At 51.7% G+C, this 144,179-nt stretch overlaps 2 protein-coding genes across 4 annotated transcripts; both read right to left on the bottom strand.

The window, feature by feature from the left end:
- Positions 1-48,333: 48,333 nt before the first annotated feature.
- Positions 48,334-70,063, bottom strand: LOC137309973 (E3 ubiquitin/ISG15 ligase TRIM25-like). The gene is made up of 6 exons (XM_067977975.1): positions 69,424-70,063; positions 66,347-66,442; positions 65,423-65,653; positions 61,991-62,013; positions 60,827-61,035; positions 48,334-51,495 (listed from the first exon to the last, which is right to left on the bottom strand). The coding sequence occupies exons 1-6, from the start codon at positions 70,060-70,062 to the stop codon at positions 50,966-50,968; spliced, it is 1,728 nt and encodes a 575-aa protein (XP_067834076.1). The 5' UTR covers position 70,063; the 3' UTR covers positions 48,334-50,965.
- Positions 70,064-76,553: 6,490 nt separating this feature from the next.
- On the bottom strand, positions 76,554-140,200 carry LOC137309971 (netrin-G1-like). Of its 3 annotated transcripts, XM_067977972.1 has the most exons (8): positions 139,958-140,200; positions 100,278-100,921; positions 96,125-96,297; positions 82,406-82,437; position 81,672; positions 81,198-81,365; positions 78,308-78,442; positions 76,554-76,941 (listed from the first exon to the last, which is right to left on the bottom strand). In XM_067977972.1, the coding sequence occupies exons 1-8, from the start codon at positions 140,198-140,200 to the stop codon at positions 76,712-76,714; spliced, it is 1,626 nt and encodes a 541-aa protein (XP_067834073.1). In that variant the 3' UTR covers positions 76,554-76,711. The 3 variants fall into 3 exon arrangements, with proteins under 3 accessions (XP_067834073.1, XP_067834074.1, XP_067834075.1); XM_067977973.1 differs by lacking the exons at positions 81,198-81,365; position 81,672; positions 82,406-82,437 and adding an exon at positions 82,540-82,641; XM_067977974.1 differs by lacking the exons at positions 78,308-78,442; positions 81,198-81,365; position 81,672; positions 82,406-82,437 and adding an exon at positions 82,540-82,641.
- Between the last annotated feature and the right edge of the window lie 3,979 nt (positions 140,201-144,179).

Raw genomic sequence — 144,179 nt, 5'->3', positions numbered from 1 at the left:
CAAGGGGGAGAATCAGAACAAGAGGGGAATCAGAACAAGAGGGGAATCAGAACAAGGGGGGAATCAGAACAAGAGGGGAATCAGAACAAGGGGGAATCAGAACAAGGGGGAGAATCAGAACAAGGGGGAGAATCAGAACAAGGGGGAGAATCAGAACAAGGGGGGAATCAGAACAAGGGGGGAATCAGAACAAGGGGGAGAACCAGAACAAGGGGGGATTCAGAACAAGGGGGGAATCAGAACAAGAGGGCGAATCAGAACAAGGGGGGAATCAGAACAAGGGGGAATCAGAACAAGAGGGGGAATGAGAACAAGAGGGGGAATCAGAACAAGAGGTGAATCAGAACAAGGGGGGAATCAGAACAAGAGGGGAATCAGAACAAGGGGGGAATCAGAACAAGAGGGGAATCAGAACAAGGGGGAATCAGAACAAGGGGGGGAATCGGAACAAGGGGGGAATCGGAACAAGGGGGGGAATCAGAACAAGAGGGGGAATCAGAACAAGAGGGGAATCAGAACAAGGGGGGAATCAGAACAAGGGGGGGAATCAGAACAAGAGGGGGAATCAGAACAAGAGGGGAAATCAGAACAAGAGGGGGAATCAGAACAAGAGGGGGAATCAGAACAAGAGGGGAACCAGAACCAGGGGGGGAATCAGAACAAGAGGGGAATCAGAACCAGGGGGGGAATCAGAACAAGAGGGGAATCAGAACAAGAGGGGAATCAGAACAAGGGGGGAATCAGAACAAGAGGGGAAATCAGAACAAGGGGGGGAATCAGAACAAGGGGGGAATCAGACAAGGGGGTCCAATGGGGTTGCCAATCCTCTCGGATTATTCTGTACTCTCCAGGAATTATAGATCAGTCTCCAGCAACACCCTGATGGGGCTTTAATAAAATTGTTTATTTGTTTTTTCATTTCTTGGTTATAAAAATATTGTTGCTGGGAAAAGTCTGTTTGACTGACAGTCAAGAATCATCCAATCAGGTAATGAAGAGTCTGTTCTCTATCCGATTGGCTGGGAAGGCGGGGCAACGGAAGGATGGGCGTGCCGGGTGACCAATGGCGAGAGTGTGGAGGTGGGGCACCATGAGATTGGACATTTGGGGCGACCAATGGCGGGAGTGTGGGACGGACACCGCGAGGATGGACATGTCTGGCGATCAATGGCGTGAGTGCGGGGGCGGGGAAATGTGAGGATAGACATGTCGGGTGACCAATGATGTGGAGATGCCGGTGATGGACTGGGGTTGACAAATGTAAAGAATCTTACAACACCAGGTTATAGTCCAACTGTTTTATTTGAAAATCACAAGCTTTCGGAGATTATCTCCTTCGTCAGGTGAGTGTGGGATTCCTTGAACGTTTTGCATTTATAGTCAGAGAACAATACCTGGTGATTACAGATAATCTTTCCAACTGCCCGTTGTCAAGGCAATCAAAGTGTTCAGACAGAGAGATGTTACCTACAGGACCACCGAATATACAAACGGCCAGAACAAAAGACAGAGAGGGAGGGAGAAACATCCGAAAGGAAGAGAAAGAGAGAGAGTGACCCGTTGTATTAAAAACAGATAACTTTTATTCGCTGGTGGGGTTACGTGTAGCGTGACATGAACCCAAGATCCCGGTTGAGGCCGTCCTCATGGGTGCGGAACTTGGCTATCAATTTCTGCTCGACGATTTTGCGTTGTCGTGTGTCTCGAAGGTCGCCTTGGAGAACGCTTACCCGAAGATCGGTGGCTGAATGTCCTTGACTGCTGAATGGCAAGAGTGTTGGCGGGTCAATGCGATGATGGATGTGTCGGGTGACCAATGGTGGGAGTGCGTGGGCGGGGCCATTGGCAGCGAGGGATCATGTGATGAAACCTCCAGGAATACGTCCGACCAGAGTTGGCAACACTCGGGCACAATCTTAAAATTAGAGCTTGGCCGATCAGGGGTGAAATCAGGAAACATTTCTTCACACAAAGGGGAGTGGAAATCTGGAACTCTCTCCCCCAAAAGGCTGGGGGTGTTGGGGGTCAATTGGAGCTTTCAAGACTGAAATCGATAGATTTTTGTCACGTTTTGCATTTATTTGTTGTTGTAAGTTTGAATATTACGACTCTGGTCCCCTCACACCACTGGGAATTGGAAATATACTGGAAAAGGAAAAATTTACAGGACTATGGGGAAAGAGCAGGGGAGTGGGACTAATTGGATAGCTCTTTCAAAGAGACAGCACAGGCACGATGGGCTGAATGGCCTCCTTCTGTGCTGTGTGATTCTCTGAACAGCTACACCGCCCTTGATTAATTCCGTGTCTCTGAGAATCTCTGCTTTGCCGGGTTATTAAAGAGACGGGTCCTGCAGCAAGCTCACCCTCCGGGCTGCTGTCAATCATTGAATGTTCCTAATAACAGGATCCCCACTCAATGCCTGTTTCAGCAAGGCCAATGTTTCAGCTCCTCACCTGGAACTGGACCAATGACCACTCGGGTTCAATTCCCCAACACGGTTTGATTATAAATCAATCATTTCTTAAACATCAGAAGTGGGGAACTGTTCTCCACGGGTGAAGGTGATGGTCCAGGAAGGAAAACTGGGCGTCTGTCCATCAATCAGATCCTTATTTCCATTTACAAGAGCACTCTGCTCGACTCTGGGTCTCCTTCTCTCTTCCTATTGATTGGTGTTTAAATGAGAATTGGATTTCAGCTTTTAATCATCAAATGAACCTTCCCTCTCCCACATGCTGAGGAGGCAATAATCTGCTCCAAGATCAATGGGAAATGGATGACCTTCTCTCTCCTCCCACATTGCCCAGGATTTATATTCTGCAACAGTTGCCGACCGTACTGGTGGTGACGAACCTCACTGGGGTTTGGATCCGTTTATCGTACAGTGTCCGACCGAGACTCAAATAGTCTTTTGTGTGTCAGCCGTGGCTCAGTGATTGCACACGGGCACTTTTCACACCTCAGGACATCCCAAAGCACCTCAGAGACAATGAGGCACTCCCTCAGTACTGACCCTCCGACAGTGCAGCACTCCCTCAGTACTGACCCTCCGACAGTGCAGCGCTCCCTCAGTACTGACCCTCCGACAGTGCAGCACTTCCTCAGTACTGACCCTCCGACAGTGCAGCACTCCCTCAGTACTGACCCTCCGACAGTGCAGCACTCCCTCAGTACTGACCCTCCGACAGTGCAGCACTCTCTCAGTACTGACCCTCCGACAGTGCAGCACTCCCTCAGTACTGAACCTCCGACAGTGCAGCACTCCCTCAGTACTGACCCTCCGACAGTGCAGCACTCCCTCAGTACTGACCCTCCGACAGTGCAGCACTCCCTCAGTACTGACCCTCCGACAGTGCAGCACTCCCTCAGTACTGACCCTCTGACAGTGCTGCACTCCCTCAGTACTGCCCCTCCGACAGTGCTGCACTCCCTCAGTACTGCCCCTCCGACAGTGCAGCACTCCCTCAGTACTGACCCTCCGACAGTGCAGCACTCCCTCAGTACTGCCCCTCCGACAGTGCAGCACTCCCTCAGTACTGACCCACTGACAGTGCAGCACTCCCTCAGTACTGACCCTCCGACAGTGCAGCACTCCCTCAGTACTGCCCCTCCGACAGTGCAGCACTCCCTCAGTACTGACCCACTGACAGTGCAGCATTCCCTCAGTTTTGAGAAAGAGACTCCATTAACGGTGATAAACGGTGAATGTTGGAACCAAACCCCCATTATGTGGAGATTGGGTGAATCTTATCCTCGAGCTGATTGCGAGCTGATCTCTTTCTGTGAGGCAGGGCCGTGGTTCTTGATATAAAATACCTGCAGCTTGTGATCACAACACAAATATGTGAGACCGCACTCTGTCAACTCATCACTGGGAAGCCTTTTAAATGGAAGGGGAGATGGTCCTTCTCACTGTTTGAGACACTGACGAGATATACGGCAGGTGATTGTTGGGGCAGCTCAGAAACATCCCAGACTTGTACAAAACGGTGTGACCGGGGCAGACATCTCACTACAGACATTTCATGGGAAACTGGGGGTTATTTGTCCTGTGATCTCGGCCTCACTTCACTTGTCCAGGGTTAAAGGGTTAAATTATGAGGACAGGTTGCACAGACTCGGCTTGTATTCCCTCGAGTTTAGAAGATTAAACGATGATCTAATCGAGGTGTTTAAAATGTTAAAAGGATTCGATAGGATAGATACAGAGAAATGATATCCTCTGGTGGGAGAGTCCAGAACAAGGGGGAATAATCTTAAAATTAGAGCTTGGCCATTCAGGGGTGAAATCAGGATGTACTTTTTCACACAAAGGGGAGTGGAAATCTGGAACTCTCTCCCCAAAAGGCTGTGGATACTGGGGGTCAATTGGAGCTTTCAAGACTGAGATCGATAGATTTTTGTTGGGTGAGGGTATCGAGGGATACGGAGCAAAGGAGGGTAAATGGGGTTAAGATACAGATCAGCCATGATCTAATTGAATGGGGAACAGGCTCGAGGGGCTGAATGGCCTCCTCCTGTTCCTATGAATCCTCTCTCAGTGTAATTGCTCGCTCGTTATATCTGAATCACGGGGTTTATTTATATTTATTTTCAGTGTGTCCAGAAACAGTTTGTGTTCAGCTCCCGCCTGTTACCCTGGGAGAGGTGAAAGGTCACACTGAGAGCAATTAATTCCTCGTAACAGTGAGGAGAATCTTTAAACAACAGACTCATTAAAGCAACACTGATCTCGCCAGAATGGAGCTGGGCTAAAACACATATTGTGTACAGCAGACAAATCCTCCTTAAACCATTCTCTGTGAAGCACAGAATCCAGTAAAATGCAGAACAATAGAAAATCAAATAAAGTCTTCACTTCAGGATAATGGCTGGAAATCAGACATCTCACTGGAGAAAATCTCTGCTGGTTCAACAAAGGCGACCGGGTCTAATTATACATCGGATCGGATAATCAGAGGATTGGCAGATTGCGAGCTCCTTCTATTCCTCTGGGCACTTGATGAATAATTAGTGGGACAGGATCCAATGAGGAAGATTATAAGGATGTGACTGGTGACAGAAGCTGAGCGAAACAGTGTGTCCACAAGAAGGAATTACTGGGAAATCAGCATCAGCATCAGGCTGGACTGGGCCCAGACTCTCACATCCAGTGCATGGACATCCCATAATCACCAGGTATAACATCCCATAATCACCAGGTATAACATCCCATAATCCCCAGGTGTAACATCCCATAATCCCCAGGTGTAACATCCCATAATCACCAGGTGTAACATGACCATAATCCCCAGGTGTAACATCCCATAATCACCAGGTACAACATCCCATAATCACCAGGTGTAACATCCCATAATCACCAGGTGTAACATCCCATAATCACCAGGTGTAACATCCCATAATCCCCAGGTATAACATCCCATAATCCCCAGTCATGAACTCGGGATCACAGTCTCAGGATCAGGGGTCGGCCATTTGGGACGGAGATGAGGAGAAATGTCTTCACTCCGAGGGTTGTGAAATTCCCTCCCCCAGAGGGCTGTCGATGCTCAGTCGTTCAGTATAATCAAGACTGAGATCGATCGGTTTCTGGAAACTCCGGGAATCAAAGGATATGGGGATCGGGCGGGAAAGTGGAGTTGAGGTGGAAGATCAGCCATGATCTTATTGAATGGCGGAGCAGGCTCCAGGGGCTGTGTGGCCCACTCCTGCTCCTATTTCTTATGTCCTTATGTTCTTCTCAGGGCGACTCGGGATGGGCAATAAATGCCGGCCTTGCCAGCGACGCCCACATCCCGAGAATGAATGAAAGAAATGGAACCAATTCCCATTATCTCTTTGTCTCTGTCTGATGGGCCCATTGATCAGTAAACCTGCTCCCGTCCACCTGCGATTCGGGAAACAGGTGGGAATTTGGGATTATGAAGAATAGCGACTGTTATTAGCAAAAGGTCAAGAATATTTAACTTTAATGAGCATCAAAGAATATCACAAATGAATGCAAATAACATTGAAACCACGTTAGATAAAATCACAGCGCTGAAACGGAACAGTTTAATTAAATTCAAGTATTGATCTTAATTCTGATTCACTGAGGTTTAAGTTGACTAATATTTACAATAATGTCTTAAGGGGCAGTATCTGTTATCCTGAGCATTTTATTGATCACACTGAAATCCATAAATACATTATCCCCTCATCGAATTCCAGTAATTATTTCATCCTGATAATTATTCTTGGCAAAAGCTATTTAATTTTTTATGACGGTGATCTAATTATTGGCCGTCCCAGTCCTGAATCAGCGAATGGAGAACAAGCTTGTTCCAAGGCTGATTTATAAGGAGGAAATTGAGAGAGAAAATGTGATTTAAAAAGGAAACTGCAGAGATGTGGGGAGTTTCTGGTCAGTGTTAAAAGAAAGACCTGCATTTATATATCACCTTTCACCAACTCCGGACATGCCAAAACACTTTCCAGACAATGAAATAATTTTGAAGTGCAGTCACTGTTGTAATGTAGAAAATGTCGCAGCCAATTTCACAGCAAGATCCCACAAACAGCAGTAAGATAAATGGCCACATCATCTGTTTTTAGATGTCGGTTGAGGAAAAAATAATTGGCCCCAGGACACCAGGGAGAACTCTCCTGTTTTTCTTTGAAATAGTGCCATGGGATATTTTATGTCCACCTGAGAGGGCAGATGGGTCCTCAGTTCAACATCTCATCTGAAAAATAGCACCTCCGACAGTGCAGCACTCCCTCAGCACTGACCCTCCAACAGGGCAGCACTCCCTCAGTCCTGACCCTCCGACAGGGCAGCACTCCCTCAGTACTGACCCTCCGACAGTGCAGCACTCCCTCAGTACTGACCCTCCAACAGGGCAGCACTCCCTCAGTACTGCCCCTCCTACAGTGCAGCGCTCCCTCAGTACTGACCCTCCGACAGTGCAGCACTCCCTCAGTGCTGACCCTTCAACAGTGCAGCGCTCCCTCAGTACTGACCCTTCAACAGTGCAGCACTCTCTCAGTACTGACCCTCCGACAGTGCAGCACTCCCTCAGTACTGACCCTCCGACAGTGCAGCACTCTCTCAGTATTGACCCTCTGACAGTGTTGCACTCCCACAGTACTGACCCTCCGACAGTGCAGCACTCCCTCAGTACTTACCCTCTGACAGTGCAGCTCTCCCTCAATATTGACCCTCCGACAGTGCAGCACTCTCTCAGTACTGACCCTCCGTCAGTGCAGCGCACCCTCAGTACTGACCCACCGACAGTGCAGCACTGCCTCAGTGCTGACCCACAGAAGGTGCAGCACTCCCTCAGTACTGCCGCTCGCACAGTGGCTCACTCCCTCAGCACTGACCCTCTGACAGTGCAGCACTCCCTCAGTACTGCCGCTCGCACAGTGGCTCATTCCCTCAGTACTGACCCTCTGACAGTGCAGCACTCCATCAGCACTGCCCCTCTGACAGTGCAGTACTCCCTCAGTACTGGACCTCGAACAGCGCAGCACTCCCTCAGTACTGCCCCTCGCACAGTAGAGCGCTCCCTCAGTCCTGACCCTCCGACAGTGCAGCACTCCCTCAGTACTGGCGCTCCGACAGTGCAGCACTCCCTCAGTACTGACCCTCCGACAGTGGAGCACTCCCTCAGTACTGCCCCTCTGACAGTGCTGCACTCCCTCAGCACTGCCCCTCTGACAGTGCAGCACTCCCTCAGTACTGCCCCTCCGACAATGCAGCACTCCCTCAGTACTGACCCTCCGACAGTGCAGCGCTCCCTCAGTACTGCCCCTCCGACAGTGTAGCACTCCCTCAGTACTGGCCCTCCGACAGTGCAGCACTCCCTCAGGACTGACCCTCCGACAGTGCAGCACTCTCTCAGTATTGACCCTCTGATAGTGTAGCACTCCCACAGGACTGACCCTCCGACAGTGCAGCACTCCCTCAGTACTTACCCTCTGACAGTGCAGCTCTCCCTCAATATTGACCCTCCAACAGTGCAGCACTCTCTCAGTACTGACCCTCCGTCAGTGCAGCGCACCCTCAGTACTGACCCACCGACAGTGCAGCACTGCCTCAGTGCTGACCCACAGAAGGTGCAGCACTCCCTCAGTACTGCCGCTCGCACAGTGGCTCACTCCCTCATTACTGACCCTCTGACAGTGCAGCACTCCCTCAGTACTGCCGCTCGCACAGTGGCTCATTCCCTCAGTACTGACCCTCTGATAGTGCAGCACTCCATCAGCACTGCCCCTCTGACAGTGCAGTACTCCCTCAGTACTGAACCTCCAACAGCGCAGCACTCCCTCAGTACTGGCCCTCCGACAGTGCAGCACTCCCTCAGTACTGCCCCTCCGACAGTGCAGCACTCCCTCAGTACTGGCCCTCCGACAGTGCAGCACTCCCTCAGCACTGCCCCTCTGACAGTGCAGCACTCCCTCAGTACTGACACACAACACACTGAAACTGGACCCAGACCATAATATACAGTGTGATGTGGTTTGTGGAGATTACTCTCGGCGATGAGGATTTCTGAGTGAATGATTTCCATAATGAATGATCTGTTTATTAAGGGTTTGGTTTGGAGTTTCCATCACACTGGTTGATTGGGGATGAGTTGATGAGTTTGTCGTTCAGTTTGTGACACTTGCATTCCCAGACTGTGAATAATAACGGGCAGAATAACGGCAATTTAAATAATATTCCGAGTCTGCACCTTCTCCCAGTGAGGATCAGGAATCAGCTCGGTGCCATTTGCTCTCATTTATGGGGAGACAAACTCGGGGACTTGGGCTGATTTTTGCTTCAATTCCATCGACACAAACCTCTTCCCAACTTGCTCCGAGCAGCTGTTTCCAGATCTATTCCTGCCCGGTGATGGGATGGTTTGTTTGTTGACTGTGATGGGAAGATGTCCCTCCTTGTCTGCTGGGGAACGAGGAAGAAAAGGTTCAGGAGGTTCCCCGGGGGTCAGTCAGGACCTTTCAGGGGCCCCTTTACTGAAATATTAAAGGGGAAGCAAACTTGGAACCTGCCAGGTGAGGGGAGAGAGCGAGGGAGTGAGAAAAAGGGATGGGGAGGAGCTGAGGAGGGGAGGAGGGGGTGAGTGGGGAGAGGAAGATGTGAGCAGAGTTTGGGAGTTGCTTGCTGATAGAGGCAGGCGAGCGAGAGAAGTGGAAGAAAATCTTATTGACGTCTGTGTGTTGTTTGAAGTAAAGTCCAAGCCCATCAGTGATGGCGGGTTAGTCACCAGGGAGCGGCTGTCAGAGGGAGATGGGGACGGTGATGACCTTATATTGATGTTTCTGTCTGCTGGGCAGGATATGAAGGGAGGGAAATACTCTGACTGCTCTTTTCACTCTGCGATAGTCCACGGCCCACTAATTACTGGGAGGGTCGGGACCCCAATGTGACCCTGTTTGCATTTTGTAAATGTGGAGCTTGTCATCCTGCCCGTGACCTTTGAACGACGAGCTCTGGGGACAGTTTCCAACCTACCCTGATTGTCGCTGGATGTGCAAAGACTGTCTCACCATTCGCTGTCTCCATACTGATCACTGTCCACTGCCCATATCTCATAGAGTCAGAGAGAGCAGGAGAAACTTCTTCACACACAGTCGTGAGGTTAGTGGTTGAGGCAGAAACTATGTCAACAATGAAGATGAGATTGGATCGGTGGATGAAGGGAAAGGGGATGAAGTGATGTGGGAACAGGGGGGAAATGTGATTGGAACTATTTGCTCGTGTGGAGGGTAAACCCCGACACGGACTGGATGGGCCGAATGGCCTGTGTCCGTGTTGTAACTTCTGTGTATTTCTGTGTCTGGGATCTGGTCGGTTTTGAAATGTTATTGTGCAGAATTGATGAGAATAAAACAGGATTGATTTTAACATTCAGGACGTGAGTTGATTTGTGGCGTGTTCTCAGTGTTTGACTGTGTGTGTTTAATGTCTCAGTTTGTCTTGTCTTTAACCTCACTGAAACGTTCTTACTCTGGGTCAGATCCGAGCTCTATCTGGAACCTCCATCAGCTGGAGTGAGTCCCAATCCCAGACTGGGCAGGATTAATGTGATCCTCAATCTATCAGCGTGTTGCTGCTTCACGGTGTGAGGTTCCCCAGTGAGTGACGGTGGGAGGGGGAATGTCTCTGTCGATGGGACCTTGTTATCACAGGGCAGCTGATCCATCTTCATCATCTGGACAATCTTCAGTTCATTGTCGCAGCTCCTTCAGTGGTGGAAATACTCGGATCTTTCCGATCGTCAGGCTCCCTCCTGACACGGAGTTAATCCGCGTTCTGTCCAAATTGAATCCGCGTTCAGTGCGGAGTTAATCCGCATTTGCTCTGGGGTTAATCCGCATTTAGTCTGGAGATAATCCGGGTCTGTTCCCGAGTTAATCTGCATTTGCCCCTGAGTTAATCCACATTTGCTCCAGAATTAATCCATGTTTGCCTCAGAGTTAATCTGTGTTTGCTCCGGAGTTAATCTGTGTTTGCTCCGGTGCTTAGCTCCTGATCTCACTACAGTTCATCGATGTGCAGATGAGGAAGAGCAGGGGGCCCAAGATTTGATCCTTGACCTCCTTCCTCCGGTGTCAGTATGGCTCAGTGGGCAGGACTCTCACCTTTGAGTTAGAAGGTTATGAGTTCAAGTCCCACTCCAGAGACTTGGGTACATAATTTAGGCTGACACTGCCAGTGCAGTACTGAGGAAGTGCTGTGCTGTCTTTCAAATGAGACATTAGATCAAGGCCCAACCTGTCCTCGAGGTGGGTGTAAAAGATCCCACAGCACTGCTTTGAAGAAGAGCAGGAGTCTTGGACGAATATTTATCCCTCAACCAACACCTAAAACAGATTATCTGGTCATTAGCACATTGCTGTTTGTGGGATCTTGCTGTGCTCAAACTGTCTGCTGCGTTTCCTGCATCTCAACAGTGACGACACTTTAAGAACATAAGAACATAAGAACATAAGAAATTGGAGCAGGAGTAGGCCAATCGGCCCCTCGAGCCTGCTCCGCCATTCAATAAGATCATGGCTGATCTGATCCCAACCACAAATCTAAAGAACACAAGAAGTCGGAGCAGGACCCGGCCACATAGCCCCTGGGCCCTCTCCGCCACCCACAGGGCATTGACCGATCCGAACTCAGCTTCATGTCCAATTTCCTGCCCGCTCCCCATAACCCCTAATTCCCTTTACTTCACCTTATTGGCTGTAAAGCGCTTTGAGACGTCCTGAGGTTGTGAAAGGCGCTATAGAAATACAAGTCTTTCTTTCTTTTCCTTTTATTGACCAATCACAGCAATCAATCTCTATCAATGAGTCTCCAACAGACCCAGACATGAGGTGAGGAAAACCCCCAGTGGGGGAGAGCTTTGGGAACCATAGGTCCAAAGTCCCCTGTTCCTCCCGAGCCTGTTACACTCACCACACGTCATGTCTCAAATTACTCAGATACTGGATCACAAAATACTATTTCTGAATGAAATCGATGTAATTTGTATTTGAGTGGATCAATACTAACTGTTCCCACCATCTCCCTGGGGAACCTGTTCCATAGATTGACCACTCGCTCACTGAAATATTGTTCCCACAGATGAGTTTTGAATTGACCCCCTTCGAGCGCAGGCCGTGTCCTCGGGTTCTACTGTTCTGGACAAGGTGAAACAGCTGGTCATGGTCGACATTATCCAGTCCCTTTAGAATCCTAAACACAGGAACTGGGAATGTCCAGAAACAGCCGAGACCCTGGAACACACACAAGGTCGAGGGGGTTCAGTCTGAGCAACACTGCGATCAGATCCAATCAAATCAAAGCTACAGGATGAAACCAGCAAAGTGTGGTCGGAACAGGAAGGAAATTCCCAGAGTGGGAATCTCGGGAGCAGCAGGAGAGGCATTTGGGAATGTTCGCTCAGTCCTGAGTACTGGGTTTGGAGAAAATGTCCCCACTCTGCAAATTGCTAAACAATCAGTCCCAGGATCAGAAAAGTGAAATGATTGGAGATTCAAGTGGAAACAATTTCACTTTATTAAAATTTAAACAGGCGACATCAGGCCCAGATATAAATAATGAATAAACTGGTGTGTGGAATGCAGGGTATGTTTGACCTTCAGATCAGCACTGCTCTGTCTGAGGATTTCTCTCAAACCTTTCATTAAACCTTCCAATTGTGTCTCTACAATCACCAATTTCGGGCACTGCTCAGGACTCAGACCCTGAAATCACAACAGGGATAGTTTTGGAGAAATGATTAACATGTTCAGCTGAGAAAGAAAGACATGCATTTATATAGCGCCTTTCACAACCTCAGGACGTCCCAAAGTGATTTACAGCCAATGAACTACTTTTGAAGTGTCGTCACTGTTACAATATAGGAAACGCAGCAGCCAATTTGCGCACAGCAAGATCCCACAAACAGAAATGTGATAAATGACAAGATAATCTATTTCTTAGTGATATTGGTTGAGGGATAAATATTGACCAGGACACCTGGGAGAATTCTCAAACAATGCCTTGTGATCTTTTACAGCAGCCTGAGAGGGCAGATGGGACCTCAGTTTAATGTCTCATCTGAAAGACGGCAACTCTGACTTGGGACATTGAGGGAGGATTGATGGGTCATTGAGAGAAGATTGATGGGTCGTTGAGAGAAGATTGATGGGTCGTTGGGAGAAGATTGATAGGTCATTGAGAGAAGATTGATGGGTCATTGAGAGAAGATTGATGGGTCGTTGAGGGAGGATTGATGGGTCGTTGAGAGAAGATTGATGGGTCGTTGAGAGAAGATTGATGGGTCATTGAGAGAAGATTGATGGGTCATTGAGAGAAGATTGATGGGTCGTTGAGAGAAGATTGATGGGTCGTTGGGAGAAGATTGATGGGTCGTTGGGAGAAGATTGATGGGTCGTTGAGAGACGATTGATGGGTCATTGAGAGAGGATTGATGGGTCGTTGAGAGAGGATTGATGGAATTTGTGCTCCAGAACAAGCCGTGCCTCTCGCCAAACTGTTCCAGTACAGCTACAACACTGGCATCTACCTGACAATGTGGAAAATTGCCCAGCTATGTCCTGTCCACAAAAAGCAGGACAAATCCAATCCAGCCAATTACCACTCCATCAGTCTACTCTCAATCATCAGTAAAGTGATGGAAGGTGTCGTCGACAGTGCTATCAAGCAGCACTTACTCACCAATAACCTGCTCAGCGATGCTCAATTTGGGTTCCGCCAGGACCACTCAGCTCCAGACCTCATTACAGCCTTGGTCCAAACATGGACAAATGAGCTGAATTCCAGAGATGAGGTGAGAGTGACTGCCCTTGACATCAAGGCAGCATTTGACCGAGTGTGGCACCAAGGAGCCCTAGTAAAATTGAAGCCAATGGGAATCAGGGGGAAAACTCTCCAGTGGCTGGAGTCATACCTAGCACAAAGGAAGATGGTCGTGGTTGTTGGAGGCCAATCATCTCAGCCCCAGGAGTTCCTCAGGGCAGTGTTCTAAGCCCAACCATCTTCAGCTCCTTCATCAATGACCTTCCCTCCATCATAAGGTCAGAAATGGGGATGTTCGCTGATGATTGCACAGTGTTCAGTTCCATTCGCAACCCCTCAGATAATGAAGCAGTCTGAGCCTGCATGCAACAAGACCTGGACAACATCCAGGCTTGGGCTGATAAGTGGCAAGTAACATTCGCGCCAGATAAGAACAATCTCCAAAAAGAGAGAGTCAAACCACCACCCCTTGACATTCAACGCCATTACCATTGCCGAATCCCCCACCATCAACATCCTGGGGGTCACCATTGACCAGAAACTTTTCTGGACCAGCCATATAAATACTGTGGCTACAAGAGCAGGTCAGAGACTGGGTATTCTCCGGCGAGTGACTCACCTCCTGACTCCCCAAAGCCTTTCCACCATCTACAAGGCACAAGTTGGAGTGTGATTTTTTAAAATTCATTCATGGGATGTGGGCGTCGCTGGCGAGGCCGGCATTTATTGCCCATCCCTAATTGCCCTTGAGAAGGTGGTGGTGAGCCGCCTTCTTGAACCGCTGCAGTCCGTGTGGTGACGGTTCTCCCATAGTGCTGTTAGGAATGGAGTTCCAGGTTTTTGACCCAGCGACGATATATTTCCAAGTCGGGATGGTGTGTGACTTGGAGGGGAACGTGCAGGTGGTGTTGTTCCCATGTACCTGCTGCTCTTGTCCTTCTAGGTGGTAGAGGTCACGGGTTTGGGAGGTGCTGCAGAAGTAGCCTTGTCGAGTTGCTGCAGTGCATCCTGTGGATGGTACACACTGCAGCCACAGTGCGCCAGTGGTGAAAGGTATGATTCTGTGAGTATGACTATGTCAGGCTGTTGCTTGACTAGTCTGTGGGACAGCTCTCCCAATTTTGGCACAAGTCCCCAGATGTTAGTAAGGAGGACCTTGCAGGGTCGACTGGGCTTGGTTTGCCTTTGTCGTGTCCGGTTTTATTCTTATTATGACTTTCTTTAAGCGAGATTTTATAACTGAGTGGTTTGTTAGGCCATTTCAGAATCAAACACATTGCTATGGGTCTGGAGTTACATATCGGCCAGACCGGCAGGTTTCCTTCCCTAAAGGGCATTAGTGAACCAGATGGGTTTTTACAACAATCTGGTAGTTTCATGGTCACCATTTCTGATATTAGCATTTTAATTCCAGATTTTTAATTTAATTAATTGAATTTAAATTCCCCAGCTACCGTGGTGGGATTTGAACTGATAACTCAGAGATTATTCACCCAGGCCTCTGGATTACTGATCCAGTGACATAACCCCTATACGACCATACTGTACTGAGGGAGTGCTGCACTGTCGGAGGGTCAGCACTGAGGGAGCGCTGCACTGTCGGAGGGACAGTACTGAGGGAGCGCTGCACTGTCGGAGGGTCAGTGCTGAGGGAGTGCTGCACTGTCGCAGGGTCAGTGCTGAGGGAGTGCTGCACTGTCGGAGGGTCAGTGCTGAGGGAGTGCTGCACTGTCGAAGGGTCAGTGCTGAGGGAGTGCTGCACTGTCAGAGGGTCAGTACTGAGGGAGTGCTGCACTGTCGGAGGGTCAGTGCTGAGGGATCGCTGCACTGTCGGAGGGTCAGTGCTGAGGGTGCGCTGCACTGTCGGAGGGTCAGGACTGAGGGAGTGCCGCACTGTCGGAGGGTCAGTGCTGAGGGAGTGCCGTACTGTCGGAGGGTCAGTGCTGAGGGAGTGATGCACTGTCGGAGGGTCAGTACTGAGGGAGTGCTGCACTGTCGGAGGTGTCTTCTGTCGGATGAGACGTTAAACCGAGGCCCCGTCTGCCCTCTCAGGTGGATGTAAAAGATCCCGTAGCCACTATTTGAAGAAGAGCAGGGGAGTTCTCCCCGGTGTCCTGTCCGATATTTATTCCTCGATCAACATCACAAAGAAACAGATTATCTGCTCATTATCAGTCAGAAAATCTTCAAAGAGTTAATTAAATATTCCTCAACCAATCCAGTGAGAGCGGGTCCCTTGGAATCCTCACTGAGCAATTAGTTAAAGGTTAGAGGGTCACGTTTAAGATAAGTTCAGTCGACTGGATAATTCCGTGAGGGAGAAATTCACCACAAAAAGGTTTGAGTAAAATGAGACCGTGGGGAATCGGATCAGAGACAGACCGAACGGGAAAGATCAGCCAATCAGGAGCACTGAACTGGAACCTGTCAAATAACTGAGGGCAGGATTTGAGCATCAACCAATGGGGTTAAAGGGTTAAATTCTGAGGACCGGTCGCATAATCTTGGCTTGTATTCCCTTAATGTTTAAAATGATAAAGGGATTTGATAGGGTCGATAGAGAGAAACTATTTCCTCTGGAGGGAGAGTCCAGAACAAGGGGGAATAATCTTAAAATTAGAGCTCGGCCGTTCAGGGGTGATGTCAGGAAACATTTCTTCACACAAAGGGGAGTGGGAATCTGGAACTCTCTCCCCCAAAAAAGGTTGTGGATGCTGGGGGTCAATTGAAATGTTCAAAACTGAGACTTATCGATGTTTGTTGGGTGAGGATATCGAGGGATGTGGAACAAAGGCGGGTAAATGGAGTTAAGATACAGATCAGCCATGATCTAACTGAATGGCAGAACAGACTCGAGGGGCTGAATGGCCTCCTCCTGTTCCTATGTTCCCATGAATGGGGGAACAGACTCGAGGGGCTGAATGGCCTCCTCCTGTTCCTATGTTCCCATGAATGGGGGAACAGACTCGAGGGGCTGAATGGCCTCCTCCTGTTCCTATGTTCCCATGAATGGTGGAACAGACTCGAGGGGCTGAATGGCCTCCTCCTGTTCCTCTATTCCAAACAAGACTTGTTACATTTCTGTGTTTCTTGCCCCTTGTTACTCCGGATAATTTTGTCTTCTCTCATCGATGATCCCCAGCTCAATATGACCCTCACTAGCCCGGATATATTGATTTACATCGAGTTACATGGAGGCTACAGCACAGAAACAGGCCATTCGGCCCAACTGGTCTATGTCGGTGTTCATGCTCCACATGAGCCTCCTCCCTCCCTACTTCATCTCACCCTATCAGCATATCCTTCTATTCCTTTCTCCCTCATGTGTTTATCGAGCTTCCCCATAAATGCATCGATGCTATTTGCCTCAACCACTCCTTGTGGTGGCGAATTCCACATTCTAACCACTCTCTGGGTGAAGGAGTTTCTCCTGAATTCCCTATTGGATTGATTAGTGACTGTAAGAATATGGTTTAAAACAAACATAGAAAATTGGAGGGGAAAAGTTGAGCATCTCTGTGAGAACAAGGACAGCTCACACAGCAGAACATCAGGGAGACCACAGAATAGACAACATTAACATCAGAAGGTGGTTTACACCAAAACAAGAGATGTAGTTGCTATGAAACCGACATTGGTGGGGCGTGCAAGGCCAAGTAAGGGGGGCTGCACTCCGATAAGAAGGACGCATTCCTCAGAGGAACATAACAGATTGTAAACAGAGATGGAGGTTGAGGTCATTACGTTACGTAAAACAGATTATCTTGAGTTGCTAACGTGGCATCAGCACGGTGGGAGGACTTACGAGGCCAGTGGTGCTTACGTACGGAACAACGCAGCTCAATCGTACAAAGATCGGGCATGGTCCCTCCCAAAAGTGAGAGCTCTCAAGAGGGGACAGTTGGAAGTCCATCAGTTATATTGATTACTTGTCATTTAATGTAATCTGTAGACAGTTGCATTATAACTATAATACTGTTGAATGTAATGTTGAAGACAGCTGTAGTGCAACTCTGTTGTAAGTCAATCTATTAAACTTGCTATGTTATAACCACTCGGGCTAGAATCAAGCGGAAGTTATTGTTGATGGATTAACAACCCATAGTTGTGACAGTAATGGGAGAAATCCGCTAACAGTGACTATCTTATATTGGTGACCTCGAGTTTTGGACTCCCCAACAAGTGGAAACATTTTCTCCACGTCTACCCTATCAAACCCTTTCATTATCTTAAAGACCTCTATCAGGTCACCCATCAGCCTTCTCATTTCCACAGAAAAGAGCCCCAGCCTGTTTCTTTTTCCTGCTAAGTATATCCTCTCAATTCTAGCACATCCTTGTGAATCTTTTTTGCACCTTCTCCAGTGCCTCTATCCATTTTATAATACAGAGACCAGAACTGTGCACATCTCAGGACATTTCACTCGAAACAATGAACAGAAAACCCATTTTATAAAACAAAAGCAAAATACTGCAGATGCTGGAAATCTGAAATAAAAGCAGAAAATGCTGGAAACACTCAGCTGGACAGGCAGCATCAGCGGAGAGAGAACTGGAAGAAGTTAGAGATTTAACTTTTTAAGCAAGTACAGAGTCAAGGCAGAGGGGACAGGGAAAGAACAAAAGGCAAAAGTCTGTGATAGGGTGGAGGGCAGGAGTGATTAAATGACAAAAGAGATGATGGTACAAGGCAAGGCGGGCGGTAATGGGACAAGCAAAGAAACAAAAGATGTGTCCAGAGGAGGTGTAAATGGTTACAGAATGGGCTGTGTATCGTGACCCCACTATTCCCGGCCCGAGTGGAGACGATTGGGTAACTCCCCCATCAATCTCGCCTGGAGACCGCACTGCTGGAAGAGACTGGGATTGATTTTATGCACAGAGTTTGTATTATGTAATGATCCTCCACTCATTACTGGAGAAATAATCCCGCTTTTATCGGGAGAGGTTGCTGTAGTTCGTAGAGACTCTTTTTAAATAGACTCTGTTTGCTGAGTAAACACTCTGTTTGCTGCGAGTCCCGCCTTGCTTCCAGCTCATTGGCTGATACAGTGGTGTCACTCTGTACAGAATGTCCAAGAGCAAATGGGAGCAGAGGTTTCTGATCCGAAGTTATTGAAAACAGTGTTGAGCCCGAAAGGTTGTAAAGTGCCTCATCGAAAGATGAGGTGCTGCTCCTCGAGGTTCCGTTGAACTTCATTGGAACAGTGTAGGTGGCCGAGGACAGAGAGGTCAGAGCGGGAGTGGGATGGAGAATTAAAGTGATAAGTGACCGGAAGTTCAGAGTCATGCTTGCGAACTGAATGGAGGCGTTCAGTAAAGCGATCACTCAATCTGCGTTTTGTAGGGATTTGCATACAGCAAGCTCCCACAACCAATAACTGACACAATTGAGGTCGTTGCCACCAGGGGAGTGCAGTGAAAATCAACCCTTCCTAAGGTGTCAGCCGTGGCTCAGTGGGTTTTACATTCATCTCTGAGTTAAAAAGTTGTGGGTTCAAGTCCCATTCTAGATACTTGAGCCCATAATCCAGGTTAACACTTCGAGTGCAGCACTGTTGGAGGAGCAGTTCCAAGGGAGTGCTGCACTGTCAGAGGTGCCGTCTTTTGGATGAAATGTTAAAACGAGGCTCTGTCCACCCTCTCAGGTGGACGTGAAAGATCCCAGGGCACTATTTCGAAAAAGAGCTGGGGATTTCTCCCAGGTGTCCAGAGTCTATATTTATTCCTCGAACAACATCACTAAAGCAGGCTATCTGGTCATTTATCTCATTGCTGTTTGTGGGATCTTGCTGTGCGCTAATTGGCTGTGGCTTTTTCTAAATTGGAACAGAGTACACTTTAAACATTCTTCATTGGTTGGAAAGCGCTTTGGGATGTCCTGAGGTTGTGAAAGGCGCTATTTCAATGCAAGTTCTTTCTTTCTTTAATGACTGGGCCCAGAGCTGGGGGGGTTTCAGATCTGATTCTCGCTCAGAGTTAAATGATTGTGTTTGTTTCCCTGGTGAAGGACAAAAAATGCCGTCAGATTTCAGATTCCGCAAAGGGTGGGAGACGTTTGGAACACTCTTCTACAGATAGCAGTTGATGCTCGCTCAATTGTGAATTTTAAATCTGGGATTGATAGATTTCTGTGAACCAAGGGTATTAAGGGATATGGGGCTAAGACGGGTATATGGAGTTAGGTCACAGGTCCACCATGATCTCATTGAATGGTTGTAAACAATTTTACAACACCAAGTTATAGTCCAGCAATTTTATTTTAAATTCACAAGCTTTTGGAGGCTTCCTCCTTCCTCAGGTGAATGTTGTGGAAATGAAATCCTCGAAATGAAATTGCATTTATAAATCACAGAACAATGCTTGGTGAGTGCAGACAGTCTTTTCAACTGCCCGTTGCCAAGGCAATCAGTGTGCAGACAGACAGGTGTTACCTACAAGGTCTCCGAATATACAAATCACCAAAAAAAAAACAGAGATAGAGAGGTAGAAACATAGAAAAGACAGCTAAATGCCACTTGCTGCCTCTTGATATTCGCCACCTTCTCCTGTAAGAAAGCGGGACGTGTGTCCGGGTGATGTGCCTGTCATGGTTGAATAGCTGCCAGTGTTTGTGACCTGTGAGTTGTGGGTGGATGGTTTGAAACAGTGATAATGTGTAAGGGTCAGAGGAAGCATCTGATTGGAAGAGTTGCGTATTGATGGGAAGAGTTTATTGGTGTGTGGGTGATGGGGGTGCAGTGCGTGGTGCAGTTGGTCGGAGACACCACTTGACAGTTGACCTCACTCACCTTGACCACTCATGTCAAAGCATTGAACTTCTTCCTGCACTGCATCCATGTTCATGATGCTGTGCGCCTGGCATTGACTTCGTCCCCCGCTGCCTCCCACTGCCTTTTTGAGTATATGTCTGGAGAGCCTCTTGCCCCCCCGCGGTGAAAGGATGTCCCTCCTCCTGTCCACCTCTTGCACCCAAGGTCTGTAGTGCATCATCAGAGAACCTTGGTGCATGCACTCTCACAGGCCTGGTACCAACTCAGATCGGCAGATTGGTGAGGTCTGGTGTGCAGATTGGAGGATGTGCGATTTAGTGGTGCGCAACCTTTATTCAATGTTTTAACATAACTCATCAGTGTGTAAACATAAGGATGGGATCTGCATCTGTGTTTTACGTGTGTGATGTCTGGTCTCCGTTCAGACTCCGTGCAGACAGTAGATTGTTATTTTCAGCAAATAACAGGTACCAGCTACCTTTAAGAGATTTCTAAGAAACATCCTCCCTTTAAGAGATTGAGCACCCCCTGGTGGTGGAAAGTGTGAATTGCATTGATTCCACCCGCAAGGCCTGGGATGAACGCGGATTGCAGGAGAGTCCTCGGGTGGGCTGAAACTTGTGTCCTGCACAGGGGTCATTGGGCTCGGGGTAACAGCACATCACACGACCTACGCCCAAAAACGGCCCCGATCCAATTTTTCTCCCCTCATGATTTTGAAAACCTCAATTAAATCACCACTTAACTTTCTCTACTCTGAGGAGAACCATCCTCGCTTCTCCAGTCTACACGTAACTCCCTCAGTACTGCCCCTCCGACAGTGCGGCACTCCCTCAGTACTGCCCCTCCGACAGTGCAGCACTCCCTCAGTACTGACCCTCCGACAGTGCAGCACTCCCTCAGTACTGCCCCTCCGACAGTGCAGCACTCCCTCAGTACTGACCCTCCGACAGTGCAGCACTCCCTCAGTACTGACCCTCCGACAGTGCAGCACTCCCTCAGTACTGACCCTCCGACAGTGCAGCACTCCCTCAGTACTGCCCCTCCGACAGTGCAGCACTCCCTCAGTACTGACCCTCCGACAGTGCAGCACTCCCTCAGTACTGACCCTCCGACAGTGCAGCACTCCCTCAGTACTGACCCTCCGACAGTGCAGCGCTCCCTCAGAACTGACCCTCTGACAGTGCAGCACTCCCTCAGTACTGACCCTCCGACAGTGCAGCACTCCCTCAGTACTGACCCTCTGACAGTGCAGCACTCCCTCAGTACTGCCCCTCCGACAGTGCAGCACTCCCTCAGTACTGACCCTCCGACAGTGCAGCACTCCCTCAGTACTGACCCTCCGACAGTGCAGCACTCCCTCAGTACTGACCCTCCGACAGTGCAGCACTCCCTCAGTACTGCCCCTCCGACAGTGCAGCACTCCCTCAGTACTGACCCTCCGACAGTGCAGCACTCCCTCAGTACTGACCCTCCGACAGTGCAGCACTCCCTCAGTACTGACCCTCCGACAGTGCAGCGCTCCCTCAGAACTGACCCTCTGACAGTGCAGCACTCCCTCAGTACTGACCCTCCGACAGTGCAGCACTCCCTCAGTACTGACCCTCTGACAGTGCAGCACTCCCTCAGTACTGACCCTCCGACAGTGCAGCATTCCCTCAGTACTGACCCTCCGACAGTGCAGCATTCCCTCAGTACTGACCCTCCGACAGTGCAGCGCTCCCTCAGTACTGCACCGTGTGTGTCGGCCTGGATTATGAGCTCATTGACGTCAATGCAGAGTCACCGATTCCATCCCTCTCCCTGGCCACTGTCTGAGGCTGGACCAGACCGTTCGCAACCTTGGAGTTCTATTTGACCCTGAGATGATCTTCTGACACCATATTCACTCCATCACCAAGACCGCCTACTTCAACCTCTGTAACTTCGCCCATCTCCACCCCTGCTTCAGCTCATCTGCTGCTGAAACCCTCATCCATGCATTTGTTACCTCCAGACTTGACTATTCCAATGCTCTCCTGGCCGGCCTCCCATTTCCACCCTCCGTAAACTTCAGCTCCTCCAAAACTCTGCTGCCCGTATCCGAACTCGCACCAAGTCCCGTTCACCCATCACCCCTGCACTCACTGACCAACATTGGCTCCCAGACAAGCAACACCTGAAATTTAAAATTCTTATCCTCGTGTTCAAATCCCTCCCTGGCCTCGCCCCTCCCTATCTCTGTAACCTCCTCCAGCCCTACAACCCTCCGAGATCTCTGCACTCCTCCAATTCTGGCCTCTTGCCCATCCCCGATTTTAATCGCTCCACCATTGGCGGCCGTGCCTTCAGCTGCCTGGGCTCTAAGCTCTGGAATTCCCTCCCTAAACCTCTCCACCTCTCCCCTTCTCTCTCCTCCTTTAAGACCCTCCTTAAAACCCACCTCTTTGACCAAGCTTTTGATCACCTGTCCTAATATCTCCTTATGTGACTCCGTGTCAATTTTTTTTTGATAATCACTCCTGTGAATCTCCTTGGTCGTTTTACGATGTTAACGGTGTGATATAAATGGAGGATGTTGTTTTTGGACTGTGGTGAGTTATTGCAGGAGGCCATTAATGTTCATCCTGTTCTGATCGATTTACGGGCACATCACATCTTTACTGTATCTGTGTTGTTACCAGGGCAATCGTCCAGATTGAGATAAAGCAATAAACATCACGATAAGATATTTATTCCTCTGGCCCCAGACATCACAACACTTCAATATTAAATTAAATGACCAGATTTCTGTAGCCGGCTGCTCTCTGTGTCGGTCGAGGGCATCAGATCGTAACAGATAAACTGTTGGAATGGAGAGAACGGCTTTAGTGAAGTGTGATTGAAGGTTTCCCCATCTCTGTAACCCCCTCCAGCCCTACACCCCTCCCTATCTCTGTAACCCCCTCCAGCCCAACACCCCTCCCCATCTCTGTAACCCCCTCCAGCCCAACACCCCTCCCCATCTCTGTAACCCCCTCCAGCCCGACACCCCTCCCCATCTCTGTAACCCCCTCCAGCCCGACACCCCTCCCTATCTCTGTAACCCCCTCCAGCCCTACACCCCTCCCTATCTCTGTAACCCCCTCCAGCCCGACACCCCTCCCCATCTCTGTAACCCCCTCCAGCCCGACACCCCTCCCTATCTCTGTCACCCCCTCCAGCCCTACACCCCTCCCCGTCTCTGTAACCCCCTCCAGCCCTACACCCCTCCCCATCTCTGTAACCCCCTCCAGCCCTACACCCCTCCCTGTCTCTGTAACCCCCTCCAGCCCTGCACCCCTCCCCGTCTCTGTAACCCCCTCCAGCCCTACACCCCTCCCCATCTCTGTAACCCCCTCCAGCCCTACACCCCTCCCCATCTCTGTAACCCCCTCCAGCCCTACACCCCTCCCTATCTCTGTAACCCCCTCCAGCCCTACACCCCTCCCTATCTCTGTAACCTCCTCCAGCCCTACACCCCTCCCGATCTCTGTAACCTCCTCCAGCCCTACACCCCTCCCTATCTCTGTAACCTCCTCCAGCCCTACACCCCTCCCTATCTCTGTAACCCCATCCAGCCCGACACCCCTCCCGATCTCTGTAACCTCCTCCAGCCCTACACCCCTCCCTATCTCTGTAACCCCCTCCAGCCCTACACCCCTCCCTATCTCTGTAACCCCCTCCAGCCCGACACCCCTCCCTATCTCTGTAACCCCCTCCAGCCCTACACCCCTCCCTATCTCTGTAACCCCCTCCAGCCCTACACCCCTCCCTATCTCTGTAACCTCCTCCAGCCCTACACCCCTCTGAGATCTCTGCGCTCCTCCAATTCTGGCCTCTTGTGCATCCCCAGTTTTCATCACCCCACCATTGGCGGCCGTGCCTTCAGCTGCCTGGGCCCTAAGCTCCGGAAATCCCTCCCTGAACCTTTCTGCCTCTCCAGCTCTCTCTCCTCCCTTAAGATGCTTCTTAAAACCAGCCTCTTTGTCCAAGCTTTTGGTCACCTGTCCTAATGTCTCCTTCTTTGTTTCGGTGTCAAATATTTTGTCTGATTTACACTCCTGTGAATTTCCTTGGGACGTTTTACTCCGTTAAAGGCGCTATATAAATGCAGTTTGTTGTGTGTGGAATTGCAGGGCCCAGCATGAATCCTGAGATCCCTGGGCCCGACATTGTCCCCTCAGTGTGTTGTATCTCTGCACGGCCCGAGCTGGGACTGTTTCCTTGTTCTGGGGGCTCTGTCCCGCAGGGCTATAAACGGCAGAGTAACTGAGAGGGACGGAGTGATCGCAGTGGGGGAAGGGACTTCTCAATCACACAACACAGGGGAATGACCTTCCTTTTAACACCGTCAGACCTCTTTAAAATGGACCCGTGCTGGAGGGAGTCTCAGGGAATTGGTCTGATTCTTCCTTTAAGTGGAAGGAGTTTTAATTTGTGTCACTGGTTGACTTGATGCAGGACTGGAATGAGCTGCCTGGATATTCACAGAGTGAGCAACGTTATATTGGGAACTCGCTGGGCAAGGCAGCGATTGGAGCAATAACTCTGTGTTGTGGGACATTCAGATCATTATCAGCTGTGAATAGAAGAGTGAGGAGCCCCCGAGGGAGGGTAAAACCTGCCCCCAGGAGAGTTGGACCATCAATCGGGGGCTGTGTGTAATTCAGGGCACTGGCTCGGTCTCACTTTCTAATCTCACTCACAGGGAAACACCTGGGTTTCCTCCGTCCTCTGATTAATGCTTTGGGCCTGAGACACTCTCCTGTTTATTGGACTATCGATATCAGTGGAATTGTGTTTGCCTTTTAATGAGGGTCTAATCTCGCTGCTCCCTCTTGGTTCCAGAAAGTCCTCTGCGTGTTGGGAGCGATGCGATTCCTCCCTCTTCTGCTCCAAACAGGAGAGAAATAACAATCCCATTAAACGCTGATATTCCCATCTCTCAGGGACAGAAACACCGGCAGAGATGTCGGTCCCGATGGGCTCAGTTTCTGCTCCAGGTTCTGTTCCGTTTGTCAGTCGGTGAGAACTCGTTCACCAACAGTGAGCCGCTTGATATCAATCAGCGCGTCTGATTGACCGGTTATTGGTCCCAATTGTGTCATTAGTATCCCGGCCGGCCCTGGGTTTAATCACATTGATTGATCACCAGAAATATCAGGCAGAAGGAGAGTGCCAGAAGGAGGCAGTAATAAGGGGTTAAATGTGTGTGGTGTTTCCTGTTGTCTCAGATGTTTCTGTTCACACACTGAGCTGTGTTTGAGGATCTGAGATATCAGCGGGGGTTGCACTAAATCCGATGGTTTGTGGGACCCGGGTTCACACAATTAGAAATTAATTACTCCGATCAACAGATCGCAATTAGACAAATGTGGCCGAGAGACAGAACTGAGCATCAAAGGGAGAGAGTGGAGCCCACGGATTATGGGATGTCCGGGAGTTCAGGTTTTAATTCGCTGCCAGAGGGAGGAATCTTTTTGAATGAACAAACTTACAGAAAATGTGAGCATGTTCCCTGTTGTTGAGTTTAACCAGAAACTTTAAACAGATTATTGAGGGTCAGCGGGGCCCAGATTAAAACAATCTCAGAATATTTAAATGTCTCGGAGCTGTGATATTTCAGCTGGTGAACACGGGACGGTTTAATTTAAATGGAAGGACGGAGACAACGGGAGCAACAGATCGGTTCGTGGCCAGAAACGGGAGGGAACGGATTTATCGCCCGATCTCTCTGCAGCCGGATCCACACAGCTGCTGCTCTGGGCGTTAGTTCCACTGCAGCAACTGGCCCAGGATCCTTCACCAGGACCCCCCAAACCCCCACCCCCTTCACCAGGACCCCCCAAACCCCCACCCCCTTCACCAGGACCCCCCAAACCCGCTCCCCCTTCACCAGGACCCCCCAAACCCCCACCCCCTTCACCAGGACCCCCCAAACCCGCTCCCCCTTCACCAGGACCCCCCAAACCCGCCCCCCCTTCACCAGGACCCCCCAAACCCGCTCCCCCTTCACCAGGACCCCCCAAACCCCCACCCCCTTCACCAGGACCCCCCAAACCCACCCCCCCCTTCACCAGGACCCCCCAAACCCGCCCCCCCTTCACCAGGACCCCCCAAACCCGCCCCCCCTTCACCAGGACCCCCCAAACCCGCTCCCCCTTCACCAGGACCCCCCAAACCCGCTCCCCCTTCACCAGGACCCCCCAAACCCCCGCCCCCCTTCACCAGGACCCCCCAAACCCGCTCCCCCCTTCACCAGGACCCCCCAAACCCGCCCCCCCCTTCACCAGGACCCCCCAAACCCACTCCCCCCTTCACCAGGACCCCCCAAACCCGCTCCCCCTTCACCAGGACCCCCCAAACCCGCTCCCCCTTCACCAGGACCCCCCAAACCCGCTCCCCCTTCACCAGGACCCCCCAAACCCGCCCCCCCTTCACCAGGATCCCCCAAACCCGCTCCTCCTCCTTCACCAGGACCCCCCAAACCCGCCCCCCCTTCACCAGGACCCCCCACACCCGCCCCCCCCCTTCACCAGGACTCCCCAAACCCCCTCCCCCTTCACCAGGACCCCCCAAACCCCCACCCCCTTCACCAGGACCCCCCAAACCCACCCCCCCTTCACCAGGACCCCCCAAACCCGCTCCCCCTTCACCAGGACCCCACAAACCCGCCCCCCCTTCACCAGGACCCCCCAAACCCGCTCCCCCTCCACCTTCACCAGGACCCCCCAAACCCGCTCCCCCTTCACCAGGACCCCCCAAACCCCCGCCCCCCTTCACCAGGACCCCCCAAACCCCCACCCCCCTTCACCAGGACCCCCCAAACCCCGCCCCCCTTCACCAGGACCCCCCAAACCCACCCCCCTTCACCAGGACCCCCCAAACCCACCCCCCCTTCACCAGGACCCCCCAAACCCGCTCCCCCTTCACCAGGACCCCCCAAACCCGCTCCCCCTTCACCAGGACCCCCCAAACCCGCCCTCCCTTCACCAGAACCCCCCAAACCCGCTCCCCCTTCACCAGGACCCCCCAAACCCACCCCCCCCTTCAGCAGGACTCCCCAAACCCCCACCCCCTTCACCAGGACCCCCCAAACCCGCTCCCCCTTCACCAGGACCCCCCAAACCCACCCCCTTCACCAGGACCCCCCAAACCCGCTCCCCCTTCACCAGGACCCCCCAAACCCGCCCCCCCCCCTCACCAGGACCCCCCAAACCCCCTCCCCCCTTCACCAGGACCCCCCAAACCCCCTCCCCCCTTCACCAGGACCCCCCAAACCCCCTCCCCCTTCACCAGGACCCCCCAAACCCCCTCCCCCTTCACCAGGACCCCCCAAACCCCCTCCCCCTTCACCAGGACCCCCCAAACCCCCTCCCCCTTCACCAGGACCCCCCAAACCCGCTCCCCCTTCACCAGGACCCCCCAAACCCGCTCCCCCTTCACCAGGACCCCCCAAACCCGCTCCCCCTTCACCAGGACCCCCCAAACCCCCTCCCCCTTCACCAGGACCCCCCAAACCCGCTCCCCCTTCACCAGGACCCCCCAAACCCGCTCCCCCTTCACCAGGACCCCCCAAACCCGCTCCCCCTTCACCAGGACCCCCCAAACCCACCCCCCTTCACCAGGACCCCCCAAACCCGCCCCCCCTTCATCAGGACCCCCCAAACCCGCTCCCCCTTCACCAGGACCCCCCAAACCCCCTCCCCCTTCACCAGGACCCCCCAAACCCCCACCCCCTTCACCAGGACCCCCCAATCCCCCTTCACCAGGACCCCCCAAACCCGCCCCCCCTTCACCAGGAGCTCCCAAACCCGCCCCCCCACACCTTCAACGGGACCTCCCAAACCCGCTCCCCCCTTAAACACCTGCTCCCCCACCTAAAACACACCGTCCCTCCATCCGCCCCTTAAACACCCCCTCCCTCTCTCCCCCCCACCTTAAACACCCCCTCCCACCTTAAACACCCCCTCCCTCTCTCCCCCTCCACCTTAAACACCCCCTCCCACCTTAAACACCCCCTCCCTCCGTCCCTTCCTCCCCACCTTAAACACCCCCTCCCTCCATCCCCACCTCCCCACCTTAAACACCCCCTCCCTCCCTCCCTCCCCACCTGAAACACCCCCTCCCTCCATCCCTCCCTCCCCACCTGAAACACCCCCTCCCTCCGTCCCCACCTCCCCACCTTAAACACCCCCTCCCTCCATCCCCACCTCCCCACCTTAAACACCCCCTCCCTCCCTCCCTCCCCACCTGAAACACCCCCTCCCTCCATCCCTCCCTCCCCACCTGAAACACCCCCTCCCTCCGTCCCCACCTCCCCACCTTAAACACCCCCTCCCTCCGTCCCTCCCTCCCCTCACCTTAAACACCCCCGTCCCTCCCTCCCCTCACCTTAAACACCCCCCTCCCTCCCCCACCTTAAAGGTGGGAGATGAAGAGACCGAGTGTAATGTATCCAAGTTTGCTGATGATACAAAGCTCGATGGAAAAGTAAGCTGTGAGGAGGACACAAAGATTCTGCAAAGGATTAAATGAGTGGGCAAGAAGGTGGCAGATGGAATATAATGTGGGGAAATGTGAGGTTATTCACTTTGGTGGAAAGAATCGAAAAACAGAATATTTTTTAAATGGTGAGAAACTATTAAATGTTGGTGTCCAGAGAGACTTGGGTGTCTTCATACAAGAAACACAAAAAGTTAGCATGCAGGTACAGCAAGCAATTAGGAAGGCAAATGGCATGTTGGCCTTTATTGCAAGGGGGTTGGAGTACAAGAGTAAGGAAGTCTTACTACAATTGTACAGGGATTTTGTGAGACCTCACCTGGAGTACTCCGTACAGTTTTGGTCTCTTTATCTAAGGAAGGATATACTTGCCTTAGAGGCGGTGCAACGAAGGTTCACTAGATTGATTCCTGGGATGAGAGGATTGTCCTATGAGGAGAGGTTGAGTAGAATGGGCCTATTCTCTCTGGAGTTTAGAAGATTGAGAGATGATCTCATTGAAACACATAAGATTATGAGGGGGCTTGTCAGGGTCGATGCTGAGAGATTGTTTCCCCTGGCTGGAGAGTCTAGAACGAGGGAGCATCGTCTCAGGATAAGGGGTCGGCCATTTCAGACTGAGATGAGGAGGAATTTCTTCACACACAGGGTTGTGAATCTTTGGAATTCTCCACCCCAGAGGGCTGTGGATGCTGAGTCATTGAATATATTCAAGACTGAGATGGATAGATTTTTGGACTCTCGGGCAATCAAGGGATATGGGGATCGGGCGGGAAAGTGGAGTTGAGGTCGAAGATCAGCCATGATCTGATTGAATGGCAGAGCAGGCTCGAGGGGCCTCATGGCCCACTCCTGTTCCTATTTCTTATGTCCTTATGTTCTTACATTGCGGACTGTCACAGTGCGGACTGTCACATTACAGACAAACAGCAGTGAGTCTGCAGATATTTCCCTTTATGGTCTATAGGATCGTGGGGCAAAATTCAGTGTAATACAATTTCACTTTAATATCACATCAGATTCCCTTCCCATCTTTGTTCTCAGTGTAATCCACACCCCCTCCCCTGAACTCTCCCACCCCCTCTGCCCAGACTCGGCTGTAATCACCACCCCCTCCCCTGAACCCCTCCCCCCTGTGTCCAGACTCGGCTGTAATCACCACCCCCTCCCCTGAACTCTCCCACCCCCTCTGCCCAGACTTGGCTGTAATCACCACCCCTCCCCCTGAACCCCTCCCCCCTGTGTCCAGACTCGGCTGTAATCACCACCCCCTCCCCTGAACTCTCCAACCCCCTCTGTCCAGACTCGGCTGTAATCCCCACCCCCTCCCCCTGAACCCCTCCCCCCTGTGTCTACATTTGATTGTAATCGTTTTTTCATTTTCGAAATAAGATAATCTGTGTATTTATAATAATCCACAGATACATTGGGAGAGAGAATTGAGGCAAACTTCCATCTTCTTACAAACACAAATAATCTCATCGAAACGTTTGCTCCATTATTGCCCCTTATTATCCTGGACCATTATATTAATGTGTGTATTCTATTAAAATGGGGGTATTGCCCCTTATTATCCCAGACCAGCCTTGTCCTGTATTATATTAATATTGGGGGTGAGATTGGGGTTGGGGTTATTGCCCCTTATTATCCTGGACCAGCCTTGTCCTGTATTATATTAATATTGGGGGTGAGATTGGGGTTGGGGTTATTGCCCCTTATTATCCTGGACCAGCCTTGTCCTGTATTATATTAATATTGGGGGTGAGATTGGGGTTGGGGTTATTGCCCCTTATTATCCTGGACCAGCCTTGTCCTGTATTATATTAATATTGGGGGTGAGATTGGGGTTGGGGTTATTGCCCCTTATTATCCTGGACCAGCCTTGTCCTGTATTATATTAATATTGGGGGTGAGATTGGGGTTGGGGTTATTGCCCCTTATTATCCTGGACCAGCCTTGTCCTGTATTATAACTTTACTCGCAGTGACCCTGGATACTGAACCCACGATTAGAATCTGATTTCTTTCCACATTTAACGAGAGGCAGAATCCTGAACTCTGCTCCCTGCAGTTCCACAAATCAATGTGGCCATTTTCCAATGACGGGGAGATTGGTCGGAAGGAGTTCCCGAGCTGTAAAACCCAAGGAGTAAAGTGAGAAAGTGTGGGAGCCGCTTTGATCTGAGGTTTCTATCGGGGAAAGGGGGCTGGTTTGGAATGCTGGAGCTCTCTGATCTCAGGCCCATCATTAGATTAGTGAGGGGGAGAAATCTTTCATTCAAAAATACCAGGAGAAATTAAACAGAAAACACATTCCGGCCTCTGAGACCAAACAGGGGACAGAAGGAGCAAAGATTGGGGCCAACTTATTACTGAGATTTAATATTTGGGGAAAGAGGATCAGGTTTTTATAATCCTGTGATATCGGAAAGGATTAGATATTGGAGGGGGGATTAGATCAGTAATTTTGATCAGGAATAAAATTAATTGTGAAGAAGTGATGGATATTTATTGGGGGTGAAGAGGATTTAATTATTTTTCGAGGATTAATTTTCTGGGCCTATGTCCCTTGTGTTGATGATCCACAGACAGTTTTAGATATCGTTTCCTGCCCAGCTCATTGCCCTTTTACACTGCAGTTATGCTGTGATGCTGATTAAATTTACCTTCTGTCGATGTAATGTAAAACTAGTGTGATTCTAATATTACAATCGAGCTGTACGATGTCTTTAACAGACAGGGGACGTTTGGAAACAATCTTTCACAGAATTTTCCCATCACAGCAAAACATTCAGTGATTTTAAATCCAATCTTCTGACGTCATGAAGAAATATCAGATGAGAGATTAATATTTTGGAAAGCTTGTTTCTAAACATTGCCCGAGGATTAAACATATATCTGTGTAAAAGGGAAGGGCTTTTGATCAAGGTAACCTTGTCTCTTCACAACGTGGAGTCAGTGCTGATTGTAAATCTTCCAAAACTCTCCTCTGATTTTGTGCTCAAGTTTCTGGAGTGGGACTTGAACCCATGACCTTCTGACCCAGAGGTGAGAGAACGACCCACTGAACCACACTGACACCTCAGGGGATTTCCCCTCTGAATTGTCCTCTAATGTTGAGTGTGAATCTGTCACTGGCCATTCTCAGAGGGGTCAGGACCTTCACTGGTCAAAGGTTTCCCGTCCTCTTCTCTGAGCCTCTGACAGCGAGACTCCAGGATAAAAAGGTACTTTGTCTCTCAGGCCCCAAGTCCTGGGTTCATAGAATCATAGAGTGGGTCCAGGACTGGTGTGTGTCGTCTGAGCTCCCTCTTCATTAAACCTCCCCCAGTGTGTCCCCGGGGACAGAGATACTGAATCATAGAGTGGGTCCAGGACTGGTGTGTGTAGTCTGAGCTCCCCCTTCATTAAACCTCCCCCAGTGTGTCCCCGGGGACAGAGATACTGAATCATAGAGCGGGCCCAGGACTGGTGTGTGTAGTCTGAGCTCCCTCTTCATTAAACCTCCCCCAATGTGTCCCCGGGGACAGAGATACTGAATCATAGAGTGGGTCCAGGACTGGGGCTGAGGACACAGAGTGAGGGACCCAGGACCCTGGCCTTTTACAACACTCGACATGGAACGATATAATGGCTGAATTTAAAGTAAGGAGATGGTCCACATTCAATACAAACAGTTCCCAAAGCTGGGCTGTGTCTCCCGAGAGTGACTGTGAGATTCCCACTTATCATCTCCTCGATTAAAAGGCACATTGTTTTCATTAAATGGATCGTTTCTAGAAAATGGATTTTGATCCTCGAGGGATTCCTGGATTTTAATTTGTTTTTGTCACTTGCCGGAGATCAAGAGAACAGGGAGTGACCCTGTTAGTGTCGGGGAGGGCAGATTCTGGTCTGACAGTGTGAGTGTGAACAGGGAGTGACCCTGTTAGTGTCGGGGAGGGCAGATTCTGGTCTGACAGTGTGAGTGTGAACAGGGAGTGACCCTGTTAGTGTCGGGGAGGGCAGATTCTGGTCTGACAGTGTGAGTGTGAACAGGGAGTGACCCTGTTAGTGTCGGGGAGGGCAGATTCTGGTCTGACAGTATGAGTGTGAACAGGGAGTGACCCTGTTCGTGTCGGGGAGGGCAGATTCTGGTCTGACAGTGTGAGTGTGAACAGGGAGTGACCCTGTTAGTGTCGGGGAGGGCAGATTCTGGTCTGACGGTGTCAGTGGGAACAGGAACACCAGGAATAACTATTCTGAAATACACTTTCCTCATTGCTGCAACCTTTGAATCCGATCGTTACAGAAACCATTCTCCCCTCGACACACCAACCTCCCGACAGTTACTGTAATTCCTGGCCCAGAATTAGTGTCAATTCATTAATAAAGAATATTCGAGCTGGGTTTGTTTCCATTACAGTTATTGGATTAAAAGAAGGCAGGAATTCACAGAGTAACAGTAGGAGGGGCAGTGGTTAGGGGAGTAGTGTCAGTAGTTAGGGGAGTAGTGTCAGTAGTTAGGGGAGGAGTGACAGTAGTTAGGGGAGTAGTGTCAGTAGTTAGGGGAGGAGTGACAGGAGTTAGGGGAGTAGTGACAGGAGTTAGGGGAGGAGTGACAGGAGTTAGGGGAGGAGTGACAGTAGTTAGGGACTAGTAACAATGGTGAAGGTAGTTCTGGCAGTTCTAATATACCGAGTACACCTCAAATCAACTAATAAGGACAGGTTTTAATTGTGAATGAAGAGCTGTGAATATAATTCCCTCCATTAATAATTCAGCAGCTGGATACGATCGATGCCAATCACTCGCGCTCATTACTGGAGATTATTTGACGAGATGTTAATTGATTGGAATTGAAGTCCTAATTCTTTCCTCTCCTGTAAATTATGGGCTGGGTCTGTTCTCAAACACCCGGATTCGTGCAAAGTAAAACTTCCCTGGGATTGGGGTCGTAACAAAGAATCTCTTAATGTCCCAACATTAAAAAGGGAGTGGGTGTTTGAGACAATCCCGGGGCTCCAGATCCCGGCCACACTTTACAGACTGAGGCCTTTCAGGCTGATCGCCTGTGGTGGGCATCACACTGACGGTGGACCCGGGGCCAGAAACACAGTCAGAGCATGGAAATTATGGGATGTCATTAAAATGTACTTAAGATGCTCGTGTCGTGTTTAATTGGAGGTTGGTTTCGATCAGCGTGCACCCAGTGTACATTGAGGGGATTTCTATCAGCACAAAACAACTTGACTGAAGCTGTTTTTAATGTGTCGGCACTGAGACAATTATTGAAGATCATTAAATTCATTTCTGCTTAACCATAGAATCATACAGCACAGAACGAGGCCATTCGGCCCATCGTGCCTGTGCACGATGTGCTGGCTCTTTGAACGAGCTATCCAATTAGTCCCACACCCCTGCTCTTTCCCCATAGGCCTGTAATGTTTTCTTTCAAAGTATTTATCCAATTCCCTTTTGAAAGTTACTATTCAATCTGCTTCCACCGCCCTTTCCAGATCATTTTATGTCCACCGGAGAGGGCAGAAAGAGCCTTGATTTAACATCTCATTCGAAGGGCGGCACCTCCGACAGTGCCGCACTCCCTCAGTAATGACCCTCCGACAGTGCAGCGCTCCCTCAGTACTGACCCTCCGACAGTGCAGCGCTCCCTCAGTACTGACCCTCCGACAGTGCAGCGCTCCCTCAGTACTGACCCTCCGACAGTGCAGCGCTCCCTCAGTACTGACCCTCCGACAGTGCAGCGCTCCCTCAGTACTGACCCTCCGACAGTGCAGCGCTCCCTCAGTACTGACCCTCCGACAGTGCAGCGCTCCCTCAGTGCTGACCCTCCGACAGTGTTGCACTCCCTCAGTACTGACCCTCCGACAGTGATGCATTACCTTTGTACTGACCCTCCGACAGTGCAGCACTCCCTCAATACTGACCCTCCGACAGTGCTGACCCTCCGACAGTGCTGCACTCCCTCAGTACTGACCTTCCGACAGTGTTGCATTCCCTCAGTACTGACCCTCCGACAGTGCAGCACTCCCTCAATACTGACTCTCCGACAGTGCTGCACTCCCTCAGTACTGACCCTCCGACAGTGTTCCACTCCCTCACTACTGATCCTCCGACAGTGTTGTACTCCCTCAGTACTGACCCTCCGACAGTGTTGTACTCCCTCAGTACTGACCCTCCGACAGTGTTGCACTCCCTCAGTACTGACCCTCCGACAGTGCAGAGCTCCCTCAGTACTGACCCTCCGACAGTGCAGCACTCCCTCAGTACTGACCCTCCGACAGTGTTGCACGCCCTCAGTACTGACCCTCCGACAGTGTTGCACTCCCTCAGTACTGACCCTCCGACAGTGTTGCACTCCCTCAGTACTGACCCTCCGACAGTGTTGCACTCCCTCAGTACTGACCCTCTGACAGTGCAGCACTCCCTCAGTACTGACCCTCCGACAGTGATGCATTCCCTTTGTACTGACCCTCCGACAGTGCAGCACTCCCTCAATACTGACCCTCCGACAGTGCTGCACTCCCTCAGTACTGACCTTCCGACAGTACAGCACTCCTTCAATACTGACTCTCCGACAGTGCTGCACTCCCTCAGTACTGACCCTCCGACAGTGTTGCACTCCCTCACTACTGATCCTCCGACAGTGTTGTACTCCCTCAGTACTGACCCTCCGACAGTGCAGCACTCCCTCAGTACTGACCCTCCGACAGTGTTGCACTCCCTCAGTACTGACCCTCCGACAGTGCAGAGCTCCCTCAGTACTGACCCTCCGACAGTGCAGCACTCCCTCAGTACTGACCCTCCGACAGTGTTGCACGCCCTCAGTACTGACCCTCCGACAGTGTTGCACGCCCTCAGTACTGACCCTCCGACAGTGTTGCACTCCCTCAGTACTGACCCTCCGACAGTGTTGCACTCCCTCAGTACTGACCCTCCGACAGTGTTGTACTCCCTCAGTACTGACCCTCTGACAGTGCAGCACTCCCTCAGTACTGACCCTCCGACAGTGTTGTAGTCCCTCAGTACTGACCCTCCGACAGTGCAGCACTCCCTCAGTACTGACCCTCCGACAGTGTTGCACGCCCTCAGTACTGACCCTCCGACAGTGTTGCACGCCCTCAGTACTGACCCTCCGACAGTGTTGCACTCCCTCAGTACTGACCCTCCGACAGTGTTGTACTCCCTCAGTACTGACCCACCGACAGTGCAGCACTCCCTCAGTACTGACCCTCCGACAGTGCTGCACTCCCTCAGTACTGACCCTCCGACAGTGTTGCACTCCCTCAGTGCTGCACTGGGAGTGTCAGCCTGGATTTTGTGCTCAAATCTCTGGAGTGGGACCTGAACCCATGACCTTCTGACCCAGAGGCGAGAGTGCTGCCCACTGAGCCACACTGACACTGATGTATGGAATCTTTCCCTTATGAAACATTATTATTTCTAACTCCGTGTGTCGGTAGGAACCAGCTGGAGTTAATCTAATCGTGTGGATCATGGACAGAAACATCGCCGTTTATCTGTAATTGGGAATGAATTTAATCGCAGCAACTTCCTCCCCTTCAACTCCCAAAGCTCGTTATATTTGCAGAATATAATACTCCGATTAATCAGATTATTTTATCCTGACTCCACCAGACAACGGATCCAATGAATCTCCCCTCTGCTCACTGCAAAAAGAGCGATTAACAATTGTACATTATTCTAACTTTTACAGAGGACATTGTTTAAAATGTCCAGCAGATCTCCCGTGGCATCACTCATAGCGAGTCACTCGATATGTTGTTTTATAAACTCAGGAGTGTTGTACCAAGTGATATAAATTTCATGTCTGCCTTTGACATTTCCCAGGCTTCAGGGTTCAGTGTTCAGGGGTTCATGGCTTCACCAGTTCTGGTCACTCCCACAAGTGGTCCCTATTTCTTATATTCAGGAGTGTGCCCATAGTATATAAGGATAAAATCACCGAATCATACAGCACAGAAGGAGGCCATTCAGCCCATCATGCCTGTGCCAGCTGTTTGAAAGAGCTGTCCAATTAGTCCCACTCCCCTGCTCTTTCCCCATCGCCCTGCAAACTTCTCCTTTTCAAGTATTTCTCCAATTCCCTTTTGAAAGTTATTATTGAATCTGCTTCCTCCGCCCTGTCAGGCAGCGCATTCCAGATCAGAACAACTCGCTGCGTCAAAAAAAACTCCTCATTTCTCCCCTCGATGTTTTGCCAATTACCTTAAATCTGTGCCCTCTGGTTACCGACCCTCCTGCCACTGGAAACAGTTTCTCCCTCTCTGCTCTATCAAAGCCACTCATGATTTTGAACACCTCTATTAAATCTCCCTTTAACCTTCTCTGCTCTCAGGAGAACAATCCCAGCTTCTCCAGTCTCTCCCCATAACTGAAGTCCCTCATCCCTGGTCCCATTCTGGTAAATCTCCTCTGCATTGTGTTTGAATCACATTCTCCCCTCACCCTCAGTGAGAAGCGTAATAATCAGCCCGGGTTTAACATTGGTGGTTGTGGTCAGTGAGTCTGGAGATCTGGAACTGGTTCCTGGACTTTGACTGATTTTACCCCACAAGATTCGACTGGAATATGAAGAATAATGTTGGGAACAGGAGAAATTACAAAGTGATGAACCTGCGGCCGGTATTAACTCGAGTGTGTGATTTATATTCACATATTTCAGCAGGAAATCCGAAACTCCCTCAGATCGGAGTTGATTCTCTTGGGCTTTGCCTCCTCCGCAGTTTTAACCCTTCGATGACAGCGGGATTTCCAGAAAATTCCAGAGATAAATCCAAGCTGCTGTCGGTGCCTGATTTTATTCTGAAGATTTTCTGAACATAGAAATATTACAAAACGGACGGACAGGAGAAGACCCTCTGGTCCATCCAGCCTGTCCCATATAGTCACGGTGCCCAATGCTTCACAATACAGACACTCCCCACCCACCCGGAATCCATGGGATCTCCTGGGAGAGGCGAGAAAACAGATAAAAACCCAGGACAATTAGGGGAAAAATCTGGGAAATTCCTCTCCGACCCCCCTTGGTGATTGAAACTAGTCCAGGAGGTCACTCTGACCCTGATTAATGTCACCAGGTACCGACCTTTTGTACCAGGAGATCTCCGCCCCAGACAGAAACAGGTCCAGCTCTCGCTCGAAGGAATTCAGTGAATCGGTGTCCACCGCACGAGCCGGCAGCCTGTTCCAGAGGCCCACGATTCCCCGGGGAAAGAACCACCTCCTGACATCTAACCTCCACCTGGCCTCACATAACCTGTAGGCCTGACCCCTGGTCACCCCTGACCCATCACACTCAGCTAGAACCACAGTACGGGCAGCACATTTGGCCTCAGTGCCCTTGGGGAGGGGGAGGGACAGTGATTGTTTTATAGAAAGTGTTTTTCACAGTGCAGAGGATTTGATCCACAAATTAACTCCCAACCGTGACCTTATTGGACCCTGAACACGAGGCAGCTCCTGGGCTCATTGGGTCTTCCAGCACCGCCCTGAATCTATAACTGAAGCATCTGTTTATTCACAAACTCATCGCCTCCCCTCATTTCTCACTGATTGCTCCATTTTATTTGGAGCTGATTGATGTCAATAATAAAACCAATCAGGGAATGAGCTTGTGGTGAGAGGGCAAATCTCATCAGTTGCACTTTGAAGATCAGGAGATAAGAACATAAGAAATAGGAGCAGGAGTAGGCCATTCGGCCCCTCGAGCCTGCTCCGCCAGTCAATCAGATCATGGCTGATCTTCAACCTCAACTCCGCTTTCCCACCCAATCCCCATATCCCTTGATTCCAAATATCCATCGATCTCAGCCTTGAATATACTCAACGACTCAGCATCCACAGCCCTCTGGGTTAGAGAATTCCAAAGATTCACAACCCTCTGAGTGAAGAAATTCCTCCTCATCTCAGTCTTAAATGGCCGACCCCTCTATCCTGAGACTGTGCCCCCTAGTTCCAGACTCTCCAGCCAGGGGAAACAGCCTCTGAGCATCTACCCTGTCAAGCCCCCTCAGAATCTTATATGTTTCAATGAGATCACCTCTCGTTCTCCGAAACCCAGAGAGTTTAGGCCCATTCTACCCAATGGTGACAATTAGTGAAGTGGAGGCTGAGAACAGAGTCTGGTCTCAATGGACTGGTGTCTGAATGATGCTCGATAACAAGCTCAGTCTCCAATCAATGAATCCCCACTTCAAACCAACAAAGAGAGAAAAGAAACACTTTGGGACGTCCTGAGGTTGTGAAAAGAGCAATAAAAATGCAAGTTGTTCCTTTGTTGAAAGGGATGTCCTTGTTTGAGTCGAAGGCCCTTCCCCTGTCCCTGTCCCCTGATGTTCCAGCAGCTGTGACAGAGGTTTGGGAGTGAGTTACATGCCCACCCTCCCATCCAGTGAATGGTGGGCAGTGAGAGGGAGTGAAAGGGAAGATGAAATGGTTGTAACAATGAAGGAGGAAGAAGGGAGAAGTTTACAAAGAAACATCGACAATGATAAACAGGTGACTGGAAACTTAACACACAGAAACACAAATACTTTCCCACAGACCCTCCCTGACCCATGGGCTCAGGGATAAGATTTATATTTTAACTGACTGCAGTCAGAATAAAGTAACACATCTTTGAATTATTGATCTTTACGACCTATTTATTTCAATATGATTTAACCCTCACTGGACATCTTGTCACCAGAGGCAGTAAATATTTCACTTGTGATGTCTGTTGATGTGATTGTTTGCGCACAGCAAGATCCCACAATAGCAATGAGATAATGACCAGAAAATCTGTTTTATTGACGTTGGTTGTGGGATAAATATTGGCCAGGACACCGGGGAGAACTCTCCTGCTCATCTTTGAATAGTTTACATCCACCTGAGAGGACAGACAGGGTTTCAGTTTAACATCTCTTCCTTAAGGCAGCACCTCCGACAGTGCAGCGCTCCCTCAGTACTGACCCTCCGACAGTGCAGCGCTCTCTCAGTACTGACCCTCCGACAGTGCAGCGCTCCCTCAGTACTGACCCTCCCACCGTGCAGCACTCCCTCAGTACTGACCCTCCGACCGTGCAGCGCTCCCTCAGTACTGACCCTCCGACCGTGCAGCGCTCCCTCAGTACTGACCCTCCGACCGTGCAGCGCTCCCTCAGTACTGACCCTCCGACAGTGCAGCGCTCCCTCAGTACTGACCCTCCGACAGTGCAGCGCTCCCTCAGTACTGACCCTCCGACAGTGCAGCGCTCCCTCAGTACTGACCCTCCGACAGTGCAGCGCTCCCTCAGTACTGCCCCTCCGACAGTGCAGCGCTACCTCAGTACTGCCCCTCCGACAGTGCAGCGCTCCCTCAGTACTGACCCTCCGACAGTGCAGCGCTCCCTCAGTACTGACCCTCCGACAGTGCAGCGCTCCCTCAGTACTGACCCTCCGACAGTGCAGCGCTCCCTCAGTACTGACCCTCCGACAGTGCAGCACTCCCTCAGTACTGACCCTCCGACAGTGCAGCACTCCCTCAGTACTGACCCTCCGACAGTGCAGCGCTCCCTCAGCACTGCACTGGGAACGAGTGTGACACAGAAGGAGTGTGACACAGGAGAGTGAGATCGAGTAACTGCACATTTTCTCCCCGATGTCGGGATCTCTCGGGGAGACTCTCTGATCCGGGAGATTCCCTTTAGGGAGCGACGCTCACTGGGAAACGGATCCCAGGATGTCACAGGGGCTTTTTGATCCCAGAATGACCCCTGGTCCTGACCAAGGGACGTGTAAAATTACTGAACATACAACTGTCGTCGGTCAATAAACTCCCGCAGCCCCTCAGAGTGAAGAGAAAGAAATCAAAGCCGAGAATACTGGAAACACTCAGCAGGTCAGGCAGCGTCTGTGGGGAGAGAAACAGATTGTTCTGATGAAAGGTCATCGACCTGAAACATTCACTCTGTTTCTCTCCCCACAGATGCTGCCTGACCTGCTGAGTGTTTCCAGCATTCTCGGGTTTGAGTTCTGATTTGCAGCGTCCGCAGTATTTTGCTTCAGTTTGAGTGAAGAGAAAGGTGGTGTCATCTTTTCCCTGATTGGAGATCTGTCCCCAGTAAGCTGCCATTTAAGGAGAAAGTGCTCAGTGAGTGAAATGACAGGAATATATTGCCAACGGGCTCTGATCTCAGTGATAGGGAAAGGCTTCAGTTTGAAATATGAAAAGCTCACTTCACGAGAGGCCTTTAAACCAGTGAATGGAGATCGAGCTTTGAGTTCAAGTCGTCAACATCGAAACTGTTAAAGATCAACGGAGAAAGTTGGTGTTTGATGTCATGACGAGGGATTAATACCAAAAACAAGCTCTTAATTCTGTAGTTAATCTCCATAATATTCACTCCATCCTTCCCTTGTACAAAGGGTCCAGGTTATGAATTGTTATTGGCCCTAATATCACCGCCATCAATCAGCTGGGGTCAAAGTGTAAAGTTGTGTGAAGTGTTTCTGAATAATGTGAGCTGTGATGGGGAGATGGATTCCTCTCACATTCAGCACCAACACAATAATCACACCAAGTAACTCGCCAAGGCTTCTTCAACAACACCTCCCAAACCCACCACCTCCACCACCTGGAAGGACAAGGGCAGCAGGTGCATGGGAACACCGTCACCTCCAAGTTCCCCTCCGAGTCACACACCATCCCGACTTGGACATATATCGGCCGTTCCTTCATCGTCACTGGGTCCAAATCCTGGAACTCCCGACCGAACAGCACTGTGGGAGAACCTTCACCACACGGACTGCAGCGGTTCAAGAAGAAGGCCCATCACCACCTTCTCAAGGGGCAACTGGGGATGGGCAATGAATGCCGGCCTTGCCAACGACACCCACATCCCAAAGAATTGATGATAACGGTATTTTGTAAGAGTTTCCCCCGGTCACAGGAGAGACGAGCGATGGGTTTCTTGTGAACGAAGGAAATAGTGGGAGTGAGATTCCTCTGTGTGTTGTAGGATCCTGAAGCAATGTCCAGATTCCAATGGGCCCCAGGGTTACTGGACGGAGAGAGGCTGAACCCTGATCCTCAGAGGGAGCAGTGGGGGGAGACCCCAAACCTCCAATGGACGACCAGTCCCACTCCTCTCTGTGGGGCCCACAGAAACCTCCCCCCTCCCCCGCTCACTCAGTGCCTTAAATATTCAACCAGCCCCAGTTCAGGCAAAGGACATCACAAAACCTGCAGGGTCACCCTGGGGTCAGACTGTAACTCATCCCAGCTTTTATTAATATCACGTGTCAGAGGAATCCAATAATACAGAAATCATAAGAGAAACTTTACTGTTTGAATCACTTTCCAGCTGAAATATGTGCATTAAAAATATATTTGATGAAAGTTCTGAGAGAGAAGGAAAGGCAACTCCCAGTGTAAGGCCTGTGATTCTCTCCCCGTATTACACACCTTGTAACCCTGTCTGCAGATCGAGCACTTTCCCAGTAACAGGACTCACAGTTCAATGGCTCCATTAACCAGGGAAGGTTCCACATCCAGAAACAATCAGTAGAGTTCAGGTACCCGATGATATGAAGCTTATAGAGCAGAGTGGGAGAGAAGGGAGACAGCAGACACACTGTCCAATTCAGCCCCTTCACATCAACTCATTCCCACAGGTTCCTCACTCAGGCCCAGAGCTCAGCTCCATCCGAGGGGACAGAAATATTCAGAGTTACAAAACTTTCACCCAAACCGTGTCTGACTGACAGTTTCTGTCCCTGAGGGAGGAAACATTCCTCGGCCCACAGAACCTAACAGACAGTTGATCTTCACATGGCCTCGCCCCTCCCTATCTCTGTAATCTCCTAAATGTCTCTCAGATGCCCTGACTGACTGTTCAGGGAGCTGGTGAGAAGGTCCTTGTGAAGGTTTGATGGAAACACAAAGTGCTGTGAAAGAGCTGGACTGGAAATGACATTTCGACACTTCCTCACTCACAGCCAGAGCCTTGTTTACAAACTGCACTCGATGTCACATCAGTTCAGGCAAATCAGCTCCCCGCAGACTCCCATTCTGGTTTAACACACAAGGTACAGAGATTACCTGCCCAGAGTCTGAGGCTAAACACCATCTCCAAAGGTCACCCATTCTCTGACCTTCCGAAGGTCACTCTCTGGGACTTATCTCTAATGTTCCTGAGCTCACTCTCACAGCCGAGCTCTGACTCCCCCTTTGTGAATTCCATCAGCCCATTGAGAGAAACATTGATTCCCAACCTCATCTGTGACCATCTTTGAGCCGCAGAGATTACAGGAAGAAACCTTTGATCTTCCCGGGAACGCTGGAGAATGGTGGAGAGGTTTGGGCCCTTCGTGTGATATGGAGTGTCGGCCTGGATTATGGGCTCGAGTCTCTGGAGTGGGACTTGAACCCATGACCTTCTGACTCCGAGGCGAGTCACGATTCTGGCCGTGACAGAGCACTGACCTGAGGTTTGGAAATGTCTGTATGGGGAGTTTTCTGACTGTTCTCCATCAGTCACTGGTCCAGGGACCCTTTACAATTCGACCAATCCCCAGCAGGACTCGGTGAATGTGATGGAGTTTGTTGCAGGTGTCAACCATGACAAGCCTCTCATCTCCATTCAGATAAAGCCCAACAGGAGATTATTTGTACAGCATGATTCGGTTGAATTACAATGAAATCGAAGATGGAATTAAATCAGCCCTCGTCAGTTCCCCCGAGCTCAGGGGACGGGCTGTTGAATCTGTCTCAGGGAGAATTTGTGCTGGGAAATCCTGATTTAACTTTCAATCACTAGTGGACCTCCTGTGAGGGGTTTAATGGTCAGTTGGTTGAACCTTGGCTTTATAAACAGAGGCAGAGAGAACAAGAACAAGGAAGTTATGCTAAACCTTTATAAATCACTGGTTAGGCCTCAGCTGGAGGATTGTGTCCAATTCTGGGCACCGCACTTTAGGAATGATCTCAAGGCCTTGGAGAGGGTGCAGAGGAGATTTACTAGAATGGGACCAGGGATGAGGGAATTCAGTTATGGGGAGAGACTGGAGAAGCTGGGATTGTTCTCCTTAGAGCAGAGAAGGTTAAGGGGAGATTTAACAGAGGTGTTCAAATCATGAAGTGTTTTGATAGAGTAAATAAGGAGAAAAACTGTTTCCAGTGGCAGCACAGTCGGTGACCAGAGGACACAGATTTAAGGTAATTGGCAAAAGAACCAGAGGGGAGATGAGGAGAATGTTTTTACGCAGCGAGTTGTTCTGATCTGGAATGTGCTGCCTGAAAGGGCGGGGGAAGCAGATTCAATAGAAAATCTCAAAAGGGAATTGAATAAATGCTTGAAGGGGAAAAATTTACAGAGTTATGGGAAAGAGCAGGGGAGTGGGACTAATTGGATAGATCTTTCAAAGAGCCGGCACAGGCACAATGGACCGAATGGCCTCTGAATCAGAAGGTCGTGGGATCAATCTCCACTCGAGAGACTTGAGCACATAATCCATACTCAAACTTCAATGCAGTACTGAGGGAGCGCGGCACTGTCGGAGGGTCAGTACTGAGGGAGCGCCGCACTGTCGGAGGGTCAGTACTGAGGGAGCGCCGCACTGTCGGAGGGTCAGTACTGAGGGAGTGCCGCACGGTCGGAGGGTCAGTACTGAGGGAGTGCTGCACTGTCGGAGGGTCAGTACTGGGGGAGCGCTGCACTGTCGGAGGGTCAGTACTGAGGGAGAGCCGCACTGTCGGAGGGTCAGTACTGAGGGAGCGCCGCACTGTCGGAGGGTCAGTACTGAGGGAGCGCCGCACTGTCGGAGGGTCAGTACTGAGGGAGCGCCGCACTGTCGGAGGGTCAGTACTGAGGGAGCGCCGCACTGTTGGAGGGTCAGTACTGAGGGAGCGCTGCACTGTCGGAGGGTCAGTCCTGAGGGAGCGCCGCACTGTCGGAGGGTCAGTACTGAGGGAGCGCCGCACTGTCGGAGGGGCAGTACTGAGGGAGTGCTGCACTGTCGGAGGGTCAGTACTGAGGGAGTGCCGCACTTTGGGAGGGGCAGTACTGAGGGAGTGCGGCACTGTTGGAGGGTCAGTGCTGAGGGAGTGCGGCACTGTCGGAGGGGCAGTACTGAGGGAGTGCTGCACTATCGGAGGGGCAGTACTGAGGGAGTGCTGCACTATCGGAGGGGCAGTACTGAGGGAGTGCTGCACTATCGGAGGGGCAGTACTGAGGAAGTGTCGTTTTTTGAATGAGACTTGCCACTTATCAGCACAAGCCTGGATGTTGTCCAGGGCACAGACTGCTTCATTATCTGAGGGGTTGCAAATGGAACTGAACACTGTGCAATCATCAGCGAACATCCCCATTTCTGACCTTATGATGGAGGGAAGGTCATTGATGAAGCAGCTGAAGATGGTTGGGCCTAGGACACTGCCCTGAGGAACTCCTGCAGCAATGCCCTGGGGCTGAGATGATTGGCCTCCAACAACCACAACCATCTTCCTTTGTGCTGGGTATGACTCCAGCCACTGGAGAGTTTTCCCCCTGATTCCCATTGACTTCAATTTTACTAGGGCTCCTTGGTGCCACACTCGGTCAAATGCTGCCTTGATGTCAAGGGCAGTCACTCTCACCTCACCTCTGGAATTCAGCTCTTTTGTCCATGTTTGGACCAAGGCTGTAATGAGGTCTGGAGCCGAGTGGTCCTGGCGGAACCCAAACTGAGCATCGGTGAGCAGGTTATTGGTGAGTAAGTGCCGCTTGATAGCACTGTCGATGATACCTTCCATCACTTTGCTGATGATTGAGAGCAGACTGATGGGGCGGTAATTGGCCGGATTGGATTTGTCCTGCTTTTTGTGGACAGGACATACCTGGGCAATTTTCCACATTGTCGGGTGGATGCCAGTGTTGTAGCTGTACTGGAACAGCTTGGCTCGAGGCGCAGCTAGTTCTGGAGCACAAGTCTTCAGCACTACAGCTGGGATGTTGTCGGGGCCCATCGCCTTTGCTGTATCCAGTGCACTCAGCTGTTTCTTGATATCACGTGGAGTGAATCGAATTGGCTGAAGACTAGATTCTGTGATGGTGGGGATATCGGGAGGAGGCGGAGATGGATCATCCACTCGGCACTTCTGGCTGAAGATGGTTGCAAATGCTTCAGCCTGACTCATCAAACACTCCCAGGGCAGGTACAGCACGGGTTAGATACAGAGTAAATCTCCCGTACCGTTAACTCTGGAGTTCCCCATGGATCTGTGCTTGGTCTCCTCCTATTTCTCATTTACATGCTACCTCTCGGTGACATCATCCGAAAACACAGTGTCGGGTTCCACATGTACTCTGACGACACCCAGCTCGACCTCACCCCCACCTCTCTCGACCCCTCCACTCTCTCTGATTTGTCACGCTGCTTGTCCGACATCCAGTACTGGAGGAGCAGAAATTCCCTCCAACTAAATATTGGGAAGACCGAAGCCATTGTCTTCAGTCCCCGCCACAAACTCCGTTCCCGAGCCACCGACTCCATCCCTCTCCCTGACCACTGTCTGATGCTGACTGTTTGCAACCTTAGCGTCCTATTGGACCCTGAGCTGAGCTTCCGAACCCATATTCTCAACATCACCAAGACCGCCTACTTCCACCTCTGTAACATCGCCCGTCTCCACCCCTGCCTCAGCTCATCTACTGCTGAAACCCTCATCCATGCATTTGTTACCTCCAGACTTGACTATTCCAATGCTCTCCTGGCCGGCCTCCCATTTCCACCCTCCATAAACTTCAGCTCCTCCAAAACTCTGCTGCCCGTATCCTAACTTGCACCAAGTCCTGTTCACCCATCATCCCTGTGCTCGCTGACCTACATTGGTTCCCGGTCTAGCAACACCTTAAACTCATCCTTGTGTTCAAATCCCTCCCTGGCCTCGCCCCTGCCTATCTCTGTACCCCCCTCCACCCTCCAGCCCTACAATCCTCCGGGATCTCTGTGCTCCTCCAATTCTGGCCTGTTGTGCATCCCCGATTTTCATCGCTCCACCATTGGCGGCCGTGCCTTCAGCTGCCTCGGCCCTAAGCTCTGGAATTCCCTCCCTGAACCTCTCCCCCTCTCTCTCCTCCTTTAAGACTCTCCTTAAAACCGACCTCTTTGACCAAGCTTTTGGTCACCTGACCTCATGTCTTTTTCTTTGCCTTGGTGTCAGTTTTGGTTTGATTGCTCCTGTGAAGCACATTGTGATGTTTTACTACGTTAAAGGTGCTTTATAAATACAAGTTTCTGTTGTTCTTGTGACACTGCAGCTGATGGGACAAGGCCCATCTCACGGGAATCTCATTGCAGCTGAAATTTCCTCCTCTGATTTATGTGTCAGTGACAAAGAATGAAAATATATTAAAACAACTCGTAAAAGGCGGAGGGAAGCAGGGCATTTATTGAGAGATGTGTTGTGGTGAATTCTTTGATGAATCTCTGCTCACTTGTAATGTTTTCGATCGGTTAATTCGAACTTCACAATCTTCTCTTTTCAGTTTGGACCTGGGTGTCGAGGGCACAATTTCAAAATTTGCAGATGATACAAAACTTGGCCCACGAGGAGTGTGGGAACCAGGCCTAACGTCCCCCTCCCCGCATCCCCTCCCCGCATCCCCTCCCCCTCTCTTCCTCTGTCCCCTCCCCCCACTCTCCTACTCCTCCCCTTCTTCTCTCTTCTCCCCCCACTCTCCCACCCCTCCCCTTCTTCTCCCCCCACTCTCCTATCCCTCCCCTTCTCTCTTCTCCCCCCACTCTCCCACCCCTCCCCTTCTTCTCCCCCCACTCTCCTACCCCTCCCCTTCTTCTCCCCCCACTCTCCCACCCCTCGCCTTCTTCTCCCCCCACTCTCCCACCCCTCCCCTTCTCCCCCCACTCTCCCACCCCTCCCCTTCTTCTCCCCCACTCTCCCACCCCTCCCCTTCTTCTCCCCCCACTCTCCCACCCCTCCCCTTCTTCTCCCCCCACTCTCCCACCCCTCCCCTTCTTCTCCCCCCACTCTCCCACCCCTCCCCTCCCCTTCTTCTCCCCCCTACTCCCCCCACTCTCCTCTCCCCACTCCTCCCCCCACTCTCCCCTCCTCTCCCACTCTCCCCTCCTCTCCCCCGTCCCCCCGTCCCCCCCACTCTCACCCCGTCCCCCCCCACTCTCCCCTCCCCCCCCCACTCTCCCCCCCCCTCCCCCCACTCTCCCTCCCCCCTCCCCTCCCCCTCCCACTCTCCCCCCCCACTCTCCCCTCCCCCCCTCCCCCCTACCCTCCCCCTCCCCTCCCCCCTCCCCTCCCCCCCCCTACCCTCCCCCTCCCCTCCCCCTCCCCTCCCCCCCCCACTCTCCCCTCCTCTCCCCCCCCACTCTCCTCTCCCCTCCCCCCACTCTTTCTGGCAAAACTCACTGTTGTTACTTTTTCCTCTCTTTCCCATGGTTTGAACAAGTTGATATTACAGCATCTGATGTTTACAACAGCTTCTCACAGACTTTCAAGGCCTTGCATCTGTCTTACCTTTGACCTTCGAGACAATCTGCTGAATGAGACTTTTCCAATGTGGCCAACCTTCCCAGCATGCTGCCTTGAACAGTCAGTTTAACCGTTCCTTTGTTGAATTAATACTTTTAACCAAACTCAGCTCCTTTAGCAGGTAATTAATAACTGGTGTTGAAAGTCCAAAATCCTTCAGTCGCCCCTCAAGTGAGTGTGGGATCGAACAACTCACTTTAACCCATTCATTGAATCTGAATTGCACTCACCACAGATAAGGTTAAACATTGTTACAAGAAGTTTAATCACCGTGACATTTACACAAAAGTTCTTTCAAATACGAAAAATGAGGAAGAAAAGTGTTACAATCATAACAAGCTGTATAATAACAAAAAGCAGAGACACGATTTTCACCCAAGGATGCTGTCCCACATTATAGACTACCTCCCTCCATTCATGATCCCCAGGGGTCGAGGTCCCCTTTTCAATGTCAGCATTATGTTGTTTCGAATGCACTGTCAGTCTATCAATATTAGGGGTTTTAAACTGCAGAAGTAATCTAAGAAAGTGGTTTCCCTCATTACTTCTCAGTCTTAATTTTCAACAATTTCCCCCCCCGCCTCCTTTGTGGGATCCTGGGGCCTTATCTAAGGTCCTCATCCTGTGAGCATCGCAGACCGATCTCCAGCCATTTGCTCTTCTAATCTAAGTTTCATTTGGTTAATATCACACATCATGATACAGTCAAAGAAAATCATAATACATTGTACAGAAAACTACAGAAACTCGGCTCCCCCCAAATACCACCATATTATCAAGAAATCTTGGACTTAAAAGATCCTCCAGCTCTCCTTTTTACCATTATCCATCTTGTGGATAATTCTGGCTCAGTATTATTTCTCCCCGGCCCTCAGTTTCCCAATTTCATCATTAACTCAAAGGAACCCAAACCTGAATTTTGGAAATCCAAATTCTATGTCAGTCTTTACTTTAATTTCAATCCCTCTGATCGGGACCAGTGTGTTTAACACTATCCTGATTGTTTCATTAACTAGTCGGTTTCTCTATGGAGCATGTGTCAGTGCCTTGATTACCAAGTGTAAATCAGTAGTGATCCAGGATCTGTCCTCACTCTCCTGAGCACATTAACCATTTCATGTAGTGGTGTTGTCAACGTGACTGAGCATGTCTGAGACCCGTCCTTCAGGGCATCTCCATCATGCATTCCACAGACTAGTTGCCTCACGTGCAAAATATCACATTTACACACACAGCTGTTTCCCAAAATCACACCGAACGTGACATCAAATACAAGCCATTCCTGTGCTTTCAGGCTATCTGATCAACAGATCGGGGGGTGTCTGGAGGTCTTTGCTTATCTCCCCCTGCGTGGTCCCGATGTCTCGGGTAGAGCCCAGGTTATAAAATATTCTTCTCACTGTTCAGTATAAGCAAGGACACAACCATCTCCAAGAGAAAGCTATCAATTAACGATTGTTAACTCCCCTTTCCTGACTTTCACTGGATTGTGTATTGATTCCTGATTGATGCCCTTTGGGGGTTGTTCCCAGGTGATCTTTGTTTCTCACCGGTCACTCACACATCGTTTTCCTGACCCTTTGGTTTTTGGTTATCACAAAATGTCCCATTATCACCCATGACCACCTGGGACGCTGATTGTAGACCCAATTGGTGGGGCAATTTTCCTGTTTGCATCTCACACACTCAGTCACCTCAGTAACATCTCATAATATTACCATTTCCTGTTGGTTGTGAGCCCTGGAGGAACCTTACTGTCCAATAAACTAAAAATCACCACCCCATAAAACATAAATTAAAAGTTCCCAGTCTGGTCCAATGAATCAATACATTTACTTAGTTTCGGACAGATGTGTTACCCCCCTGGGCAGTCCCAGAAGCTCTCAGCGATGCCCAGGAGACCCCGGGGGTGAAATTAGTCTCTGGTGTTCGTGCAACACGGGTGATAGTGAATGGACAGCCCATTTTACACCCGCACCATTTTCTTTCCCACTGAAGCCAGTGTAACTCGGGCTGTCGATTCACCATCGCTGTTTGGAGTGACCGTCAAAGAACAATTTCAAACCCCAGCCTCAGATTTTCACAGCAGCACTTTAAAGGGACCGTGCCCTGTCACTACCATTCACTACTGAGATTCATACAGTCGTGCCCTGTCACTACCATTCACTACTGAGATTCATACAGTCGTGCCCTGTCACTACCATTCACTACTGAGATTCAGACAGTCGTGCCCTGTCACTACCATTCACTACTGAGATTCATGCAGTCGTGCCCTGTCACTACCATTCACTACTGAGATTCATGCAGTCGTGCCCTGTCACTACTGTGATTAATACAGTCGTGCCCTGTCACTACCATTCACTACTGTGATTAATGCAGTCGTGCCCTGTCACTACCATTCACTACTGTGATTAATGCAGTCGTGCCCTGTCACTACCATTCACTACTGAGATTAATACAGTCGTGCCTGCCGTTATTCTGATTCACTACTGTGATTAATACCACGACAATTCTGCAACTAAAGTGGTAAAATTCTACAACTGAAGGAGACAATTAATTGGAACGCTACGAATTACAAGCAAACTCACCAAAAGCAGCTATTTTTAGCTTTAGGGACCGACCCTCACAAAGAAGGGCAGTCCTGGAAGTGACATAATTAGAGGGGGTGGAGCCAGGAGTGACATCATCAGAGGGGCAGATGGGGAGTGACATCATCAGAGGGGGACTCCTGGAAGTGACATCATCAGAGGGGCAGACCTGGAAGTGACATCATCAGAAGAGCAGTCCTGGAAGTGACATCATCAGAAGGGCAGACCTGGAAGTGACAGCAGTCCTGAAGAGGAAGTGATGTCACCGAGTCTCCACTATCAGGATTAATTTAACAGTTTTAGGGATGTTTTTTTCCAACAATAAAATGCCGGAAACACGGGTTCAGTGAATGTGGTTTGAAATGTGTGTAAATGTGTCAGTGAGTCAGTGACCCGGTGAAATGACACAGTCCCGGCCTCGTAATCCAACTGAACTCGGATCCGGCTGTTAGACGGGATCAGTGGGAGGTCAGTGAACCGGGAATTGTGAGCGGCACTGAGAGAATCACCAAACAAAACATAACATAAACACCAGGATTTACTGCTGTTCCCGAGACCAGACTCTCCCCCCTCTCTCTCTGCGCTCCCACACACAATCCCTATTCCCCAGTATTTCCCATCAGTCTCCACATCCCAGGAATGGGATCCTGAGGAGAAACTCTGGGAGCAGAGGACTTGGGGCCAGTCTTTAAACCTCTCTGGGTGAGGTGGGCAGGGCTGTTTCTGTTTAGTCCGTGTTACTGATCTCAGATCATCCGACAGAACCAAGTTCCAGTTTGCTGTCTTTGGATCCAGGCTCATCGCTGACCTTTGCCCTAGAGAGGAGAGAAGAGATTGGTCAGACAGGGTTATTCCACTCCCATCAATGATTGACAGCTGCAGGGTGGGAGTGTCAGTATTTCCCAGACAGTGTCAGCCCCATATTACCTCTTAGACTGTGTTCATCCCCTGTTAAATAAATGGCCTTTGATCAGAATCCCTGTTAAATAGCAGTGTGTGGGTCCCAGTGCTGTACACTCAGTGCAAACACTGCAGTGGAGACACACAGTAGCAGTCAGTTTAATCACACAAGCCCCTGGCACTGTGCACACGTTCTCCCAGACACAATGGAGGGGATTCATCGGCACACAACACATCCCACAGCCTCACAGTTACAGCCCCACAATCTCAGCACTGGCTGTACTGGGAAGACACAGCTCACAGGAGTGTGTCCTGGGCTCTCTCCCTCCTGTTACTGTCCCATCCTGAATACAGGAGTGTGCCCTGGGCTCTCTCCCTCCTGTTACTGTCCCATCCTGAATACAGGAGTGTGCCCTGGGCTCTCTCCCTCCTGTTACTGTTCCATCCTGAATACAGGAGTGTGCCCTGGGCTCTCTCCCTCCTGTTACTGTCCCATCCTGAATACAGGAGTGTGCCCTGGGCTCTCTCCCTCCTGTTATTGTCCCATCCTGAATACAGGAGTGTGCCCTGGGCTCTCTCCCTCCTGTTACTGTCCCATCCTGAATACTCCTGAATACAGGAGTGTGCCCTGGGCTCTCTCCCTCCTGTTACTGTCCCATTCTGAATACAGGAGTGTGCCCTGGGCTCTCTCCCTCCTGTTACTGTTCCATCCTGAATACAGGAGTGTGCCCTGGGCTCTCTCCCTCCTGTTACTGTCCCATCCTGAATACAGGAGTGTGCCCTGGGCTCTCTCCCTCCTGTTATTGTCCCATCCTGAATACAGGAGTGTGCCCTGGGCTCTCTCCCTCCTGTTACTGTCCCATCCTGAATACTCCTGAATACAGGAGTGTGCCCTGGGCTCTCTCCCTCCTGTTACTGTCCCATCCTGAATACAGGAATGTGCCCTGGGCTCTCTCCCTCCTGTTACTGTTCCATCCTGAATACAGGAGTGTGCCCTGGACTCTCTCCCTCCTGTTACTGTCCCATCCTGAATACAGGAGTGTGCCCTGGGCTCTCTCCCTCCTGTTACTGTTCCATCCTGAATACAGGAGTGTGCCCTGGGCTCTCTCCCTCCTGTTACTGTTCCATCCTGAATACAGGAGTGTGTCCTGGGCTCTCTCCCTCCTGTTACTGTTCCATCCTGAATACAGGAGTGTGTCCTGGGCTCTCTCCCTCCTGTTACTGTTCAATCCTGAATACAGGAGTGTGCCCTGGGCTCTCTCCCTCCTGTTACTGTTCCATCCTGAATACAGGAGTGTGCCCTGGGCACTCTCCCTCCTGTTACTGTGCCATCCTGAATACAGGAGTGTGCCCTGGGCTCTCTCCCTCCTGTTACTGTCCCATCCTGAATACAGGAGTGTGCCCTGGGCTCTCTCCCTCCTGTTACTGTCCCATCCTGAATACAGGAGTGTGCCCTGGGCTCTCTCCCTCCTGTTACTGTCCCATCCTGAATACAGGAGTGTGCCCTGGGCTCTCTCCCTCCTGTTACTGTTCCATCCTGAATACAGGAGTGTGCCCTGGGCTCTCTCCCTCCTGTTACTGTCCCATCCTGAATACAGGAGTGTGCCCTGGGCTCTCTCCCTCCTGTTATTGTCCCATCCTGAATACAGGAGTGTGCCCTGGGCTCTCTCCCTCCTGTTACTGTCCCATCCTGAATACTCCTGAATACAGGAGTGTGCCCTGGGCTCTCTCCCTCCTGTTACTGTCCCATCCTGAATACAGGAGTGTGCCCTGGGCTCTCCCCCTCCTGTTACTGTTCCATCCTGAATACAGGAGTGTGCCCTGGGCTCTCTCCCTCCTGTTACTGTCCCATCCTGAATACAAGAGTGTGCCCTGGGCCCTCTCCCTCCTGTTACTGTCCCATCCTGAATACAGGAGTGTGCCCTGGGCTCTCTCCCTCCTGTTACTGTCCCATCCTGAATTCAGGAGTGTGCCCTGGGCTCTCTCCCTCCTGTTACTGTCCCATCCTGAATTCAGGAGTGTGCCTTGGGCTCTCTCCCTCCTGTTACTGTCCCATCCTGAATACAGGAGTGTGCCCTGGGCTCTCTCCCTCCTGTAACTGTCCCATCCTGAACCCAGGAGTGTGCCCTGGGCTCTCTCCCTCCTGTTGCTGTCCCATCCTGAATACAGGAGTGTGCCCTGGGCTCTCTCCCTCCTGTTACTGTCCCATCCTGAATACAGGAGTGTGCCCTGGGCTCTCTCCCTCCTGTTACTGTCCCATCCTGAATTCAGGAGTGTGCCCTGGGCTCTCTCCCTCTTGTTACTGTCCCATTCTGAATACAGGAGTGTGCCCTGGGCTCTCTCCCTCCTGTTACTGTTCCATCCTGAATACAGGAGTGTGCCCTGGGCTCTCCCCCTCCTGTTACTGTTCCATCCTGAATACAGGAGTGTGTCCTGGGCTCTCTCCCTCCTGTTACTGTCCCATCCTGAATACAGGAGTGTGCCCTGGGCTCTCTCCCTCCTGTTACTGTTCCATCCTGAATACAGGAGTGTGCCCTGGGCTCTCTCCCTCCTGTTACTGTCCCATCCTGAATACAGGAGTGTGCCCTGGGCTCTCTCCCTCCTGTTACTGTTCCATCCTGAATACAGGAGTGTGCCCTGGCCTCTCTCCCTCCTGTTACTCGTGTAGATGAAAACATAAAATTACAAAGCGATATTGATAGATCAGGTGAATGGGCAAAACTGTGGCAAATGGAATTCAATGCAGACAAATGTGAGGTCATCCACTTTGGATCAAAAAAGGATAGAACAGGGTACTTTCTAAATGGTAAAAAGTTAAAAACAGTGGATGTCCAAAGGTACTTCGGGGTTCAGGTACATCGATCATTGAAGTGTCCTGAACAGGTGCAGAAAATAATCAGTAAGGCTAATGGAATGCTGGCCTTTATATCGAGAGGACGAGAGTACAAGGGGGCAGAAGTTATGCTGCAGCTATACAAAACCCTGGTTGGACCGCACCTGGAGTACCGTGAGCAGTTCTGGGCACCGCACCTTCAGAAGGACATATTGGCCTTGGAGGGAGTGCAGCGTAGGTTTACTAGAATGATACCCGGACTTCAAGGGTTAAGTTACGAGGAGAGATTACACAAATTGGGGTTGTATTTTCTCGAGTTTCGAAGGTTAAGAGGTGATCTGATCGAAATTTATAAGATATTAAGGGGAACAGATAGGGTAGATAGAGAGAAACTATTTCTGCTGGTTGGGGATTCTAGGAGCAGGGGGCACAGTCTAAAAATTAGAGCCAGACCTTTCAGGAGCGAGATTAGAAAACATTTCTACACACAAAGGGTGGTAGAAGTTTGGAACTCTCTTCCGCAAACGGCAATTGATACTAGCTCAATTGCTAAGTTTACATCGAAGATTGATAGCTTTTTGGCAACCAAAGGTATTAAGGGATATGGGCCAAAGGCAGGTATATGGAGTTAGATCACAGATCGGCCATGATCTTATCAAATGGCGGAGCAGGCTCGAGGGGCTGAATGGCCTACTCCTGTTCCTATGTTCCTATGTACTGTTCCATCCTGCTCACAGCTCTGATTAAAGTCTCCATTAGTTTCCACACAGCAGTGAGAATTCAGTTGTGAATTGAGATGAATCTGATGTCCCTTCTGTACATTAAACTGTTGCTCCCTGTTCACTCTGATTTCACCAACACTCCCTCTGGCCCTGGGTCTCAGACTTGGACCAATTCCGAGCTGTGAGGAGGGAACAGGTGCAGGAACTCGACCCTCGAATCCCTCGCACTGAACCCTGACTGAAGAAACATCACCGAGAAAGAAAGGGTTAAATAGAAACATAAAGGGTTAAATAGAAATTATGAACAGTGTGATCCCCTGTGATATAAACACACCTTGGAATATTCCCACTCTCCCCCTGATCCCTGTCGACTGCTCGATGACGATCCTGGGACAGGAGCTGCCCCTGTTGAGCTGATTCTGCCCCCTCCCCAGAGCACAGATGCTGACAGCCCTGTGAGGGACAGTGTCCCTTTAAGAGACACTCTGATTGACAGTGTGTAACCCCGCCCCTACCTGACCCATGGTGGGTGAAGCTTTGGCCCATTACAGTGAGGAATGTTCAAAGCAGGTGTCACTGACGACTGAGGATTAATCTCAGGCTCCTGATCCACACACACTGGGACCTGAGATTAAAGTTCGGGGATATTCCCAGCTGTCTGAACACAACTAACCCGACCTGCTAACTGGCCATAACTTTCCAAACATCTGTCGATAGTGGGGGTGGTGCCAGAGGACTGGAGAATGTTACACCCTCTTTTGAACAAGGGTGTAAGGATAAACCCAGCAACTATAGGCCAGTCAGTTTAACCTCAGTGGTGGGGAAACTTTTAGAACCGATAATCCGGGACAGAATTAACAGTCACTTGGTCAAGTGTGGATTGAATAGGGAAAGCCAGCACGGAATTGTCAAAGGCAAATCGTGTTTAACTGACCTGATAGAGCTTTTTGATGAGGTAACAGAGAGGGTAGATGAGGGTAATGCAGTTGATGTGATGTACATGGACTTCCAAAAGGCGTTTGATAAAGTGCCGCATGGTAGGTTTATCATCAAGATTGCGGCCATGGAATAAAGGGGGCAGTGGCAACATGGATACAGAATTGGCTCAGTGACAGGAAACAGAGAGTAGTGGTGAACGGTTGTTTTTCGGACTGGAGGGTGGTGTACAGTGGTGTTCCCCAGGGGTTGGTGCTGGGACCACTACTTTTCTTGATATATCTTCTTCTTTGGCAGTCCCTCAGGGTCGAGGATGACTTGCTTCCACTCCGGGAGGGTGGGTTCTGCGGTGGCTGAATAGTCCAATCCTGGAGCCGCAGACTCTGCCACAGGTGGGGCAGGTAGTGTTTGATAAGGTGGGTGGGTGAGACGCTCTGGATTCTGTGCGCTCTTTTTGCTGCTTACGCTTGGCCTCCGCGTGCTCCACTCGGTGACGCTCGAGGTAATTGGCGCCTTCATGGGTGCTTCTTCTCCAGTTTGGGCGATTTAGGGCAAGCGATTCCCACGTGTCGGTGGGGATGTTGCATTTTTTTAGGGAGGCTTTGAGAGTGTCCGTCTCGCGTTTCCTCTGCCCTCCTAGTGATCGCCTGCCATCGCGGAGCTCGGAGTTGAGCACTTGTTTCGGGAATCTTGTGTCGGGCATGCGGACAATGTGGCCCGCCCATCGCAGCTGGTTGAGCGTGACCAGTGCTTCGATACTGGGGATGAACCTTTATAATTCACTGGTTCGGCCACAACTGGAGTATTGTGTCCAGTTCTGGGAACCGCACTTCAAGAAAGATGTGAAGGCCTTACAGAGGGTGCAGAAAAGATTTACGAGAATGGTTCCAGGGATGAGGGACTTTAGTTACGTGGATAGACTGGAGAAGCTGGGGTTGTTCTCCTTGGAACAGAGATAGTTGCGAGGAGATTTGATAGAGGTATTCAAAATCATGAAGGGTCGAAACAGAGTAGATAGAGAGAAACTGTTACCATTGGCAGAAGGGTCAAGAATGAGAGGACATAGATTTAAGGTGATTGGCAAAAGAACCAAAGGTGATATGAGGAAAAACTTTTTTACACAGCGAGTGGTTAGGATCTGGAATGTACTGCCCGAGGGGGTGATGGAGGCAGATTCAATCATGGTCTTCAAAAGGGAACTGGATAACTACTTGAAAGGAAAAAATCTGCAGTGATACAGGGAAAGGGCGGGGGAACGGGACTAGCAGGATTGCTTTTGCATAGAGCAGGCGTGAACTCGATGGGCCGAATGGTCTCCTTCCGTGCTGTAACCTTTCGATGATTCTATACTGGCAGTCCCCTATAGAATCATAGAATCTTACAGCACAGAAGGAGGCCATTCAGCCCATCGTGCCTGTGCCGGCTCTTTGAAAGAGCTATCCAATTAGACCCACTTCCCCGCTCTTTCCACATAGCCCTGCAAATTTTTCCTTTTCAAGTATTTATCCAATTCCCTTTTGAAAGTTATTATTGAATCTGCTTCCACCGCCCTTTCAGGCAGCGCATTCCAGATCAGAACAACTCGCTGTAAAAAAAATTCTCCAAATCTCCCCTCTGGTTCTTTTGCCGATTACCTTAAATCTGTGTCCTCTGGTTACAGACCCTCCTGCCATTGGAAACAGTTTCTCCCTCTCTACTTTATGAAAATCACTCAAAATTTTGAACTCCTCTATTAAATCTGCCCTTAACCTTCTCTGTACTCAGGATAAATGAGCAGGTAATGGAGAGCAAGTTGGCTGCAAAACAGAAAACAGAGAGTTGGGATTAAGGGTAGTTACTCAGACTGGCAAAAGGTGGGAAGTGGTGTTCCCCAGGGATCGGTGCTGGGACCACTGTTGTTCACAATTTACATTCATGATTTGTATTCGGGAATCGGAAGTACAATTTCAAAATTTGCAGACGACACCAAATTGGGGGGTGTAGTTAATACAAAGAAAGAATGTGTCAAAATACAAGAGGACATTAATAAACTTACAGAGTCGGCTGTAATTGGCAAATGAATTGCAATTTAGATAAGTGTGAGGTGGTGCATTTTGGTAGGAAGAATAAAGAGGCCACAAACTGCTTGTTCAATAAGAGTCTAAATGGGGTAGAGGAGCAAAGGGATCTGGGGGTACAGACACACAAATCACTAAAAGTAGCGACACAGGTTCATAAGGCCATAAAAAGGCAAATCAAACACTGGGGTTCATTTCTAGATGGGTAGAATTGAAAAGCAAAGAAGTTATGTTAAACTTATATAGAATCTTGGTTAGACCACACTTGGAATATTGTGAACAGTTCTGGTCTCCATATTATAAATAGTGTATCGAGGCATTGGAGAGGGTGCAAAAAAAGATTCACAAGGATGATATCAGAACTGAAAGGATAAACTTATCAGGAAAGGCTGAACAGGCTGGGACTCTTTACTCTCGAAAAGAGAAGGCTGAGGGGTGACCTGATCGAGGTTTTTAAGATAATGAAAGGGTTTGATAGGGTAGACGTAGAGAAAATGTTTCCACTTGTTGGGGAGTCGAAAACTAGAGGTCATAAGTACAAAATAGTCGCTAATAAATCCAATAGGGAATTCAGGAGAAACCTCTTTACCCAGAGAGTGGTGAGAATGTGGAACTCACTACCACAAGGAGCAGTTCAGGCAAATAGCACAGATGTATTGAAGGGAAAGCTCGATACGCACATGATGGAGAAAGGAATAGAAGGGTATCCTGATAGGGTGAGATGAAGTAGGGAGAGGGGAGGCCCGTGTGGAGCATAAACTCCGGCATGGACCAGTTGGGCCGAATGGCCTGTTTCTGTGCTGTCGACTTGATGTGATTCGATGTGAAGAGAACAATCCCAGTTTCTCTAATCTCTCCACATAACTGAGGTCCCTCATCCCTGTACCATTCTATACATCTCGGCACCCTCTCCAAGGCCTCGACATCAATAGAATTACACAGAATGTACAGCACAGAAACAGGCCATTCGGCCCATCTGGTCCATGCTGGTGTTAATGCTCCACACGAGCCTCTTCCCTCCGACTTGATTTAACCCTTTCAGTGTATCCTTCTATTCCTTTCCCCCTCATGTCTTTATCGAGCTTCCCCTTAAATGTATCTGTGTGTTCGCCTCAACTGCTCCTTGTGGTAGCGAGTTCCACATTCTCACCACTCTCTCAGTAAAGAAGATTCTCCTGAGTTCCCTATTGGATTTATTAGTCAGGAATCTTACAACACCAGGTTATAGTCCAATAATTTTATTTCAAAATCACAAGCTTTCGTAGATTATCTCCTTCGTCAGGTGAGTAGTGAATGAGAGGTTCTCAAATCACATATCTTATATTAGGCTGGGACACCACATCATGGATTTATTAGTGACTATCTTATATTTATGACCCCTAGTTTTGGTCTCCCCACAAGTGTAAACATCTTTACGTCTACCCCATCAAACCCTTTCATAATCTTAAAGACCTCTATCAGGTCACCCCTCAGCCTCCTCTTTTCGAGAGAAAAGAGCCCCAGCCTGTTCAACCTTTCCTGATATTTATAACCTCTCCGTTCTGTCATCATCGTTGTGAATCTTTTTTGCACATTATCCAGTGCCTCTAGATCCTTTTTATAATATTGAGACCAGAACTGTGCACCGTACTCCAAGTGTGGTCTATCCAAGATATATGGAGACCAGAACAGTGCACAGTATAGAATCATAGAAAAGTTATGGCACAGAAGGAGGCCATTCGGCCCATCGTGTCCACGCCGACCGAGAATGAGCCACCCAGCCTAATCCCACTTTCCAGCACTTGGCCCGTAGACTTGTAGTTACGACGCTTCAGGTGCACATCCTGGTACTTTTCAAATGAGTTGAGGGTTTCTGCCTCTACCACCCTCTCAGGCAGTGAGTTCCAGACCCTGACCGCCCATTGGGTGAAATTTTTTTTCCTCAGCTCCTGTCTAATCCTTCTACCAATCAGTTTAATCGATGTCCCCTGGTTATTGACCTCTCTGCTCAGGGAAACAGGTCCTTCCTATCCAGTCTATCAAGCCTTCTCATAATTTTGTACACCTCAGCCTCCTCTGTTCCAAAGAGAACAACCCCAGCCTGTCCAATCTTTCCTCATAGCTAAAATTCTCCAGTCCTGGCAACATCCTCGTAAATCTTCTCTGTACCCTCTCCAGTGCAATTACATCCTTCCTGTGATGTGGTGACCAGAATTGTGCACAGTACTCCAAGTGTGGTCTAACCAAGGTATATGGAGACCAGAACTGTGCACAGTGCTCCAAGTGTGGTCTAACCAAGGTATATGGAGACCAGAACTGTGCACAGTCCTCCAAGTGTGGTCTAACCAAGGTATATGGAGACTGGAACTGTGTACAGTGCTCCAAGTGAGGTCTAACCAAGGTATATGGAGACCAGAATTGTGCACAGTACTCCAAGTGTGGTCTAACCAAGGTATATGGAGACCGGAACTGTGGACAGTGCTCCAAGTGAGGTCTAACCAAGGTTTGATACAAGTTTAACATAACTTCCCCACTTCTCCATTCAGATGTCCTCAGTACACACTGCCTTCCTCCTCTTTCAGTCCAATCAGTATATTGATCGTAATCCCCCTGGAAATCTTATTTTAATGATTCAATAACAGTTTCTTCATGTCTCAGACAAGCCCAGCCAACGGCAATCATCTCTAACCTGAGGGCTTTAATCTAAGTGCCTCCTCACCTCTTGAAATTCTTAACCTTGACATCTCTCCTAAAGTGTGGTGCCCAGAATTGGAGAAAAGCTGCACATTTTTCCTTATCATTCCCAATATGTCTGAGTGGTACTTTTCCGATCCATTCAGCCTCTTCTGGATAAGTTGAGATATTTTGGACAGGTTCAGGGTGAGCGCTGGAACATCTGGGTCTGTGACTCTCTGAGTCTCAGTCACTCTGTAATGAAAGAGGAGAGAATGTTTTTATCAGTGGGGACATTTCAGATCAGAAACCCAAAGGGGAACGAGTGATCAGTGCAACAACCTGCACCCCTTCTAATGCTCGTACTGACACCCCGCAGCAACCCATCCTGAGAATGGCAGAATCCCGGGATTTGCAGTCTCCCTGCATTCACACTGATCTCCACACGAGCAGTGGGATCCTGGTTTGCTGTCACTTCAGCTCAGTTTGTGATTTTCAAAGCCGTCTGTGTTCAGTCCAGTTTCTCTGTACTGGAGCCCTTATCTTTCCATTATTAATAATTAATATTATCCCGAGGGTCTCCAGTCTGTGCTCTCCCCTCTCTGCAGGAACACACTCACTACGATCATGTGAAGTGAGGAGAGGAGAAGGAACAGCCTCCCAGGGACCTGGGATCGGTGGGATTCCCTCACAGAGTGTCCAGTCACACTGACATTACTGGGACATTTCAGCACACACTCATTTCTCTGTTAGTGGATAGAATGAGCCAATCACAAGACATTTTACTGTCACTCTGACACTGGGACCTGCCCCTCTCCTCATTTCTCCATGGGCTGGTTGAGAGAACAAGCCAATCACACAGCACTTACTGACCCAATGGAATAAAGCTGTCACTGACACACATGGAGCCTTTAGGAAGCCTCGGTTAGATACAGGTCACTGCAGGTTTCTCTCACTCTCAATTCCTGTCTAACAGGTTCCTGAGAAGCTCGACACACCGATGGAACAGCCCATCTCACTCCCATTTCCCACAGGCTGCCTGAGCCAAGAACCCCTCAAACCACAGTTAAACATCACTCAATATTCGCCCCATTTGAAAGCCCCTGATCTGGGGAGGTTTCCAAGCGGTGATTCTACTTTCACTCTTCTCCCAGATACAGGTGAAGGTTCCCTATCAGCAGCAGGTACTGTATGACTGAGAGGAACTTACCTGGAAAGGAGCTGCTTCGAGTTCTGTGAATAAAGAGAGGAGATCAAATCAGTCAATAGAATCACAGAATCTTACTGCACAGGAGGAGGCCATTCGGCCCATTGTGCCTGTGCTGGCTCTTTGAAAGAGCTATCCAATTAGTCCCACTCCCCCTGCTCTTTCCCCATAGCCCTGCAAATTTTCCCCTTCAAGTATTTATCCAATTCCCTTTTGAAAGTTATTTTTGAATCTGCTTCCACCGCCCTTTCAGGCAGCGCATTCCAGATCAGAACAATTCGCTTCCTAAAAATTTTCTCCCCATCTCCCCTCTGGTTCTTTTGCCAATTACCTTAAATCTGTGTCCTCTGGTTACCGGCCCTACTGCCAGTGGAAACAGTTTCTCCTTATTTACTCTATCAAAACCCTTCATGATTTTGAACACCTCTATTAAATCTCCCCTTAACCTTCTCTGTTCTGAGGAGAACAATCCCAGTCTCTCCCCATAACTGAAGTCCCTCATCCCTGGTACCATTCTGGTAAATCTCCTCTGCACCCTCTCTAAGGCCTTCACATCCTTTCTAAAGTGCAGTGCCCAGAATTGGACACAATACTCCAGTTGTGACCTCATCAGTGTTTTATAAAGGTTTAGAATAACTTCCTTGCTTTTGTTCTCTGCCTCTGTTTATAAATGATGTGGAGATGCCGGTGATGGACTGGGGTGGACAAATGTAAGGAATCTTACAACACCAGGTGATAGTCCAACAAATTTATTTTAAAATCACAAGCTTTCGGAGATTATCCCCTTCGTCAGGTGAATCTTGACTCACCTGACGAAGGGGATAATCTCCGAAAGCTTGTGATTTTAAAATAAATTTGTTGGACTATAACCTGGTGTTGTAAGATTCCTTACATCTGTTTATAAAGCCCAGGATCCCGGGTGCTTTTTTAACAGCCTCCTCACCTTGTCCTGCCACCTTCAAAGATTTGTGTACGTTCACCCCCAGGTCTCTCTGTTCCTGCACCCTCTTTAAAATTGTACCATTTAGTTTATTTTGCCTCTCCTCATTCTTCCTACCCAAATACATCACTTCACACTTCTCTGTGTTAAATTTCATCTGCCATGTTTCTGCCCATTTCACCAGTCTCTGTCCTCCTGAAGTCTGTTACTATCCTCCTCACTGTTTATTACATTTCCGAGTTTCGTGTCATCTGCAAACTTTGAAATTATACCCTGTATACCCAAGTCGAGGTCATTAATATATATCAAAAAGAGCAATGGTCCTAATACTGACCCCTGGGGAACACCACTGTAAACTTCCCTCCAGTCTGAAAAACAACCGTTCACCACGACTCTCTGCTTTCTGTCTCTGAGCATATCTCGTGTCCACGCTGCCACTGTCCCTTTAATCCCATGGGCTTCAATTTTGCTAACAAGTTTTCATCGAAGAATTCGATCAAGTTAGTCCGACACGATTTGCCTTCAATAAATCTGTGTTGTCTGTTGTTTATTATCCCTTTTTCTTCCAAGTGACAATTAATTTTGCCTTGGATTATTGTCTCTAGAAATTTCCCCACCATCGACGTTAGGCTGACTGGCCTGTAGTTGCCGGGTTTATCCCTCTCCCCTTTTTTTGAACAGAGGTGTAACATTTGCAATCCTCCAGTCCTCTGGCAGAGCCTCCACTATTTCCACCTTTACTTCCCTCAGCAACCGAGGATGCATCCCACCCGGACCGGGTGACTTTTCTACTTTGAGAGCTGCCAACCCTTTTAGTACTTCCTCTTTATCTATTTTAATCCTCTCCAGTTTCTCTCCCCCTCCTCCTTTACTGGAAGATTGGCAGCATCCTCTTCTTTAGTGAAGACCGATGCAAAGTATTCATTTCGTACCTCAGCCATTCCCTCTGCCTCCACAAGAAGGTTTCCTTTTTGTTCTTAGTCAGCCCCACCTTTCCTTTAACTACCCTTTTACACTTTGTAAGTTTCGAAAAGACTTTATGTTACCCGCTAATCTTTTCTCATACATTATATTCACCCCTCTTATTTCCTTTTTCAGTTCTCCTCTGCACTCTCTGTATTCTGCTTGATTCTCTACTGTGATTACTGTCTATTATGAACCTGACATTTATCATAAGCCTCCTTTTTATGTTTCATTTTAATCTCTATTTCTTCAATCATCCAGGGAGCTCTAGCTTTGGATGCCCTTCCTTTCCCCCTCACAGGAATGTCTCTAGTCTGTAGCCGAACTATCTCCTCTTTGAAGGCCTCCCATTGCTCATTTAATGCTTTACCTGCCAATCTTTGTTTCCAACCCACCTGGGCCAGATCCCTTTTCAACTCACAGAAATTAGCCCTCCTCCAGTTGAGTATTTTCACATTTGATTGTTTCTTGTCCTCTTCCATTACTTTCTAAACCTAATGATATTGTGATCACTGTTTCCCAAATGCTCCCCCACTGAAACATGCTCCACTTGCCCCACTTCATTCCCCAGAACTAGATCCAGCACTGCTTCCTTCCTCGTTGGGCTGGAAACATATTGAAGAAAGTTCTCCTGAACACATTTGGGGAATTCCTCCCCCTCTTTGCCCTTTACTCTGTTTTTTCCCCAGTCTATATTCGGATAATTGAACTCCCCCATTATCACGATTCGATTGTTTATACAACAAACCAATCAACACCCAATGAAACCAAACCGTGAATTTGGGATTGAGAGTAAAGAGTTCAGTGTAAAACAGTAGGTGGGGCCAGTCACAGGAATGGGGAATAATCCAACATTTCACTGCACTCCATCCTGGGGCAGCACCGACACTCCTGGGGCAGGGCTGAGGGGGCAGCACCAACACTCCTGGGGCAGGGCTGAGGGGGCAGCACCAACACTCCTGGGGCAGGGCTGAGGGGGCAGCACCAACACTCCTGGGGCAGGGCTGAGGGGGCAGCACCAACACTCCTGGGGCAGGGCTGAGGGGGCAGCACCAACACTCCTGGGGCAGGGCTGAGGGGGCAACACCAACACTCCTGGGGCAGGGCTGAGGGGGCAGCACCAACACCCCTGGGGCAGGGCTGAGGGGGCAGCACCAACACTCCTGGGGCAGGGCTGAGGGGGCAGCACCAACACCCCTGGGGCAGGGCTGAGGGGGCAGCACCAACACTCCTGGGGCAGGGCTGAGGGGGCAGCACCAACACTCCTGGGGCAGGGCTGAGGGGGCAGCACCAACACCCCTGGGGCAGGGCTGAGGGGGCAGCACCAACACTCCTGGGGCAGGGCTGAGGGGGCAGCACCAACACTCCTGGGGCAGGGCTGAGGGGGCAGCACCAACACTCCTGGGGCAGGGCTGAGGGGGCAGCACCATTGCTGGGCGCCACCAACAATCTTCAAACAATTCAGCCCTCTCACCAGGCTCACAGAAACGCCCCATTCCCCAGACATGGCCCTGTTTATATTGAAGATGTACCTGAATAAAGGAGAGAGGGTCCCTCTGTACCAGACTCTGGTATTCTCCATCTATTAATGTCATCTGTTCCATCCTCTTGTTTAATGCTTCAGAACAGCTTCTAATCTGTGAGAGAGCTCGGAGCCCCTCCTCATCGATCAGTTTCAGTGCGTATTCTTCATCTTCTTCCAGCTGTCTCCTCCAGTCAGAGTAGCTCTTCGATAGCTTTCCTTTCAGCTCATTGATTAGTGTCTGAAACCCAAACCAACTCTCATTACAAACGGCCCTTCCACACAGCTCTTACCCTGAGCACACGGCACGTTCCAGGGACGGGACAGTTTGTTTCGATCACTACTCGATCACCCGTTAAAGATAGACGAGCAGTGGGGGGTGTCTCCTGGGAGAGAAAACAGAGTTTAACGAGTGTTGCCTTGAGCCTTGAGTTTAAAAGAAAGAGCACTGTATTTAGACTGTGTATGGCACTGCCACCTGGTCCATCCACACCTGGAGTGATGGGTCCAGTTTTGGTGCCTACACCTGGTGAAGGAGATCAAGACTCTGGAGAGGACGGTGGCCAGAATGACACGTAGTCTGATGGATTTAATTCTGAGGATCGTCTCCAAGAGGGAGGGTCATTTAGAGAAAGGCAGGCCGGGACGGACAGGATTGAGGTTTTTAAAATGATGGAGGGATTATTGGACTCACTGGTTGGGTGAGGTGTTGAGATGGATCGGGATGGTGGGACCAGAGGGTCTGTGTATAAAATCCATAGGCACAGAGTTAGGTTAGACACCAGAGTCCTCGATCTCTGGAACAGACTCCCTGAACATGTGGGGGGTTTGGAGTCACTCCCACCCTTTAAAAGGGAGCTGGGGAGGAATTTCCCAGAGTTTGTCCTGAATTGGCTGCAGATTCCAGAGTAAATCCAGTCCCACTTTTCCCTACCTTTATTTCAGCTTCTGATCTCTCCAAGTCTCGCTGTTTGCTGGAACAATTCTGCTGGACTCCCCGAAGCCTCTCGATTTCTCTCTCCAATTCTTCCTGTAAAGGCAATTGGAAAGTTTTCAAAAGGGATTCAAACTGGGATTTAAAGGGGAAATGATTCCGTTCCAGGAGTGACCCCACTGGGTGTGGATAGAAAGTGGTTTGGGGGATTCTCAGTGTCTGGGCCCTGAGCAGAAATATTCCCTTCTGTGGCTCTCAGTAAAGAGGCGCTCCCTGCCCTGTATAAACTGAGTGACCACACACACCGGCTTCTTTTCACACTGACACACCGTGTGCTGCATTTTCACACGGACTCAGCTCCTCCATTTCCAGGAATCAGCCGAGGGGAAAGGGAGACAGACTCAGTCACACCAGCATTTCTCAAACACCAATTCCCTCTTGTTTTGAGAAACAATTTCTCCCCCCAGCCCCTGAGTCACTCCCCGTGGGTGTCCCTCACTCCCCCCACCGGTGATGGTCCTCTCCCTGATGGTCAGATGGCAGAATACCCCAGCGTTACACAGGGCTCCAACATGCTCTGCTCTACAGCCCTATGCCATGGAGTGCCAGTTCTCACAGGTGCCCACACTGTGAATTACTGAGCTCCACAATGCCCTCACCAGGAGGGGCTGAGTGTGGGTGAGGGGCAGTCACCCTGGGTCACTCGCACACCCCTCCCAGTGCCCACCCTGTTCTCTCAGACAGACTGTAAGAGAAAGGGGAGGGAGCATCTGACTGACAAAAAATAACTAGCCGTAAACCCAGACCTGGGGCAGCAAGAAAACACTGGGCTAAATCAGCACTGTCAGCAATCAGTTCGAATTAATGTTCGTTATTAACAGGAAAACTCTCCCTCAAAAGATTACAGAAAGACTTGCATTTATATAGTGCTTTTCACAACCTCAGAACATCCCAAAGCGTTTTACAGCCAATGAAGTATTTTTGAAATGTTGTCACTATTGTAATGCAGGAAACGCGGCAGCCAATTTGTGCACAGCAAGATCCCACAAACAGCAATGTGATAATGACCAGATAATCTGTTTTTAGTGATGTTGGTTGAGGAATAAATATTGGCCAGGACACCAGAGATAACTCCATTGCTCTTCTTCAAGTATGTAAAAAGGAAGAGAGTAGCAAAAGTAAATGTTGGTCCCCTGGAGACTGAGACAGGAGAAATTATAATGGGGAATCAGGAAATGGCAGATGCATTAAACAAATATTTTGTATCTGTATTCCCAGTAGAAGAGACAAAAAAATTACCAGAAATAGTGGGGAACCAAGGGGCTAATGAGAGCGAGGAACTTAAAGTAATTATTATCAGTAGAGAAAAAGTACTTGAGAAACTAACGGGACCAAAAGTTGATAAATCCCCTGGACCTGATGGCCTACATCCGAGGGTTCTAAAAGAGGTGGCTGCAGAGACAGTGGATGCATTGGTTATCATCTTCCAAAATTCCCGAGATTCCAGAACGGTCCCAGCGGATTGGAAGGTAACAAATGTAACCCCGCTATTCAAGAAAGGAGGGAGAGAGAAAACAGGGAAGAGGGAACTACAGGCCATTTAACCTGGCATCAGTCACAGGAAAATGCTGGAATCCATTATTAAGGAAGTGGTAACAGGGTATTTAGAACATCATAATATGATTAGGCAGAGTCAACATGGTTTTATGAAAGGGAAATTGTGTTTGTCAAATTTATTAGAGTTTTTTGAGGATGTAACTAGCAGGGTAGATAAAGGGGAACCAGTGGATGTATTAAATTTGGATTTTGAAAAGGCATTCGATAAGGTGCCACATAAAAGGTTGTTACACAAGATGGGGTTAGGGGTAACATATTAGCATGGATCGAGGATTGGTTAACGGACAGAAAACAGAGAGTGGGGATAAACGAGTCATTCTCAGGTTGGCGGGCTGTAACTAGTGGGGTACCGCAAGGATCAGTGCTTGGGCCTCAGCTATTTACAATCTATATCAATCACTTAGATGAAGGGACCGAGTGTAATGTATCCAAGTTTGCTGACGATACAACGCTGGGTGGGAAAGTAAGCAACGAGGAGGGCACAAAGGGTCTGCAAAGGGATATAGACAGATTAAATTAGTGGGCAAGAAGGTGGCAGATGGAATGTAATGTGGGAAAATGTAAGGTTATTCACTGGTGGGAAGAATAGAAAAACAGAATATTTTTTAAATGGTGAGAAACTATTAAATGTTGGTGTTCAGAGACACTTAGGTGTCCTGGTACAAGAAACACAAAAAGTTAGCGTGCAGGTACAGCAAGCAATTAAGAAGGCAAATGGCATGTTGGCCTTCATTGCAAGAGGGTTGGAGTACAAGAGTAAGGAAGTCTTACTACAATTGCACAGGGCTTTGGAGACACCTCATCTGGAGTACTGCACACAGTTTAGAAAACGAGAGGTGAAACATGTATGATTCTGATGGGGCTTGACAGGGTAGGGGCTGAGAGGTTGCTTCCCCGACCATGGAGTCCAGAACTAGTCACAGGATAAGGGGTCGGCCATTTAAGACTGAGATGAGGAGGAATTTCTTCACTCAGAGAGTTGTGAATCTTTGGAATTCTCTATCCCAGAGGGCTGTGGATGCTCAGTCATTGAGTATATTCAGGGCTGAGATAGATGAATTTTTGGCCTGTAGGGGAATCAAGGGATCTGGGGATCGGGCGGGAAAGTGGAGTTGAGGTTGAAGATCAGCCATGATCTGATGAAATGGGGGAGTGGGCTCGAGGGGCCGTATGGCCCACTCCTGCTCCTGATTCTTATGTTCTTATGTTCAAAATAGTGCCCTGGGATCTTTTACCTCCACCTGAGAGGGCAGGTGGGGCCTCGGTTTAAAGTCTCATCCAAAAGATGGCACCTCCAACAATGCAGCACTCCCTCATTACTGCACTGGACTGTCAGCCGAGATTTTGTGCTCAAGTCTCTGGATTGGGACTTAAACCCATGCCTTCCTGCCTCAGAGGTGAGAGTGCTGCCCACTGAGCCATGGCTGACTGTATTTAATATCAGGAATTGTGTCACTCACCTTAATTGCAGCTTGTGCCTGATCGAGGCTCAGCAGTGTGTGGGATTTATGTTTCCCTATTATTGTACAAGAAACACACACACACTCTGCATCATCTTTACAGTAGAATTCAAAGACCTTCTTATGGTCAAGGCACTGTCTCTCTGTAAGGTCAGCCGTAGGCTCGATTAGGGTGTGATCTTTCAAGGCCTCTTTCCGTAAATGTGGTTTTAAATGAAGGGAGCAAAAGGAAGTTTCACATTTCAGACACGTCTTCACAGCCGGGGTTGGATTTTCTTCACAATACTCACACATGACACGGCCTGAATCAGCAGGAGGCTGTGAGCGATTGTATTTCTCCACGATATTACACAGCGTGAAGTTTCTCTCCAGACTGGGCCTGGGGTTGAATTTCCGGCGACACTGAGGGCACTCAAACCCTTCTGGGCCTGCTGTCTGGGCCCAAACTCCCTCAATACATTTCAAACAGAAACTGTGCAGACAGGGTAATATCACCGGGTCCTGGTACACCTGGAGACACACAGCACAGGTTAATTCATCCTCGAAAGCTCCGGGCTCCATTCCTGCAGCACCTGAAAGAGTTTTCACACAAAAGAGAGAGAGAGAGAGAGGAACCAGAGCAGGAAGTGAAATTCTCATAAACTCTCGGTGCAAGGAGTGACAAAGTTCATTTCAGTTTCATGACTCACTTTGGGTGAAGATTAACCCTTTCAGGCCTGCAGTAGCAGCTCAGAAATAAAAATCAGAAAAACAAGATTGCAATTTTACAATCTGGAGCCAGAATACAGCAAGCTGGACTCAGTAAACACAAACCGAAAACTAATCAGCTCAGACCAGACCCTAAACGGTTTAACAAATGATTTAAAACTGATATAAAGAGGAACAATAACCTTCACAAATCCCCCAGAGAGGAAAGGGAAGGAGCTCTCTGGGAGGAATAGAAAATATACAGAAAAAGTTAAAAGGTTCATCGTGGGAAAGTGAGCTGTGAGGAGGACACAGGAATTCTGTAAAGGGATATTGACAGGTTAAGAGAGTGGGCGAGAAAGTGGCAGATGGAATATAATGTGGGGAAATGTGAGGTTATTCACTTTTGTCGGAAGAATAGAAAAACAGAACATTGTTTAAATGGTGAGAAACTATTAAATGTTGGTGTTCAGAGAGACTTGGGTGTCCTCGTACAAGAAACACAAAAGTTAGCATGCAGGAACAGCAAGCAATTAGGAAGGCAAATGGAATGTTGGCCTTTATTGCAAGAGGGTGGAGTACAAGAGTAAGGAAGTCTTACTACAATTGGACAGGGCTTTGGTGAGACTTCACCTGGAGTGCTGTGTTCAGTTTTGGTCGCCTTATCCAAGGAAGCATATACTTGCCTTAGAGGCAGTGCAACGAAAGTTCACTAGATTGATTCCTGGGATGAGAGGGTTGTCCTATGAGGAGAGATTGAGTAGAATGGGCCTATACTCTCTGGAGTTTAGACGAATGAGAGGTGATCTCATTGAAACATATAAGATTATGAGGGGGCTTGAGAGGGTAGATGCTGAGAGGCTGTTTCCCCTGGCTGGAGAGTCTAGAACTCGGGGGCATAGTCTCATGATAAGGGGTCGGCCATTTAAGACTGAGATGAGGAGGAATTTCTTCACTCAGAGGGTTGTGAATCTTTGGAATTCCCTACCCCAGAGGACTGTGGATGTTGAGTCGTTGAGTATATTCAAGGCTGAGATGGACAGATTTTTGGGTTCGAGGTGAATCAACGGATCTGGGGATCGGGCAGGAAAGTGGAGTTGAGGTTGAAGATTATCCGTGATCTTATTGAATTGCGGAGCAGGCTCGAGGGGCCCTATGGCCTACTCCTGCTCCTATTTCTTATGTTCTTATCAGTGGGGCAAAGAGAGATGAAGAAAAGCAAAGCAGCAGAGGCTACAAGTCTTAGTAAACTCAACACGAAACATGTCCGACCAACACAGAGCTGCAAACCAACAAAGACAAAAGAATGTTGGACAACAAATCCAAATCAGGAGAATACAGTCAGAGGAAGTCATGGTCAAACTGTACAGGGCTCTGGTCAGACCCACTCGAGTACTGTGTCCAGTTCTGGTCAGACCCACCCCGAGCACTGTGTCCAGTTCTGGTCAGACCCACCCCGAGCACTGTGTCCAGTTCTGGTCAGACCCACCCCGAGCACTGTGTCCAGTTCTGGTCAGACCCACCCCGAGCACTGTGTCCAGTTCTGGTCAGACCCATTCCAGTACTGTGTCCAGTTCTGGTCAGACCCATTCCAGTACTGTGTCCAGTTCTGGTCAGACCCACCCCGAACACTGTGTCCAGTTCTGGTCAGACCCACCCCGAGCACTGTGTCCAGTTCTGGTCAGACCCACCTCGAGCACTGTGTCCAGTTCTGGTCAGACCCACCCCGAGCACTGTGTCCAGTTCTGGTCAGACCCACCCCGAGCACTGTGTCCAGTTCTGGTCAGACCCACCCCGAGCACTGTGTCCAGTTCTGGTCAGACCCACCTCGAGCACTGTGTCCAGTTCTGGTCAGACCCGCTCGAGCACTGTGTCCAGTTCTGGTCAGACCCACCTCAAGTACACTGTCCAATTCTGATCAGACTGCACCTTGAGTACCGTGTCCAGTTCTGGTTATGGGAACATAGGAGCAGGAGGATGCCATTCAGCCCCTCCAGCCTGTTCTACCATTCAATTAGATCATGGCTGATCTGTATCTTAACTCCATCTAACCCTTAATACCCTTGACTAACAAAAATCTATCAATCTCAGTTTTCAAATTTTCAATTGACCCCCAGCCTCAACAGCATTTTGGGGGAGAGAGTTCCAGATTTCCACTCCCCTTTGTGTGAAGAAATGCTTCCTGACATCACCCCTGAACAGCCGAGCTCTAATTTTAAGATTATTCCCCCTTGTTCTGGACTATCCCACCAGCTGAAATAGTTTCTTTGTATCTATCCTGTCGAAACCTTTAATCATTTTAAATATTCAATTCGATCACCCCTTAATCTTCTATACCCTGGGAATATAAGCCTAGTGTGTGCAGCCTGGCCTCATAATTTAACCTTTCCAGCCCCGATATAAGAACATAAGAACTAGGAGCTGGAGTAGGCCATACGGCCCCTTGAGCCTGCTCCACCATTCAATCAGATCATGGCTGATCTTTTACCTCAACTCCACTTTCCCGCCCTAATAAGAACATTCTGGTGAATCTGCACTGCTCCCCCTCCAGGGCCAATATATCCTTCCTGAGGTGCGGTGCCCAGAACTGAACCCAGTCTCCAGATGTGGTCTGACCAGAGCTCTGTACAGCTGGAACATCACTTCCTCCCCTTTGTATTCTTTTTTTCATTCGTTCATGGGATGTGGGCGTCGCTGGCGAGGCCGGCATTTATTGCCCATCCCTAATTGCCCTTGAGAAGGTGGTGGTGAGCCGCCTTCTTGAACCGCTACAGTCCGTGTGGTGAAGGTTCTCCCACAGTGCTGTTGGGAAGGGAGTTCCAGGATTTTGATCCAGCGACGATGAAGGAACGGCGATATATTTCCAAGTCGGGATGGTGTGTGACTCGGAGGGGAACGTGCAGGTGGTGTTGTTCCCATGTCCAGTCCTCTTGAGTTAAAGGCGAACATTCCATTTGTCTTTTTAATTGTTTTTTGTACCTGTCCACTGGCGTTTAGTGAATCCTGTACTTGGGCCCCTAAATCTCTCGGCTCCTCCACAGTTCCCGGCTTCTCACCATTTAGAAAATACTCTGATCGATCTTTCTTCGGTCCAAAGTGAATGACCTCACACTTCCCCACATTGAACTCCATCTGCCCCAGTTTTCCCACTCACTGAATCGACCAATGTCCCTTTGCAACTTTCTGCTCCCATCTACACTATTTACTGTGTCACCTAACTTAGTGTCGTCAGCAAACTGAGATACACGGCTCTCTATTCCTTCATCCAAGTCACTGATAAATATAAATTTAACCCTGACTGATTCTTTGTCCTGCCCCAGTTTAATGAGACCAAGACCATGTGGAGCCCACGGTCAACACATCAGACCAGTTACACTTTACCCACTAAACCATGGGCAGGGGGGCTTCAATAACTGATTGCTCGGTCTCTGAAAGGAACCAGGAATGCTCACTAATATTTCACCGTCAATTCCTTTAGTGTGAGCGTGTGTACACTGTTTCTCCATTTTTAGATTAAAGACATTTCGACAAAATGGCATCTGTACTTTGAATAAAACAAATTGCTGGCAATAAACAGCAGAACTGACTCAGGATCCCACCCAAAACGTTGCCCCTCAGATGCTGCCTGACCGGTGCAGAGCTCAGTTGGTAACATGTTCTATTCTGGGACTAGAGAGTTGTGCGACTTGCTGGGGCTCGGGAGTTTGAGCTCATGATCCAAGCTGCCACTCCAGGGCAGTGCGGAGGGAGTGCTGCTTTGTCTGGATTCCCGGGCCTTTTCCTTCACACCTCGTGAGAGGAGGTGAGAAGGCCCCAAACAGCAGGTGAGTGCCTTTATCGCAGGGCTTGTGGGCCCGGAGGAGCAGGAGTGCTTCCCCCAGGCCCAACAAGCTTCCCTGGGGCAACCCCTCCGCCCCTCGATCTCCGACCTCACCACGATCTCTGACCCCCCTACACACAATCACCAACCTGCCCCTACGATCTCCGACCCCCCCACGATCTCCGACCCCCCACCACGATCTCCGACCCCCCACCACGATCTCCGACCACCCCCCCCACGATCTCCGACACCCCCCACGATCTCCGATCTCCTCACGATCTCCGACCCCACCACGATCTCCAACCTGCCCCTACACTCTCTAACCCCACCATGATCTCCGACCACCCCAATGTACATTCTCCGACCCCCCCCCACGATCTCCGACCCGCCACGATCTCCGACCCCCCCTACGATCTCCGACCCCACCATGATCGCCAACCGCCCCCATGATCTCAAACCCCACCATGATCTCTGATCCCCCCGTGATCTCTGACCACCCCCATGATCTCTGACCGCCCCCACGATCTCTGACCCCACCACGATCTCTGACCCCACCACGATCTCTGACCCCCACCACGATCTCTGACCCCCACCACGATCTCTGACCCCTCACGATCTCTGACCGCCCCCACGATCTCCGACACCCCCATGATCTCTGACCCCACCACGATCTCTGACCCCACCACGATCTCTGACCTGACCACGATCTCTGACCGCCCCCACCACGATCTCCGACCCCACCACGATCTCTGACCCCCACCATGATCTCTGACCCCCACCATGATCTCTGACCCCCATACGATCTCCGACCCCCCATGAACCCCCCCACCAACGATGACACCCGAACCCCCAGATGACTCCGGAACCCCGATGACAGCCAACCCTCCCCCCCCAGTGACCCCGCAGCCCCACCGCCCCCCCCGCTCCCGCTCCCTGTCGAACACTGACCTGCTCACATCATCTTCCTTGCTCTTCTCCCTTCCGACTGAGACCAGCCTGTCAATCCGGACGGCCTCTCGGGCCAAAAACTGTCAAAAAAAACCTCAAAGACGTCCTGACGTCAAAATCCTAAGGACGTCCGGGAAACCCGGACTCGGGGAAGTCGCCCCCCGCCGACTTCCGGGCTTGGAGTGAAAATTTAAGCCGTCGTCTTCGATCCCCGCCACAAACTCCGTTCCCTCGCTGCTGATTCTACCCCCTCCCCTCCTCCCTGGCCACTGTCTCCGGCCGAAACAGACACAGCTCTCCCCCTCCCCCTCCTTGCCCCCCTCCCCCTCCTCGCCCCCTCCCCCTCCCCCTCCCCCCCCCCTCCCCCTCCCCCTCCGCCGACTGTCTGGGGTCACGGGGTCAGGTCACTCAATCTCCCAGAGTGCAATGCGGCCCAATCTGTCGATGGCTCCCGTTCAACCAGCTCCTGGAATCAGGGAACCCGGGACCGGAACCGACCCGGGACACTCCCCCCGAACCCCTCAACCCCTTCCCCGAAAGCCCTTCCGCTCCACCCTGAGCCCCCTTCCTGACCCCTCAGCCCCTTCCTAACCCCCTGAACCCCTCCCCCTCCCCCTGAACCCCTTCCCACAGACACACAGTCAGGACCCAGATCAGGAGACCAGGACACTTTCTGCAGCAGCTTTTATTGTTGTCCAGAGTAAAGCATCAAATCCTTTCCTGGATCTTATGACACTTTCCAGAGCTGTAAACTCAGATTCTTTGATGTCAGCACGTTGCAGTTACAGAGAAATCTGTGCACAGGAAAATCATACAAATAAAATAAAACCGTCTCATTCCCCCCGTCGCTGGGAATTACACAGTGAGAGATATATTCATCAACACAAACCGCGATTCATACAAAAACTACATGGAACATTGTGGGATTGCAAGAAAATAACTTCATCTTAATACAAAAGAATCGATAAACGCACTAACACTCTCCACTCACTGCTCAGGATTATTCCCCCATCGCTCTGATGCGCTCCAGGATTACACACAACGGTCACTAAAGCCCAGGGTGTAGGCCGCTCGAAGCCGGCCCACAGATTTCCTCAGGTCACGATGTACCGACAGCAATCCCTCGCAGTGAGGGAGGGAGGGAGAGGGAAGGAGTGACGGAAGGAGTGAGTGAGTGGAGTGAAGGGAGGGAGTGAGGAGTGAGAGAGGGAGGAGTGAGTGAGTGAGGGAGCGAGTGATGAGTTGGGGAGTGAGTGAGGGAGCGAGTGCGTGCATGAGTGAGGAGTGAGTGAGTGAGGAAGTGTGTGTGAGGGAGGGAGTGAGTGAGTGAGGGGCGAGCGAGCGAGGGCTGTACCAGAGCGGGGAACGGCCTCCTCTGAGCTCCACAAATTTTCTGCCATGTTTCCTACATTCCAACAGTGACGACACTTCAAAAGTACTTCATTGGCTGTAAAGCTCTTTGGGACGTCCTGAGGTGGTGAAAGGCGCTATATAAATGCAAGTCTTTCTTTCTTTCTTCTTTCCCAAAGCTGGCCATCCGAGGCCAGGCTGGCGATTGGAGAATGAATATTAGCAGCTCCCTCCCTCCCTCCCTCCCTCCCTCCCTCCCTCCGGCGGGGGGTCTGAAAGTACAGTCCCCACTGACTGCCCATTCCTTCAGGGCTCAGAGATACAGTCGGGCTCGGTGGGTGGGTGGGTGGGCTCAGGCCTGGGTTACAGTTTGCCTTTCCCGGGCCGGAGGGCGGGGACCGTGTTTAACGGGGACGCAGTAAACGCTGGATTCTCCTCCGCTCTTTGCACCTTCCCGTGAGCGTCCGTGGCGCTGGAAGCGGGTCAGAGCGCCGGGCGTCCGTTAGCGGTGGTTAGCAGCGCAGTGAGTGACAGCAGCACCCGGTGTAAGGTGGGGTCCCGGGGGGATTGGGAGACACACCCTCCTGCTTCCTTCCCACACTGGCCTTTCTCACACAGGAGCCCGGTGTAGGGAGCGGGACAGCGACACCTCCCATTGTCCTCGCACACTCCTCCGTTCTGACACCGCGTCAGCAAGTTATCGCACACGCCGGCTGCAAGAGGTCAGAGAAAAGAAACGTCAGGTCACTGAAAATCTCCTGACCTCAGAGATTGTTTGAACTGTCGCCGCTCCCAGTGTTTCACTGTTACACCAACAACTACTTGCATTTATATAGCGCCTTTAACGTAGTAAAACGGCCCAAGGTGCTTCACAGGAGCGTAAATCAGACCAAAATTAACACTGAACCACATACGGAGATATTAGGACAGGAGACCAAAAGCTTGGTCAAAGAGGTAGATTTTAAGGAGCGTCTTAAAGGAGGAGAGAGAGGGGGAGAGGGGGAGAGGTTTAGGGAGGGAATTCCAGAGTTTAGGGTCCAGACTGCTGAAGGCACGGCCGCCAATGGGGGTGTGAAGGAAATGAGGGATGTGCAAGAGGCCAGAATTGGGGGAGCGCAGAGATCTCGGAGGGGTGTAGGGCTGAAGGAGGTTACAGAGATAGGGAGGGGTGAGGCAACGGAGGGATTTGAATGTGAGGATGTGAATCTTAAAATTGAGGTGTTGCTGGACCAGGAGCCAATGTAGGTCAGAGATCACAGGGGTGATGGGTGAATGGGACTAAATTGATGGTTAAATACTGAAGGAGAGACTGAGGGTTAAATTCTGTGTCAAATTATTGTGTCCAATTCTGGGCACCACACTTTAGGAAAGATGTCAAGGCCTTGGAGAGCGTGCAGAGGAGATTTACCAGAATGGTACCAGGGATGAGGGACTTCAGTTATGTGGAGAGACTGGAGAAGCTGGGATTGTTCTCCTCAGAGCAGAGAAGGTTAAGGGGAGATTTAATAGAAGTGTTCAAAATTATGAGGGGTTTTGATAGAGTAAATAAAGAGAAACTTTCCAGTGGCAGGAGGGTCGGTAACCAGAGGACACAGATTTAAGGGAATTGGCAAAAGAACCAGAGGGGAGATGAGGAGAATTTTTTGACACAGCGAGTTGTTCTGATCTGGAATGCGTTGCCTGAAAGGGCGGTGGAAGCAGATTTAATAATAACTTTCAAAAGGGAACTGGATAAATACTTGAAAAGGAAAAATTTGCAGGGCTATGGGGAAAGAGCAGGGGAGTGAGACTAATTGGATCGCTCTTTCAAAGAGCCAGCACAGCCTCGATGGGCTGAATGGCCTCCTTGTGTGCTGTCTGATTCTATGAAATGCTCCTCACTGAACTCCAGTCCCTCCCTTTGCGAGGAGCTGTGCCACTAATTGTTTCTCAGGGTGATGGGGGAACCCAGGAGGGTTCCTTGTCTAAAAGCCTTTGTCTTTCCCCCCCTGGTATCTCTGCTCTCGGATCCACTGCTGACCCTGACACACAGGAGCCAGGCGGAGTGAGGGAGGGTCTGGTGCTGGAACGGTTACTTACCTCGGCAGCCCCTGTGCCAGTAATATCCGGGCAGGCACTTGTCACACTTGGGCCCTGCTGTCCCCTCCTTACAGTCACAATATCCCGTCTCATTACAGCGATCATGGAGTGAGCCATAGGGGTGACACTGACAGTCTGCAGAAACAAGACAACACACACACTGCACATGGCTGTTCCCAATAAAACCCATCGACACAACCTCAGGGACACAAATGACTCGGGCCCAGGACAGGGGACGAGCCGACTCTGGGGGGAAACAAGTCTCCAACAGTTTACAAACAGCGTCAATCGTCCACACACTGATTGGACACGGCCCGTGTTCCACTCCTTGGGGCGACTGCAAAGGATTAATGCAGGTTAACAAGACCATAAAAAGCAAACCAAGCTCCGGGGTTCATTATTAGAGGGAGAGAATTCACAATCAGAGAGGTTATGTTAAACTTGCACAGAACCTTGGTTAGACCACACTTGGAGAACTGTGCACAGTTCTGGTCTCCATATTATAAAAAGGATAGAGAGACACTGGAGAGGGTGCAAAAATTCATCAGGATGATACCAGAACTGAGAGGTTATAAATATCAGGAAAGATTGAACAGGCTGGGGCTCTTTTCTCAAGAAAAGAGAAGACTGAGGGGTGACCTGATAGAGGTCTTCAAAATTATGACAGGGTTTGATAAGATAGACGGAGAGAAGATGTTTCCACTTGTGGGGGAGACCGAAACGAGGGGCCATGAATATAAGACTGTCATTAATAAATCCAATAGGGAATTCAGGAGAAACTTCTTGACCCAGAGAGTGGTGAGAATGTGGAACTCGCTCCCACAAGGAGTAGTTGAGGCGAATAGTGTAGATGGATTTAAGGGGAAGCTCGATAAACACATGAGGGAGAAAGGAATAGAAGGATATGCTGATAGGATGAGATGAAGGAGGGTGGGAGGAGGCTCGTGTGGAGCATAAACACTGGCATAGACCAGTTGGGCCGAATGGCCTGTTTCTGTGCTGTACATTCTCTGTAATTCTATGTGTGGAGAATGGGAAGGAGATGAGGAAATGGAGAGAGAACATTGATGTTAGACAATGGGGGAGGGTAACATTGAGCAGAGGCGAGTGATGCTGCTACGATGAAGGATGTTCGTTTGCCGAGAGTACAAACAACATACAAATTCCAGAAAAACAATGGAGACAGGGAAGCAATGATTATATCGTCACAACACAGGGCTTTCAATTTACCTCAGGGCCAGGCCTCATCGCGAGGGAAAGGTCGGACCGGGTCTGATCTCTGGGGAAAGGTCGGACCGGGTCTGATCTCCGGGGAAAGGTCGGACCGGGTCTGATCCCCGGGGAAAGGTCGGACCGGGTCTGATCTCTGGGGAAAGGTGGGACCGGGTCTGATCCCCGGGGAAAGGTCGGACCGGGTCTGATCTCTGGGGAAAGGTCGGACCGGGTCTGATCTCTGGGGAAAGGCCGGACCGGGTCTGATCTCTGGGGAAAGGTCGGACCGGGTCTGATCTCTGGGGAAAGGTCGGACCGGGTCTGATCCCCGGGGAAAGGTCGGACCGGGTCTGATCTCTGGGGAAAGGTCGGACCGGGTCTGATCTCCGGGGAAAGGTCGGACCGGGTCTGATCTCCGGGGAAAGGTCGGACCGGGTCTGATCTCCGGGGAAAGGTCGGACCGGGTCTGATCTCCGGGGAAAGGTCGGACCGGGTCTGATCTCCGGGGAAAGGTCGGACCGGGTCTGATCTCCGGGGAAAGGTCGGACCGGGTCTGATCTCTGGGGAAAGGTCGGACCGGGTCTGATCCCCGGGGAAAGGTCGGACCGGGTCTGATCTCTGGGGAAAGGTCGGACCGGGTCTGATCCCCGGGGAAAGGTCGGACCGGGTCTGATCTCTGGGGAAAGGTCGGACCGGGTCTGATCTCCGGGGAAAGGTCGGACCGGGTCTGATCTCTGGGGAAAGGTCGGACCGGGTCTGATCTCTGGGGAAAGGTCGGACCGGGTCTGATCTCTGGGGAAAGGTCGGACCGGGTCTGATCTCTGAGGAAAGGTCGGACCGGGTCTGATCTCCGGGGAGAGGTCGGACCGGGTCTGATCTCTGGGGAAAGGTCGGACCGGGTCTGATCTCCGGGGAAAGGTCGGACCGGGTCTGATCTCCGGGGAAAGGTCGGACCGGGTCTGATCTCTGGGGAAAGGTCGGACCGGGTCTGATCTCTAGGGAAAGGTCGGACCGGGTCTGATCTCTGGGGAAAGGTCGGACCGGGTCTGATCTCTAGGGAAAGGTCGGACCGGGTCTGATCTCTGGGGAAAGGTCGGACCGGGTCTGATCTCTGGGGAAAGGTCGGACCGGGTCTGATCTCCGGGGAAAGGTCGGACCGGGTCTGATCTCTGGGGAAAGGTCGGACCGGGTCTGATCTCTGGGGAAAGGTCGGACCGGGTCTGATCTCTGGGGAAAGGTCGGACCGGGTCTGATCTCCGGGGAAAGGTCGGACCGGGTCTGATCTCTGGGGAAAGGTCGGACCGGGTCTGATCTCCGGGGAAAGGTCGGACCGGGTCTGATCTCCGGGGAAAGGTCGGACCGGGTCTGATCTCCGGGGAAAGGTCGGACCGGGTCTGATCTCCGGGGAAAGGTCGGACCGGGTCTGATCTCTGGGGAAAGGTCGGACCGGGTCTGATCTCTGGGGAAAGGTCGGACCGGGTCTGATCTCTGGGGAAAGGTCGGACCGGGTCTGATCTCTGGGGAAAGGTCGGACCGGGTCTGATCTCTGGGGAAAGGGGAGCTGATTCCTTTTGCTCAGCCCTATCGCAGGTTCCTTTTTGTTTCTTTATCTTGTTTTGGGCTGAAATCTGAAGGGTGAAGGAAGGAGGCGAGAGCGGAGATTGTAACAGGAACTGACCGAGGCAAACGTTGTGATGGTCCAGCTCTGCTGACGGGTTTCGGTGATAGCCCAGTCGGCACAACTGGCAGTGTCGGCCTCTCGTGTTGTGCTTACAGCTCACGCAAATGGTGGTGGTGAGCAGCTCGATGTAACTGCACCGGTTCGAGTGGCCGAAACATTCGCAGTCTTGCAAGGAAAAGACAGAAAGTGTAGACGGGACGTAGACAGGACGTAGACGGGTCGCAAACTGTGAGTGGGTCACATGCTGCAGGAATGTGAGGCGGAGAGGAAATGTCTGGAATGGGAGGGAGGGGAAACACTGAGACTTTTAGCAGTGAGGGGAGAACATCAGACTCCTGGCTCGATACGGTCACATTGAATCAGGCAGATGGCGATGGATGGGAACGTTCCAGGGTTTATAGAGTCCGGTGGTGGGTTTTATACAGGGCTTCCAAGTGAGGGGCCTTTCAACTGTGGCTCAGAGGGTCGCACTCTCGCCTCTGAGTTAGGAGGACGTGGGTTAAAGTCCCACTCCAGAGACTTGAACAAAAAATCCAGGCTGACACTCCAGAGCAGTACTGAGGGAGTGCTGCACTGTCGGAGGGTCAGCACTGAGGGAGTGCTGCACTGTCGGAGGGTCAGCACTGAGGGAGTGCTGCACTGTCGGAGGGTCAGTTCTGAAGGAGTGCTGCACTGTCGGAGGGTCAGTACTGAGGGAGTGCTGCACTTTCGGAGGGTCAGTACTGAGGGAGTGCTGCACTGTCGGAGGGTCAGTACTGAGGGAGCGCTGCACTGTCGGAGGGTCAGTGCTGAGGGAGTGCTGCACTGTCGGAGGTGCCATCTTTCTGCTGAGACATTAAACCGAGGCCCTGTCTGCCCTCTCAGGTGGACGGAAAAGTTCCCATGGCACTATTTTGAATAAGAGAAGGGGAGTTCTCCCGGTGTCCTGGCCAATATTTATCCCTAAACCAACCTCAAAAAACAGATTATCTTGTCATTTATTTCATTGCTGTTTGTGGGATCTTGTTGTGTGCAAATTGCCTGCTGCGTTTCTTACATTACAACACTGACCTCACTTCTAAAAGTACTTAATTGGCCGTAAAGCGCTTTGGGACAGCCTGAGATTGTGAAAGGCGCAATATAAATGCAAGTCCTTCTTTCTCCATCTTTCTGCTCTAAGCCAGTAGCATTGTTTGAGAGCTCCTCCCTTGCTTTGTGTTAGTGACCCCGAGTGATGAGATACTTGGCCGTGTCTGACCTTGCTTTGTGTTAGTGACCCCTAGTGATGAGATACTTGGCCGTGTCTGACTTTACTTTGTGTTAGTGACCTCTAGTGATGAGATACTTGGCCGTGTCTGACCTTGCTTTGTGTTAGTGACCTCTAGTGATGAGATACTTGGCCGTGTCTGACCTTGCTTTGTGTTAGTGACCTCTAGTGATGAGATACTTGGCCGTGTCTGACCTTGCTTTGGATGAGCTGCGTCAGGAGAAATCACCAAAGATTAATCCCAGATGGAGAACAATGCGCGGTCTGAACAGAACATCTGTGCTGTGCGCACAAACACATCGACTCGAGACTGCACGGGACAATAAGTGGGTCCGAGAGACAAGCAACCAGACACTTCCATCTCCGCCTCTCCACCAATCAGACAAAAACTGACACCGAGCCACATCAGGAGATCTTAGGACAGGTGACCAAAAGCTTGGTCAAAGAGGTGGGTTTTAAGGAGGGTCTTAAAATGGAGAGAGAGAGGTGGAGAGGTTCATGGAGGCAATTCCAGCGCTTAGGGCCCAGGCAGCTGAAGGCACGGCCGCCAATGGTGGAGCGATTAAAATTGGGGATGCGCAAGAGGCCAGAATTGGAGGAGCGCAGAGATCTCGGAGGGTTGTCGGGCTGGAGGAGGTTACAGAGATAGGGAGGGGTGTAGGGCTGGAGGGGGTTACAGAGATAGGGAGGGGTGTAGGGCTGGAGGGGGTTGCAGAGATTGGGAGGGGTGTCGGGCTGGAGGAGGTTACAGAGATAGGGAGGGATGTAGGGCTGGAGGAGGTTACAGAGATAGGGAGGGGTGTAGGGCTGGAGGAGGTTACAGAGAAAGGGAGGGGTGTCGGACTGGAGGGGGTTACAGAGATAGGGAGGGGTGTAGGGCTGGAGGAGGTTACAGAGATAGGGAGGGGTGTAGGGCTGGAGGAGGTTACAGAGATAGGGAGGGGTGTAGGGCTGGAGGAGGTTACAGAGATAGGGAGGGGTGTAGGGCTGGAGGGGGTGACAGAGATAGGGAGGGGCGAGGGGCTGGAGGGGGTTACAGAGATAGGGAGGGTTGAGGGGCTGGAGGAGGTTACAGAGATAGGGAGGGGTGTAGGGCTGGAGGGGTTTACAGAGATCGGGAGGGGTGTAGGGCTGGAGGGGTTTACAGAGATAGGGAGGGGTGCAGGGCTGGAGGGGTTTACAGAGATCGGGAGGGGTGTAGGGCTGGAGGAGGTTACAGAGATAGGGAGGGTTGTCGGGCTGGAGGGGGTTACAGAGATAGGGAGGGGTGAGGGGCTGGAGGAGGTTACAGAGATAGGGAGGAGCGAGGGGCTGGAGGAGGTTACAGAGATATGGAGGAGCGAGGGGCTGGAGGAGGTTACAGAGATATGGAGGAGCGAGGGGCTGGAGGGGGTAACAGAGATAGGGAGGGGCGAGGCCAGGGAGGGATTTGAATGTGAGGATGAGAATTTTAATTGCGAGGCGTTGCTGGACCGGGAGCCAATGTCGGTTCAATCAATCGCTTCTCCGGGTCGAATCACTGCCCGGGTTGGAGCTCGAAGCCGAGCGAACGCTAATTAGCTGGAATCTGGTCTGTGGAGCCGATGATTTAATGGGGGGAGGCTGGTGACAGGCTGTTATTATGGGATTTCAGTAATTCGAGTAGGTTGAGTGTTTGAAAGACAAACTGTGTAATCCAGTATCTGACTGAGTCTCCCTGTTATTATTCAGCGAGACTGAATCCAGTAACAACCACCTTCAGTCATTAAGGACAAAATAGATATTCATTGAAGACATTAGAACGAGTTTATCTTTAGTTAAGTTTGTGCCAGTGATGAAGGTTTTGATTGTCTGTTTTTTCATGTCGGTTCTGGCTGTACCTGGGCAGGAAAGGGGCAGGTTTGGGTCCAAAGTGTAACGTTTCATAGAACCAGAGGAACAGGAGTAGGCCATTCAGCCCCTCGTGCCTGCTCCGCCATTTGATAAGATCATGGCTGATCTGTGATCTAACTCCATATACCTGCCTTTGGCCCAGATCCCTTAATACCTTTGGTTGCCAAAAAGCTATCTATCGCACATTTAAATTTAGCAATTTCTCAGATTTAAATTTAGCAATTGAGCTAGTATCATTTGCCGTTTGCGGAAGAGAGTTCCAAACTTCTACCACCCTTTGTGTGTAGAAATGTTTTCTAATCTCGCTCCTGAAAGCTCTGGCTCTAATTTTTAGACTGTGCCCCCTACTCCTAGAATCCCCAACCAGTGGAAATAGTTTCTCTCTATCCACCCTATCTGTTCCCCTTAATATCTTATAAACTTCGATCAGATCACCCCTTAACCTTCTAAACTCCAGAGAATACAACCCCAATTTGTGTAATCCCTCCTCGTAACTTAAACCTTGCAGTCCGGGTATCATTCTAGTAAACCTACGCTGCACTCCCTCCAAGGCCAATATGTCCTTCTGAAGGTGCGGTGCCCAGAACTGCTCACAGTACTCCAGGTGCGGTCTAACCAGGGTTTTGTATAGCTGCAGCATAACTTCTGCCCCCTTGTACTCTCGTCCTCTAGATATAAAGGCCAGCATTCCATTTGCCTTCTTGATTATTTTCTGCACCTGTTCATGACACTTCAATGATCGATGTCCCTGAACCCCGAAGTCCCTTTGGACATTCACAGTTTTTAACTTTTTACCATTTAGAAAGTACCCTGTTCTATCCTTTTTTGATCCAAAGTGGATGACCTCACATTTGTTTACATTGAATTCCATTTGCCACAGTTTTGCCCATTCACCTAATCTATCAATATCGCTTTGTAATTTTATGTTTTCATCGACACTGCTTACAATGCCACCAATCTTTGTGTCATAGGCAAACTTAGATATGAGACTTTCTATGCCTTCATCGAAGTTGTTAATAAATATTGTGAATAATTGAGGCCCCAAGACAGATCCCTGCGGGACTCCACTAGTCACATCCTGCCAATGTGAGTCCCTTCCCATTATCCCTACTCTCTGTCGCCTTTCGCTCAGCCAACTTCCTAACCAAGTCCGTACTTTTCCCTCGATTCCATGGGCTTCTATCTTAGCTAACAGTCTCTTTTGTGGGACCTTATCAAATGCCTTCTGGAAGTCCATATCAATAACATCCATTGACATTCTCCTGTCCACTACTTTAGTCACCTCTTCAAAAAATTCAATCAGGTTTGTCAGGCACGACCTACTTTTCACAAATCCATGCTGGCTCTCTCTGATTAACTGAAAAGTCTTGAGGTGTTCAGTCACCCTATCATTAATTATAGACTCCAGCATTTTCCCCACAACAGATGTTAGGCTAACTGGTCTATAATTCCCCGGTTTCCCTCTCTCTCCTTTCTTAAAAAGCGGAGTGATATGTGCAATTTTCCAATCTAGAGGGACAGTTCCTGAATCGAGAGAACTTTGAAAGATTACAGTTAGGGCATCCGCAATGTTCTCACCGACTTCCTTCAAAACCCTGGGATGGAAACCATCTGGTCCTGGGGATTTGTCACTCTTTAGTGCCATTATTTTCTTCATTACTGTTGTTTTACTTATGTTAATTTTATCGAGTCCCTGTCCCCGATTCAATATAAGTTTTCTTGGGATTTCCGGCATGCTATCCTCTTTTTCCACTGTAAATACTGACGCAAAGTAATTGTTCAACATGTCCGCCATTTCCCCATTGTCAATGACAATATCCCCAGTTTTGAAGGAGTCAACACTGCTCCTGACCACCCTCTTTTTCCTAATACAACCACAGGGTGTCCCAGTCCCAGTCCCATCATCACACATGTTCCTGTCCAGTATCGTAATGTGATATGGACACTCTGTCCCCAGTCAGAACAGGGAGTTATGGACACTCTGTCCCGGTCAGTACGGGGAGTTATGGACACTCTGCTCCCGGTCAGTACGGGGAGTTATGGACACTCTGTCCCGGTCAGTACGGGGAGTTATGGACACTCTGTCCCGGTCAGTACGGGGAGTTATGGACACTCTGCTCCCGGTCAGTATGGGGAGTTATGGACACTCTGTCCCGGTCAGTACGGGGAGTTATGGACACTCTGTCCCGATCAGTACGGGGAGTTATGGACACTCTGTCCCGGTCAGTACGGGGAGTTATGGACACTCTGTCCCGGTCAGGACGGGGAGTGATGGACACTCTGTCCCGGTCAGTACGGGGAGTTATGGACACTCTGTCCCCAGTCAGTACAGGGAGTTATGGACACTCTGCTCCCGGTCAGTATGGGGAGTTATGGACACTCTGTCCCCGGTCAGTACGGGGAGTTATGGACACTCTGTCCCCAGTCAGTACAGGGAGTTATGGACACTCTGTCCCGGTCAGTACGGGGAGTTATGGACACTCTGTCCCCGGTCAGTACAGGGAGTTATGGACACTCTGTCCCGGTCAGTACGGGGAGTTATGGACACTCTGTCCCCGGTCGGTACGGGGAGTTATGGACACTCTGTCCCGGTCAGTACGGGGAGTTATGGACACTCTGTCCCCGGTCAGTACAGGGAGTTATGGACACTCTGTCCCCAGTCAGTACAGGGAGTTATGGACACTCTGCTCCCGGTCAGTACAGGAGTTATGGACACTCTGTCCCGGTCAGTACGGGGAGTTATGGACACTCTGTCCCCAGTCAGTACAGGGAGTTATGGACACTCTGTCCCCAGTCAGTACAGGGAGTTATGGACACTCTGCTCCCGGTCAGTACGGGGAGTTATGGACACTCTGCTCCCGGTCAGTACAGGGAGTTATGGACACTCTGTCCCCAGTCAGTACGGGGACTTATGGACACTCTGCTCCCGGTCAGTACGGGGAGTTATGGACACTCTGCTCCCAGTCAGTACGGGGAGTTATGGACACTCTGTCCCGGTCAGTACGGGGAGTTATGGACACTCTGTCCTGGTCAGTACGGGGAGTTATAGACACTCTGTCCCGGTCAGTACGGGGAGTTATGGACACTCTGTCCCCAGTCAGTACGGGGAGTTATGGACACTCTGTCCCGGTCAGTACGGGGAGTTATGGACACTCTGCTCCCGGTCAGTACGGGGAGTTATGGACACTCTGCTCCCGGTCAGTACGGGGAGTTATGGACACTCTGCTCCCGGTCAGTACGGGGAGTTATGGACACTCTGTCCTGGTCAGTACGGGGAGTTATGGACACTCTGCTCCCGGTCAGTACGGGGAGTTATGGACACTCTGCTCCCGGTCAGTACGGGGAGTTATGGACACTCTGCTCCCGGTCAGTACGGGGAGTTATGGACACTCTGCTCCCGGTCAGTATGGGGAGTAATGGACACTCTGCTCCCGGTCAGTACGGGGAGTTATGGACACTCTGCTCCCGGTCAGTACGGGGAGTTATGGACACTCTGTCCCGGTCAGTACGGGGAGTTATGGACACTCTGCTCCCGGTCAGTACGGGGATTTATGGACACTCTGTCCCGGTCAGTACGGGGAGTTATGGACACTCTGTCCCGGTCAGTACGGGGAGTTATAGACACTCTGTCCCGGTCAGTACGGGGAGTTATGGACACTCTGTCCCCAGTCAGTATGGGGAGTTATGGACACTCTGTCCCGGTCAGTACGGGGAGTTATGGACACTCTGCTCCCGGTCAGTACGGGGAGTTATGGACACTCTGCTCCCGGTCAGTACGGGGAGTTATGGACACTCTGCTCCCGGTCAGTACGGGGAGTTATGGACACTCTGTCCCGGTCAGTACGGGGAGTTATGGACACTCTGCTCCCGGTCAGTACGGGGAGTTATGGACACTCTGTCCCGGTCAGTACGGGGAGTTATGGACACTCTGCTCCCGGTCAGTACGGGGAGTTATGGACACTCTGCTCCCGGTCAGTACGGGGAGTTATGGACACTCTGCTCCCGGTCAGTACGGGGAGTTATGGACACTCTGCTCCCGGTCAGTACGGGGAGTTATGGACACTCTGCTCCCGGTCAGTACGGGGAGTTATAGACACTCTGCTCCCGGTCAGTACGGGGAGTTATGGACACTCTGTCCCGGTCAGTACGGGGAGTTATGGACACTCTGCTCCCGGTCAGTACGGGGAGTGATGGACACTCTGTCCCGGTCAGTACGGGGAGTTATGGACACTCTGCTCCCGGTCAGTACGGGGAGTTATGGACACTCTGCTCCCGGTCAGTACGGGGAGTTATGGACACTCTGTCCCGGTCAGTACGGGGAGTTATGGACACTCTGCTCCCGGTCAGTACGGGGATTTATGGACACTCTGTCCCGGTCAGTACAGGGAGTTATGGACACTCTGTCCTGGTCAGTACAGGGAGTTATGGACACTCTGTCCCGGTCAGTACGGGGAGTTATGGACACTCTGCTCCCGGTCAGTACGGGGAGTTATGGACACTCAGTCCCGGTCAGTACGGGGAGTTATGGACACTCTGCTCCCGGTCAGTACGGGGAGTTATGGACACTCTGCTCCCGGTCAGTACGTGGAGTTATGGACACTCAGTCCCGGTCAGTACGGGGAGTTATGGACACTCTGCTCCCGGTCAGTACGGGGAGTTATGGACACTCTGTCCCGGTCAGTACGGGGAGTTATGGACACTCTGTCCCGGTCAGTACGGGGAGTTATGGACACTCTGTCCCGGTCAGTACGGGGAGTTATGGACACTCTGTCCCGGTCAGTACGGGGAGTTATGGACACTCTGTCCCGGTCAGTACGGGGAGTTATGGACACTCTGTCCCGGTCAGTACGGGGAGTTATGGACACTCTGTTCCCGGTCAGTACGGGGAGTTATGGACACTCTGCTCCCGGTCAGTACGGGGAGTTATGGACACTCTCTCCCGGTCAGTACGGGGAGTTATGGACACTCTGTCCCGGTCAGTACGGGGAGTTATGGACACTCTGTCCCGGTCAGTACGGGGAGTTATGGACACTCTGCTCCCGGTCAGTACGGGGAGTTATGGACACTCTGTCCCGGTCAGTACGGGGAGTTATGGAAACTCTGTCCCGGTCAGTACGGGGAGTTATGGACACTCTGCTCCCGGTCAGTATGGGGAGTTATGGACACTCTGCTCCCGGTCAGTACGGGGAGTTAAGGACACTCTGCTCCCGGTCAGTACGGGGAGTTAAGGACACTCTGCTCCCGGTCAGTACGGGGAGTTAAGGACACTCTGCTCCCGGTCAGTACGGGGAGTTATGGACACTCTGCTCCCGGTCAGTACGGGGAGTTAAGGACACTCTGTCCCGGTCAGTACGGGGAGTTATGGACACTCTGTCCCGGTCAGTACGGGGAGTTATGGACACTCTGTCCCGGTCAGTACGGGGAGTTATGGACACTCTGTCCCGGTCAGTACGGGGAGTTATGGACACTCTGTCCCGGTCAGTACGGGGAGTTATGGACACTCTGCTCCCGGTCAGTACGGGGAGTTATGGACACTCTGCTCCAGGTCAGTACGGGGAGTTATGGACACTCTGTCCCGGTCAGTACGGGGCGTTATGGACACTCTGTCCCGGTCAGTACGGGGAGTTATGGACACTCTGTCCCGGTCAGTACGGGGAGTTATGGACACTCTGCTCCCGGTCAGTACGGGGAGTTATGGACACTCTGCTCCCGGTCAGTACGGGGAGTTATGGACACTCTGCTCCCGGTCAGTACGGGGAGTTATGGACACTCTGCTCCCGGTCAGTACGGGGAGTTATGGACACTCTGCTCCCGGTCAGTACGGGGAGTTATGGACACTCTGTCCCGGTCAGTACGGGGAGTCATGGACACTCTGTCCCGGTCAGTACGGGGAGTTATGGACACTCTGCTCCTGGTCAGTACGGGGAGTTATGGACACTCTGCTCCCGGTCAGTACGGGGAGTTATGGACACTCTGCTCCCGGTCAGTACGGGGAGTTATGGACACTCTGTCCCGGTCAGTACGGGGAGTTATGGACACTCTGTCCCGGTCAGTATGGGTGTTGGTTTGGGTGCTCAATGCAGCCGATGGTTTGGAATGACATGGACAGCATGCGAAGGGTTAAATAAACGGGAACGAGTTCATGCAAAATACGGGAAACGAAGGTGAAGAGATTGAGGCCGAGAGACACTCGTCCAGTTCCCATTTCTGTATCTGGGAGAACGGGATTACAACAGGTCCCGATTGATCTCGGTATCAGGAACCAGACTGCTTTCCACAAACACACTCAGTCCCTGTTCACACCTACACCTGTTCCACACTCAGTCCCTGTTCACACCTACACCTGTTCCACACTCAATCCCTGTTCACACCTACACCTGTTCCACACTCACTCCCTGTTCACACCTACACCTGTTCCACACTCAGTCCCTGTTTACACCGACACCTGTTCCACACTCACTCCCTGTTCACACCTACACCTGTTCCACACTCAGTCCCTGTTCACACCCACACCTGTTCCACACTCACTCCCTGTTCACACCTACACCTGTTCCACACTCAGTCCCTGTTCATACCCACACCTGTTTCACACTCAGTCCCTGTTCACACCCACACCTGTTCCACACTCAGTCGCTGTTCACACCTACACCTGTTCCACACTCAGTCCCTGTTCACACCTACACCTGTTCCACACTCAGTCCCTGTTCACACCCACACCTGTTCCACACTCACTCCCTGTTCACACCCACACCTGTTCCACACTCACTCCCTGTTCACACCTACACCTGTTCCACACTCAGTCCCTGTTCACACCTACACCTGTTCCACACTCACTCCCTGTTCACACCGACACCTGTTCCACACTCAGTCTCTATTCACCTACACCTGTTCCACACTCAGTCCCTGTTCACACCGACACCTGTTCCACACTCACTCCCTGTTCACACCTGCACCTGTTCCACACTCAGTCCCTGTTCACACCTACACCTGTTCCACACTCAGTCCCTGTTCACACCTGCACCTGTTCCACACTCAGTCTCTATTCACCTGCACCTGTTCCACACTCACTCCCTGTTCACACCTACACCTGTTCCACACTCAGTCTCTATTCACCTACACCTGTTCCACACTCAGCCCCTGTTCACACCTACACCTGTTCCACACTCAGTCTCTATTCACCTACACCTGTTCCACACTCAGTCCCTGTTCACACCTACACCTGTTCCACACTCAGTCCCTGTTCACACCTACACCTGTTCCACACTCAGTCTCTATTCACCTACACCTGTTCCACACTCAGTCCCTGTTCACACCTACACCTGTTCCACACTCACTCCCTGTTCACACCTGCACCTGTTCCACACTCAGTCCCTGTTCACACCTACACCTGTTCCACACTCAGTCCCTGTTCACACCTACACCTGTTCCACACTCAGTCCCTGTTCACATCTACACCTGTTCTACACTCAGTCCCTGTTCACACCTACACCTGTTCCACACTCACTCCCTGTTCACACCTACACCTGTTCCACACTCATTCCCTGTTCACACCTACACCTGTTCCACACTCAGTCCCTGTTCACACCTACACCTGTTCCACACTCAGTCTCTATTCACCTACACCTGTTCCACACTCAGTCCCTGTTCACACCTACACCTGTTCCACACTCAGTCCCTGTTCACACCTGCACCTGTTCCACACTCAGTCCCTGTTCACACCTACACCTGTTCCACACTCAGTCCCTGTTCACACCCACACCTGTTCCACACTCACTCCCTGTTCACACCTACACCTGTTCCACACTCAGTCCCTGTTCACACCCACACCTGTTCCACACTCAGTCCCTGTTCACACCCACACCTGTTCCACACTCACTCCCTGCTCACACCTGCACCTGTTCCACACTCAGTCCCTGTTCACACCTACACCTGTTCCACACTCAGTCCCTGTTCACACCTGCACCTGTTCCACACTCATTCTCTATTCACCTACACCTGTTCCACACTCACGCCCTGTTCACACCTACACCTGTTCCACACTCAGTCTCTATTCACCTACACCTGTTCCACACTCAGCCCCTGTTCACACCTACACCTGTTCCACACTCAGTCTCTATTCACCTACACCTGTTCCACACTCAGTCCCTGTTCACACCTACACCTGTTCCACACTCAGTCCCTGTTCACACCTACACCTGTTCCACACTCAGCCCCTGTTCACACCTACACCTGTTCCACACTCAGTCTCTATTCACCTACACCTGTTCCACACTCAGTCCCTGTTCACACCTACACCTGTTCCACACTCAGTCCCTGTTCACACCTACACCTGTTCCACACTCAGTCCCTGTTCACACCTACACCTGTTCCACACTCACTCCCTGTTCACACCTGCACCTGTTCCACACTCAGTCCCTGTTCACACCTACACCTGTTCCACACTCAGTCCCTGTTCACACCTACACCTGTTCCACACTCAGTCCCTGTTCACATCTACACCTGTTCTACACTCAGTCCCTGTTCACACCTACACCTGTTCCACACTCAGTCTCTATTCACCTACACCTGTTCCACACTCAGTCCCTGTTCACACCTACACCTGTTCCACACTCAGTCCCTGTTCACACCTGCACCTGTTCCACACTCAGTCCCTGTTCACACCTACACCTGTTCCACACTCACTCCCTGTTCACACCTACACCTGTTCCACACTCAGTCTCTATTCACCTACACCTGTTCCACACTCAGTCCCTGTTCACACCTACACCTGTTCCACACTCAGTCTCTATTCACCTACACCTGTTCCACACTCACTCCCTGTTCACACCTACACCTGTTCCACACTCAGTCCCTGTTCACACCTGCACCTGTTCCACACTCAGTCCCTGTTCACATCTACACCTGTTCTACACTCAGTCCCTGTTCACACCTACACCTGTTCCACACTCACTCCCTCTTCATATCTACACCTGTTCCACACTCAGTCCCTGTTCACACCTACACCTGTTCCACACTCACTCCCTGTTCACACCTACACCTGTTCCACACTCAGTCCCTGTTCACACCTGCACCTGTTCCACACTCACTCCCTGTTCACACCTACACCTGTTCCACACTCACTCCCTGTTCCCACCTACACCTGTTCCACACTCACTCCCTGTTCCCACCTACACCTGTTCCACACTCACTCCCTGTTCCCACCTACACCTGTTCCACACTCAGTCCCTGTTCACACCTACACCTGTTCCACACTCACTCCCTGTTCACACCTGCACCTGTTCCACACTCACTCCCTGTTCCCACCTACACCTGTTCCACACTCACTCCCTGTTCACACCTACACCTGTTCCACACTCAGTCCCTGTTCACACCTACACCTGTTCCACACTCAGTCTCTGTTCACACCTACACCTGTTCCACACTCACTCCCTGTTCACACCTACACCTGTTCCACGGTCAGTGGGACACGAGGCGGGGGTCGAGGGGACGGTTCGCTCCAGATACAGAAATGGGCTCTGGGTCAGCAGGTCACAGGTCAGAGAGCGTAGGTCCTACTTACGGTCACTGGTGACGGTGTTCGGGAGGCCTGGAGAGGGAAACGGAAACAAAAATCAGGGCCTGAGTTCAGGTGTTTGTGTCGAACACGGATTATAAAGTATTTTAGTGGAACAATGTGTCAGAACACAACGTAAACACATTACAGTGAAAGGAGACTTCTTCAGAGTGAAGGGAGGGGGAGGGGAGAGGAGGGGGAGGGGAGAGGAGGAGGAGTTGGGTGGGAGTGGAGGGGGAGGGGTATTGGAGGTGGAGTAGAGATTGGAGAGGGAGGGGAAAGGAGTGGGAAGGGGAGACCAGAGAGGGGGAGGAGGGGAAAGGGGGAAGGGGAGCGGAGGTGGAGTGAAGGTGGAGGGGTATTGGAGGTGGAGTAGAGATTTGAGAGGGAGGTGAAAGGAGAGGGGAACGCAAAGGAGAGAGGGGGAGGAGGGGAGACGGGGAGGAGGTGGAGTGAAGGGGGAGGGGGAATGGAGGTGGATTGGAGATTGGAAGAGGAGGGGAGGGGAGAGGAGAGAAAAGGGAGGGTGATTGAAGGGGTTGGGGGAGGAAGAAGGGTGGGTTGGGGGAGGGGTTATCAGCTGGGGAGAGGGTTTGGGGGAGGGGTTGTCGGTTGGGGAGGGGGTTTGGGGGGGAGGGGTTATCAGCTGGGGAGAGGGTTTGGGGGAGGGGTTGTCGGTTGGGGAGGGGGTTTGGGGGGGAGGGGTTATCAGCTGGGGAGAGGGTTTGGGGGAGGGGTTGTCGGTTGGGGAGGGGGTTTGGGGGGGGAGGGGTTGTCGGTTGGGGAGGGGGTTTGGGGGGGGAGGGGTTGTCGGTTGGGGAGGGGGTTTGGGGGGAGGGGTTGTCGGTTGGGGTGGGGGTTTGGGGGGGGAGGGGTTGTCGGTTGGGGTGGGGGTTTGGGGGGGGAGGGGTTGTCGGTTGGGGTGGGGGTTTGGGGGGGGAGGGGTTGTCGGTTGGGGAGGGGGTTTGGGGGGGAGGGGTTGTTGGTTGGGAAGGGGGTTTGGGGGGAGGGGTTGTCGGTTGGGGAGGGGGTTTGGGGATAATCCAGGAGTCACAATCACAGACTGAGCCCCACCTCACGGGGTCACACGGCCCCCCGGGGTCACGGGGGTCATGGGACTCAATCTCCCAGAGTGCAGTGTGGCCTGGGCTCTCGATGGGGCCGCCATCGCCGCCTCCGTTCAACCGGCTCCTGGAATCAGGGAAACCGGCAGAGAAAGGGGCCGGGGGGGAAATTCACACCCTGGGGACCGACTATCTCCCCCCTCCTGAACCCTCTTCTCCCCCCTCCTGACCCCCTTCTCCCCCCTCCTGAACCCTCTTCTCCCCTCTCCTGAACCCTCTTCTCCCCCCTCCTGACCCCCTTCTCCCCCCTCCTGAACCCTCTTCTCCCCTCTCCTGAACCCTCTTCTCCCCTCTCCTGAACCCCTTCTCCCCCTCCTGAACCCCTTCTCCCCCTCCTGAACCCTCTTCTCCCTCCTCCTGACCCCCTTCTCCCCCCTCCTGAACCCTCTTCTCCCCTCTCCTGAACCCTCTTCTGCCCCTCCTGAACCCCCTTCTCCCCCCTCCTGCACCCCCTTCTCCCCCCTCCTGCACCCCCTTCTCCCCCCTCCTGAACCCCTTCTCCCCCCTCCGGAACCCTCTTCTCCCCCCTCCGGAACCCCTTCTCCCCCCTCCTGAACCCCTTCTCCCCCCTCCTGAACCTCTTCCCCCCTCCTGAACCCCTTCTCCCCCCTCCTGAACCCCTTCTCCCCCCTCCTGAACCCCTTCTCCCCCCTCCTGACCCCGTTCTCCCCACTCCTGAACCCCTTCTCCCCCCTCCGGAACACTCTTCTCCCCCCTCCGGAACCCCTTCTCCCCCCTCCTGAACCCCTTCTCCCCCCTCCTGAACCTCTTCCCCCCTCCTGAACCCCTTCTCCCCCCTCCTGAACCCTCTTCTCCCCTCTCCTGAACCCCTTCTGCCCCTCCTGAACCCCCTTCTCCCTCCTCCTGAACCCCCTTCTCCCCCCTCCTGACCCCCTTCCCCTCCCCCTCGTGGTCCCCTCCCCCTGGAGTCAGTCCTTATTCCTGTTCTCTGTCTCTGTCCAATCTCCCGCTCTGAGTCTCTGTTTACACATTAATTCATTCACAAACATCCATTTGCTTCTATTTTGGAATCGGTGCATTGCCGGGAGTTGGAATTAGAATGAAATCTGAACCGAAACCCAAGGTGCCGCCGGTATCAGGCGGGGCCGGAGAAGCCCTCGTTACTCACAGATATTGGCCGTCCCTTTGGGGATCGGGAGGTACGAGCCGGCTCTCCACGGCCGGCCTTGAAAGCCTTTCTTGCATCTCCCGCAGTCCGGCCCCGTCGTGTTGTGCTCACACTCGCAACTCAGCTTCCCCTTCTCCAGGACACAGTTGTTGGCGTGAAGATTGCACTTACACCTGGCAAAAAAACAAGGGGACAAGCTGGTTTAAAATGACCCCGAGCAGCTCCGTTACACACCGGACTCTCTGCTCCGGGGCTCAGCTCTCCCTTTACCAGCTTAGGTTCCTGGTGTCTCCATCACAGGAAGGTCCTGGATCCCAGTTAAAGGTCATTGCAATTCCCAGCACAGGACAATTCCCAGCACAGGACAATTCCCAGCACAGGACAATTCCCAGCACAGGACAATTCCCAGCACAGGACAATTCCCACTGACTGGAGCAGCAGAGACCAGGAACATGGGTCAACCCTAAAAAGAGAAAGAACTCCCATTTCTCCAGTGCCTTTCACCACCTCAGGACGTCCCAAAGTGCTTTACAGCCAATGAAGTAAATTTGAAATGTAGTCACTGTTGCAATGCAGGAAACACAGCAGCCAATTTGCGCACAGCAAGATCCCACAAACAGCAATGTGATAATGAGATCTCGCCTCTGAGTCGAAAGATCACAAGAGATTTGAGCACATAATCCAGGCTGGCACTCCTCGGTGTCAGTACTATGGGAATGTTGCACTGTCAGAGGGTCAGTACTGAGGGAGTGCTGCACTGTCGGAGGGTCAGTCCTGAGGGAGTGCTGCACTGTCGGAGGGTCAGTACTGAGGGAGTGCTGCACTGTCGGAGGGTCAGTACTGAGGGAGTGCTGCACTGTCGGAGGGTCAGTACTGAGGGAGTGCTGCACTGTTGGAGGGTCAGTACTGAGGGAGTGCTGCACTGTCGGAGGGTCATAAGAACATAAGAACATAAGAACATAAGAAATTGGAGCAGGAGTAGGCCAATCGGCCCCTCGAGCCTGCTCCGCCATTCAATAAGATCATGGCTGATCTGATCCCAACCACAAATCTAAAGAACACAAGAAGTCGGAGCAGGACCCGGCCACATAACCCCTGGGCCCTCTCCGCCACCCACAGGGCATTGACCGATCCGAACTCAGCTTCATGTCCAATTTCCTGCCCGCTCCCCATAACCCCTAATTCCCTTTACTTCTAGAAAACTGTCTATTTCTGTTTTAAATTTATCTAATGATGTAGCTTCCACAGCTTCCTGGGGCAGCAAATTCCACAGACCTACCACCCTCTGAGTGAAGAAGTTTCTCCTCATCTCAGTTTTGAAAGAGCAGCCCCTTATTCTAAGATTATGCCCCCTAGTTCTAGTTTCACCCATCTTTGGGAACATCCTTACTGCATCCACCCGATCAAGACCCTTCACAATCTTATATGTTTCAATAAGATCGCCTCTCATTCTTCTGAACTCCAATGAGTAGAGTCCCAATCTACTCAACCTCTCCTCATATGTCCGCCCCCTCATCCCCGGGATTAACCGAGTGAACCTTCTTTGTACTGCCTCGAGAGCAAGTATGTCTTTTCTTAAGTATGGAGACCAAAACTGTATGCAGTATTCCAGGTGCGGTCTCACCAATACCTTATATAACTGCAGCAATACCTCCCTGTTTTTATATTCTATCCCCCTAGCAATAAAAGCCAACATTCCGTTGGCTTTCTTGATCACCTGCTGCACCTGCATACCAACTTTTTGATTTTCTTGCACTAGGACCCCCAGATCCCTTTGTACTGCAGTACTTTCCAGTCTCTCGCCATTAAGAAAATAACTTGCTCTCTGATTTTTCCTGCCAAAGTGCATAACCTCACATTTTCCAATATTATATTGCATCTGCCAAATCTCCGCCCACTCACCCAGCCTGTCTATATCCCCTTGCAGGTTTTTTATGTCCTCCTCACTCTCTACTTTCCCTCCCATCTTTGTATCATCTGCAAATTTTGATATGTTGCACTCGGTCCCCTCCTCCAAATCGTTAATATAGATTGTAAAGAGTTGGGGACCCAGCACCGACCCCTGTGGAACACCACTGGTTACTGGTTGCCAGTCCGAAAATGAACCATTTATCCCAACTCTCTGCTTCCTGTTTGATAACCAATCCTCCACCCATGCCAGAATATTACCCCCAATCCCGTGATTTTTTATCTTAAGTAATAATCTTTTATGTGGCACCTTGTCGAATGCCTTCTGGAAGTCTAAATACACTACGTCCACTGGTTCCCCTTTATCCACCCGATACGTTGTATCCTCGAAGAACTCAAGCAAACTGAGGGAGTGCTGCACTGTCGGAGGGTCAGTACTGAGGGAGTGCTGCGCTGTCGGAGGGTCAGTACTGAGGGAGTGCTGCGCTGTCGGAGGGTCAGTACTGAGGGAGTGCTGCGCTGTCAGAGGGTCAGTACTGAGGGAGTGCTGCACTGTCGGAAGTGCTGTCTTTTGGATGAGAATTCAAAGAAGAGTGGGGGAGTTCTCCCCGGAGTCCTGACCAATGTTTATCCACCAACCAATATCATAAAACAGATTATTTGGTCATTATCACATTGAAGAGGGTTTAGTCGCTGTGATGGGAGTTTACAGTTTCTGGGGAAGGTCGGTCTGGGATCACCTCCTTGTGAAATATATATTTTAATGTTCTAAAGGACACAATCGCATCGCTGACATTAACAGTGAGTGTGATGAAGATTTCCCTTTAGTAAATACGATGTGGAAAGGCCCAGTGTGTTATGAGGGTTTCTGTGTTGTAAAGTGTGAGATCGCTGGTCTCGGGGATTCTGTGCTAACAGCATCGGGCCGCTGTTTAACTCACTGGGAAGGTGAAGCTTCAAAATCTGCAGATTGGTCCTCACACATTCAGCACATTTGCTGTTCTCGGCACTTTTTGCTGAACTAAGCAGAAACCCAGACAGTTCCTTAGAGGCAAATTAACCTCAGCGTAAACATTTTCCTGTTCCTGTTCTCGAATTAGTGTCTGAAGATTCTCCTGGACTAAAAGCTCGAGTGAGTCTCCCAGATGCTGAGTGTAGAATTTCTCATCTACAGGCTGCCCCCCGGTGACATCATCTGAAAACACAACGTCAGGTTCCACATGTACACTGACGACACCCAGCTCTACCTCACCCCCACCTCTCTCGACCCCTCCACTCTCTCTGATTTGTCACGCTGCTTTTCCAACAGCCTGTACTGGAGGAGCAGAAATTTCCTCCAATTAAATATTGGGAAGACCGAAGCCGTTGTCTTCAGTCCCCGCCTCAAACTCCGTTCCCCAGACACCGACTCCATCCCTCTCCCCGGCCACAGTCTGAGGCTAACTCTGCTGCCCGTATCCTAACTCGCACCAAGTCCCGTTCTCCCATCACCCCTGTGCTCGCTGACCAACATTGGCAACGCCTCGATTTTAAAATTCTCATCCTTGTTTTCAAATCCCTCCATGGCCTCGCCCCTCCCTATCTCTGTAACCTCCTCCAGCCCGACAACCCTCCGAGATCTCTCCAATTCTGGCCTCTTACGCATCCCCAATTTTAATCGCTCCACCAATGGCAGCCGTGCCTTCAGCTGTCTAGGCCCGAAGGTCTGGAAATCCCTCCCGAAACCTCGCGACCTCTCCACCTCTCTCTCCTTCTTTAAGACGCTCCTTAAAACCTCCCTCTTTGACCGAGCTTTTGCTCACCTGTCCCTATATTTCCAGATGTGGCTCAGTGTCAAATTTTGTTTGATAATCGCTCCTGTGAAGCGCCTTGGGATGATTTACTACGTTAAAGGGGCTATGTAAATGCAAGTTGTTGTTCTTATTGATGATAGTATTCCCTCCAGATGTTAGCCCTGATAGAATGCCCTCCAGATGTCAATTGATAGTATATCCTAGATGTTTGCCCTGATGGACCATCCCCCAGATGTTTGCCCTGATGGACCGTCCCCCAGATGTTTGCCCTGATGGACCGTCCCCCAGATGTTTGCCCTGATGGACCGTCCCCCAGATGTTTGCCCTAATGGACCGTCCCCCAGATGTTTGCCCTGATAGACTATCCCCCAGATGTTTGCCCTGATACAGCGCCCCCTGGATGTGAAGTGTGGGATCAGTGACCCTGAGCAGAGGTGACGAGGAGCTCTCACCGTCCGTGAATCTCCACGTTGGAGATGGCGTAGAAGTATTTGGAGAGGTTGAGCTGGTCGACGCTGGTGGCCCCGGTGGCCGGCCGGAGCAGCCTGACCCTCAGGTCGGTCAGGGTGAAGAAGTCCCTCAGGTCCTTGGTGGTGTCCAGCTGGCCGTAGAGCGAGGCCATGTTGCGGAGAAGGGGCCCCCCGAACAGGGCGAACCGCTCGCTGATCTCGAAGCGGACCGTCTTGTCCACCTTCCACACGTAGCCCCTGGAGTACTCCTCCGTGCAGATGATGTCCAGCACCGAGGCTGGGCTCAGATCCCGGACCGTTCTCCGCTCCATCCCGAAGGAGTTGAGGCAGTCGGCAGCGTAGAACTGGTAGGGCTGCCACGTCCGGCCGTGGTCCAGAGATTTCTCCAGGACCATCTGCTCCGGCCGGCCCGACTCGAAGGTGATGACGATATCCTCGGTCAGCTCGATGGTCTTGCCCCAGGACAGGGTGATATTGACCAGGAGGGGCTCGGGGAAACTCCTCCAGGAGACGCTTTGCCAAAAGGTGTTTGGGATCCGGCCCTCGTGATCCAGCATCAGCTCGGGGGGGTGTGCGAGCTCGGGCGTGCGAGCGTCACACTCGTTGTTGCACATGTAGGGGTTCTCCTGGAAATGGGCACAGAGCAACACGGGTTAGATACAGAGTTAGGCCCCATCGACACTGTCCCATCAAACACTCCCAGGGCAGGTACAGGGTTAGATACAGAGTAAAGCTCCCTCTACACTGTCCCATCAAACACTCCCAGGGCAGGTACAGGATGAGATACAGAGTAAAGCTCCCTCGCCACTGTCCCATCAAACACACCCAGGGCAGGTACAGGATTAGATACAGAATAAAGCTCCCTCTGCACTGTCCCATCAAACACTCCCAGGGCAGGTACAGGATTAGATACAGAGTAAAGCTCCCTCGACACTGTCCCATCAAACACTCCCAGGGCAGGTACAGCACAGGTTAGATCCAGAGTAAAGCTCCCTCCACACTGTCCCACATCAAACACTCCCTGGGCAGGTACAGCACGGGTTAGATACAGAGTAAAGCTCCCTCTACAATGTCCCATCAAACACTCCCAGGGCAGGTACAGCACGGGTTAGATACAGAGTAAAGCTCCCTCTACAATGTCCCATCAAACACTCCCAGGGCAGGTACAGCACGGGTTAGATACAGAGTAAAGCTCCCTCTACACTGTCCCATCAAACACTCCCAGGGCAGGTACAGCACGGGTTAGATACAGAGTAAAGCTCCCTCTACACTGTCCCATCAAACACACCCAGGGCAGGTACAGGACAGGTTAGATACAGAGTAAAGCTCCCTCGATACTGTCTTGGAATCCAGGAATATCGATCCACTCTGATTTTCTCAGGGATAAGTTTTGATTAAACTGTACGCGCTCCATCTCACTGCACTCTGTGCTGGACGGTTAGACAGCTGGTTAATTATATCGCTGTAGTGTCGAGGAATGATTCTCGCTCTGTCTAACTAAAAATAGCTTCACACCACTAAAATATTTAGAGACCTGAATTGTAAAACTGCACAGGAATTGGAAACACAACGATAAGATCCCACCTTATCCTCACTGGGGGTGATTCCCCGTCACTGGGGGTGATTCCCCGTCACTGGGGGTGATTCCCCGTCATTGGGGGTGATGCCCCGTCACTGGGGGTGATTCCCTGTCACCGGGGGTGATTCCCCGTCAATGGGATTGATTCCCCGTCACCGGGAGTGATTCCCCGTCACTGGGGGTGATTCCCCGTCACTGGGGATTATTCCCCGTCTCTGGGGGTGATTCCCTGTCACGGGGAGTGATTCCCCGTCACTGGGGGTGATTCCCCGTCACCGGGAGTGATTCCCCGTCACTGTGCAGTTTGTTGTATCAGAATTAGGAATATCTGGATCACAGAATTTATCATCGGCCAATTTCTCAGGAATGTTGTTCTGAAAGAATCATTTGTGTTTATTAATTCTCGGGATGTGGGCGTCGCTGGCGAGGCCGGCATTTATTGCCCAAAAGGAGAGAGAGAGAGAGAAAGGAGGAGAGTTTTCCGGGCGGAATGATTGAGGGGCAGTTGTCTTTTTACAGTCCGTTGTTAAAACAATCCCTTATTTCCGATCAGGCCATAATCCTGGGCTCTGGGTGTCAGACCACAGCCCAGCCTGTGGTCCTAATGATGCTTTATATGCGGCTGGTTTGCGAGGAAGCAGTAGGAGATGGCAGGGCTCCCTCGGGCTCACTTCAGGTCAGGGTCCTTCCGCAGTGAAGCAGCGACAGAGACAGCGGCAGCTCCACATATTTCACACAAGGTGCGTTTCGGGAATGAGTCGACGGCCCGCAGACAATCAGAGGTCACACATCAGCTTTTATGTGGGTCGTATTCTCCCATCACAATGTTCCCAGATTCTCTGATGATTCCGACAGTCGGGTGAAGGACAGACGAGGCCCCGGAGAGGGTGCAGAGGAGATTTACCAGAATGGGACCAGGGATGAGGGACTTCAGTTATGTGGAGAGACTGGAGAAGCTGGGGTTGTTCTCCTCAGAGTAGAGAAGGTTGAGGGGAGATTTAATAGAGGAGTTCAAAATCATGAAGGGTTTTGATAAAGTAAATAAGGAGAAACTGTTTCCAGTGGCAGGAGGGTCGGTAACCAGAGGACACAGATTTAAGGTAATTGGCCAAAAAACCAGAGGAGAGATGTGGAGAATTTTTTTCGCAGCGAGTTGTTCTGATCTGGAATGCGCTGCCTGAAAGGGCGTTGGAAGCAGATTCAATAATAACTTTCAAAAGGGAATTGGATAAATACTTGAAAAGGAAAAATCTGCAGAACTATGGGGAAAGAGCGGGGGAGTGGGATTAATTGGATAGCTCTTTCAAAGAGCTGGCACAGGCATGATGGGCCGAATGGCCTCCTTCTGTGCTGTAAGGTTCTACGATTCTCTGATTGTAAGACGGGATGGTGTGTGACTCGGAGGGGAACTTGGAGGTGACGGTGTTCCCATGCACCTGCTGCCCTTGTCCTTCTCGGTGGTGGAGGTGGTGGGTTTGGGAGGTGCTGTCGAAGAAGCCTTGGCGAGTTGCTGCAGTGCATCCTGTGGATGGGACACACTGATACTCTCCCCAACATCGGCAACACAGAATCAGACCAACATCCTTTTCCAAATGATCACACAGCTCGCCTGTTAGACCGCAATCTTCAGAAAGTGGCTGTTGCAGCAATCAATAAAACTAATGTGTGAGAAAGATGGAGAGGGGGCCGTATACAGAGAGAATCGAGATTAATGAATCTACAATTCTCACAGCATCTTTCTAAAGGCACTGACTAAAGCTGGATAATAGAGATTAACAAGAGAAATTAAAGATAGTGTTAAATCAAATAAAGAGGCAGAGAAAGACACCAGAAAAAGCAGGAAGCCTGAGGATTGGGAGCATTTTAGAATTCAGCAAAGGAGGACCAAGAAATTGATAAAGAGGGAAAATAGAATATGAGAGTAAACTAGCGAGAAACATACAAACAGACTGTAAAAGCTTCTATAGGTATGTGGAAAGGAAAAGACTGGCAAAGGCAAATGTGGGTCCCTTACACACAGAGAGGGGAGAATTTATAATGGGGGATAAGGAAATGGCAGAGAAATTAAACAAACACTTTTTGTCTCTTCATGGAAGAAGACACAAAAAACCTCCCAGAAATACTAGAGATCCAAGGGTCTGGTGAGAATGAGGAACTGAAAGAAATTAGTATTAGTAAAAAAATAGTATTAGAGAAATTAATGGGACTGAAAGTCAATAAATCCCAAGGACCTGATGATCTACATCCCAGGGTTTTGAAAGAGGTGGCGACAGAGATAGTGGATGCATTGGTTGTCATCTTCCAAAATTCTATAGATTCTGGAATGGTTCCTGCAGATTGGAGGGTGGCAAATGTAACCCCACTATTTAAGAAAGGAGGAAGAGAGAAAACAGGGAATTACAGACCTGTTAGCCTGACAACAGTAGTAGGGAAAATGCTAGAATCGATTATAAAGGATGTGATAACAGGACACTGAGAAAATAATAATAGGATTTGGCAGAGTCAACATGGATTTATGAAAGGCTGAAAGGGAAATCATGTTTGACAAACCTATTGGAGTTCTTTGAGGATGTAACTAGTAGAATAGATAAAGGGGAACCAGTGGATGTGGTGTATTTGGATTTTCAGAAGGCTTTCGATAAGGTCCCACACAGGAGGTTGGTGAACAAAGTTAAAGCACATGGAATTGGGGGTAATTTACTGGCATGGATTGAGAATTGGTTAACAGACAGAAAACAGAGAGTAGGAATAAACGGGTCTTTTTCAGGTTGGCAGACTGTGACTAGTGGGGTACCACAGGGATCGGTGCTTGGGCCCCAGCTATTCACAATCTATACCAATGATTTGGACGCGGGGACCAAATGTAATATTTCCAAGTTTGCTGATGACACAAAACTAGGTGGGAATGTGAGTTGTGAGGAGGATGCAAAGAGGCTTCAAGGGGGTATCGACAGGCTAAGTGAGTGGGCAAGAACATGGCAGATGGAATATAATGTGGAAAAATGTGAAGTTATCCAGTTTGGTAGGAAAAACAGAAATGCAGAGTATTTTTTAAATGGTAACAGATTGGGAAATGTTGATGTTCAAAGGAACCTGGGTGTCCTTGTACATGAGTCACTGAAAGCTAACATGCAGGTGCAGCAAGCAATTCGGAAGGCAAATGGTATGTTGGCCTTTATTACAAGAGGATTTGAGTACAGGAGTAAAGATGTCTTACTGCAATTATATAGGCCTTGGTGAGACCGCACCTGGAGTATTGTGTACAATTTTGGTCTCCTTACCTAAGAAAGGATATACTTGCCATAGGTTCACCAGACTGATTCCTGGGATGGCGAGATTGTCGTATGAGGAGAGATTGAGTAGACGAGGCCTGTATTCTCGAGAGTTTGGAAGAATGAGAGGTGATCTCATTGAAAGTTGCAAAGTTCTTACAGGGCTCGACAGGGTAGATGCAAGGAGGATGTTTCCCCCGGCTGGAGAGTCTAGAACCAGGAGTCACAGTCTCAGAATAAGGGGTAGCCCATTTAGGACTGAGATGAGGAGAAATTTCTTCACTCAGAGGGTGGTGAATGTTTAGAATTCTCTACCCCAGAGGGCTGTGGAGGCTCAGTCATTGAGTACATTCAAAACAGAGATCGATAGATTTCTAGATATTAAAGGCATCAAGGGATGTGGGGATGGTGCAGGAAAATGGCATTGAGATCGAAGATCAGCCATGATCTTGTTGAATGGCGGAGCAGGCTCAAGGTCCGAATGGCCTACTCCTGCTCCTATTTCTTATGTTCTTATTAATGAATCTACAATTCTCACAGCATCTTTCCAAAGGCACTGACTAAAGCTGGATATTGGAATTGATTATTTTAATGTCTGTATTTAGAATGAAACGAGTGTCCATTAGTAACAGAATCCTAAAGCTGTCAAAAGTATGAATGAATAATCACACTGTCCAGATGTTAAGTGCTCCTGAATTGCCGTGTCCTCGGTCCATAATTAACAGCCCCTTGTCCCAGTGCTACAACTCACCATTCTATGGAATGACAGTGTGTAAACGGTGAGGAAACTCGAGGGGCAATCAGTGGTGGGAGTTCAGTGTGAAACCACAGCGGGAGTGAAGAGAGAGACTGAGCGACTGTCTCTCTCCACCACTCGCTCGAGCTTTCTCTGATTCTCACATTTCTGGACCAGGTTTCTTGTTTCCTGTTCCACTGCACCATCCATGCCTTTCTCACCTCCAGGCTCGACTATTCCAATACTCTCCTGCCCGGCCTCCCACCGTCCACCCTCTGTAAACTTCAGCTCATCCAAAACTCTGCCTCCAGTATCCTAACTCGCCCGTTCACCCATCACCCCTGTGCTCACTGACCTGCATTGGCTCCCAGTCCAGCAATGCCTCGATTTTAAAATTCTTATCCTCGTGTTCAAATCCCTCCATGGCCTCGCCCCCTCCTTATCTCTGTAACCTCCTCCAGTCCTACAACCCTCCGAGATCTCTGCACTCCTCCAATTCTGGCCTCTTGTGCATCCCCAATTTTAATCGCTCCACCATTGGCGGCCATGCCTTCAGCTGCCTGAGCCCAAAGCTCTGGAATTCCCTCCCTAAACCTCTCCACCTCCCGACCTCTCTCTCCTCCTTTAAGACGCTGCTTAAAACCTGCTTCTTTGACCAAGCTTTTGGTCACCTGTCCTAATATCTCCTTGTGTGACTCGGTGTTAAGTTTTGTCCGATTACGCTCCTGTGAAGCACCTTGGGACGTTTTACTACGTTAAAGGCGCTATATAAATGCAAGTAGTTGTTGTTGAAACAGTAATTAAAGATCACCACACAGCCCAGGGAGGGAGAGAAACAACAGGCTCCTGCTCTGTGCAGCTGCATCAACGCGGGAAGGGAAGATATTTCAATACACGGATCATATATTCCAGGAACTGTTCCTGCCACACTGGACTGTAAACGGAGCATCTTATGAATCATTGTTACTTCTCCAAATCCACTCACCACTTGACATTTATTTCAGGGCTTTAAGTGTTTCTATCTTGGATTTACAATGTGTTGTGTGAGTAACAGCCTGTCATTCTCACTAACTAAACCTCTCGCTATCTGCACGGTTCAGTCCCCTGGTTAATTATGTTAATTAGGGTATTATTAAGTACAGGAGTTAGTGGCTCCATAAAGTACAATCCCGCAGATTGCGGTCACTCCCCATCACCAAGTAATCAGCTCCTTTGTTACAGTTAATTTTAGAGCAGAGTTGCTCAGTTTGGAGGTTAATGATCGGACAGAGAATAAAATGAGCAGCGTTTAGTGTCCCAGAGAGGAGCTGAAATATTCTCCAGTAATCTCGACAGGACAGAGGCAGCGAGAGGATAAAACGGGTCAGAAATTCACCCCCATCCTTTTATACTGTCTGAGGGTTAAAGAGACAATAAATCAGACTCCAAACCTGGAGACTTTTACACCGACTCATTTACAAAACCCCCAACAGCAAATGGAAATCCTGCTATTAATTATGGGGATGTCTCACTTTTTCATAAATTTGACTATTTTAGGGGATCGATTGTTTCTGATAAATACAGTTCAGAAAGTGAATAAAAGGATCATTTCGAGGGTTTTTTTTTATCTTCTTTGCCTGATCTCAATCTCATGCTTCAGTCAAACTATCAGCGATTAATCGTTCCTTCAGATCCCAATATCAGGAATACTCTCTGTCCCCTCCCCTCCAATGGGTACCCTCCCTCTCTCCCCCTCCTCCAATGGGTACCCTCCCTCTCTCCCCATCCTCCAATGGGTACCCGCCCTCTCTCCCCCTCCTCCAATGGGTACCCTCCCTCTCTCTCCCCTCCTCCAATGGGTACCCTCTCTCTCTCTCCCCTCCTCCAATGGGTACCCTCCCTCCCTCTCCCCATGCTCCAATGGGTACCCTCCCTCTCTCCCCTCCTCCAATGGGTACCCTCCCTCTCTCCCCTCCTCCAATGGGTACCCTCCCTCTCTCCCCTCCTCCAATGGGTACCCTCCCTCCCTCTCCCCATGCTCCAATGGGTACCCTCCCTCTCTCCCCCTCCTCCAATGGGTACCCTCTCTCTCCCCTCCTCCAATGGGTACCCTCCCTCTCTCCCCTCCTCCAATGGGTACCCTCTCTCTCTCTCCCCTCCTCCAATGGGTACCCTCTCTCTCTCTCCCCTCCACCAATGGGTACCTTCCCTCTCCCCTCCTCCAATGGGTACCCTCCCTCTCTCTCCCCTCCTCCAATGGGTACCCTCTCTTTCCCCTCCTCCAATGGGTACCCTCTCTCTCTCTCCCCTCCTCCAATGGGTACCCTCTCTCTCTCTCCCATCCTCCAATGGGTACCCTCCCTCTCTCCCCCTCCTCCAATGGGTACCCTCCCTCTCTTTCCCCTCCTCCAATGGGTACCCTCTCTTTCCCCTCCTCCAATGGGTACCCTCTCTCTCCCCTTCTCCAATGGGTACCCTCCCTCTCTCCCCTCCTCCAGTGACCCTCGCGATCACCGCTCCAGGCCTCGGGATCACCGGTCCAGGCCTCGGGATCACCGGTCCAGGCCTCGGGATCACCGGTCCAGGCCTCGGGATCACCGCTCCAGGCCTCGGGATCACCGCTCCAGGCCTCGGGATCACCGCTCCAGGCCTCGGGATCACCGGTCCAGGCCTCGGGATCACCGCTCCAGGCCTCGGGATCACCGGTCCAGGCCTCGGGATCACCGCTCCAGGCCTCGGGATCACCGCTCCAGGCCTCGGGATCACCGCTCCAGGCCTCGGGATCACCGGTCCAGGCCTCGGGATCACCGGTCCAGGCCTCGGGATCACCGCTCCAGGCCTCGGGATCACCGCTCCAGGCCTCGGGATCACCGGTCCAGGCCTCGGGATCACCGGTCCAGGCCTCGGGATCACCGGTCCAGGCCTCGGGATCACCGGTCCGGGCCTCGGGATCACCGCTCCGGGCCTCGGGATCACCGCTCCAGGCCTCGGGATCACCGGTCCAGGCCTCGGGATCACCGGTCCAGGCCTCGGGATCACCGGTCCAGGCCTCGGGATCACCGGTCCAGGCCTCGGGATCACCGGTCCAGGCCTCGGGATCACCGCTCCAGGCCTCGGGATCACCGGTCCAGGCCTCGGGATCACCGGTCCAGGCCTCGGGATCACCGCTCCAGGCCTCGGGATCACCGGTCCAGGCCTCGGGATCACCGGTCCAGGCCTCGGGATCACCGGTCCAGGCCTCGGGATCACCGGTCCAGGCCTCGGGATCACCGGTCCAGGCCTCGGGATCACCGCTCCAGGCCTCGGGATCACTGGTCCACCACATTCCTCCAATTCTGGCCTCTTATTCATCCCCGATATTCATCACCCCACCATTGGCGACCGTGCCTTCAGATGCCGAGGCCCTAAACTCTGCAATTCCCTCCCTAAACCTCTCCCCCTCTCCACCTCTCTCTCCTTCTTTAAGATGCTCCATAAAACCCACCTCTTCACCTGTCCTAATATCTCCTTATGTGGCTCGATGCATCTGTACACGACAGGAAGTGGATGTGAAGCTGCAACAATCAAGAACCTGAACACCATCCAGGATAAAGCAGTCCGTTCGATCGGCAGCCTCTCCCCCACCTTAAACACCCACTCCCTCCCCCACCTTAAACACCCGCTCCCTCCCCCGCCTTAAACACCCACTCCCTCCCCCGCCTTAAACACCCACTCCCTCCCCCGCCTTAAACACCCACTCCCTCCCCCGCCTTAAACACCCGCTCCCTCCCCCGCCTTAAACACCCACTCCCTCCCCCGCCTTAAACACCCACTCCCTCCCTCACCTTAAACACCCACTCCCTCCCCCGCCTTAAACACCCACTCCCTCCCCCGCCTTAAACACCCGCTCCCTCCCCCACCTTAAACACCCACTCCCTCCCCCGCCTTAAACACCCGCTCCCTCCCCCACCTTAAACACCCGCTCCCTCCCCCACCTTAAACACCCACTCCATCCCCCACCTTAAACACCCACTCCCTCCCCCACCTTAAACACCCACTCCATCCCCCACCTTAAACACCCGCTCCCTCCCCCGCCTTAAACACCCACTCCCTCCCCCACCTTAAACACCCGCTCCCTCCCCCACCTTAAACACCCGCTCCCTCCCCCGCCTTAAACACCCACTCCCTCCCCCACCTTAAACACCCGCTCCCTCCCCCGCCTTAAACACCCACTCCCTCCCCCACCTTAAACACCCGCTCCCTCCCCCACCTTAAACACCCACTCCATCCCCCACCTTAAACACCCACTCCCTCCCCCACCTTAAACACCCACTCTCTCCCCCACCTTAAACACCCACTCCCTCCCCCACCTTAAACACCCACTCCCTCCCCCACCTTAAACACCCTCTCCCTCCCCCACCTTAAACACCCACTCCCTCCCCCGCCTTAAACACCCACTCCCTCCCTCACCTTAAACACCCACTCCCTCCCCCGCCTTAAACACCCACTCCCTCCCCCGCCTTAAACACCGGCTCCCTCCCCCACCTTAAACACCCACTCCCTCCCCCACCTTAAACACCCGCTCCCTCCCCCGCCTTAAACACCCACTCCCTCCCCCGCCTTAAACACCCACTCCCTCCCCCGCCTTAAAATCCGGCTCCCTCCCCCGCCTTAAACACCCGCTCCCTCCCCCACCTTAAACACCCACTCCCTCCCCCGCCTTAAACACCGGCTCCCTCCCCCACCTTAAACACCCTCTCCCTCCCCCGCCTTAAACACCCGCTCCCTCCCCCGCCTTAAACACCCGCTCCCTCCCCCACCTTAAACACCCACTCCCTCCCCCGCCTTAAACACCCTCTCCCTCCCCCGCCTTAAACACCCTCTCCCTCCCCCGCCTTAAACACCCGCTCCCTCCCCCACCTGAAACACCCGCTCTCTCCCCCACCTGAAACACCCACTCCCTCCCCCACATTAAACACCCGCTCCCTCCCCCACCTTAAACACCCACTCCCTCCCCCACCTGAAACACCCACTCCCTCCCCCACATTAAACACCCGCTCCCTCCCCCACCTTAAACACCCACTCCCTCCCCCACCTTAAACACCCACTCCCTCCTCCACCTTAAACACCCACTCCCTCCCCCACCTTAAACACCCACTCCCTCCTCCACCTTAAACACCCACTCCCTCCCCCACCTTAAACACCCACTCCCTCCCCCACATTAAACACCCGCTCCCTCCCCCACCTTAAACACCCACTCCCTCCCCCACCTTAAACACCCACTCCCTCCTCCACCTTAAACACCCACTCCCTCCCCCACATTAAACACCCCCTCCCTCCCCCACTGGCGCACCGTGTCTGCAGTGTGTCCCATCCACAGGATGCACTGCAGCAACTCGCCAAGGCTTCTTCAACAGCACCTCCCAAACCCACCACCTCCACCACCTGGAAGGACAAGGGCAGCAGGTGCATGGGAACACCGTCACCTCCAAGTTCCCCTCCGAGTCACACACCATCCCGACTTGGACATATATCGGCCGTTCCTTCATCGTCACTGGGTCCAAATCCTGGAACTCCCGACCGAACAGCACTGTGGGAGAACCTTCACCACACGGACTGCAGTGGTTCAAGAAGAAGGCCCATCACCACCTTCTCAAGGGGCAACTCGGGATGGGCAATGAATGCCGGCCTTGCCAGCGACGCCCACATCCCCAGAATGAATTATAAAAACACTCTGTGTACATGAAAACATTACAAGATATTTATGGAGTGAGTCCGTCAGCAGCTGCACACAGACCTGATTCTAACCGGACGGTGTTTTCAGAGGCTGTTTCCAGATGTTGAGGTAATGACTGACTGACCTTGTGACCCTGACATCAGGGGATGGATTTTTCTATCGACCAGTTTGAATGATGAGGAGTCTCGGGGCCGTCTCCTGTTATTCTCTGATTCTCGTTCTCTGTATTGCCCACATTCATATTTAATTATAAACACAGATAGAGACAGACAGGCAAGGTCATGGGTACAAGGCCCACTCCAGAGACTCGAGCACATAATCCAGGCCGACACTCGCAGTGCAGTACTGAGGGAGTGCTGCACTGTCGGAGGGTCAGTACTGAGGGAGTGCTGCACTGTCGGAGGGTCAGTACTGAGGGAGTGCTGCACTGTCGGAGGGTCAGTACTGAGGGAGTGCTGCACTGTCGGAGGGTCAGTACTGAGGGAGTGCTGCACTGTCGGAGGGTCAGTACTGAGGGAGTGCTGCACTGTCGGAGGGTCAGTACTGAGGGAGTGCTGCACTGTTGGAGGGTCAGTACTGAGGGAGTGCTGCACTGTCGGAGGGTCAGTACTGAGGGAGTGCTGCACTGTCGGAGGAGGGTCTGTACTGAGGGAGTGCTGCACTGTTGGAGGGTCAGTACTGAGGGAGTGCTGCACTGTCGGAGGTGCCGTCCTTCAGATGAGACATTAAACCGAGGCCCCGTCTGCCCTCTCAATTGGGTGTAAAAGATCCCACAGCCACTATTGGAAGTAGAGCAGGGGAGTTCACCCCGGTGTCGAGGTCAATATTAATCCCTCAACCAACATCACTGAAACAGATTATCTGCTCATTATCACATTGCTGTTAATGATACCGGGGCTAAAAGGGTTAAATTATGAGGACAGGTTGCAAAACTTGTTTTGTTTCCCTCGAGTTTGGAAGGTTGAGGGATGATCTAATCGAGGTGTTTAAAATGATAAAAGGATTTGATAGGGTCGATAGAGAGAAACTATTTCCTCTGGTGGGAGAGTCCAGAACAAGGGGGACTAATCTTAAAATTAGAGCTCGGCCGTTCAGGGGTGATGTCAGGAAGCATTTCTTCACACAAAGGGGAGTGGAAATCTGGAACTCTCTCCCCCAAAAGGCTGTGGATGCTGGGGGTCAATTGGAGCTTTCAGGACTGATATCAATAGATTTTTGTTGGGTGAGGGTATCGAGGGATACGGAGCAAAGGCAGGTAAATGGGGTTGGATATAGATCAGACGTGATCTAATTGAATGGCGGAACAGGCTCAAGGGGCTGAATGGCCTCCTCCTGTTCCAATGTAACAAGCTCGAGGGGCTGAATGGCCTGGTCCTGTTCCTATGTAATTTGAGGGGCTGAATGGCCTCCTGCTTGTTTCATATTTGCTGGAGATTCTCATTCTTTCTCCAGTCAGGTTTTCGTTCTCTTGAAACCTCCCTGTGCTCGGCTCATTACTGAAATGTTCAAACACAAACACCAGGTGCAGAGTTCTGGGTTTTATTAACTTGAACAAACATTCATTTCCACCGGCTCAGATTCTCTGTAATTAAATTTCGACGCTTAGAATCCCATCGAGCTCCCTGGGAAGATGTGGACTTAAAACATCGTTCGTTTATTAAATTCATTCTGGGGATGTGGGCGTCGCTGGCAAGGCCGGCATTTATTGCCCATCCCTAGTCGCCCTGAGAAGGTGGTGCTGGGCCTTCTTCTTGAACCACTGGGAGCGGGTTTGATACAAACTGAGTGTCTTGCTCGGCCACTTCAGAGGGAGGTTAAGGGTCAACCACGTTGGTGTGGGACTGGAGTCACATATAGGCCCAGACCGGGTAAGGACGGCAGGTTTCCTTCCCTAAAGGACATTAGTGAACCGGTTGGGTTTTTACGACAATCTGACAGTTTCATGGTCACTTTTACTGAGACCAGATTTTTATTTCCAGATTTATTTAAACTGAATAAAAATATACGGGATTCTGGGCTTTATAAACAGAGGCAGTGAGGACAAAAGCAAGGAGGTTATGGTAAACTTCTATCAATCACTGGTCAGGCCTCAGCTGGAGAATTGTGTCCAATTCTGGGCACCGCACTTTAGGAAGGATGTCAAGGCCTTGGAGAGGGTGCAGAGGAGATTTACCAGAATGGGACCAGGGATGAGGGACTTCAGTTAATGTGGAGAGACTGGAGAAGCTGGGATTGTTCTCCTGAGAGCAGAGAAGGTTAAGGGGAGATTTAATCGAGGTGTTCAAAATCATGAAGGATTTTGATGGAGTAAATAAGGAGAAACTGTTTCCAGTGGCAGGAGGGTCGGTAACCAGAGGACACAGATTTAAGGTAATTCGCAAAAGAACCAGAGGGGAGATGAGGAGAAGTTTTTTACACAGCGAGTTGTTCTGATCTGGAATGTGCTGCCTGAAAGGGCGGTGGAAGCAGATTCAATAATAACTTTCAAAAGGGAATTGGATAAATACTTGAAACGGAAAAATTTACAGGACTATGGGGAAAGAGCAGGGGAGTGGGACTGATTGGATAGGTCTTTCAAAGAGCCGGTACAGGCACGATGGGCCGAATGGCCTCCTTCTGTGCTGTAAGATTCTACGATTCTATGAATTGAAATTCTCAAACTGCCCATGGTGGGATTTGAACTCACGATCTCTGGATTATTCGGCCAATAACAGGCTTGATGGACCAGCTGGTCCTTTCCTGCCCGTCATTTCCATGTTTGTAACAAAATCACCACATCACCGGACCCCTTTTCTGGGAGAAATTTCTGGAGAACACGGAACCGAATCACTTGACTCGGCTCAAAGAAGAGAAGCCGACACTTCCCGTTAACATTCTCCAGCTGTCGAGACTCGCTGGGATTTTCATAATTGGTGCTCGGATTTAGAAATAATTGGCTGTCAGACTTTTAGCCGAGTGAGTCACACAGACTGTGTTTCTCCAGAAGTAGTGATGTTCCTCCCTTTAAGTCGACAGTTCGAGCAAACCTCACAACACAGGTAGAGAATTCGCTGAGACAAGGATTCCTGGTTAACCACATCCTCCTTCAAACTCATGGACAGTGAGTGAATTTAAAGGGAGCAAAATAGTGAGGTAATCCCGTCACTTTATAAATCATTGGTGCGACCGCACGGAGAATAAAGTGTACAATTCATAGAATAAAGTGTACAGTTCATAGAACACAGTGTACAGATCACAGAATACCGTGTACAGATCTTCGAATAACCATGTACAGATGTTAGAACACCGTGTACAGATGCTAGAACACTGTGTACAGATGTTAGAACACCGTGGCAGTTCTGGTCACCACAGTACAAAAAGGATATTGCAGCTATTGAAAGGATCCAGAATGATTGAGGGGATGGAGGGATTGGATTATGAGGAGCGATTATGTCAATTGGGAATATTCTCACTGGGAAAGAGAAGGTTGAGAGGTGATCTGATTGCTGTGTTTCGGATTCTAAAGGGACTGGATAATGTCGACCATGACCAGCTGTTTCACCTTGTCCAGAACAGTAGAACCCGAGGACATGGCCTGCGCTCGAAGGGGGTCAATTCAAAACTCATCTGTGGGAACAATATTTCAGTGAGTGAGTCGTCAATCTATGGAACAGGTTCCCCAGGGAGACGGTGGGAACAGTTAGTATTGATTCACTCAAATACAAATTACATCGATTTCATTCAGAAATAATATTTTGTGATCCAGTATCTGAGTAATTTGAGACATGACGTGTGGTGAGTGTAACAGGCTCGGGAGGAATAGGGGACTTTGGACCTATGGTTCCCAAAGCTCTCCCCCACTGGGGGTTTTCCTCACCTCATGTCTGGGTCTGTTGGAGACTCATTGATAGAGATTGATTGCTGTGATTGGTCAATAACTCCATTACCATTGGATCATGTGATTACCAGGATGGTAGAAGGTGAACGAGATCAACCTCGGTCTTTTCCCCTCCAGTAATTCCTATGGACGGCCATCAAACCAATCCCAGACAAACAGATATACCACATTCTTCTCCCATCTGGCGTGACTCCGTCACACAGCAGACTCCGCACGGTTACAGACACAAAACAATCCAATCACAATAAAGTCAGTCATTGACCGGGAGCCTGAAATTTACACACAGTCACAAACTGTGACGATGGGGAGGTCACGTCCGGAAATAGAGAAATTGCTGAAGCTTCTAACCGTTCGTTTTTTAACAATGTTTACAAAAGAAATGGGGGGAGAAAGGTCAGAATTGGGGTCCAGTTTAAAGGTGAATGTAGATGGGGAAATGTGGAGAGGACATGTTGGGGAGGTTGTTGAAGCTCAAGGGAGATGAGGCTCCTGGATCTGATACGTTTCATCCCAGGGGTCTGAAGGAATCGACACAAACGATTGAGAGTCTTGTGGATATTTTTCAGAGTTGACGAGACTCGGACCAAATCCCAGAGGATCAGATATGGACAAAAGAGCTGAATTCCAGAGGTGATGTGAGAGTGACTGCCCTTGACATCAAGGCAGCATTTGACTGAATGTGGCACCAAGGAGCCAGAGTAAAATTGAAGTCAATGGGAATCAGGGGGAAAACTCTCCAGTGGCTGGAGTCATACGTAGCACAAAGGAAGATGGTAGTGGTTGTTGGAGGCCAATCTTCTCAGCCCCAGGGTATTGCTGCAGGAGTTCCTCAGGGCATTGTCCTAGGTCCAACCATCTTCAGCTGCTTCATCAATGACCTTCCCTCCATCATAAGGTCAGAAATGGGCATGTTCGCTGTTGATTGCACAGTGTTCAGTTCCATTCGCAAGCCCTCAAATAATGAAGCAGTCCGAGCCCGCATGCAGCAAGACCTGGACAACATCCAGGCTTGGGCTGATAAGTGGCAAGTAACATTCGCGCCTGACAAGTGCCAGGCAATGACCATCTCCAACAAGAGAGAGTCTAACCACCCTCCTCTTGACATTCAACGGCATTACAATCGCAGTATCCCCCACCATCAACATCCTGGGGGTCACCATTGACCAGAAACTTATCTGGACCAGCCATATAAATACTGTGGCTACAAGAGCAGGTCAGAGGCTAGGTATTCTGTGGCGAGTGACTCACCTCCTGACTCCCCAAAGCCTTTCCACCATCTACAAAGCACAAGTCAGGAGTGTGATGGAATACTCTCCACTTGCCTGAATCAGTGCAGCTCCAACAACACTCAAGAAGCTCGACACCATCCAGGACAAAGCAGCCCGCTTGATTGGCACCCCATCCACCACCCTAAACATTCACTCCCTTCACCACCGGCGCACTGTGGCTGCAGTGTGTACCATCCACAGGATGCACTGCAGCAACTCGCCAAGGCTTCTTCGACAGCACCTCCCAAACCCACGACCTCTACCACCTAGAAGGACAAGAACAGCAGGCACATGGGAACAACACCACCTGCATGTTCCCCTCCAAGTCACATACCATCCCGACTTGGAAATATATCGCCGTTCCTTCATCGTCGCTGGGTCAAAATCCTGGAACTCCCTTCCTAACAGCACTGTGGGAGAACCTTCACCACACGGACTGCAGCGGTTCAAGAAGGCGGCTCACCACCACCTTCTCAAGGGCAATTAGGGATGGGCAATAAATGCCGGCCTCGCCAGTGACACCCACATCCCATGAACGAATAAATTAAAAAAAAGAAAATCCCAAATGTGAGTCCCAGAAAGGGGCGAGGGATGAACCATCGAATCACAGACCCACAAGCTTTACTTCCATTGTTGGGAAAGTGTTTGAAAGTATTGGGAGGGATAATATAAGGGTCATCTTGTGAGACATGAGCTAATTCGAGACAATGGGAGGTGGTGCTTGGCTTATTGATTGGATTTCTTTGAGGAGATGACAGACCGAGTAGATCGGGGGAGACGGTGGATGTTGTCTCCCCAGGATTCAGGAAGACATTTGACAATGTCCCAAATAATAGGCAACAACATAAGGTCCAAGCCCACGGGACAGATGGGAATGGATTAAACTGGATTGGGATATGATTGGAAGATAATGAGTAGTGGGGGATGGGCAGGTCTCTGATTGGCCGACAGTTACCAGGGGAGTGTCACAAGGTTCAGTGTCGGGGCCGCTGTTTATATTTAGAGGAAGGAATTGTGTCCAAATTTTCAGACGATACCAACTTGGGAGCAGTGGAAAATGATGAATATCAATGGGAACAAATTCAAAAGGATCTTGACAAGTTCGATCAATGGGCGGAGAAATGGCAAATCCAGTTTAATGCAGAGAAATGTAAGGTCATGAGATTGGGCAGAGGGAAGGTTGATGTGGATTATGTGCAAAATGGGAATGTACTTGAGGTGTTGGAGCAGGAGAGAGATCTCGGGGTCTGAGTGGACAGGTCACTGAAACCATCAGCACAATGTTCCCAGGCTGTTAAACAAACAATCAGAATATTGGGGGTCACAGCACGGGGTTATACTGGCTCAGTGGGCAGCACTCTCACCTCTGAGACAGACAGTCGTGGGTTCAAGTCCTGCTCCAGAGACTTGAGCTCCATAATCTAGGCCGACATCCCCAGGGCAGTACTGAGGGAGTGCTGCACTGTCGGAGGTGCCGTCTTTTGGATGAGACATTAAACCGAGGTCCTGTCTGCCTTCTCAGGTGGACGTAAAAGATCCCATTCTCCCCGGTCAATATTTATCCTCAACCAACACCTAAAACAGATTGTCTGGTCATTTATCTCATTGCTGTTTGTGGGATCTTGCTGTGCGCAAATTGGCTGCCGCGTTTCCCACATTACAACAGTGACTACACTTCAAAAAAGTACTTAATTTGCTGTGAAGCTTTGGGACATCCTGAGGTCCTGAAAGGTGTGATAGAAACACAAGTCTCTCTGTCTTCCTTTCTTTCCCCATAGCCCTGCAATTGTTTCCTTTTCAAGTATTTATCCAATTCCCTTTTGAAAGTTATTATTGAATCTGCTTCCACCGCCCTTTCAGGCAGCGCATTCCAGATCAGAACAACTCGCCGTGTAAAAAAATTCTCATCTCCCTCCTGGCTTTTTTGCCAATTCCCTTAAATCTGTGTCCTCTGGTGACCGACCCTCCCACCACTGGAAACAGTTTCTCCCTCTCTACTCTGTGAAAATCCCTCATTACATTGAACATTTCTATTAAATCTCCCCTTAACCTTCTCTGCTCTGAGGAGAACAATCCCAGCTTCTCCAGTCTCCCCACACCTGAAGTCCCTCATCCCCGGTCCCATTCTATTAGAGACGGGGATTTTAACTCAGGAGGCGAGTGTTTGGCCCGTTTTGCCGGGGCTGAATTTCGGCCCCAATTGGGGCTGGTTTTCGATGGTCCTGTTTTCCTGCTCTCGGACACTTTTTAATTCCTCTCTCGGTATTTACCCAGTGACCTTTTCAATACTATAAATGATTCAGTATCGATCAGCACTTGTGGCAAAGCTTCCCACATTCGGATTTCAATCATCAGTGATTTTAATTCTGATTTTAAAATTCTCTTCCTCTTCTTCAAATCCCTCCAGCCCTACACCCCTCCCTCTCTCTGTAACCTCCTCCAGCCCCAAACCCCTCCCTATCTCTGTAACCCCCTCCCCCCCTACACCCCTCCCTATCTCTATAACCTCCTCCAGCCCTACACCCCTCCCTATCTCTGTAACCTCCTCCAGCCCTACACCCCTCCCTATCTCTGTAACCTCCTCCAGCCCTACACCCCTCCCTATCTCTGTAACCTCCTCCAGCCCTACACCCCTCCCTATCTCTGTAACCTCCTCCAGCCCTACACCCCTCCCTATCTCTGTAACCCCCTCCAGCCCTACACCCCTCCCTATCTCTATAACCTCCTCCAGCCCTACAACCCTCCGAGATCTCTGCACTCCTCCAATTCTGGCCTCTTGTCCATCCCCCACTCCCTTCACCCCACCATTGGCGGCCGTGCCTTCAGCTGCCTGGACCCCAAACTCTGGAATTCCCTCCCTAAACCTCTCCCCCTCTCCCCCTCTCTCTCCTCCTTTAAGACCCTCCTTAAAACCCACCTCTTTGACCAAGCTTTTGGTCTCCTCTCCTAATATCTCCTTCTTTGGCTCGGTGTCAATTTTTGTCTGATTTACGCTCCTGTGAAGCACCTTGGGACGTTTTACTACGTTAAAGGCGCTATATAAATGCAGGTTGTTGTTGTTGTCAGTGGAAAGAAACCCTGAAAATGCAGGAGGGAAAGGGTGAGCCCAGACATTATCCCGTCTCCTTTTCACACACGTTTATCGACCCGCGAACCAAATCGAACTGAAGGTGGACTCTGGGCACGAGGTCAGCGGGAGGTCGAAGGGTGAACGGGCAGAGAACGGGCCGTGTATTAACAAGCAAACGGCAGTCAGTCCTGCTTCTGTCCACAGCCCCACTCCTCAATGCTGACCCACAGGGGAATAAACCCAGCAACAAAGGATCATCACTCCTTTAAAGTGGAAACCTGGCCCGGTTTAAAGAGGAAGCTCATCTCATTCACATTTTAAACACAATCCACTGAAATGGAAAGTGGATTTAATTCATCCCATTTCATTTTGACTCAAACATTGAGTTTGTGAATTAATGGGATTGAGTTTCTGCTTTTTGTTGGGAAGTGTTGTGAGATTGAATCAGTCCCTCCTCCGATCTCCCATCTCCTTTGTTAAACAGTGTTCGTGACCGACTGCTTCTCATCTCCTTTCTGTGTGAGTGAGTGAGCTGGACGTGTATTGAAGGGGAGGAGAGACAGGGACAGGGTGACAGGGAGATAACTCGACCTTCCAACTCCTGCCTGGACTGAGCCTTCGACACAACAGTCAGGGTTTCTGTTGGGAAAAGCTGTCTGTTTAGAGAAGGTTGTGAGAGGGAGGGAAAAATATAACTGGGGGAGTGAGTCTAACAACAGGCCCCACAGTGTGTCCCTCAGTCCAGGGGGAGTGAACAATATAACTGGGGGAGTGAGTCTAACAACAGGCCCCACAGTGTGTCCCTCAGTCCAGGGGGAGTGAACAATATAACTGGGGGAGTGAGTCTAACAACAGGCCCCACAGTGTGTCCCTCAGTCCAGGGGGAGTGAACAATATAACTGGGGGAGTGGGTCTAACAACAGGGCCCACAGTGTGTCCCTCAGTCCAGGGGGAGTGAACAATATAACTGGGGGAGTGAGTCTAACAACAGGGCCCACAGTGTGTCCCTCAGTCCAGGGGGAGTGAACAATATAACTGGGGGAGTGAGTCTAACAACAGGCCCCACAGTGTGTCCCTCAGTCCAGGGGGAGTGAACAATATAACTGGGGGAGTGAGTCTAACAACAGGCCCCACAGTGTGTCCCTCAGTCCAGGGGGAGTGAACAATATAACTGGGGGAGTGAGTCTAACAACAGGCCCCACAGTGTGTCCCTCAGTCCAGGGGGAGTGAACAATATAACTGGGGGAGTGGGTCTAACAACAGGGCCCACAGTGTGTCCCTCAGTCCAGGGGGAGTGAACAATATAACTGGGGGAGTGGGTCTAACAACAGGGCCCACAGTGTGTCCCTCAGTCCAGGGGGAGTGAACAATATAACTGGGGGAGTGAGTCTAACAACAGGGCCCACAGTGTGTCCCTCAGTCCAGGGGGAGTGAACAATATAACTGGGGGAGTGAGTCTAACAACAGGGCCCACAGTGTGTCCCTCAGTCCAGGGGGAGTGAACAATATAACTGGGGGAGTGAGTCTAACAACAGGGCCCACAGTGTGTCCCTCAGTCCAGGGGGAGTGAACAATATAACTGGGGGAGTGAGTCTAACAACAGGGCCCACAGTGTGTCCCTCAGTCCAGGGGGAGTGAACAATATAACTGGGGGAGTGAGTCTAACAACAGGGCCCACAGTGTGTCCCTCAGTCCAGGGGGAGTGAACAATATAACTGGGGGAGTGAGTCTAACAACAGGCCCCACAGTGTGTCCCTCAATCCATAGAATCATAGAATATTACAGCACAGAAGGAGGCCATTCGGCCCATCGAGCCTGTGCCGGCTCTTTGAAAGATCTATCCAATTAGTCCCACTCCCCCTGCTCTTTCCCCATAGCCCTGCAAATTTTATACTTTTCAAGTATTTATCCAATTCCCTTTTGAAAGTTATTATTGAATCTGCTTCCACCGCCCTTTCAGGCAGCACATTCCAGATCAGAACAACTCGCTGCATAAAAAAAATTCTCCTCATCTCCGATCTGGATTTTTCACCAATTATCTTAAATCTGTGTCCTCTGGTTCCCGACCCTCCTGCCACTGGAAACAGTTTCTCCTTATTTACTCTATCAAAACCCTTTCCGGGGGCAGGGGGTTCTGGGGAAGGTCGATGTACTGCAGTGGTCTGGGGGAGGGGGTCGGGGGTGAGTCAGGGTGGGTCTGGTGGGGTTGGGGTGGGGGGTGTTGGGGGTCTGGTGGGCGGATGGGGGGTTTGGGGTGGGTCTGGTGGGGTTCGGTGTGAGGTTCTGGTGGGGGGTGTTGGGGGTCTGGTGGGAGATCGGGGGGGTTTGGGGTGGGTCTGGTGGGGTTCGGGGGGAGGTTCTGGTGGGGGGTGTTGGGAGTCTGGTGGGAGATCGGGGGGGTTTGGAGTGGGTCTGGTGGGGTTCAGTTGGGGGGGGGCTCTGATGCGGGGTCCGGGAGGGTCAGATATCAATGGTTCAGGGAAGGTCTCCAAATAATATACTCAAACTGATCTTTTATTTTATTCGTTCATGGGATGTGGGCATCGCTGGCGAGGCCAGCATTTATTGCCCATCCCTATTTGCCCTCGAGAAGGTGGTGATGAGCCGCCTTCTTGAACCGCTGCAGTCCGTGTGGTGACGGTTCTCCCACAGTGCTGTTAGGAAGGGAGTTCCAGGATTTTGACCCAGCGACAATGAAGGAACGGCGATATATTTCCAAGTCGGGATGGTGTGTGACTTGGAGGGGAACATGCAGGTGGTGTTGTTCCCATGTGCCTGCTGCTCTTGTCCCTCTAGGTGGTAGAGGTTGCGGGTTTGGGAGGTGCTGTCGAAGAAGCCTTGGCGAGTTGCTGCAGTGCATCCTGTGGATGGTACACACTGCAGACACAGTGCGCCGGTGGTGAAGGGAGTGAATGTTTGGGGTGATGGATGGGGTGCCAATCAAGCGGGCTGCTTTGTCCTGGATGGTGTCGAGCTTCCTGAGTGTTGTTGGAGCTGCACTCATCCAGGCAAGTGGAGAGTATTCCATCACAGTCCTGACTTGTGCCTTGTAGATGGTGGAAAGGCTTTGGGGAGTCAGGAGGTGAGTCACTCACCGCAGAATACCCAGCCTCTGACCTGCTCTTGTAGCCACAGTATTTATACGGCTGGTCCAGTTAAGTTTCTAGTCAATGGTGACCCCCAGGATGTTGATGGTGGGGGATTCGGCGATGGTAATGCCATTGAATGTCAAGGGGAGGTGGTTAGACTCTCTCTTGTTGGAGATGGTCATTGCCTGGCACTTGTCCGGTGCGAATGTTACTTGCCACTTATGAGCCCAAGCCTGGATGTTGGCCAGGTCTTGCTGCATGCGGGCTCGGACTGCTCGGACTGAAACACGGGCACACTGACAGCGCACACTCGGGGCTTAATGGGTCAAATTATGAGGACAGGTTGCATAAACCAGGATTGTATTCCCTCGAGTTTAGAAGATTGAGGGGAGATCTGATCGAGGTGTTTAAAATGATAAAGGGAATCGATAGGGTAGATGGAGAGAAACTATTTCCTCTGGTGGGAGAGTCCAGAACAAGGGGGAATAATCTTAAAATTCGAGCTCGGCCGTTCAGGGGTGATGTCAGGAAACATTTCTTCACACAAAGGGGAGTGGAAATCTGGAACTCTCTCCCCCAAAAGGCTGTGGATGCTGGGGGTCAATTGGAGCTTTCAAGACTGAGATCGATAGATTTTTGTTGGGTGAGGGTATCGAGGGATACGGAGCAAAGGCGGGTAAATGGGGTTAAGGTACAGATCAGCCATGATCTAATTGAATGGCGGAACAGGCTCGAGGGGCTGAATGGCCTCCTGCTGTTCCTATGTTCCCGACAGTGTTTGCTTCACTCACCAATGCTCCCCTCCCGTCTCCTCACACTGTCCCCTCAGTATTTCAATCAAACCTCAACCATGTTTTGTTCTCTGGAGAAGCAACTTTACATCAATTATTAACAGACTTTCCGGGGAGAGAAGGTGAGCGATATAATCAGTAACAAGGCCATGGATTCAGTTGGTCAGCTGACATTGAACATCATGTCCTGGAGATGCTGAAATATTGATCGTAACCCCTTCATTCTGCTGTCGAGAGACTTTGGTAAAATTAGTGATATTGCGGGAAGTGGAGCCCAGAATGTGAGTCAGACTGGGTGAAACCGCGGCCTTTTATATAAATATAGCCCATTATCTGAACTCGAACCTGAGCTCCCACACTTTAGAGAAACACGTCCATCATTGGCTCTTTGTTCAGTCTGATTTTACAGCTCACAGGAAAAGATTTAAAAAATGCAGAGATTTAAAAACCTGGGCCCCGATATTAAAGGGCCTCTCGGCCCTCAGACTGGAGTCACATATAGGCCCAGACCGGGTAAGGACGGCAGGTTTCCTTCCCTCAAGGACATTAATGAACCAGTTGGGTTTTTACGACAATCCGACAGTTTCATGGTCACTTTTACTGAGACCAGATTTTTATTTCCAGATTTTTTAAACTGAATTCAAATTCTCAAACTGTCCTGGTGGGATTTGAAGTTACATTCTCTGATTCCTCGTCCTGTAACAGAACCTCGACAACACTGGATCCAAACATTATATCACTACAACAACAAACTGCATTTATATAGCGCCTTTAATGGAGTAAAACTTCCCAAAGCCCTTCACAGGAGCGATTATCAAACAAAAATTGACACCCATGTCATAGAAGGAGATATTCGGACAGGTGACCAAAAGCTTGGTCAAAGAGGTAAGTTTTGAGGAGTGTCTTAAAGGAGGAGAGAGAGGTGGAGAGACGGAGAGGTCGAGGGAGGGAATTCCAGAGCTCAGGGCCCAGGCAGCTGAAGGCACGGCCGCCAATGGGGGAGTGAAGAAAATTGGGGATGGACAAAAGGCCAGAATTGGAGGAGCGCAGAGATCTCGGAGGGTTGTAGGGTTGGGGGAGGTTACAGAGATCTCGGAGGGTTGTAGGGTTGGGGGAGGTTACAGAGATCTCGGAGGGTTGTCGGGTTGGGGGAGGTTACAGAGATCTCGGAGGGTTGTCGGGTTGGGGGAGGTGACAGAGATCTCGGAGGGTTGTAGGGTTGGGGGAGGTTACAGAGATCTCGGAGGGTTGTAGGGTTGGGGAGGTTACAGAGATCTCGGAGGGTTGTAGGGTTGATGAGGTTACAGAGATCTCGGAGGGTTGTAGGGTTGGGGGAGGTTACAGAGATCTCGGAGGGTTGTAGGGTTGACGAGGTTACAGGGATCTCGGAGGGTTGTAGGGTTGACGAGGTTACAGGGATCTCGGAGGGTTGTAGGGTTGGGGAGGTTACAGAGATCTCGGAGGGTTGTAGGGTTGGGGGAGGTTACAGAGATCTCGGAGGGTTGTAGGGTTGACGAGGTTACAGAGATCTCGGAGGGTTGTAGGGTTGGGGGAGGTTACAGAGATCTCGGAGGGTTGTAGGGTTGGGGGAGGTTACAGAGATCTCGGAGGGTTGTAGGGTTGGGGAGGTTACAGAGATCTCGGAGGGTTGTAGGGTTGGGGAGGTTACAGAGATCTCGGAGGGTTGTAGGGTTGGGGGAGGTTACAGAGATCTCGGAGGGTTGTAGGGTTGACGAGGTTACAGAGATCTCGGAGGGTTGTAGGGTTGGGGGAGGTTACAGAGATCTCGGTGGGTTGTAGGGTTGGGGGAGGTTACAGAGATCTCGGAGGGTTGTAGGGTTGGGGGAGGTTACAGAGATCTCGGAGGGTTGTAGGGTTGACGAGGTTACAGAGATCTCGGTGGGTTGTAGGGTTGGGGGAGGTTACAGAGATCTCGGAGGGTTGTAGGGTTGATGAGGTTACAGAGATCTCGGAGAGTTGTAGGGTTGACGAGGTTACAGAGATCTCGGAGGGTTGTAGGGTTGGGGGGAGGTTACAGAGATCTCGGAGGGTTGTAGGGTTGACGAGGTTACAGAGATCTCGGAGGGTTGTAGGGTTGGGGGAGGTTACAGAGATCTCGGAGGGTTGTAGGGTTGACGAGGTTACAGAGATCTCGGAGGGTTGTAGGGTTGGGGGAGGTTACAGAGATCTCGGAGGGTTGTAGGGTTGGGGGAGGTTACAGAGATCTCGGAGGGTTGTAGGGTTGGGGGAGGTTACAGAGATCTCGGAGGGTTGTAGGGTTGGGGGAGGTTACAGAGATCTCGGAGGGTTGTAGGGTTGGGGGAGGTTACAGAGATCTCGGAGGGTTGTAGGGTTGGGGGAGGTTACAGAGATCTCGGAGGGTTGTAGGGTTGACGAGGTTACAGAGATCTCGGAGGGTTGTAGGGTTGATGAGGTTACAGAGATCTCGGAGGGTTGTAGGGTTGGGGGAGGTTACAGAGATCTCGGAGGGTTGTAGGGTTGACGAGGTTACAGAGATCTCGGAGGGTTGTAGGGTTGGGGGAGGTTACAGAGATCTCGGAGGGTTGTAGGGTTGACGAGGTTACAGGGATCTCGGAGGGTTGTAGGGTTGATGAGGTTACAGAGATCTCGGAGGGTTGTCGGGTTGACGAGGTTACAGAGATCTCGGAGGGTTGTAGGGTTGACGAGGTTACAGAGATCTCGGAGGGTTGTAGGGTTGACGAGGTTACAGAGATCTCGGAGGGTTGTAGGGTTGGGGGAGGTTACAGAGATCTCGGAGGGTTGTAGGGTTGGGGGGAGGTTACAGAGATCTCGGAGGGTTGTAGGGTTGACGAGGTTACAGAGATCTCGGAGGGTTGTAGGGTTGACGAGGTTACAGAGATCTCGGAGGGTTGTAGGGTTGACGAGGTTACAGAGATCTCGGAGGGTTGTAGGGTTGACGAGGTTACAGAGATCTCGGAGGGTTGTAGGGTTGACGAGGTTACAGAGATCTCGGAGGGTTGTAGGGTTGATGAGGTTACAGAGATCTCGGAGGGTTGTAGGGTTGACGAGGTTACAGAGATCTCGGAGGGTTGTAGGGTTGACGAGGTTACAGAGATCTCGGAGGGTTGTAGGGTTGACGAGGTTACAGAGATCTCGGAGGGTTGTAGGGTTGACGAGGTTACAGAGATAGGGAGGGGAGAGGCCATGGAGGGATTTGAATACGAGGATGAGAATTTTAAAATCTGCAGCATCTGTGCAGGAATTGCTGTCTTTGCACCAACACTACAGCCAGAGTCTGAATCCATTCTCACCCTGCAGTCTTTCCGTCTCACTCACCCACTCACATTGAATACTGAATCAGAGAACAGAATCAGAGAACAGAAGTTCAGGAGAGGGAACAGATTGGGAGAGAAGGAGCGAGGACACGAGTAAAAAACACAGTTACAGAATAAAAAATATACAAACTACGAGATACCGGCCGAACAACAAGGCTCCGTTTCTCAGGCGTAAACCGGCCAACTAAGGTCCCAATATGGCGGCAGGAAGTTAATATTTATCCTCAACCAATCATTAAAACAGATTATCGGGTCATTTATCACATTGCTGTTTGTGGGATCTTGCTGTGCGCAAATTGGCTGTGAAGAAAGAAAGAATGAACTTGCATTTCTATAGCGCCTTTCACATCCTCAGGACGTCCCAAATCGCTTTACAGCCAATGAGGTACTTTTTGATGTGCAGTCACTGTCGTAATGAGATAAATGACCAGATCTTCTGTTTTTGATGTTGGTTGAGGGATAAATATTGGCCAGGACACCGGGGAGAACTCCCCCACTCCTCCTCGAAATAGTAACCCTGGGATCGTTCACACCCACCCGAGAGGGCAGATGGGACCTCGGTTTAACGTCTCGTCCAAAAGACAGCACCTCCGACAATGCAGCACTCCCTCAGTACTGACCCTCCGACAGTGCAGCACTTCCTCAGTACTGACCCTCCGACAGTGCAGCACTCCCTCAGTACTGACCCTCCGACAGTGCAGCACTCCCTCAGTACTGACCCTCCGACAGTGCAGCACTCCCTCAGGACTGACCCTCCGACAGTGCAGCACTTCCTCAGTACTGACCCTCCGACAGTGCAGCACTTCCTCAGTACTGACCCTCCGACAGTGCAGCACTTCCTCAGTACTGACCCTCCGACAGTGTCACTGTGTGTGAAACACTGTCCGGACCCAGTGAGACCGGACCGGGTGTCACTGTGTGTGAAACACTGTCCGGGCCCGGTGAGACCGGACCGGGTGTCACTGTGTGTGAAACACTGTCCGGGCCCGGTGAGACCGGACCGGGTGTCACTGTGTGTGAAACACTGTCCGGACCCGGTGAGACCGGACCGGGTGTCACTGTGTGTGAAACACTGCCCGGGCCCAGTGAGACCGGACCGGGTGTCACTGTGTGTGAAACACTGTCCGGACCCGGTGAGACCGGACCGGGTGTCACTGTGTGTGAAACACTGTCCGGACCCAGTGAGACCGGACCGGGTGTCACTGTGTGTGAAACACTGCCCGGACCCAGTGAGACCGGACCGGGTGTCACTGTGTGTGAAACACTGCCCGGACCCAGTGAGACCGGACCGGGTGTCACTGTGTGTGAAACACTGTCCGGACCCAGTGAGACCGGACCGGGTGTCACTGTGTGTGAAACACTGTCCGGACCCAGTGAGACCGGACCGGGTGTCACTGTGTGTGAAACACTGCCCGGGCCCAGTGAGACCGGACCGGGTGTCACTGTGTGTGAAACACTGCCCGGACCCAGTGAGACCGGACCGGGTGTCACTGTGTGTGAAACACTGTCCGGACCCAGTGAGACCGGACCGGGTGTCACTGTGTGTGAAACACTGCCCGGACCCAGTGAGACCGGACCGGGTGTCACTGTGTGTGAAACACTGCCCGGACCCAGTGAGACCGGACCGGGTGTCACTGTGTGTGAAACACTGTCCGGACCCAGTGAGACCGGACCGGGTGTCACTGTGTGTGAAACACTGCCCGGGCCCAGTGAGACCGGACCGGGTGTCACTGTGTGTGAAACACTGTCCGGACCCAGTGAGACCGGACCGGGTGTCACTGTGTGTGAAACACTGTCCGGACCCAGTGAGACCGGACCGGGTGTCACTGTGTGTGAAACACTGCCCGGGCCCAGTGAGACCGGACCGGGTGTCACTGTGTGTGAAACACTGTCCGGACCCAGTGAGACCGGACCGGGTGTCACTGTGTGTGAAACACTGCCCGGACCCAGTGAGACCGGACCGGGTGTCACTGTGTGTGAAACACTGCCCGGGCCCGGTGAGACCGGACCGGGTGTCACTGTGTGTGAAACACTGCCCGGGCCCGGTGAGACCGGACCGGGTGTCACTGTGTGTGAAACACTGCCCGGACCCAGTGAGACCGGACCGGGTGTCACTGTGTGTGAAACACTGTCCGGACCCAGTGAGACCGGACCGGGTGTCACTGTGTGTGAAACACTGTCCGGACCCAGTGAGACCGGACCGGGTGTCACTGTGTGTGAAACACTGCCCGGACCCAGTGAGACCGGACCGGGTGTCACTGTGTGTGAAACACTGTCCGGGCCCAGTGAGACCGGACCGGGTGTCACTGTGTGTGAAACACTGTCCGGACCCAGTGAGACCGGACCGGGTGTCACTGTGTGTGAAACACTGTCCGGGCCCAGTGAGACCGGACCGGGTGTCACTGTGTGTGAAACACTGTCCGGGCCCAGTGAGACCGGACCGGGTGTCACTGTGTGTGAAACACTGTCCGGGCCCAGTGAGACCGGACCGGGTGTCACTGTGTGTGAAACACTGCCCGGACCCAGTGAGACCGGACCGGGTGTCACTGTGTGTGAAACACTGTCCGGACCCAGTGAGACCGGACCGGGTGTCACTGTGTGTGAAACACTGCCCGGGCCCAGTGAGACCGGACCGGGTGTCACTGTGTGTGAAACACTGTCCGGGCCCAGTGAGACCGGACCGGGTGTCACTGTGTGTGAAACACTGCCCGGGCCCAGTGAGACCGGACCGGGTGTCACTGTGTGTGAAACACTGCCCGGACCCAGTGAGACCGGACCGGGTGTCACTGTGTGTGAAACACTGCCCGGGCCCGGTGAGACCGGACCGGGTGTCACTGTGTGTGAAACACTGCCCGGGCCCGGTGAGACCGGACCGGGTGTCACTGTGTGTGAAACACTGCCCGGGCCCGGTGAGACCGGACCGGGTGTCACTGTGTGTGAAACACTGCCCGGGCCCGGTGAGACCGGACCGGGTGTCACTGTGTGTGAAACACTGCCCGGGCCCAGTGAGACCGGACCGGGTGTCACTGTGTGTGAAACACTGTCCGGGCCCAGTGAGACCGGACCGGGTGTCACTGTGTGTGAAACACTGCCCGGACCCAGTGAGACCGGACCGGGTGTCACTGTGTGTGAAACACTGCCCGGACCCAGTGAGACCGGACCGGGTGTCACTGTGTGTGAAACACTGCCCGGGCCCAGTGAGACCGGACCGGGTGTCACTGTGTGTGAAACACTGTCCGGGCCCAGTGAGACCGGACCGGGTGTCACTGTGTGTGAAACACTGCCCGGGCCCAGTGAGACCGGACCGGGTGTCACTGTGTGTGAAACACTGCCCGGACCCGGTGAGACCGGACCGGGTGTCACTGTGTGTGAAACACTGCCCGGGCCCGGTGAGACCGGACCGGGTGTCACTGTGTGTGAAACACTGCCCGGGCCCAGTGAGACCGGACCGGGTGTCACTGTGTGTGAAACACTGCCCGGGCCCAGTGAGACCGGACCGGGTGTCACTGTGTGTGAAACACTGTCCGGGCCCAGTGAGACCGGACCGGGTGTCACTGTGTGTGAAACACTGCCCGGACCCAGTGAGACCGGACCGGGTGTCACTGTGTGTGAAACACTGCCCGGACCCAGTGAGACCGGACCGGGTGTCACTGTGTGTGAAACACTGCCCGGGCCCAGTGAGACCGGACCGGGTGTCACTGTGTGTGAAACACTGCCCGGGCCCAGTGAGACCGGACCGGGTGTCACTGTGTGTGAAACACTGCCCGGACCCAGTGAGACCGGACCGGGTGTCACTGTGTGTGAAACACTGCCCGGACCCAGTGAGACCGGACCGGGTGTCACTGTGTGTGAAACACTGCCCGGACCCAGTGAGACCGGACCGGGTGTCACTGTGTGTGAAACACTGCCCGGGCCCAGTGAGACCGGACCGGGTGTCACTGTGTGTGAAACACTGTCCGGGCCCGGTGAGACCGGACCGGGTGTCACTGTGTGTGAAACACTGCCCGGGCCCGGTGAGACCGGACCGGGTGTCACTGTGTGTGAAACACTGCCCGGGCCCAGTGAGACCGGACCGGGTGTCACTGTGTGTGAAACACTGCCCGGACCCAGTGAGACCGGACCGGGTGTCACTGTGTGTGAAACACTGTCCGGACCCAGTGAGACCGGACCGGGTGTCACTGTGTGTGAAACACTGTCCGGGCCCGGTGAGACCGGACCGGGTGTCACTGTGTGTGAAACACTGTCCGGGCCCGGTGAGACCGGACCGGGTGTCACTGTGTGTGAAACACTGTCCGGGCCCGGTGAGACCGGACCGGGTGTCACTGAGTGTGAAACACTGCCCGGGCCCGGTGAGACCGGACCGGGTGTCACTGTGTGTGAAACACTGCCCGGACCCAGTGAGACCGGACCGGGTGTCACTGTGTGTGAAACACTGCCCGGACCCAGTGAGACCGGACCGGGTGTCACTGTGTGTGAAACACTGCCCGGGCCCAGTGAGACCGGACCGGGTGTCACTGTGTGTGAAACACTGCCCGGGCCCAGTGAGACCGGACCGGGTGTCACTGTGTGTGAAACACTGTCCGGGCCCAGTGAGACCGGACCGGGTGTCACTGTGTGTGAAACACTGCCCGGGCCCAGTGAGACCGGACCGGGTGTCACTGTGTGTGAAACACTGTCCGGACCCAGTGAGACCGGACCGGGTGTCACTGTGTGTGAAACACTGCCCGGGCCCAGTGAGACCGGACCGGGTGTCACTGTGTGTGAAACACTGTCCGGGCCCAGTGAGACCGGACCGGGTGACACTGTGTGTGAAACACTGTCCGGACCCAGTGAGACCGGACCGGGTGTCACTGTGTGTGAAACACTGTCCGGGCCCAGTGAGACCGGACCGGGTGACACTGTGTGTGAAACACTGTCCGGACCCAGTGAGACCGGACCGGGTGACACTGTGTGTGAAACACTGTCCGGACCCAGTGAGACCGGACCGGGTGTCACTGTGTGTGAAACACTGTCCGGACCCAGTGAGACCGGACCGGGTGTCACTGTGTGTGAAACACTGCCCGGACCCAGTGAGACCGGACCGGGTGTCACTGTGTGTGAAACACTGTCCGGACCCAGTGAGACCGGACCGGGTGTCACTGTGTGTGAAACACTGCCCGGGCCCAGTGAGACCGGACCGGGTGTCACTGTGTGTGAAACACTGCCCGGGCCCAGTGAGACCGGACCGGGTGTCACTGTGTGTGAAACACTGCCCGGGCCCGGTGAGATCGGACCGGGTGTCACTGTGTGTGAAACACTGTCCGGACCCGGTGAGACCGGACCGGGTGTCACTGTGTGTGAAACACTGTCCGGGCCCGGTGAGACCGGACCGGGTGTCACTGTGTGTGAAACACTGTCCGGGCCCGGTGAGACCGGACCGGGTGTCACTGTGTGTGAAACACTGCCCGGACCCAGTGAGACCGGACCGGGTGTCACTGTGTGTGAAACACTGCCCGGGCCCAGTGAGACCGGACCGGGTGTCACTGTGTGTGAAACACTGTCCGGGCCCAGTGAGACCGGACCGGGTGTCACTGTGTGTGAAACACTGCCCGGGCCCAGTGAGACCGGACCGGGTGTCACTGTGTGTGAAACACTGTCCGGGCCCAGTGAGACCGGACCGGGTGTCACTGTGTGTGAAACACTGTCCGGGCCCAGTGAGACCGGACCGGGTGTCACTGTGTGTGAAACACTGCCCGGACCCAGTGAGACCGGACCGGGTGTCACTGTGTGTGAAACACTGTCCGGGCCCAGTGAGACCGGACCGGGTGTCACTGTGTGTGAAACACTGCCCGGGCCCAGTGAGACCGGACCGGGTGTCACTGTGTGTGAAACACTGCCCGGGCCCAGTGAGACCGGACCGGGTGTCACTGTGTGTGAAACACTGTCCGGGCCCAGTGAGACCGGACCGGGTGTCACTGTGTGTGAAACACTGCCCGGACCCGGTGAGACCGGACCGGGTGTCACTGTGTGTGAAACACTGCCCGGGCCCGGTGAGACCGGACCGGGTGTCACTGTGTGTGAAACACTGCCCGGGCCCGGTGAGACCGGACCGGGTGTCACTGTGTGTGAAACACTGCCCGGACCCAGTGAGACCGGACCGGGTGTCACTGTGTGTGAAACACTGTCCGGACCCAGTGAGACCGGACCGGGTGTCACTGTGTGTGAAACACTGTCCGGACCCAGTGAGACCGGACCGGGTGTCACTGTGTGTGAAACACTGCCCGGACCCAGTGAGACCGGACCGGGTGTCACTGTGTGTGAAACACTGTCCGGGCCCAGTGAGACCGGACCGGGTGTCACTGTGTGTGAAACACTGTCCGGACCCAGTGAGACCGGACCGGGTGTCACTGTGTGTGAAACACTGTCCGGGCCCAGTGAGACCGGACCGGGTGTCACTGTGTGTGAAACACTGTCCGGGCCCAGTGAGACCGGACCGGGTGTCACTGTGTGTGAAACACTGTCCGGGCCCAGTGAGACCGGACCGGGTGTCACTGTGTGTGAAACACTGCCCGGACCCAGTGAGACCGGACCGGGTGTCACTGTGTGTGAAACACTGTCCGGACCCAGTGAGACCGGACCGGGTGTCACTGTGTGTGAAACACTGCCCGGGCCCAGTGAGACCGGACCGGGTGTCACTGTGTGTGAAACACTGCCCGGACCCAGTGAGACCGGACCGGGTGTCACTGTGTGTGAAACACTGCCCGGGCCCAGTGAGACCGGACCGGGTGTCACTGTGTGTGAAACACTGTCCGGGCCCAGTGAGACCGGACCGGGTGTCACTGTGTGTGAAACACTGCCCGGGCCCAGTGAGACCGGACCGGGTGTCACTGTGTGTGAAACACTGCCCGGACCCGGTGAGACCGGACCGGGTGTCACTGTGTGTGAAACACTGCCCGGGCCCGGTGAGACCGGACCGGGTGTCACTGTGTGTGAAACACTGCCCGGGCCCGGTGAGACCGGACCGGGTGTCACTGTGTGTGAAACACTGCCCGGGCCCGGTGAGACCGGACCGGGTGTCACTGTGTGTGAAACACTGCCCGGGCCCAGTGAGACCGGACCGGGTGTCACTGTGTGTGAAACACTGTCCGGGCCCAGTGAGACCGGACCGGGTGTCACTGTGTGTGAAACACTGCCCGGACCCAGTGAGACCGGACCGGGTGTCACTGTGTGTGAAACACTGCCCGGACCCAGTGAGACCGGACCGGGTGTCACTGTGTGTGAAACACTGCCCGGGCCCAGTGAGACCGGACCGGGTGTCACTGTGTGTGAAACACTGCCCGGGCCCAGTGAGACCGGACCGGGTGTCACTGTGTGTGAAACACTGCCCGGACCCAGTGAGACCGGACCGGGTGTCACTGTGTGTGAAACACTGCCCGGACCCAGTGAGACCGGACCGGGTGTCACTGTGTGTGAAACACTGCCCGGACCCAGTGAGACCGGACCGGGTGTCACTGTGTGTGAAACACTGCCCGGGCCCAGTGAGACCGGACCGGGTGTCACTGTGTGTGAAACACTGCCCGGACCCAGTGAGACCGGACCGGGTGTCACTGTGTGTGAAACACTGCCCGGACCCAGTGAGACCGGACCGGGTGTCACTGTGTGTGAAACACTGCACGGACCCAGTGAGACCGGACCGGGTGTCACTGTGTGTGAAACACTGCCCGGGCCCAGTGAGACCGGACTGGGTGTCACTGTGTGTGAAACACTGTCCGGGCCCAGTGAGACCGGACCGGGTGTCACTGTGTGTGAAACACTGCCCGGACCCAGTGAGACCGGACCGGGTGTCACTGTGTGTGAAACACTGCCCGGACCCAGTGAGACCGGACCGGGTGTCACTGTGTGTGAAACACTGCCCGGACCCAGTGAGACCGGACCGGGTGTCACTGTGTGTGAAACACTGCCCGGACCCAGTGAGACCGGACCGGGTGTCACTGTGTGTGAAACACTGCCCGGACCCAGTGAGACCGGACCGGGTGTCACTGTGTGTGAAACACTGCCCGGACCCAGTGAGACCGGACCGGGTGTCACTGTGTGTGAAACACTGCCCGGACCCAGTGAGACCGGACCGGGTGTCACTGTGTGTGAAACACTGTCCGGACCCAGTGAGACCGGACCGGGTGTCACTGTGTGTGAAACACTGCCCGGGCCCGGTGAGACCGGACCGGGTGTCACTGTGTGTGAAACACTGTCCGGGCCCGGTGAGACCGGACCGGGTGTCACTGTGTGTGAAACACTGCCCGGGCCCAGTGAGACCGGACCGGGTGTCACTGTGTGTGAAACACTGCCCGGACCCAGTGAGACCGGACCGGGTGTCACTGTGTGTGAAACACTGTCCGGACCCAGTGAGACCGGACCGGGTGTCACTGTGTGTGAAACACTGTCCGGGCCCGGTGAGACCGGACCGGGTGTCACTGTGTGTGAAACACTGTCCGGGCCCGGTGAGACCGGACCGGGTGTCACTGCGTGTGAAACACTGCCCGGGCCCGGTGAGACCGGACCGGGTGTCACTGAGTGTGAAACACTGCCCGGGCCCGGTGAGACCGGACCGGGTGTCACTGTGTGTGAAACACTGCCCGGACCCAGTGAGACCGGACCGGGTGTCACTGTGTGTGAAACACTGCCCGGACCCAGTGAGACCGGACCGGGTGTCACTGTGTGTGAAACACTGCCCGGGCCCAGTGAGACCGGACCGGGTGTCACTGTGTGTGAAACACTGCCCGGGCCCAGTGAGACCGGACCGGGTGTCACTGTGTGTGAAACACTGTCCGGGCCCAGTGAGACCGGACCGGGTGTCACTGTGTGTGAAACACTGCCCGGGCCCAGTGAGACCGGACCGGGTGTCACTGTGTGTGAAACACTGTCCGGACCCAGTGAGACCGGACCGGGTGTCACTGTGTGTGAAACACTGCCCGGGCCCAGTGAGACCGGACCGGGTGTCACTGTGTGTGAAACACTGTCCGGGCCCAGTGAGACCGGACCGGGTGACACTGTGTGTGAAACACTGTCCGGACCCAGTGAGACCGGACCGGGTGTCACTGTGTGTGAAACACTGTCCGGGCCCAGTGAGACCGGACCGGGTGACACTGTGTGTGAAACACTGTCCGGACCCAGTGAGACCGGACCGGGTGACACTGTGTGTGAAACACTGTCCGGACCCAGTGAGACCGGACCGGGTGTCACTGTGTGTGAAACACTGTCCGGGCCCAGTGAGACCGGACCGGGTGTCACTGTGTGTGAAACACTGCCCGGGCCCAGTGAGACCGGACCGGGTGTCACTGTGTGTGAAACACTGCCCGGGCCCAGTGAGACCGGACCGGGTGTCACTGTGTGTGAAACACTGCCCGGACCCAGTGAGACCGGACCGGGTGTCACTGTGTGTGAAGCACTGCCCGGACCCAGTGAGACCGGACCGGGTGTCACTGTGTGTGAAACACTGTCCGGGCCCAGTGAGACCGGACCGGGTGTCACTGTGTGTGAAACACTGTCCGGGCCCAGTGAGACCGGACCGGGTGTCACTGTGTGTTAAACACTGCCCGGACCCAGTGAGACCGGACCGGGTGTCACTGTGTGTGAAACACTGCCCGGGCCCAGTGAGACCGGACCGGGTGTCACTGTGTGTGAAACACTGCCCGGGCCCAGTGAGACCGGACCGGGTGTCACTGTGTGTGAAACACTGCCCGGACCCAGTGAGACCGGACCGGGTGTCACTGTGTGTGAAACACTGCCCGGACCCAGTGAGACCGGACCGGGTGTCACTGTGTGTGAAACACTGCCCGGGCCCAGTGAGACCGGACCGGGTGTCACTGTGTGTGAAACACTGCCCGGGCCCAGTGAGACCGGACCGGGTGTCACTGTGTGTGAAACACTGTCCGGACCCAGTGAGACCGGACCGGGTGTCACTGTGTGTGAAACACTGCCCGGACCCAGTGAGACCGGACCGGGTGTCACTGTGTGTGAAACACTGTCCGGACCCAGTGAGACCGGACCGGGTGTCACTGTGTGTGAAACACTGCCCGGACCCAGTGAGACCGGACCGGGTGTCACTGTGTGTGAAACACTGTCCGGGCCCAGTGAGACCGGACCGGGTGTCACTGTGTGTGAAACACTGCCCGGGCCCAGTGAGACCGGACCGGGTGTCACTGTGTGTGAAACACTGTCCGGACCCAGTGAGACCGGACCGGGTGTCACTGTGTGTGAAACACTGCCCGGGCCCAGTGAGACCGGACCGGGTGTCACTGTGTGTGAAACACTGTCCGGACCCAGTGAGACCGGACCGGGTGTCACTGTGTGTGAAACACTGTCCGGGCCCAGTGAGACCGGACCGGGTGTCACTGTGTGTGAAACACTGTCCGGGCCCAGTGAGACCGGACCGGGTGTCACTGTGTGTGAAACACTGTCCGGGCCCAGTGAGACCGGACCGGGTGTCACTGTGTGTGAAACACTGTCCGGGCCAAGTGAGACCGGACCGGGTGTCACTGTGTGTGAAACACTGTCCGGGCCCAGTGAGACCGGACCGGGTGTCACTGTGTGTGAAACACTGTCCGGGCCAAGTGAGACCGGACCGGGTGTCACTGTGTGTGAAACACTGTCCGGACCCAGTGAGACCGGACCGGGTGTCACTGTGTGTGAAACACTGCCCGGACCCAGTGAGACCGGACCGGGTGTCACTGTGTGTGAAACACTGTCCGGACCCAGTGAGACCGGACCGGGTGTCACTGTGTGTGAAACACTGCCCGGGCCCAGTGAGACCGGACCGGGTGTCACTGTGTGTGAAACACTGCCCGGGCCCAGTGAGACCGGACCGGGTGTCACTGTGTGTGAAACACTGCCCGGGCCCGGTGAGATCGGACCGGGTGTCACTGTGTGTGAAACACTGTCCGGGCCCGGTGAGACCGGACCGAGTGTCACTGTGTGTGAAACACTGTCCGGGCCCGGTGAGACCGGACCGAGTGTCACTGTGTGTGAAACACTGCCCGGACCCAGTGAGACCGGACCGGGTGTCACTGTGTGTGAAACACTGTCCGGGCCCGGTGAGACCGGACCGGGTGTCACTGTGTGTGAAACACTGCCCGGACCCAGTGAGACCGGACCGGGTGTCACTGTGTGTGAAACACTGCCCGGGCCCAGTGAGACCGGACCGGGTGTCACTGTGTGTGAAACACTGTCCGGGCCCAGTGAGACCGGACCGGGTGTCACTGTGTGTGAAACACTGCCCGGGCCCAGTGAGACCGGACCGGGTGTCACTGTGTGTGAAACACTGTCCGGGCCCAGTGAGACCGGACCGGGTGTCACTGTGTGTGAAACACTGTCCGGGCCCAGTGAGACCGGACCGGGTGTCACTGTGTGTGAAACACTGCCCGGACCCAGTGAGACCGGACCGGGTGTCACTGTGTGTGAAACACTGTCCGGGCCCAGTGAGACCGGACCGGGTGTCACTGTGTGTGAAACACTGTCCGGGCCCAGTGAGACCGGACCGGGTGTCACTGTGTGTGAAACACTGCCCGGGCCCAGTGAGACCGGACCGGGTGTCACTGTGTGTGAAACACTGCCCGGGCCCAGTGAGACCGGACCGGGTGTCACTGTGTGTGAAACACTGTCCGGGCCCAGTGAGACCGGACCGGGTGTCACTGTGTGTGAAACACTGTCCGGGCCCAGTGAGACCGGACCGGGTGTCACTGTGTGTGAAACACTGTCCGGACCCAGTGAGACCGGACCGGGTGTCACTGTGTGTGAAACACTGTCCGGACCCAGTGAGACCGGACCGGGTGTCACTGTGTGTGAAACACTGTCCGGGCCCAGTGAGACCGGACCGGGTGTCACTGTGTGTGAAACACTGCCCGGGCCCAGTGAGACCGGACCGGGTGTCACTGTGTGTGAAACACTGTCCGGGCCCAGTGAGACCGGACCGGGTGTCACTGTGTGTGAAACACTGTCCGGGCCCAGTGAGACCGGACCGGGTGTCACTGTGTGTGAAACACTGCCCGGACCCAGTGAGACCGGACTCGTGGAATATGGGACTGGTGTAAGATTTACCTCAAAGAGTCGTATTATTGTTGTAACAGATTACTAATTGACCTGGAGAATAATTCCCTTTGATAAACTACATGTTCTGCAATAAATTATACAGTTTTAATTATTGGTGAAACATATGACGGATTATTAATTCAGTAGTTTCCCTCTAACAATGATGAAGGAACCAGTTGTCCTGAGGAGATGATTAACTCAACGAGAGGATAATTAATGTTTAGAAACAGTCCTGAATTTACATCTCAATGACTTCATTACAGGACAGTTTATATCGTACGGAAACCCAATCAGATCAGATTGTCAGACTCGGGGAGATTACAGCAAAGCCAATCGGGATCGAGTCTGTTGCCTTTTGGGCTAAATTAGATCTTCAGAAAATGACAAGTCTCCCAGCAGCCCCAGAGAGACAGAACATTATAATAAATCAGTGGTGTCCAGAAATATAATTGGACATATTCCCCCACTGGAGATATTGGACAGTGTTCAGAGACACAATTGGACATATTCACCTGCTCGGGGCCATAAATATAAGATCGTCACTAATAAATCCAATAGGGAATTCAGGAGAAACTTCTTCACCCAGAGAGTGGTGAGAATGTGGAACTCACTCCCACAAGGAGAGGTTGAGGTGAATAGTGTCGATGGATTTAAGGGGAAGCTCGATAAACACGAGGGAGAAAGGAATAGAAGGATATGCTGATAGGGTGAGATGAAGTCGGGTGGGAGGAGGCTCGTGTGGAGCATAAACACCAGTATAGACCAGTTGGGCCGAATGGCCTGTTTCTGTGCTGTACATTCAATGTAATTCTATGTTATGACTCACTTTGATAAAGGCCATTCAGTGACCGTCCATTCCCAGCGTGACACACAACAGAGACTGGGTGTGAAAGGCTTCTACTCACCAGCGTGCAGTACATCTCCGGGGTCTCTCCACACGTACTGTTGGGGGGATTCAACCTCACCCTCAGGAACCTGCTGACCAGCTCCGCCTCGGGCTGGCAGGCCATGTAATCCCAACTCCTCCCCTGGTCCCAGTGAATCTGAGTCTTACACAGGTCGTAGTGACCCCAGGATGGGAAGTGCTGTGTGGAGACAGACAGGGCTGTCCAAAGGGCCTGAAGGGGCAACAAACCGGACAGACGCATCGTTCCGACTGGACCCCGCTCAGAGAGGGGGTGATCTCGGTCTGTCTGGGGGTGATTCAGGGGGGTCTCTGCTCCAACTGGACCCTCGCTCAGAGAGGGGGTGATCTCGGTCCGTCTGGGGGTGATTCAGGGGGGTCTCCACTCTGAGGTCTGGTGTGAACGTTCTGTGACGATCCGACTTTGACTGGACACTGATTCCAGATGTTTTTCCCCAGCGGTGTTTGCAGATATTCCAGATGTTGGGGTTCCAGCTGTTTTGCTCAGCTGTGTTTGCGGATGTGTCAGGTGTTAGGATTCCAGCTGTTTTTCCACAACAGTGTTTGCAGATGTGCAGGTGTTATGGTTCCAGCTGTTTTCTCCGGCTGTGTTTGCAGATGTTCCAGGTGTTTGAATTCCAGCTGTTTTCCCCCCAGCTGTTCTCTGTGTCAGACAGTTGTCTTTATTCACTGATCAGTCAGTACTGGGACCCAATGTGATGACTGTGTCCTGACAAGACTCTCTCTCCCATTGATCATCTCCTCCTTCTGACATCAGCTCCCTGTTGGGAGAGAAATAAAATCAATGGATTTTGGACCAGGTTCTGCTCCTGACCTTCGAGCCCAATCCTCAGACTCACACTGCCCATTAACAGCCAATCCCCGCACTCTGACTAATCCAATCCGAGTGCCTGGATTTGAGACTTTATCTCGATTTCGATGAGATGAAGATTTCAACTCAACTCCCAGGATTCTGATCGAGATAAAAATAAATCTTGTGATGGGATTTTCCCGTTAAATCTCGGCCTCTATTGAAAAGCTCACTGATTAAACAGAACACACTGGAGTTTGAGGGATTAAGGATATTATTCATTATCTGATTATAAACGCACTGATTTACTGCAACATTCAGAAATTACAGACAATCGAAAGATCCTTTCAGACAACACCAGATCTAGACTCTGGATCCCTGATCATCAGGACCACACTGCCCAGAATCAATGGTTACCGCCTTTTATTAGTTTTAATATAAACCAATAACTGCAGACACTGAGAACCAGTGAGTGTGACGGAGCCGGGTCACCTATTGGCTGGAGTGAGGATTAAAGTGAAACAGCTTTGTTTAATTTTAAAATGTGAGAGTCACCAGCCCTTCAATTCAATGACAAGGAATCGAGGTTCCCATTCAAACACTTTCTATTGGCTCTCTCTGTGGAGGACTTTGTTTGAGCAGCTTTGGGCCTTTCGCATCCTCAGGACGTCCCAAAGCGTTTACAGCCAATGAAATACTTTATTGAAGTGTAGTCACTGTTGTAATGCAGGAAACGCGGCAGCCAATTTGCGCAGAGCAAGATCCCACAAACAGCAATGAGATAAATGACCAGATAATCTGTTTTTTCATAATGTTGGTTGAGGGATAAATATTGGCCCCAGGACACCGGGGAGAACTCCCCTGCTCTTCTTAAAAATAGTGCCATGGAATCATCGATATCAACCTGAGAGGGCAGACGGGGTCTCGGTTTAACATCTCATCCGAAAAACGGCACCTCCAACAGTGCAGCACTCCCTCAGTACTGACCCTCCGACAGTGCAGCACTCCCTCAGTACTGACCCTCCGACAGTGCAGCACTCCCTCAGTACTGACCCTCCGACAGTGCAGCACTCCCTCAGGACTGACCCTCCGACAGTGCAGCACTCCCTCAGGACTGACCCTCCGACAGTGCAGCACTCCCTCAGTACTGACCCTCCGACAGTGCAGCGCTCCCTCAGTACTGACCCTCTGACAGTGCAGCACTCCCTCAGTACTGACCCTCCGACAGTGCAGCACTCCCTCAGTACTGACCCTCCGACAGTGCAGCACTCCCTCAGTACTGACCCTCCGACAGTGCAGCACTCCCTCAGTACTGACCCTCCGACAGTGCAGCACTCCCTCAGGACTGACCCTCCGACAGTGCAGCACTCCCTCAGTACTGCACCGGGAGTGTCGGCCTGGATTAAGTGCTTGAGTCTCTGGAGTGGGACTTGAGTCAGCACCTTCAGGAGAGGTGAGAAGGAGCTGCAAAAGCAAAAATATTCCCCTCCCTCCATCATCTCACCTCAATCTCAGCAGCTCCTCACACGGGAAAAGTGAAATTATTCTCATTCTCTTTTTAAAAGTGGCCCCAATAAAAACTCACAAACTCTGGGTTTGATGTCCCTCCCGTGGACCATTTTACGACACAATGTGTTACTCTGGACTCTGACTGATATACAGACTTGTAACTGGGATATTTATAACCCATTTTCTATAATAAATACTACGGCCTTTTATAAGCTGCTCCACTGTGAGCAGAAATAGTCTCCGAACGTCACCTTTCCTCCCCCGGAATGCTGTTCCCCTTCAGCTCGATCCTCACAATCCACACTCATCTTCTGGCTCCTACGTCACACCACCTGCTCGTAGGGTTTGTGAATCTTTAGAATTCTCTACCCCAGAGGGCTGTGGATGCTCAGTCGTTGAGAATATTCAAGACTGAGATCGATAGATTTTTGGACACTGAGGGAATCAAGGGATATGGGGATCAGGCGGGAAAGTGGAGTTGAGGTCGAAGATCTGACTGAATGGCGGAGCAGGCTCGAGGGGCCGAATGGCCTCTTCCTGCTCCTATTTCTTGTGTTATGTTCTTATGTGACCCCAACAACAACTTGCATTTATATAGCGCCTTTAACGTAGTAAAACATCCCAAGGAACTTCACAGGAGCGATTATCAAATAAAATTTGACACCGAGCCACATAAGGAGATATTAGGACAGGTGACCAAAAGCTTGGTCAAAGAGGTTGGTTTTAAGGAGGAGAGAGAGGGGGAGAGAGAGGGGGAGAGGCAGAGAGGTTTAGGGAGGGAATTCCAGAGCTTAGGGTCTGGGCAGCTGAAGGCACGGCCGCCAATGGAGGGGTGAAGGGAGTGGGGGATGGACAAGAGGCCAGAGTTGGAGGAACGCGGAGATCTCGGAGGGTGGGAGGGCTGGAGGGTCTCACAGTCGGACATCACTAGAGTTTGATGAGGTTTTGATATATTGGGCCTGGTTTAGGAGAGATTTGTTTCAGTGATCACATTATCTTCACAAGCTGCAGATCAATAGGAATAATTACACCTCGATAACAGGCGAGTTGGGGTTGAATTTATTGGCAGCTCAGAGCTGAGGGGAGTGTGAATCTTGCCCAGTGGCTGGTTCGGGGATGTGGGCTGGTTTGATGCCCTCGCTCTGGAAACTCTGCTGTGATTTAGAAATGAAATGTTGTGAGAAGTGAATCTGATCCCAGACAGGTGCATTAAACACACGGCGGGGGGAAACAGGACAAGTTCAGCACCGGCCGCTCATCAAAAACTCATTTCATCAACGCTGATTTAAGGCTCATCCAATCCCATTGTTTGTGTGTTCAGGATTATTTCTTTATTAACCATTAAATAAAGAAAACTCCTTCTGCATCTCGAATCGTTTATAAAGTCAGACAATGTGGGAAGGAGTGAGTTGGGGGAGACGCTCAGTGAAAGGAAATTGTCCCCAAAACTGGGGGTGGTCCAGGGTGTGAGACTGGGCCGGACCGGCAGGGGGCCCTGTTCCAGCCCAGGGGAAATGGGAATCAGAGTTTGTGGGTGTTGGAGATTGTCAGATTGCAGGAAGCAGCATATCCCACCCTGGACCGTGCACAGAGCCCGTACACCGCGCACAGAGCCCGTACACTGCGCACAGAGCCCGTACACCGCGCACAGAGCCCGCACACCGCGCACAGAGCCCGTACACCGCGCACAGAGCCCGTACACCGCGCACAGAGCCCGTACACCGCGCACAGAGCCCGTACACCGCGCACAGAGCCCGTACACCGCGCACAGAGCCCAAGACACCGTACACAGAGCCTGTACACCGTACACAGAGCCTGTACACCATACACAGAGCCCTATACACTGTACACAGAGCCTGTACACTGCACACAGAGCCTGTACACTGCACACAGAGCCCTATGC

The sequence above is a fragment of the Heptranchias perlo genome, unplaced genomic scaffold (genome assembly GCF_035084215.1).
Source record: "Heptranchias perlo isolate sHepPer1 unplaced genomic scaffold, sHepPer1.hap1 HAP1_SCAFFOLD_198, whole genome shotgun sequence".
Classification (NCBI taxonomy): Eukaryota; Metazoa; Chordata; class Chondrichthyes; order Hexanchiformes; family Hexanchidae; genus Heptranchias; species Heptranchias perlo.
Note: the sequence above shows the minus strand (reverse complement) of the source record. Positions and strands in the feature narration are given on the sequence as shown.

Coding starts and splice junctions, on each gene's coding strand:
- LOC137309973 (XM_067977975.1), bottom strand. CDS start 70,062: ATGAGAATTTCACTTCCTGCTCTGGTTCCTCTCTCTCTCTCTCTCTTT. Junction 61,036..61,990: donor TCGAAGCAGCTCCTTTCCAG/GTAAGTTCCTCT, acceptor CTTTCATTACAG/AGTGACTGAGACTCAGAGAG. Junction 51,496..60,826: donor AAGGTTAAGAATTTCAAGAG/GTGAGGAGGCAC, acceptor TCTCCTCTCTAG/GGCAAAGGTCAGCGATGAGC.
- LOC137309971 (XM_067977972.1), bottom strand. CDS start 140,200: ATGCGTCTGTCCGGTTTGTTGCCCCTTCAGGCCCTTTGGACAGCCCTG. Junction 100,922..139,957: donor CGGAGATGTACTGCACGCTG/GTGAGTAGAAGC, acceptor GCCCATTTCCAG/GAGAACCCCTACATGTGCAA. Junction 76,942..78,307: donor CTGGCACAGGGGCTGCCGAG/GTAAGTAACCGT, acceptor GACCTCTTGCAG/CCGGCGTGTGCGATAACTTG.